This window comes from Megascapheus bottae, chromosome 28, assembly GCF_031878675.1.
Source record: "Megascapheus bottae isolate mThoBot1 chromosome 28, mThoBot2.hap1, whole genome shotgun sequence".
Taxonomy (NCBI): domain Eukaryota; kingdom Metazoa; phylum Chordata; class Mammalia; order Rodentia; family Geomyidae; genus Megascapheus; species Megascapheus bottae.
The window spans coordinates 1,552,462-1,696,640 of NC_143536.1; the positions used below are offsets into that span (position 1 = coordinate 1,552,462).

General features: G+C 51.0%; 1 protein-coding gene across 1 annotated transcript in view; it reads right to left on the reverse strand.

Annotated features, from left to right (window-relative positions):
- Positions 1–4,098, reverse strand: part of Tmem132c (transmembrane protein 132C) — a 140,144-nt gene extending 136,046 nt beyond the window's left edge. The window contains exon 1 of the mRNA XM_090319948.1: positions 4,014–4,098. Within this exon, the coding sequence (XP_090176074.1) occupies positions 4,014–4,098 (85 nt within the window). The remainder of the gene's footprint in view (positions 1–4,013) is intronic.
- Positions 4,099–144,179: the final 140,081 nt, after the last annotated feature.

Below are 144,179 nucleotides of genomic sequence, written 5' to 3' on the forward strand. Positions count from 1 at the left end.
TCATTGGGCTATGTTTGCATGAGTCTGTGCTTTGTGTCAAACTCAGAAGTACATTCGTGGAAGGAAAGATTTTATTGTATGCAATTCTACCTTCATAAAGCCGACTTTTATGCAAAATAGATTGCTGTGATAAAATCATCAATCTGATGCTGAAATTTGCCCATTAATTCAGAAATACTCCCCTTCCTTGCAATTAACATACTTAAGACGCCTCTTTTACGAGCCTCTCTTTTCCCGTCTATGGATATAAGTCTAATAAAAAGACAGGGGCTTAGACCTCCCCCGGCCCCCCTGCTCAGGAGGTGCTAACTAGTTGCATAATGAGAGTTTTAAGCTCTCCCTTGCCCGAATGGAGCCACCGAGGGGGGACTAGAGCTCAGGGGACCTAGAGAATGAACAAGAGACAGAACAATCTCAGCTGACCAAGGGAAGCTACAGCCAGGTGAGCAGAGGACTGAGAAGCCTGGGTAGACACCGCCTCCAGAAGTGCACAGGAACAGGGTGGGGTGGGGATGTCCGGGCCCAGGGGACGTGGAGATCCCCATCGCTTGTCAGAACAAAGGACGGTATTGACCTGGGCATCTCAAGAGCTGCCAAAGAGCGTCTGATGCCACTCTTTTGTGCGGTGCCTAGCAGACCAGGAACAGAACCACCTTAATCAACACGTAAAAATCGCACATAGGGGCCTGGAGTCTGGCCTAGTGGAAGAGTGATCGCCTAGCATGCACGAAGACCCAGATTCGATTCCTCAGTAATAGACAAAGAGCCAGCAGTGGTGCTGAGGCTCAAGTGGTAGAGCTCTAGCCTTGAGAAAGCCCAAGGGCAGTGCTCAGGCCCTGAGCTCAAGCCCAGGACTGGCCAAAAAAAAAAAAAAGAGGCACATAGCTGTGGCACACACATTACTCTGATACGCTGTGGAATTCCCAGTTTTTATGTGTGACTTCTCCCATTGTTAATTAGTGACACTCTATTTTTTTAATTTTAAATATACATCCAGTCAACAGACCAGTACTTGCCTGCAGGTCACGAGGTCAGCAAGTGCTAGTTAAGAGATTCAGGTCAGAGGAAAGAGCCAGGACAACCCAAGGTAACCGTTCATCAGGATGCCTTCCAGGAAAGACAAATAACCTCGAAGAAGCTGGGCCCTGCCACAGAATCTGACACGTGTGTGGGTCTGTGCCAAGTGTGTGCTGCACAGAGAGCCCATGCCACAGAGCTGGGGGAGACCAGAGAAGACCCTCTCCTCCCCACCTTCCCAGTGCCCCCCCCTTGAGAATCCAGAATCCCCCAAGTGCTGATAAGCCAAAGATCCAGTTGTGTTTGATTCTCGTGACGCCTGAATGCTGATGGAAAGTGAAGTGCAGCTATTTTGAGTCTCTACGATCCTCCTTCATGAGGAGATGCACACAACTCAAGAAACACTGCCGATGTGTGCAATTACACTGTGGCGCGGCGGACAGAGGAACAGCACGCTGTACAACGCAAACACGAGACGTGACGCTGTGCCTCTGTCCATATCACTCTAAAACGTCCCAAGCGTTCCGGATCTGGAAACACGTTTGTCTCCACACATGTCAGAACACGGAGTGGGCCGTATAACCTTCTCAGGGGTCCCAGAGGTGACTAACAACATCACTAACTGCCTGGAGGCATCACAGCCCTCCAGACCTGCCACCTGCCCCCAGGGCACTGGAGGCCATGGAGATGGCTGAGTCTCAAGTCCCAAAGGCAGTCTCCCTTCTTTTCTGTGCTTATGGATAATTCCAAGAAACCTATGTCTTTTCCAAACCTTGGCAAATAGTGATACACAAACTCACACTCCCCCCCCCTCTCCCTCCCTCCCTCCCATCTGTCCCCCCGAATTAATGTTTAAAGACTGGTTAGCATCCCCAGGATTCTAAACAATATGTAGATCCTTGAGCAGGACGCATCAGAGATTTCCTTCCTTCCTTCCTTCCCTCCCTCCCTCCCTCCGTCCTTCCTTCCCTCCCCTCCCTCCTTCCTTCCCTCCTTCCTTCCTTCCTTCCCTCCTTCCTTCCCTCCTTCCCTCCTTCCTTCTCTCCTTCCCTCCTTCCTTCCTTCCCTCCCTTCTTCCCTCCTTCCTTCCCTCCCTTCTTCCCTCCTTCCTTCCCTCCTTCCTTCCTTCCCTCCCTCCCTCCCTCCTTCCTTCCTTCCCTCCCTCCCTCCTTCCTTCCCTCCTTCCTTCCTTCCCTCCCTCCCTCCTTCCTTCCCTCCTTCCTTCCTTCCTTCTTTCCTTCCTTCCAAGACAGTATACATTTAAGCAAGAGCCCAGAAAATGCCTCTTTCCTGTAAGCTATCGTGAGGAGCAAACATCTCATTTGTGGAGGAATTAGAGAGTGCAATGAGCGCTGCTTCTGATCATGACAAAGACACAGAAAGAAACATCTCGTGGAAGACGCGACGAGGAGCCTCAGGCACTCCAAGCCAAGGGGTAGACAGGATGTGAGGCTTGGCAGGAGAGAAGCCCCAGCCAACCCCGGTGGCAGAGCCCGGGCAGGGTGGCTTGGGGGGCACGGCTTCTTCCATACCTGTGTTGCCCTCTCTCCCAGCAGCAGCTGCCAGAAAAACAAACAAAAACCTAGCTCCTTTCCTACTAGGCTTTCCACATCTGCAAGAGATACTGCTCTAAAAGCAAAAGACTCTCTCTCCCCCCTTCCCCCTCCCCCTCCCTCCCTCCCCCCTCTCCCCCCCCATCTCTCTCTCACACACACACACTTTATTATTAACAGCTCACAGTTTTGCTCCAGGCACCCTTGGGGTCCCCTGGGGACAGCGGGGGACAGCATGGTGGACAGTGGGGGGACAGCAGGGTGGACAGCGGGGGACAGCGGGGTGGACAGCGGGGGACAGTGGGAGACAGCGGGGTGGACAGCGGGGTGGACAGCGGGGGGACAGCGGGGGGGACAGCGGGGTGGACGGGAGGACAGCGGAGGGGACAGCGTGGTGGACAGAGGGGGGACAGCGTGGTGGACAGCGGGGGGACAGCGGGGTGGACAGCGGGGGGACAGCGGGGGACAGCGGGGGGACAGCGGGGTGGACAGCGGGGGGACAGCGTGGTGGACAGCGGGGGGACAGCGGAGGGGACAGCGGGGGACACCGGTGAGCAGGGCTCTGGCCCCGGCTGCCGTGCGGGTCGCAGCCTCTCTGCGGGGCTGTGAGGTCGCGCCGCCCTCTCTGCCCTGTCCACGACCACCTGGCGCCCAGGAACCCAGCCCCGAGGAGCCGCGGGGCGTGGGGAGCAGCCGCCCGGCCGGGCCGTCGGGGCGGGGTTCGCGCTCGGGAATTAAACCGACGGCACACGGGGTCCCCGCCCGCCGGCCGCCCGGGGGAGGGCGATCCCGCAGTCCGCGGCTCCTCCACCCACTTCGGGAAGCAGCCCCGCGCCCCATCTTGGAGCACCGTCCCGCAACTTGTGTCTCCGAAGGCGTCCCCGGCGCGGCCGGGAGGTTTCCGGGCTGCCCCCGCATGCCCGCGCGGCCGGTGCCCCGGGGCCCTCGGCCCGCTCCGGCCCGGCAGCCGCGGTGCCCGCGGCGGAGGGCGCCGGGCCGCCGAGGCTCGGGCCGCGGGTTCGGGACCCTCCCCGCCTCTCCCACCGCCCTGGGCCCGCGCGGGCAGGTGCCCCGTGAGGACCGAAGCGCGCCCGCCCCGCAGAGTCCCGGGCTCTCCACCCCTGTGGCCGGGGAGGAGGGCGCAGGGGCCAGGCCTCCCTCCCGACCCCGGCCCCGGGGCGCCCCGCGGAGCTCCCGGCCACACCTCTCCTCTCCCCGGAGCGCGGCGAGGCAGGCGAGGCTGGGGTCGCGGACGGCCCGGCGGGGCCGCCGCCTCCGAGGACCGGGCCCCCTCCGCGCGCCCGGCCTCTCCGCGCCCCGCGTCCAGGGTCCCCACGCGGACCCCGGGTCTCCACGCGCATCCGCGTCCTCCCTCTCCCCGGCTCCCGAGCCGCCCGCCGCCCGCCGCCGACGGCCCTCGGCGCCCCGCGCCCCGGTTCTTACCTTTGCCCAGCAGCGCGCCCAGCACCAGGCTCAGCGCCCCGCACAGCGGCGCCGCCGGCCCGGGGGCCGCGCCCTCCGCGCGCATCCTGCTCCCGGCCGCTCACGCAGCCCGCCGCCAGCCCCGGGCGTAGCGCCCGTCCGCCGTCCGCGCCGGCTGCCCCATGCCGGGGCGACCTCGCCGCCTCTCCGCCGCCCCCGCCGCGCCTCCGCGTCCGCGCCGGGCTCCCGCGGCTCGCGCGCCGGCCGCTGCGCGCGCTCCGACCCGACAACTTTTCTCCAGCTGCCGCTGCAGCCGCAGCTGCTTCCCGCCAGGCCCCGCCTCCGCCCGGCTAGGCCACGCCCTGCTCTGCCCAGCCTGCCCCCACCGTCCCGCCAGGCCCCGCCCTAGGATCCGGCTAGGCCACGCCCCGCTCTGCCCAGCCTGCCCCCGCACCGTCCCGCCAGGCCCCGCCTCCGCCCCGGCTAGGCCACGCCCTGCTCTGCCCAGCCTGCCCCCACCGTCCCGCCAGGCCCCGCCCTAGGATCCGGCTAGGCCACGCCCCGCTCTGCCCAGCCTGCCCCCACCGTCCCGCCAGGCCCCGCCCTAGGATCCGGCTAGGCCACGCCCCGCTCTGCCCAGCCTGCCCCCGCACCGTCCCGCCAGGCCCCGCCTCCGCCCCGGCTAGGCCACGCCCCGCTCGGCCCAGCCTGCCCCCCACCGTCCCGCCAGGCCCCGCCCTAGGATCCGGCTAGGCCCCGCCTCCGCCCCGGCTAGGCCACGCCCCACTCTGCCCAGCCTGCCCCCATCGTCCCGCCAGGCCCCGCCTCCGCCCCGGCTAGGCCACGCCCCCACCCTCCAAGGCCACGCCCCACTCTGCCCAGCCTGCCCCCACCGTCCCCCCAGGCCCCGCCTCTGCCCCGGCTAGGCCACGCCCCCACCCTCCAAGGCCACGCCCCGCTCTGCTTAGCCTGCCCCCACCGTCCGGCCAGGTCCCGCCCCGGGCCCGCCAAGGCCCCGCCTCCGCCCTCCAAGGCCACGCCCCGCTCTGCCCAGCCTGCCCCCATCGTCCCACCAGGCCCCGCCCCGGGTCCCGGCTAGGCCACGCCCCGCTGTGCCCAACTCTGCTCTCTGTCTGCTCCGCCCCTCCTGCCCCGCCCCGTACAGGCCTCACCCTCCAGCAGGCTAGGCCCGCCCCCTGCCCTCCGGCCCCGCCCACCTTCATTTTGGCCCCGCCCCCTTCGTTCTCTTCCCCTCTCACCCTGCCCCCCCCCCCCAGCCCTAAACGCCTAGACAGAAGGAAGGGCAGCAGGATCAGCGGACCACAGGGGGCCCAGAAGAAGGGGCCCGAAGGAGGGGCACCCCACTTCCTGACAGCAGTGGGTGGAGGCAACCTGGCATCCCAGGGTCGTCAGGGGCCGGAGCCCTGCAGGCTTCATGCCGGGGCCAGGGGGAGGTGTGAGGACCAAGACCTCCGCGGGCCTGTGTGCCTGGGACTGGATGGGCCCCAGGCCACCCACCCCGGGGGACCGGGAGGGAAGGAGGGAGGGAGAGACCACCCACCCAGAGAGGACTTGGAGGGAGGAAGGGATGGACCACCCACCCAGAGGGGACCTGGAGGGAGGAAGGGAGGGATGGGCCACCCACGGGGGGGGGGGAGACTGAGAGTGAGGGATATACCAGGAGGGAGGGATCAGGAGGGATGGACCAGGAGGGAGGGATCAGGAGGGATGGACCAGGAGGGATGGACCAGGAGGGACGGGCCCTCAAGTCGGAAGCCTGGCAGCGAGGTAGCTCCTCACCTGCCTCAGCTCCCGTGGACATCTTCCTGAAGCCAGGCTGTATTTATCTTGCCTTAAAGTCACAGGGAATAAAGTTTTTCACATAAGTGTTTCTACCTCCACCATGGAGGAAAAACACAACAGTGTCCTGTTGTTACTGGGCAGGAACCTGGGGCCACTTCACCCTTCCTCTCACCTGTTCTGTAGTAAGAACGCACATGCACACACACATACACACAGGCACGCACATGCAAACACACGCATGCACGCACGCACACACAGGCTTGCACATGAAAACACACACACACACACACACACACACACACACACACACACACGGTGCTCCATGTCCCCCTCTGCTTTGCAGGCTCATAAATTATCCCTCCTTTCTACACCATCTCTTTCCTTTAGGCATAGACCTTCAAACTGACAAGCCAAAGGGACTCTGTGGCACAAAACATTCGGAGCAGGAGGAGGAACACAAGTCACACACACAAAGTAACAGAGCTTCAAAGCGAGGAGAAACAACGGGGAGACCAACAGGGAGACCCATCCTCAATCAGGGAGCCCCTGCCCACCAGGCCTCAGCCTGGAGAGCAAGGCACCCAGAGGCCGGGAGGCCCACCCATCCTTCCCCAAGCCTTCAGAGCAGACACCAGGAGACCCGGGCCGAGAAAGCGTCCCTTCTGTGAAGCTCTAGAAGGGCATGGCCTTCACAAACTCAGTTGAACACACAAGGAACCCTGGACGATTTATCTTGCTTAGGGAAATCCACAAAAATGGAGGTGACCTTTGAAGTTCGCAGGCTAATAAAGTTTTTCTGTACCTATTTTTTTTACGGTCATGTATTATTTAACCTCACACTCATTAATTCCTTAACTTAAACTGCTTCCAGATGCTTTGATGAATTTCCTGAGGACCATCAGAGAACAATAATTTCCTCAAAGGCCAGAACACCATTTCCCCAAGGGCTACTGACACATGGAGACCATTACAGGGCTTTGCAGAAAGGAGAGTCACAGAGGAGACCTGCCCCAGCGCCAGCCCTCGGCGTAGCCACAGGTTTCCACGGTGTTCAGTTTTAAAATGTAAATTGTTGATATTGTATAAAATGAAAGGCGAGACTTGTTATTTTGCCTTTTTAATTTCTGGCAGCTTCTGGGACACACACACACATACACACACACACACACACACACACACACGCACGCACGCACGCACGCACGCACATTACTGAGGACATGAATGAAAGGGCTATACATTGACCTCAGAAAACAACCATGGTTTTCCTACAACTCAAACATCAAATCTGGACTATGGAGCTTGCTAATAGAAACAACAACAAAAAATAAACAATGGAAGGAGGGAAGAAAAGTGTACATTTAGATCTATTGACACCCTGTTTACGGTAATCTTCAGAGCAACACTAAGGGAGAATGCCAGCATTGCCAGTCTGCTGGCTTTTCATGCACTCATCCAGTCATTCAACCAGCATTTGTCACCTGCTCACAATTTCCCAGCCGATTTCAAGGTTTTGTAAGACCAAAGTCTAGATCCTCCCCACAGAGGAGGGGTCACTGGAGATGTGCAGGGTGCCCGCCCTGGCGTCTGTGGTGTGGATGGCAGTAAAGTCTGAGGACAATGTTTGGTTCTGGAGTGCAGTTTTGGGGGTGCAGGGGAGACGGAGAGGACTAGGTGGGTTTCTGGAGAGGAGGTTTCCATGCAGAGGAAACCTGGGTGCAAAAATGGTGTCTCTTCTGGAAGACCACAGGGCTGCTGGTAGGACATGTCCTGCAGGGGTGGCAGAGGAAGCCAGGGACGAGTGGGTGACCCCGGCCTCCCTGGGCCACCGCCTGAGTGCAGGTGACTGGACTGGAGCAGGGGCCCAAGTGATGACAGGAGACATGCACTGGCCAGCTCACCTCTGGGGGGGCGCAGGCCGTGCTGTGAGATGTGCCACGGAGTCACTGGTTCTCAAGGTGCCGGTGAGGAGCGAGGGAAGGCTGGGAGGGATAGGCAGGCCAGGGGCACATGGGCTCAGATGGAGAAACTGAGGCCCACGGAGGGGCTTAGGTCACCGGCTCGTAACAGTGGCAAAGCCATTTACAGTCAACTCTCTGCTCACGGAACCAACCCTGAGTTAAACTCGGGCTGCCCTGCAGCATCCCTGAGGACAAAAGACCCCAGGACCCCAGCCTGGCTGTGGTACAGTGGGGGGGGGGCAGGGTGAAATATATCCCTCCTCACTCTCCACTTTGCACCATCCCAAAATAACAAAGCAGCCAAAGGCTCACACCTGAGGGTCGTGGTTCGAAGCCAGCCCTCGCAGGAAAAGTCTGTGAAACTCTTATGTCCAATGAATCACACACACATACAAACCCTCTGAAGGGGGAACAACCTTGAGGAGAGAAAAAGCCAAGCAAGAGTGCCTCGCCCTGATTGGAGCCCAGTGCCAGTATGTGCACAGGCACACAGGCACGCTCAGAGTTCTGTACACGCTCCTGCTTCCTTCCCACCCCTCTGCTCGTGGAAGGCCACGTCTGGCTCACTTTGCTCTCCACTCCCGGCAGACAACAAGAGCACGAACAAAAGATAAACCTACCTCATGAATAAATATCACGAATCCATAGATTATTATCCCCATTTTACTAATGAGGAGATTGCGACTCGCACACTTGAGCTCATTTAGTCAGCAGTAGTGATGGTGATATAACAATTAGCATTTATTAGGTACTTGCTAATTGCTAAATAATTCCACTAACCACCCTGTGGGTATACATTTGTGCTTCCTTCAGTTTAGAGATATGACACCTGAAGTCAAAGGGTTGGTGTGGCTTGTTCAAAGTCACTGGGCTGGCTCAAGGTCATTCAGCGGGGAAGGTGGGGTTGCTGGGCCTGACGTGGACAGCCTGGCCTCGGCCCCATGGTCACCATCTTCCACTAGGCTGGCCCGTGTCCTGTCCCAGCACATTCGGGGGCGTGCTCTGCACGTGTGCTCACAACAGCAGGTGGGTGGGTGACCTCGCTGGGGTCTCGCTGGCTGCGTCATGATTTGTGCAATGCTTCATCTGCTAGAATTGTCTATTTTGAACAAATTGTGCAGAATGCTTGTCCTGGGACGTCACTTTGCCAGAAGCCCCAACTCTTCACCTGCCCTGCACTGTGTGTGCCACCAACCTACGCCTGTCCTTGCAAAAGCTCAGCTCATGTCCCCCTGGAAGGACCCTGGACCACTGCTCTCCAAGCAACACACAGCGTCTCTGTGTCTTCTCAGCCAGCACCCCACTATCCTTCCCCCAGGCACAGCCCAGAGCCCACACAGACCCCAGAGCACACCTGACCCCCACCCAGTAATACAGGGCCCACCATCCTGGGCTCCTGTGCAGAAGCAGCATTTGAGCTCAGATTTCAGGATGGTTGGGGAGACCGTGAGGATGCAGGGGGGCTGGGAAGGAGGGCAGAAGGAAGGAGAGTTTGCCCCAGCCCATCCCATCCATCTCAGAGAGCCAAACGCAGCTAACTCCCGGGCAGCGTGTGTCCGAGGTGCTGTGGTCTAGTCACGGTGTTGATCTCAGCCTTGTCACCGCTAGGTCTTTGGTTTGGATTTGCTCTATTTAGAGCCATTGCTCATCATCAGCTAAAAATTGAATGGTTTGGGGAAAATCACTCAATTCAGAGAACGCCCGACGCTGCTCTGAACTCTCCACCCTTGGGATGCGACACCCGCCGACATCCTGTTCCTTGGACACTGAAGATAACACAAAGCCCGTGCCCTTCATGTAGGTGAGAAATTAGCTTTGCTCTAAACTGGCTCCGGCCAGCGGGCGGTTGCAGGGCTCGAGCGCCCCCTGGTGGTGGCGATGGCCGGCCTCTTCTGGCAGAGGAAAAGAAGGACAGCTCAGATTCCCCGGTATTGGCAGTGAGTGACAAGTCAGGGGAAGGCCACTTGGCTCAGCCAAGCTTCCCACCTTCTCCAGGAGACACCAAACCAGCCGCCACTGGCCCCCTTCCTCTGCCTCGGGGGTCTGGTGGAGCGTGACCTGGGGCGGATACGGTGCGGGGACATGGCAGCTCAGGATGCGGCGTGTCCTCGTGGAGAGCTGGGGGGATTCGGGCTGAGGATGGAGAGGATGGGGACAAGTCTGTGGGGGAAGGCGTGGGAGGTTTGCCTGCCTCAGCATGACAGAGGGCATTAGACCCCTCCCCGCTAGGTGGCCGTGTTACTGACAGGCTGTGCCAAGCCTGGAGGGGGTAAGCGAGACCACAAGGGCAGATGTCTGCTGTCAGCCGGGGAGGGGGGAGCTGAGAGCCAGAAGGGGGCGTTGGAGGATAAGGGAAAGTCACTGATCAGCAGTCCCCCCCCCCCCACCAGAGGAGCAGGGGCCTTGAAATGGAGCCTTAGGTCCATTTCAGGGAGAATCAGTGGGGCAGGGGAGACAGGAGCTGATTGGACAGCACACGTGGCCAAGACAGTGCTGCCTGGAAACAGCTGCCATTTCTGAGCAAAATATGAAACAAAATAGAAGCGTGGGGATGGAGGAAGACTCAGGAAGGGACCTGATGTGGGGAAGAGGGAAAAGGCATGGATCCAGGCTCCTCTCGGCTTCTCTCCTAAGCATCAACCATGGTCAATGCCACAAGTGACAACCAGCAGACATCTTCTTCCTGGGCAGGGAAGCCGGAGATCAGAGCAAACGAAGCCACCAGAATGAAGGCCCAGAGGACACCACCCAAGGGACGGGCCAGGCGGGAAGGCTGCCTGGTTCTTGTTAAAATCCTGGAGACTTTAGAGGATCCAGGAATCCTGTCTGTAGGGGAGTCCCCAGGTTGCAGACCCAGGATACAAAACCGGGGTGGGTTTCATCTGGTGCTGGAGGCTTTTGGTAGTTTGAATATAAGTAAGAACCGCCCCGAGGGTACTGGGGTCTGGGAGCTCTGCCCCCTGCCCAGCTCCTCCGCTGCCCCTCCCCTGCTCTTCCCCTGCCCCCTCCCTTGCTACTCCCCTGCCCCCTCCCCTGCTCTACTCCACCCCTACCTCCTCAGGTAATGAAGTACCAGCCCCCCCCCCCCCGGCTGCACAGTATCACAGCAACAACCTGGACAGAGCAGAAGGGAAAGGCACACGATGGGCCTGTGCAGGTCCTTTCAACAAAGAATGTCTCTTGCTCCAGCCAGGGGGAGTTGCTTGTCCCTTTGTTGTGATGACCAGAAACCATGGCAGTTCAAGCCTGTAATCCCAGCCACTTGGGAGGTGGAGGTGGTGGAGATGGGAAATCCTGGCACTGGGGACAGGGAGCAGCGTGTCTGGGTATGGTGGCACATGTGTCACCTCCAGCCACACAGGGAGCCCAAGGGGGAGAATCACAGACCAGAAAGGCCTAGGCTAAAGCCAGACCCCACCTCAAAAATACCCAAGGCAGAAGGGGGTGTGGAGGTGTGGTTTGGGGGGTGGAGTGCCCTCCTGATCAGTGTGGACACGGTGGGGTCTCAGCTGACCCCCAGCTGGGCCCCAAGGCTTGGGACTCACTCAGCTGCCCTGCCCGGTGGGGTCTTAAAGTCCTGTCCTGCCTCATGTCCACACAGTGCCTTCGTGATGTCCTTGAGGGGGAGGGGCCATCTGTGGACCCCTAGGGGAGAAGGCTTGACACGTAGCTGATGTGTCCAGATTTCCCCTCGTCGTGCTATTTTCCCACAGCTAAGCATCACTTTGCAAGTGAATTGGACCAGCAGAGCCTCTGCCCTCTGCCGGGCTCCTGCGTTGAGCCAGCGGTCGGCCCTGTCCATGTCGGCCCTGCCGACCTGCTCCCCACTCTGCCAGAGACCTCCTTCCACCCGCCATTCCTCCTCAATGTCGAGTCCAGCCAGGTCCTTCAGCGCCCGATTCACGCCTGCACACGGCCGCCCGTAAACCACAGGGATTTAACTCCTGGCTGCGTCCCTGGGGGAGGTGGAGAAGCCATCCTGCATCAGTGCCCTCTCGTTTTCCCATGATTCGAGGCCAGCTTCGTGCTGCCCCTGCAGGTGTGGGCCCAGGCTCGGGGCAGCTCCCCTGCAGTGCGTTGATCTCACCATTCACGTCCACGCTGAGGAGAAGGACACGCCGCCGGCCGCTCAGCTACAGGCGCTCACGGCGAGAATTCCACGCTCTGCTCCAGTAGCCACTTCCTGTGGGCTGGCTTTGGGCATGCAGGGCATGTCTGTGGCTGAGGCAAAAGGAGAGCCCCAAGATGTCACCTGCCGAGAGGCGACCGGCCCTGACGCTGCCCAGGGGACCGGCGTGTTCAAGGTCAGGAGTCTTGGGCTCAGTCCCAGGAAAGAACAGCTTCCGATCTTTTCCTGGTGCCTGGGAGCGGGCAGCGGTCCTGGAGTAAGAAGGGAAAGTTCCTGCAGGGTCACTGGGCCCGGAGGCTTTATGGAATCAAATCCAATTGAGCCTCGTTTGCTGGGGTCACCCAGGAGTGCACCCAGGAGAATGGCACTGCTGCTCTGACCTCGTTAGGCTCCCCGCTGGCAAGCACCATGGGCAAGAGGAGGAAGTTTGTGGTGCCCTGTGTGTCGAGAGCAGGCGTGCGGCTGGAGAAGACGGCTGTCGGGGGTGGGCACAGCCGTCTGCCAAGATCTAAGTCCCCCAGAGAAGGGTCTTCTTTTCCTCTCTCCTGGCCACGTGGCGGCAGGTGAGGGGTGCAGGGCCTGCTTGTCTGGACGCTTCCTTCTCTGCTCAGAACCGGGGTGAGTCTGCAGTGGGTGAACTTATCTAGAGAGAGCAGAGCAGCCGAGCCTGGTGTGTTAGAGACGGTGTGACCTGTCGGGGTGATAGCCAGTACCCCAAAAGGTATCGAGAGGCCATCCAGGGACTGAGCTGCACCAGAGATGGCGCCAACGGCAGCAGGGGAAATTGCAGAAGCAGAGAGAAAGCAGGAGAGGGTGGAGGGCTGGGAGTGAGGGAAGATGGTGGGTGCCCTGGGCACCGGGGCCTCCAGAGAGGTGGAACACTGGCCGTCCTCGTCCAGGGTGGAGGCTGCTGAGCTGAGGACCAGGCCTGGCGTGGGGGCCTCTGGAGCTAAGGGCCGGCGCCCGAGGCTCCGAGGAGAGCAGGGACGCCTGCCGGGCCTGTGCGGTCAGAAGAGGAGCCCAGTGTGCTGAGCGGGGAGAGTCTCCCGGTGCACCCAGGAGGCCACGGAGATTCTGAACATGGTGGCTGGCAGCCACGGGTGTTTGTCCTTCTGAACCGGCTGGTTCCATGTCCCTCGATCGCCTCCAGCACCCACGATGCACTGCTGAGGGGGTGACCACCAACCACCACCCCGTCACGTCCCGTGCTCTTCCTCATCTGTCTCCACCCCAGGACGCGTCACCCCCAAATACAACTGAAGGGGACGAGATTACACCACCCCAGAGATGCTTCCGGGGCCTATTTTGAGCTAATTGTTTTGGGAAACAAATGACATGAGATTGGCGTTGAAAGCGCTGTCATTTGGGAAAGATAAGTTTACCTGGATGACGGAGTGGGCACTGGTCTGGAGGCTGGCCTGGAGAAAGCTCTCACTCCAGGGCGCATTCACACCTGGCACACGGGCAGCCTCCCGGCTCCATAGGCTTCCTGCCCGGCCTGGAACCTCCGTGTGGGACTGCGCTCCTCCTTCCCTCTGCCCTCGGCCCCTTCCCGACTCCTGTGTTTCTGCAGCTGCCCGGGGCGGTGTGTGCACAGCTTCCTCTCCTAGTTCTCGGGGCCGGTTCTCCCATTAAACCTGTGTCATGTCTGTAAGTGAAGGAACACCCCGCCCAGTGACGAGGTGTGACAAATGCTTTCAAGTGTCAGCCTCTGTGTTTCTGAGCCGGGCAACCTGTCTGTCCCAGGACTTCCTGCGGTGTGGCCTGTGTTTACCCGTGTACACTCAACCGGCCATGCCGTCAAACCTGCCGCAGCCTCCCACACGGGGCCGTGAGCATTTCACACAGCCCTGGGGCCGCATCCTTGAGACCGTCATTTAAGCTGAAGGCGCTAAGCACCTCGTATTTACATTTGAAGCTCCAGATATGAAATTTGGGATTAGAAAGTCAGAGTCTCCAGGTACCCATAACAGCTGGGGGTCTCCCCGGCAGATGGACGCGGGGAGTCCGTGCTAAGTGGCCCCTGATTGTGCTTGCATTTGGGGAGATGAGGAGGGGATCTGAAAGGTGGGAACCGATGACCTCCTGGGGCCTGAAGAGACAGGGCAGGGTGGACGCCTGTGGGCTCTGTCCCCAGCCCGGAGCCGGGTGGTGAAGGCACAGGGCCGTGGGCTCAGATATGCCCAGCAGAGAACAGAATGTAGTTGGCAGCAGGGGGAGGAGGCGGGGCCTCTCCCTGGACCAGTGGCTGCTCTGGCTCAGGAATGTCCAGGGGGACTCAGGGTGCCTCTGTTTCCCATTTTGACACACTGTCCCATCACCTGAGGAAGATGCCGCCTCAGGCTCACGTGTGGCGGGGGTCCAGGGGCAGTGCTGGCCCTGAGCCATGCCACCTTTCCATTCTTCCTGAAAGATGCTAAGCACGGTGCCTCTGGACTCCGCCTGCTTCTTTCTCCTCCCCCCTCTCTTCTCCCTCTCCTTCCCGGTCTCCCTCGGTTCCTTTCCCTTTTCTCTCCTTCTTCCTTCCCTTCCTCCCATCTCCCCACCTCTCGTCTACTTTCTCTTCTCTCTCCTTGTCTCTCCCTCTCCCCCTCCCTTCTCCTTCCATCTCTTTTTCCATTTTCAAAGATTCCTTTACTGAGTGACCTAAATTTTCCAGGCTCAGAAGCCCACGTTTGAAGGTCAACCCCAAAGGGCAACTTCCTGTCAGCCCCCTCAATGGGAGCCCACTGGGAAATCCCTCCATATTTAGATTCCACTACAAAATGATCATTTCGCTAACTGTCCCCCAGCCCCATCCACCGTGTGGACCGGGAGCAGCCAGAGACCCTGCTGAGAGAGACCAGGCCCGGAGCTGACACAGGAAGACAAATCCGGGCATTTTTCAGGTGTCTGTCTGCAGTCAGGAGCCAGGTGGTGAGAGAAGTGCATGAGGTAAGCAGGTGACGTGGCCATAGCTGAAGTATCCTTGCATGCGCTGAGGCTTTCACTGTGACCCAGGGCTGCCCTCTTCCCCCTCCCCATCTATTCCTGGAGTGATCAGTGTTCCCGTCTCCTCGCCTGGCATGGCCAAGCATGCCCACTCTCCGGCTGTAGCCTTGAGAGAGTTTCTGAGAGCTGCTGCTGCCTCACTAATGGTGGCGGGGGCCCTGCCAGGAGGAGGGCAAAAGAGATCGGGGTTTGAGGATATAGACTTCCACCTAGGAGAGGGTGACTTTCACCTAGGAGAGGGTGACAGGTCAGGGCTTGGCTGGGGAGGGGCTCTCACCCCCCCTTACCTGCAGACCTTCAGTGGGGAGGAAGGTTGTAAACAGAATCACTGACAATTGTCCCCGTGTGTCCCCAAAGGACTAGGTTTGTTCCTTCATGACAATCAGTGAGACACCTCGGATGAAGAGATGGGCAGGGAGAGTGGAGGACAGGAGAGTGGAGGGCAGGAGAGTGGAGGACAGGACAGGAGATTGGAGGACAGAAGAGTGGAGGACAGGGGAGTGGAGGGCAGGAGAGTGGAGGACAGGAGAGTGGAGGACAGGACAGGGGAGTGGAGGACAGGAGAGTGGAGGACAGGAGAGTGGAGGGCAGCCGCTGCTGCTGGAATCTCACGCTGTGTCTCACAAATGCCAGGCTGAGGTGTGAGGCCATCACATCTCCATTTTTCAGGTAAGTCCACATCACAACTGAAAATCCCCTGAGGACCTGGGCGAGGCCTTCCTTACCGGGTCCAGGGCCTCCCGGGGCCAGCCAGCTCCCAGGGGCCGTGGCCCTGGGAATCTTTGCATCCCTGGGTGAGCGGGTTTGCAATGGAGTGCCAAGGTGGAGAGCACCCTCAGGACTGCAGAAGACAAGTCTATACTCCGAAATTAAGATTCCTCTTTTCTCCAAACATCACCTCTTCTACTGAATAACCTCGGCAATGTTCGCAGGTCAGGAGCTGTGCCGGTCTAGTCCAGGGGTAACAGGGTGGGTGGGATTAAAAGGCAGGCTGGGCGAGTGTGGGGGGCTTACTGCTACCTTGGAGGTTAGGCTGGTCCACTGGAAAAGCAGTGGGGATATTTTTGTCCTATTAATATATTTTAATTGAAACCGAGGGGGTGATCCAATTTAAATTGAGTGCAAATAATTCATTTAGCGCAATTAATCTGTCAGCACCGTGGTGTGTTGTCCTCCCTTTTGAAGAAAAGAAATGGCGTAGATGTGTATCTTGGGGTCAAACACCAAAGCAGAAATTTCTGACACTTAGCACTCGTGGCTGGGGCCACCAGGCAGTGATTGCCTCGTTCTGGCTGTGCACCCTGTGGTGGCACTCCGGGGACGTGGGCGGCCACCAGAAGGGCTGGCACCTGGCGTGCAGATGTGCGGGTAGTGGGGAAGTGAGTTTCACGGTGGCAGAGTGCAGCAGCCTCCTTCAAAGGCCCCGTCTGTGTGGCGACTCAGAAAGAGGCTGTGCGCCTACTGTGCGTCCAGATTCCAGACTCTCGAAGGGAGCACAGCCACCGAGCACAGCCACAGGGTTTCCTGGCAGAGGGAGGGCTGCCTTGCTATGGAGGGGAGTTTCCGTCGTTCCAGGAAGGGTTAGTCTGCCTCATTCACAGACCCCAGCTTAGGGTCAGACCTTCCTGTGGCCCAGGGCTGGGTGTTACCAAGTACCACCCACTCTCCCTCGGGGCTGCTTAAGGATTAAGTAAAACATTTTATGTAGCACCCCATACTCACACCGACACTCCTTAGACTTCGCTCTTGCAGACTCTGCCTGCCTGCATGTAAGACATGACAGGATATGAATCGCCTTTGACTTCATAGACACCCCAAAGTCTAAGTATTTTTCACTCTGTGCATGATACAGATGTATTTTTTAATCCTGCAAATCAACCGCACTCTGTGTTGGAATGTGATAGGGAATAGTCCTGCCATAATAGCCCTTCTTCCCTGAAAATAAATTATGAAATTATATAGCCAAAAGAAACAGAACAACAAATGCTGGCGTACGGCCATCTCGTAAATGGCACCCTGTACCTTATCTAGTTGATTGTGAAGGCAAATGGCATATCTACAGTGCAGAGAATGTCGAGAGCTAAATAGCAAGCCACAATACGAAATAAATGAGGCTAGAATGAGTTCCTCTACTCCATTTGCAGGCAAAGCAAATCAAGCAACCATAACACCAACAAAAGCCCCCATAAATATGCCTGCATTTCCCACCCAGGTAGCTACAGTACATATAGAGGGAGATCAATATTTCAGTAAAAAAAAAAACCAATAAAAACATATGGAGAACAAATAACGAGTCGCAGCCACACACATGCCTTCCGTAAAAGTAATTACTTCCCCGAAGGTTGTTAGAACAATAAGCGGAATAACTGGAGAATGGCTAAACCTCCGTTTCCCTTTGAGGCCGGGTGGTGGTTGTCAGAGGCTATGGAATCTAGACTGCTAAGGGAACACCCCTGCTTCACCCCTAATTATCAGGTGATCAGGGTCACCAGCAAACAGCTGCTTGTAGCCTGAGTGCGTTAGGCCGGGGGAGGTCAGAGCGGTGGTGGGAGCCTCTTGGCTCCAGGAATGAAGTCGTGAAAGAATGAGCTACATAGACAAACTATTATTTAATATATTGGAGATTTAATTCAATCGGGCTGTCAGGAGTTTGTGGGACAGAAAGGAGCTTTTTTATACTAAGTTGTGGTCTCAGAGCTTAGCCTGGCCTGTGGCTGCTGATGTGTGTGCATCCGTGTGCCGGTGCGTGTGCACGTGTGACGCGGGAAAGAGGATCCGTGAAGCAGGGCCCTGGTCACCATCTAACCGCTTCTCTTCCCTCCAGGCCACATGGCGCATGGTTACAGGAGGGCCATGCTTTCCACGTCTTCCTCCTTCCCCTCTGTTCCTTTAGCCTTATCACCTTGGACAAGGTGGAGCATTCTGGCCTCCTTTGGGGGCTCCTTGCAGTTGCTTTGGGCCCTCGAGTCCTGCAGCCTGTGGTAGCCATGGCATCAGTCCCCATCCTGTCTCCACAGGTTTGCCCATTCTGGATAACTTGGAGGTGCGTATCTCCCTGTGCCTGGCGTCCACGCTTTCAGGGCTCCCTCCATCTTAGCCTGAGTCGTCCTGTCTATTGTTTGCTGTTAGCAGCATTGTGTGGCTATAGCCCTGTCGTTCTGTGTGTCCCGACAGGAGTAGGGAAGCATGGGCTGTTGCTTTGGCTCCGAGTGACGGCGTTAGGGTCGTGTGTGGACACCTCTGCTTCAGTTCCCTTGTCCTGCGACGCGTGGCGGATAGATGTTTGCGCCCTTCCTCTGGTGCGGGAGTCTTTCTAGCTCGCAGCCTCCGGGATGGCGAGCTAGACAGGGAGTTTGGCAGCAACCATTCCTCCAGGCGATTTCCCAGTGTGACTGTTCAAGGTGCTGCCTTCCAGACCATGCGTGGTTCTGGGGGGAAGGGCGCTAAATGGGAAAGGCAATTAATGGTCTACCAGGGAGGACAGCAGGGGACAGCAGGGGACAGCAGGGGCAGTGTCTGCCCTGGAGCCGTTGCAGCCTGATAAATGGCTCCGAGGAGGCCAGGCAGATGGGCCAAGGCTGACAGAAGCTCACGAGATGTGGCAAGGGCTACTGCGGCGTTAATCCTCTGTGAGGCCCGAGGCTCCCGTGTGTGGGTAATGAATGCTCCTCTCTGCTGTGTGGTGGCGGCTACAGACAGCCACATCTCTTATGGGTAAAGACCCTTGGAAGAACTTGGTGCGGAATCATCCCGTGACCATCCAGATTAATTAATCACCAACACCAAGGGTGAACGGCCACAGAAAACCTGGCATGGCTTCTGGAAATGCTGCTGAAAGATATCCATGGCAGGAATATATATATGGAGAGAGAGAGAGAGAGGAGGGGGCCAGGAAATAGGAGGCTTGCAAATATTTCTGAACATTTTGAAGTGTTTGGGATGTAGGATATACTTCCTACACATACTCAGTGGAAAATAAACCACAAGGAGCGTTTCATCTTTCTAAGGGAAATTGTTTCTCATGAATGTATGTTCTGAGTTAGTATTCCTGCAAAAAGAAGAAAACCCATGCATGGAATGACATGCAAATTGTGTGTGTGTGTGTGTGTGTGTGTGTGTGTGTGTGTGTGTGTGTACGTGTGTGCACGTGCATATAGGAATTTGTGTGAAGATCTATTTTAGAGTACCAGACAGTCTTACAATCGTGACCCTGATGTCTCTCCACGCTCAGTGGAGACCTCACGGCACGGACACTGTAGAAACCAGAGCAAGCCACATAGCACAAGCAAGACAAGCAAGTCCCCCTACATTAGGAGCTGAACCCAAGCTGAAGGGAGAAGCAGCAGTTGGAAGTGACCAGGATGTTGGTGTGAACCAAGGAAGAGCTGGTTTGCACTGACCAGGGGTGGGGGATGACGGTAACTGTCCACTGGATGCAGACATGGTTGCAAAAGCTACTTCCCTTCTGTGCGCAAGCATTCTGCCTCTGGGGCTGACAGGTGCATGAGCGATGGCTTCATCAGGGGGACCCTCTCGTTGCTGGCGTGAACACCCTGTCTGGATGTGTGGCCTTATCGCAAAGGGCTGAAAGGTTTTCAGTGTGTGAGCTGGAGAGACAGTAAGAGTGGGGCAGGAGAGACATTTCCACTCTAGCAGGTGACAGGCTCAGGGCGGGAGGCTTTCTCAAGCCGTCCCCAGGTCCTCAGGCAGGGCTAAGTAGAGTCTGGCCCCAGGGTGGAGCAGGAGGCCGGAAGAGTGACCCCAGGCTGGAGGTGCGAAGGCCTTTCTCCCATTCTACTCAGCCGTCCCACAGCTAGTGAGGAGTCCACACCTTGAGCATAGGTGGCCTTTAAGTTTTCTGCCACATGACCCAAGCAAACTGTGGCCGCAGCTGGAGCACTGGAGGTGTCACTCCTGTCCTGGCGCTGGGGTGGTGATATGTGTGACCTACAAAGTAGTGGTTTAGGTCCACCCAGGGCTGGTGAAGCCAGAGGGCTTACTTACCTTTTCCTCGGGTAACAGTGCCCCCCCCCCGCTTTGTTTTTGCCTCCTGCCCATGTGATCATCTCAAGTCTGTCTCAGTTCCAGCTTGGTCTCCTTGTCTGTAAACCTCTGGGCTTTGGCTTCACCTGTGCTTCATGTCTGCCTATCTTTCCCCCCAGTCCTTGTCTCTGAGCTGCCTGAAATGATCACGCACTTGCGCAAGAAGGTTCTCCCAGACCTCTCCTTGGCATCCCAGCAGGATGCTAAGCAGCCCGCTGTGCCGCAGGTGGTTGGACTGGGTTCTAAAGATGGGTGGCGCCTTTCAGCAGACACAGGTTAGACCACAGACACTGACTTCTGCCCGGTTGCCTGACTTGCCACGCCCCATCTTCTCCAGCCCTCTCCCCACAGCCCCTCCCGCCATGCCATTTACGGGAAGATGAATTCTCCTTTCCCCGCACTCTGGGCTCACTCCTGGCACACCTTGAAGATGGCTCTTGGCCTAGTGTCATTCTGGATGGATCTTAGGATACTAGTGATGAGTCAGAAGCCAAGGTCGTGGATGCAGAGGGTTTTTGTACTGCTGGAGAAGAAAAGCTGTGTGTTCAGAATGACTGAACTGTAGATGGAGGTGCTGAGGTCTGAACTTGGGGCATTGTTCTTTCCAAGCAGCCCTTTTGCACTGGTTATTTTGAGATAGATACAGTCTTGGGGTGTGTGTGTGTGTGTGTGTGTGTGTGTGTGTGTGTGTGTGTGTGTGTGTGTGTGTTGTTGCCTGGGTAACATGTGGACCTGAGCCTCCTCCTGTTTTACACTTTCTGCTGTAGCCAGGATGAGAGGTACTCACCACAATGCCCGTCTTTCGGTTGAGATGGAGTCTTCTAGAAATATACCTGTCACCCTTCACGGGTGTCTGGAAAATGAATTGTTTCAGGCACTATCAGCAGAGGGTGAGGCGTTATTTCTAGTCGGAAGGAAGGTAAGTAGGAGGGGAGACGAGCTGTGGCACGCGGCCGTCCCCCCCCCTTCCCCCGTCCCCTCCCCCCACCCGCCAGAGCTCCATGCTTACTCCCTACCCAGTCTGGATCTTTCCTTCTCTCCTCTGTGACACACTTGATCGGGTTGAAGCTTCCTCCTCTGTAAAGGCCAAACAGACTCAGTCTGTTTTCCATGATTTCTTTCTCTCTAGGGCCTCCAATAACTTTCACCTTTTTGAGTATGAGAAAGAGAGACCAAAATCAACTTGACCAGAACATAAAATGAAAGTATCGCATAGCAGATGGATAGAACCTGAGTATGTCCATGTTCTAATTCTTGTCACCCTCTGTGTGAAATTAAACATCTCAACAAGGAGAAATTATATATTAAAGTTTGACATTTCCGTGTTCTTTGAACACAAAGTAATTTGTGTAGGGGCACAAGTTGGTAGATTGTGGTTTAATTTCACATCACTCTTATATCCACCACTGCAAGAAATCCATTAGATGTGTGGTATTCCAGTTCTGCAGAAAGCACAGGGATCCCTTTTTAAATGCACTGATTGCCTACTGGGATATTAGACTTTTCCTTATGGATTCACATGCACTCTCTATGTATTAAAAACCCTAGCCCTCTGTTTTTCATCCCAGAGACCTTGCTTTGCCAAAGTCTGCTTACTTTTCTGCTTCTTCTTGAACAAAGCATGAATTTGTACCGAACCTTAGATCTTCCACCCATTCAGAGTTGTACAGAATCTTGCATTTACCGCTCATCATCTAAATTGAAATCGTTGGAATCCTTAAATCTTATTTATCCTTTTTGGTTGGGTTTACAGCCCAGATCAGATCCCGGAAGCCCACTTGAAAAGCTTTTTCATTCTTGATTGCTTTACAGCCAGCCGTGTTTTCCCAGGGCATTCAAATGGTAAGAATGGAAATACAAATGAATCTGAATTCCCCCAGTTTTTACATCAGAAAAGAACATCAATGAAGACAGAAAAATATTCTTGGCTCTGTTTTCCTAATCTCATGTATTAAAAAATTGCATCTATATAAATAGATGGAATATATCTGGAATATATCTTCTGTTCTTTCCTGGCATTGTGACCTTAGAGGCACGTCTTCCCCTTTCTCCGTGTCTGCTTCTCATTTCTACAAGAAGACTGATGACTGTTCACCTGCTCATGGGCCTGTCTGAGATTCGGATGGGATTCCCCCAGGCCTGGCACAGAAGTTGAAGTGTTATTGCTCCTCTCTGCCTCTGTGAAGGACTAGCTGTCACCTGCAGTTAGGAGAGAGCTTTCAAGTCGCCGATGCCTGCTCAGGCCTCTATTTTCCTAATCTCACTTTCTTTTCTCCTCCATTTGTTCTTGTCTGTTCAGTGACACAAGGTAGGGAGCTAGGTCTGTCCTTGTTTGATGGCTCTGCTTTCCTTGGTTGGTGTCACGTCATTAAATCAAACGCGTGTCTTGGCCTTTGGAATTTCGGAGCTGGACTTCAATCTTCGTGCAGCTGGATGAGGGCACACGGGGTCATGGGATGCCGAGACTGAGGCCAGGGAGTCGGAGCTCAGTCCACTGCCCTCAGCACAGGGGCTGTTAGAGTTTCCTTTATTTCTGAGAGACTTCAGATGGCTTTAGCTGGCACACATTTCATGTATGGCTTCTCCCAATACTTTGCTCAATTACAGAGACCAAACTTTTGAAGTGAGTGTCCAGGGAGGAAGCCAGCTGGCCAGATGGATCGGAGCTCGGCTGGGTGTGTAAGGGGCCCCCAGGGAAGCCTTTCTGTGGGGCTGTGTCTGGAATACTGCGTGGTAGTGATTCTTCCTCTGAAATTAAATCCAGTGGATTCGAGTCAAACGTATTTTTAACACTGTAGCTCGGATCTCTCTCATTTCTCCACTTCTCTGTTTGCCTCGGTCTTCTGAGCTGTCTCCCTTGCTTTTCTTCTACTTCCTAACTCTCTCCCTTTCTTAATGTATTTTTTTTCTTATTTGCTTTACTTTGCTTGCTTCTCATCATGGCCACGTCTAACGCTGTGACTTTGGTGTGTGTCCCTTTCTCTTCCTTCTGGAGCTCAGGTTTCTAAGTCTGGTCTATTTCCATCCACACCATTCAGGTCTGATTGTGGGACAGACTTGAGCCAGGTCAACACCTCAATGTGGGACCAGCTCGGGGTCTCAGACTCAGCAGGGATGTGATGTGATCAGGGGAAGCAGGTGCCTCTTTTAGGAATGTTAGACGGGGTTTTCCAGCAATGTGGAGAAAAGAGAACCCTACCTCCAGGTGAGAGGAAGATGGTGGGGATGTGGACGGACGGCAGGGTTGTCTGGCACGCTGGGGGCTTCCGGAACTCTCCTCCTCCTCCTCCTCCTCCTCCTCCTCCTCCTCCTCCTCCTCCTCCTCCTCCTCCTCTTCCTCCCCATGCAAGCCAACCTCTCCACTGAGAGGGCAGGCTAGCTTCCCAAAGACCTGCCCCTTTCACACTCGTGGTCATCAGACCCCAGCCCCTGTATCCAGGTGGTAATCCATGGGTTAAGGTGGTACGAGGCCCACTGGTCACTGGAGCAGAGGCCCCGAGGCCCGTGCTGCACTGACCTGCCAATAGGAGCCTGGGAAATGACAGACCCTGCAGGGAGTGAGCTGGTGGGGAATTCCCCCTGAACCATAGCTCCTCCTCTGCTCCACCTTGAGAGCGGCGGGACCTCCTCTCCTCTCAGTGGGATGTGGCCTCTATTTTAAGCCCGGTGTTGTTCCAAACAGAAAATCTTCACCCTCATTCATTTTGGGTTTCCCCACATTATCTTTGCATGAGATGGTATCTGAGTGCCAGGATGTTTTCATGGTTAAGGGGTGTGTGTGTGTGTGTGTGTGTGTGTGTGTGTGTGTGTGTGTGTGAGAGAGAGAGAGAGAGAGAGAGAGAGAGAGAGAGAGAGAGAGAGAGAGAGAGAGAGAGAGAGAACATCCATCCATAGGATTCTTGGCCCCTGCCTGTGGTGTTTCCAGTGGGACAGGACACCTTCTGTTCTGCTCCCACCCTGACGGTCTGGACTAAGAACCACCTACTTCTCTGCCACTCGTGAGAGCAGGGTCATGCATGCCACACCATGCTCTGGAAAGTTCCGAGAGTTGTCTCAAGGTAGCTCGGGCTGCTCTGCTCATTTTGCTGGGCTATGCTTGGTATGGCTTCTGTGTGCACCCCAGAAATATCTGGACCTTCTTACGAGGGTCCCCAGTCAGAGCTCACCTAGCAGTTAGGGGGGCTCCCACATCTACTGGGGCGTCTTGGGGGGCCTGGGGCTCCACAGAAGACGCTAGCTGAGGCGCCAGCTCCTATGCCCTGGGCCATAGCCAGGCGCTTTGTGACAGTGTCCAAGTTGTCACTGGGGATCCTGTCATTTAATTTTCTAGCACAATAATCTCATTGCAAATATTCTGTAAGTAGTATTGGCCATCGAGACTAATTCGTTGATAGAGCAGATTAGAAAAGATAGTGATCCTTGTGTCCCTTCAGCTCTCATTAGTGCTGGTTCCTGTAATTTCCATGCACAGTCTTCCTTTAGCTCTTGCTGTGAGGCTCTCTTCCTGTATTGATGACAGGAACATGGAAATTTGGTCTGGGAGACAGACGTTCCAGTCAGGCAAGTGGCTCGCCCAGGGCCTGGCTCTGGGGTGGTCTCAAAGGCAGAAGCCACGCTAATGAGCTGGTGGGGGTGGGGGGTGGAAGCAGGCAGGAAAGTTTCTTAAGGGAAATGCACCTAATTTTTCTCAGAGAGTCAGTGAGGAATGTCAGTCAGTGAAACCCAACAGGACCAATGATCTCCTGGCCCAAGAAATGTCTCCTCTGTAGCCCCAGCACCTTCTTTGATTCGAAAACTTGCAGGAAGCTGCAGGGAAAGGCCGTCCATCTCCTTTTCTCTGGTTCCATGTTCTGGAGACATCCATGGAAATAAAGGCATATTCAACTGAGATTTCTTCCCCGTCAGGAAAGTAGATAAAAGGAAGAAACTTTCTACAAATAGCAACTATTCCCAGAGAACCTTTTTCTTCAACATAAACCAAAGTGTTGGGTAATTTCTCACTATGCACTAGTGAATTGGGGAATAATGAGGAAGAGTCTGAGTTATAAGCTTTTCTTTTCTGGGGGAAGGGGTTCATTAATTACAGCATTTAAACCACAGATAATCAAGTAACAGCTAGGAAGCTCTGAAGCATTGTGGAAAAAAAATCCTCTGGAACACAAGGTTATTACTATGTGGTGGAAGTGGTTAAATCTTCTAGGCAAAGTTGGAAGGTGGTTACATAGAGCTGCTCCAAAAGGCTGGGTTTCTATATTTTTTAATTTAGTATTTAATTTTCTTTCTTTCAAAAAAAGATCCAACTATCCTTAGAATAATGTGGGAAAAAAAACCCTGAATACATTATGGCTAAAAATGAAAATGTTCATTGTAGCTTTTTGCAGAGTGAAGGAATATCTGTTAAAAATTTATATTAAGGAATGCATCTTTTAAAACTCCTTTCCAAGGGCTTCCCTCCTCTGAACTGGACTTCATTAATCTAAGATTTATGAGATAGGTAATATTTCAAAATTGTAAAACATAAAATAGACTCAGACATCCAAGATTTGCATATAAATAGAAAACTCAGGTCCACACTGCTAGGGAAAAAGTGATTTTCTACATTTTTTATGCAATTTTCACTAAATTAGCCTTTAAAATGTTCTTGTCATGTAGACTGATTTTTTTTACTTACTATTTAAACAATGAAAATTATTTTTACTTGCCGAAGAAATAGCATGAGACAGCTGAAGTCAGGGTAAGCCTCTATGACTAAGCGCTGCACAAATGAAAACCCATGAGATGACTCTACTCTGGCCTAACCCTCACTGATGGAGCTCAGAGCCACTGGTTCCTTCCTTTGCCATTCAGTCTACTAGAAACTTCCAGAACCACCCTTCTTGGTGTCTTACGGCCAGCAGCTCAGCACCACCTTGTCTCAGGGCTGGAACCCTGTGGGGCTGAGATGAAAGTCCTGGTTTTTCTCTCACTCTCTCAGGCAGAGACAGAATGCCCTATCCCGTCATCTTCCTGGCTTGTAACCTCAGTATCTCTTCCTAGGCTGGTTTTGTCTCTGCTGTACGCTAACTGACATAACGCAGCTCCCACACTTGTGCTGGCACTGTTCTAGGACCAAAGTCCAGGCTGGCGATTCTACGTCTTGCGCATGAGCTGCTGGCCTGGCCTGCATCTGTGTCTGGGAGACAGGAGAGAAGCAGCTCGTGGTGCCGTCGTGTCACTGGAAGAGCTCTGCGCTAGGCGTCTGGAGGGCTGAGGTCCCATTTTCCTGATACAAGGATCTCCTCTCCCTCTCTGCTAAGCCGGGCCCAGCCCCTCCCCAGGTGCCATTCTCTGACTCATGTGCAGCTGCTTCCAGCACGCCTGTGTGTGGCTAGTGAATGAGGGAAGAATGACGGCTCTACATCTCACACTGCCATTAAGCATGGAAATTGCAGTCCCCACAACCATCTCCTCGTCCCCTTTCTCATGAGTCTCAAGGGGAAATGGTCCAACTTGGTGATGAATGAGGCTCATTCAAAGAATGTAAATCCAGGGTCCCTGCAATCACAAAACTCTCTGGAAGCTCCCAGGTGGTGTTCTATGAATCCTTTCTCCAGCCCCAAACCCAACCCCTTAGCACAGGTGCATTTGAAATTATATTGGAAAGAGAAAAACTCAGTCTGTTTCTGTTGAGCCAAATGTTTTTCTGTGGTGAATTATGCATCATTTAGTAAGTGACAAAACCTGAGAGTACAAATAGGTAAATGTCACTCTCAAGCTTTCCCCAAAGAGCATCCTTATTTGACTCTCACCATGGACATGGATACTGTGACTATTCTTCTAAATGTTAAAGAATGCACACATTCCTTTCTGTTTATATGAGTTCCCCCCCTTTCTCTCTCTCTCTCTCTCTCTCTCTCTCTCTCTCTCTCTCTCTCTCTCTCTCTCTCTCTCTCTCTCTCTCTCTCTCTCTCTCTCCCTCTCTCTCTCTCTCAGCAGAGCAGGTGCAAAGAACCACCTGGCTGGCCAGTCCTAACATATTTTCTCACTGCCCCTTTGTAGATAAAAGTCTGTGGACCTCAGCCCCGAGTGTGGCCTTCAGATTTTCCCGGGTGGCAGAGCCTCATTTGCCTGGGTGCTCTATAGAGCTTTGTGTAACTCAAAGGAATGGCTGAGGAGCAGAAATTCACCTGTGGTGGAATGCCTGTGGCTGAATTCCTGATTATAGCTTCTAATTTCTTTGACCCACACGGATGCTGAATGTAAAGTGGGCTTGTTAAATAAACTGGGCACAGTGCATCCTGGAACCTTGACCTCCCCGTCTCCTCTGCCCCTTTGAGTCATTTAGACTCCTGTCCCCAAATTGCTGTTTTCCAGTCCCACTGATCTCATCCTCTCTCCCCCCACCAGCCCAGTCACATTTGGTGGCGTCAGTTTAAAGTGCTTAACACTGCTTTAAAATGATTACTGGGTCTCTGTCTCAAATGCCACACTTTCACATTCTATATTGCTCATATTTATAATTGCCGGGAAAGACTTTTTTCGGAGGACTTGCACTTTTATTGGGCCAGAAAACATTGGCGCGACCTACATTTTATGTGTCACCTTTTGTAGTTTTCTGTCGCAAAGGCAAAATATTAGAGTAATTTACCATCCTGCTGAGTGGTGAAATGGAAAGAGCTTGCTGGGAGGAGAGTTGCTCTTTTTTTTCTGCCCTAAGTTTAAGAAATGGGGAGGAATTCTGTGACACAGAAGAGCAACGGCAAGGAGAGAGAGAAGAGGCGTGCAGAACTCAATAGCTAAGTAGGAGAGCAGGATGGAGAATGGTCACGGAGCGAGGCCGATCAAGGTCTGTCTCACCTGGGTCACTGGGGAGACAGGGTCCCCGAGGCCCAGGCTTCATCCTGGAATCAGCATTCCCCCTGTGAGCGGCCTGCAGACGGGATGAGGCCAGCTCCATTCCCGGTCACAGTGGGGTGATTCGGGGCCAGGCATGGCCTTCTCCTGAGGACAGTGGAAGGTCTGTGTGGTCAGGCCTGGCTCAGGGGGGCCCCCCATGTGACACATGTCCCTATCACCATGTCCCCTAAGGTCCCCCAGCCCAAGGCACCTGTGTGAGGAGATTTGGGGATTGAACTCAGTGTACCCTACGGCTGGACCAGCCCCACGCGAGTGGAGTATCTCAGGGTGAAGGCTTGGCGCTGAAGGTCAGAGCGCCTCCCATCAGCCCCCTTCACCACCCATCCACGCACCCCACCGTGTGAGATCAAGGAGGCCGGGGCTGTGGCAGAGAGTTACAGAGCCCTCGTGGGCCACTCCAGACGCAGACCAGGCCGGGACAGCAGGAACGAGGGATGGAGAGAAACACGGCAAACGCTCCTCTTGATCCTTCCAGGGCGTAGAGGATTACAGGTGAGGCATCTGGAGTCCACAGTACAGAAACACCCGGTGGGCCTGGCCACTGCCCCCAACGTGGGGTGGAGATGCATGGTCAGGATGGCACGAGGGCCGGAGGAACACGCTCAAGGAACGGAGAGCGCGTGACCTTCCCAGCATGACGTCATTTTGGAGGGGGACAACTTAGAATATCCTAAGAAATAAAACGCCACCTATAAGAAAGAAAAAAAGCAGTTAACATTCTTATAGGTTAATGAATACATTATAAGGGGAAAATTCTGAATGCCAAACATATGATTTCATGTCCATACTTAGGTAAAAGTCTATGCCCAGCGTCCTTCCCATATAAAAGGTAAAGTCATTTATTTTAGTGGTTCTCAAAGATACTATATAAGTACACATATCTCAGGTCATTCTTGTTCTGTAGTTGTTTGTTTTTATTGCTAGATTTTGGTAGGTTCTCTGGGGTTTCCCTAAAAATAATCATACTGCCTGAAGAGAGAAGGAATCATTTTGGTTCCCCTTCGCCCATATTTATCTTTTATTGGGTCTTGTGGGAAATATATCAGAGAAGAGATTTCCATCCCTGCAGCCACACACATGGCAAGACACCCAGGAGTAAATACGCAGGAGTGGAGTGCGTGTCTGAACTTTCTCTGTGCAAAAAGCAGTGGTGCTCTCCTGCGGGCTGGCCGTGAAGACCTGCTTGACATGCTGCAACCAACCCCGTGTTCCACCTCTGTGAACAGCAGGGGCCAGGAGGCCAGCATGGAGGCCACATCTGTGGACAGTGAGAGGGCCCTGTGGTCAGCCAAGGACATGCTCAGAAATCTCAGCAGCCATTATGACTGAGACAGGATTTACCCTTCTGCAAATGGCCGTGCCTTCTAAGCATTGCCAACAAGTCAAACTTTATATTTGGGACTTGAGTGAGTAATTTAATGTGTATGTTTTTTTAAGGCCTTAGATAATTTTAAGTAAAAGTAATTGGAATGGTTGTTCTGATAGGCCAATTACATTACAAGTAAAAGTTTCACATACAGAGCCAAACACGGTCATGAACTAATGCCGAATATAACAGTTGAAACAAGACAGACACAAAGGAAGACAGCTTGCGCTTCAACCACCAAGAACACATTCAGCAAACAGAACCTCCATCCTCACGTCCTGCGCGCCGTCATCTGCATGTGGTAAATATTCCGGTGTTCGTGATGAGATTATTGGCGGACAAACAGCAAGAGCGAGCCAGACACTTATGAGATGTGAGGACCTACTCTTGAGAGTAATCAGAAAAAAGTGAAACAATCCTTTGGGCCCCCCATCCCCGCCCCGCACAGGGGCCCCTGCAGGGCTGCAGCTGGTGAGGAGCAGAGCAGGGTTAGGTGGCAAAGAGGTGGCCAGGCAGAGCCACGGCCTTCCCAGGCTTTGGCTGGAGGCCTGCTCTGTAGACACACAGACACACCGCCCTGTTGGCTGCTCTGATCACCCGCAGGCAATCAGAGCTTTCTCTTGAGTCCCATTCCTTCCTCTGCACTCTGTGTCCTCTCCACTCCTTCCATCTTTCTAGTTCTGTTGTACCCTAATGGACTTGATGGGAGCTGTGAGGAGCTATGGGATGAAAGACCAAAAAACCATCCACCCCCTGGAGAGAGCATGGACGCCTGCGTTTGAGTCAGCGGTAACCCGAAATCAATCAAGTACACCAGGAGCTTGAGCTTCCAGCTCTGTTTCTTTAGTGTGTGGTAATGAGTTGATTTAACTCCAACTGAAATTTTTATTTAAATTCATTTGCTTTGAGTAAATATAAAAATGAATTTTACACGTGTCAAGGAAGGAAAAGACGTGTTTAATTATGTCCGATCTCTTCCTTGGAGCCATCTTGGCATCTCATCCTCAATGACTGTTCCTTCTGCCCTTGGAGAGTCGAATAGGAAACAACCAAGCCCTGCAGACTCTCAGATCTCTGTGTCTGCTCTGGAACAGAGCAGGAGTGGGAGGGAGAGGGAGAAAACCTCACTATAAGTAAGCGTGTGGTCTTTGATTGCAGAATCTTAAGCGAGCTGTGTCTTTTTATGGATTTCCTTGCCACTTGTTGCTCAACCCTAACCCATCCAGCCTGGGTGGTCCAGACCACCGCTCTGGAGTGGACAGTGGCAGCTACCCTCATACAAAGGAAACGAGTCCATACCTTGCTCATGTTTGATTCTGAGTAGAGCGGTGACATTCAAATGGGACTCAAGTCATGGAGATAGAGAGCTGATTTATCCATTTATTTTTAGTTATAAAAACTTGAGCCTCTTGAGACCTTATTTTTTGGTGGGCCATGGGGTTTGAACTAAGGGCTTGAGCACTTTCCCTGAGTTTCTTTTCTTTTCTTTTTTTTAAAAATCATGGTTAGCATTCTACTACTTCAACCCCAGCTCCACTCCCAGTTTTCTGGTGATTAATTGGAGGTAAAAGTCCCATGGATTTTCCTGCCCAGGCTATCTTTGGACCCAAATTTTCAGATCTCAGCCTCCTGAGTAGCAAGGATTATAGGTGTGAGCCACTGGCACTGGATCTTGAGACTTTGTAAGTTCTGATGTTGACAATGGATCAAAAAAATATGGTCAAGATTATTTTCCCCAGGATGGCTTAGAATTGTCTGCTTGGGGCAGGGGAGGGGAGGCTCTTCTGTGTCTTGTAGGAAAAGTGGAGGCACCACAAGAGTTACTGGGTAGCCTCAGGCTCTATCAAATATTATGTAGAGTAGAGAAGGCCTGGAATTCTAATCAATATCAAAAGGCATCAATTTCACATCATTGGTAATCTCTCACCTTCGTACCTGAGTGAGGAAGACTTGTAGCTTCTCCGGATGAGTCCATGGAATGGTCTAGAACATTTTAACTCCTGAGACAAGGGGGTCGTGCCAAGCCCAGAGCTGACAATTCCCTACAGGTTTAACTGGCACCATGTTGTCTTCATGGCAGAGGCAGGGAAGGTCTAGGCAAGTTGGAAAACATGCTGAATTCCAACCTCTGGCTTTGAAACGTGTGGCAGCATTGCAAAGCCAACATTCACATAGAGAAACAGAATGAAGAAAAAGAAAAACAACAACTATTGTGCTCAATGGAAAAAAAAAAACTTTCTTCAGAGCAGCCCATTATTGAGGAACCAAGTTAAAACGAAGATGGAGCTACAGAATGTGCTGGAATTGTAAATGAAAGCCACTTCCCGGTTTCTGTAAGACCTGCACGAGGTACAGGGGCTGTCTGAGAAAACACTGAAATGTCTTTGTGTAGATTCACATTTAAAATCAAATCCAGATACATATAGAACTGAATTGTACAAAAAGGCTAAGTATTCTTAGAGAAATTCCACAAGAATCATCTGCTTACAATATACTGAAGCACACGGTTTACAACAATTTACCAGAAATCTATCTTGAATTTGTTGCAGCCTGAGTGATAATCTAAATAGCTCCAGTAATAGCATCATCAGCAGAAAGATGCTTCTCAAAATTAACAATCATCAAAAATCATTCGCCAAGAGCTACTGGTATTATTTTCATTTATATCTATTGAAAATGAAATTGCTAAAAATATAAATTTTTATTTTTTAGTAATGAATTTGCAGAAAAGCAAGACAGCAAATGTATGACCAATCAAGAGATCACATTATCAACCATTACTATTGATGCTACTTGTATTTTCTGATCCCAAACATTTTTATAGGTAATATGTTTTGAAGCAAAAATTTTTTTTATTACATTGTATTTTGACTTCATTTTCCTTCCTGCTTTCCAGATGGAAGCATTGTGCATTGCTTTTCTTAAAAGTTTACTTTGTTTTAAAATTGTTACAATGAAGGTAGTACACAGAGAGGTGAGAGCTCTATGTCAGGTAATGAGTGTGTTTCTTTGGGGACAGCCTCACCCCCTCCATGCCTGTCTTCCCTAGTTGTTTCCATTCTCTGCCTGACCACCTACCATGTACAGTGTAGTTTGTGGCTGGATGTGAGGCTGGACCCCATGGAGATTTAGGGGGTATGGATTATTTCATTGTGTCTTCATCCTCTTCTTTCAGTAGAAAATAAACAGCAACGCATGACTCCTCCTCTTGCCTCTGGGACATTACATCCCTTTCCTAACTAAACCGTGGCCTGGTTCTGCATGGATCCACATTCCTGGCGCTCTCATCCTCTCCTCCCTGCCTTATGCTTTGTTCCCAGCTCTTTGCAGTTGCTGGGGGCCCATGGTGGAGAAGCAGAGGCTGACGGCCACCCTCCAGCCAGGGTCCCTCACCACCACCAGCTGGGGGAAGCAGGGGGAGGCACACAGCCCCTCTTCCTGTCCCACCTTGGAGAGGAGCCAGGCCCGCATCCGGGCTGTTGGGTGGGAATTTATAAGCTGGGAAAGCCATGTCTACTCCATCTTGGGATTTGTTTCTTACAACATATTGGGTTTTTTGTGTTGTTGTCGTTATTTTTGCCAGTCCTGGGGATTGAACTCAGGGCCTAGGTCTGTCCCTGAGCCTCTTTGTGCTCGAGGCTGGCGCTCTACCTCTTGAGCCGCAGCACCACTTCCGGGTTTTCTGAGTCGTTTACTGGAGATAAGAGTTTCACAGGCTTTCCTGACTGGGCTGGCTTTGAACTGTGATCCTCAGATCTCGGCCTCCTGAGGAGCTAGTGAAGCATGCAGTGTTTGCCCTGAGCACTCTAGGCTGGAAGCAGAGAGAGAAGGAATCAGCCTTGGGTTTGGAAGCAGTGGAGAGACCTTGAGCCCAGTTGCCGAGTCGCAGGTTTGGCCAGCACATCAATTGCTTCTTGACATTTTCTCCTAGCAAGTCCAACAAACAACGGGTAAAAGAGCCGGTTCTGTATCTCCAGGGGACACCATGACCGGCTGGAGAAATTCCAGCAATTCTCCATTACCAGCGCGTGACACTTGACGGTGTTTTGTTTTGTCACGAGGGGTCACGCCCCGTGTCCCGGCCGGTGGAGCAGGCTGCGTGAGTTCATTTTGCATGGTGCTTATCCGAAACCCAGCCGACTCCTACATGGTGCGAGAACTTTAATAAATGTGACAAGAACATGTTTTGGGTTTGATATTTCCCAAAGAAGAGAACGGCCTCTCGACTACCCAGGGATTCACTGGACCGGCACAATTCATGCTGTTTCTGACCTAAAATGGCAAAGATTGAGAAGCACGCAAACCAACCCCACAGGCAGGTTCAAACCCTCGTGATGCGAGGGGAGGGAGAGGGCCAGGGCCTGCCGGGGTGAACGGGCACCCTTAGCCAGCCTGAGTGCCCCGGCTCCTCCGCCTCACTCTCCACTCCCCAGCAGAGTTCAGGCTCGGCTCACCGAGAAACGCAGGCACCTTTGACAGGACATTGCTTTGGGCTTGCTGCAATGATTTCCATTTTTGATTTGTGCAGAGTGGAGCAACACGATCTCCCATCTCTGGAGCCAAAGCTTCCACGTGGGGAAATCTATTTCTGTCTGCGCAGAGCGGTGTCTGCAGCCTGGGTGGTTTCCGAGAAAATCAAACCACAATGGCCAAAGAGTCCGGAAGTACTGCACGCTCTCCCTCCCCAGACCCTCGCCAGAAACCAGCCTCCTTTCCCTGTGTAAAGCAGGAGACCTGTGCAGCAGCTTTCCTGCTAGGTCAGATTTTGTGGGTGCTATGTGTGACCACGGAGGGTAGAAGCAGCTTCAGGCTGTTTCGGTGGTGGTTGTTGTTTTTTTTTCCTTTTCCTTTGCTGATTCCAGGCAGAAACTCAGTTGTTGGGGTTGCCTCTGGAGAGCAGAGGCAGAAGGAAGAACTCTGATGCCTGGGGCCGCCCTCCATGGCTGTTGTTAAGCTGCTCTGAGCTTAGGAGGTGCTAATGACAGGAGCTGGGCACAGCTCAGCACCCTCTGTTTATTAACTAATCAAATGCTCACAGCAACTTTATAAAGAAAGTGTTATTACTGTGCAGAAGCAAATGAGGCCCTCCCACGCAGCCACAGGCTATTTCCCAGGGTGGCTGCGAGAGGCGCCCACAGCCATCTTTCCCGTCTGCAGTCTCAAGGGCAGGCGAGGCTGGGCGCAGGCGGGATGGGCGTGGCTGCCACAGTCCCCTCCTCGCTCTGGGCAAGCGGAGCTGGGCCAGGGAGACACCATCGTCGGTCTTCAGAGATGGAAGCACACTGGGTTGTCCTCGGTGGGTTCTGAGCCCCAAGGCAGGCGGAAGCAGGACCGTGGGTGGTGGTGGAGCAGCCGTGATGCTCTCGGCCGGGTTTGTGGGTCAGGCTGCCACTGGTGGACGGTCAGCATTCTCACACCCTGCACGCTCTGACCCCTGTGCCTGTGCTTATGAGCTCCCTCGCCCTTCACGAGGCACACAAAATGACTAGGAGGGGAGCTGAGACCAAGAGAGCCGGTCAGGTTTGCACAAGCAGCAGCTACCAAGCTGGGGTGAGAGCTCAGGTACCAGGCCCAGCCCCAGCCCCAGCCTCCGACCCCCAGTGTGTCTCCAGTGACACTTTGCACACTCACCTCCTAGTTAACAACACCACAGGAACCGACAATGCTGCACTACCAACCACAGCCCAGGAGTCAACTGCAGGCCCCATCGATGCAGAACAGGTTGACGTGCCTGTCCGGCTTGTGTTTGTCATTGGCTCCATTTGGCCTGGTGACACAGATGGCGGCAGATGCATCCTGGCCGTGCCTGTGTCCCTTGCCTCTGTGTGCTGTGCAGCCCGGCCTGTGTTCTTTGTTATGCAGTGCCTAGCCACACTAAGCCTGGATTTTGGTACCTCAAAGTTCAACAATGCATGCTCATAAGCATTCGGAATCTCACAAAAGCACTGCTCTGGCCTCTGCTGAGCTCAGCCACGTTGGATAATGCCCCTTTCACTGGGGGATCAGGGTGTTATTTTAGCTGCAGGTTCTTAAGTTTGTTGGCAGCGAAGTCATTTTCAAAGCCATTCTGCATATTTTTGACCATTCTTTTATTATTGTTGTTATTTATTTATTTTTTTCCAACGAAATCTCCCAGCCGCATCCACAAACATCTCACCCTTCTGACAAGGCTGCACAAGAGCAGCCTGGCTGGCTGGGAAGGCTCTTCTCCCACGCAGCCTGCGTCCTTTGTGTGGCTGGCCAAGGGCTCTGGAAAGGTGGCTGCCTGGGGTTTTTTTAATTACTATTCAGAGCCAATTTTGCCGCACACAATGAGTGTCCTCCTTCTGAAGCTCTGTCCGTCACCATGAGGAGATTATCTTGGGTTTAAACAACCGGTTCCCCCAGAGACTTTGTGCAATGTGCAAGCGTCTCTGTCCACACGCCTCACACCCACCAGCCCCTCCCCGCACTCCTCCACCATCCCTTCAATGGCAACAGAGCCATGCGTTCTCTCCCAGCAGCACAGAATCCGCACTGAGGTCCCTTTGTGTGTTCCGAGCACAGAGAAGCCGCACCCCTGTACTGTGGGAATTTGACGACCGTGGCCGTTCACCTGACGTGGCCTCTGAGCTCTGCGCGGTCTGGGGTGTGAGGACATTGTGCTCACTACCACCCCTCCCCCCCCACACACAGAGTGCTGTGGAGGGCGGACAAGGATTACAACACTACATCTAGTGTTTTGTTGTGACTGAAGCCGAAGCCACGCTGGCTCACCCTGCAGAGGGAGGACCAGTGATGCCATGTGTGGCCAGCAGGTGGCGATGGTGGCCCTTCCTGAGGAGCCAGGGCGGCTGCTGGGGCTCAGTGGTTCCACTCTTGTTCTCTAGGGCCATCAGGAAGGCCAGACACTGTAGGAGTGTTTTGTGCGGTTTCCTGGCCTTGGATGCTTTAGACACATCGCCCCACCAGTGGTTGGAATGCTCTCTTGGGCTCCCTTGGGAACCCAGGAGAAGGAGGGCTGTGAGGGGCCCAGGAGAGGTGCCAGAGTCCATGCCCCGGGGCCCCCTTCCCCGCCCTGCCCTTCGTGCTTCCCTACTTCAAGAGTTCTGGGAGTGTTCCCAGCTCCAGCATTGCGCACGTAACTCGTCACCTAGACGGGTAGCCAGGCTTGGTATCGCAAAGCTGCCAGGTTAAGATCCTAGCCAGCTATTTCCCCAGAACCCCACATACCTTCAGCACCTTGCCGCCCCTACGGGTTGAATTGTGCACCCAAAGGCATTGGCGCTCAAGGCCCCACCTGTGGCCGCCACGCCCCTGGAAGCAGCCTCTGTGTGGATGGATGGTGTGAACGCTTGTGTCTCCCCTGGTTCCATGTGAGGAAACTACTAGAATCCCTTGTGCCAGCCAGGGCAGGCAGAGCCTAGAGAAGGAGATCAGGGTGAGAAGCCCCAGGGAGGGAAGAAGATCTCTCCACCCAGGGAGAGAGAAGCCTTGTCCATCTGTCAACCAGGACGACAGTTCCAGCCTAGGACTGATTAGCCAGCACTTTGGCCTTGGCCTTCCAGATCTGTGAGAAACAGGACTCCAGGATATTTATTCCAGCAGATACCACGTTAAAATGAGGCTATCAAGATGCCCCTGACACGATCTGATTGCTGTCCTCATGAAAGTGGGGGGGTGTAGGAATGGACGCGCAGATGGGAGGGAGCCTTGTTGGCATTCTGCCTCCACCGCAATGTGAGCCCCTCGTAGCAAAAGGGCTGGGGTGAGTCTCCTTCCTCCCCAGATCCCCATTTCCTGCCTAGCACAAGGTGTGGCATCTGTTTCTATTTTGTTTTAAAGAAAAGCAACCAGAATCTTAGAAGAAGCCGTGTGAATCAAAATGTGATTCGTGGAACTCTGAAGAGTAGCCTCACTGATTGGCTAGAGAAATGGGAGAAAGAGCCCTGTTCTTGAGCAAACTTCCCTGCGAACAGCTAGGATGATTAGGTCAGAGACTATCTCAGAAAGAAGCAAAAGCAATTACAGAGAGAGAGAGAGAGAGAGAGAGAGAGAGAGAGAGAGAGAGAGAGAGAGAGAGAGGAGGAGAGAAGCAAAAAGACTTGATGCACACAGCTTTCAGAGTGAGTTCAGAACTGATTCAACAAATTAGAACAGGCTCTCTTTTAAGGAGCGATTAGTTATTCATACCAAGTGACATTTATTGTCTAGCTACCTAGATTTTTAAAATAAGGGTTGTGACAAGGAGAAAAACAGGTTCCATGCTTGCTTTCCAAAGATGCACAATAGCAGCTTGAAAGGCACTATTTTCTGGCGCATGTCTGCTGAGAGAGAGGACAGGAGAGGAGCTGTGATTTGGGGGGTCGGTCAGAGGTGGGGGAACAGCCTCTACACTGGCGGCTCAGAGGAGGCCCCAAGAAAGACGGGAAATATGAGGTGAGGAGATGGAGAAGGAAGGAGGAAGGGAAGCAGGCTGGGAAGAAAAGGGAGGGAAATAATACAAGGGAGAAATTAGGGAGAATATGATATCAAAGCAAGAAAAAATAATTTCCCCTTGGTTATAGGACTTATGTAAAACTTCTTCTCTTTAAAGCTTAATGCCACTAAAATTAGAAATAGGCACAGGGGGAGTCTAGACAAACGCATAGATGATTGCCAAGAAACTTAAATTAATTTAAATTGAATTACTTTAAGAATAATAAAAAGGCGATCCACTAAATTACATTCCTTGAATGTATTTGTTTTTTCTTTTGTTGCCGAGTCGCTGTTCTGGGCACGCTGCGGTGGTTGTCCACCCCGGCTCTGACTCGGGAGGTCAGTGAGTCACTGACGGGGCATCTTGCTGAGAGTCCCGCGGCAGGGCCCCTCTGCACGTCCTCACTTGGAGACAAGGTCTTTGGGCTAACATGCATTCCTACTGCCCTGGGACAGATCCTAAAGCCCGACCTGTCCCCTCTACAGCCTCCGCAGGGAGCAGGAAAGGGGACCACGACTTTCCAGTCCAACTTGAAATCTGGGCCAAGAGCGTCGATTTCAGCCTGTTCCCCTCCTTGGCTGAATGGTGGGGGGCTCCACGCAGGGCTGGCGGGGTGAGCTCCTCCGTGGGGGCCACGGCCACGCCGAGGATAATTCACCTGGCACCCGTGGGGTGCAGTTGTAATACGTCGTGAGCAGGGCTGCCGTGACGTTTTCAGAGCAGAGGGAGCTGGGTGAAATAAGCAAAGTTTTCTCCCATAAGGGTTGGATAACGCATGTGTCTGATTTAACGGCCGAGGCAGGCGACAGCTACTTCCTGTTCTGGGTGAAGAGACAGGGACGCCAGGCGGGTCTTCCTGAAAGCCTCTTGAGATGGAGGTGAAGCTTGCTGTCTAGTCCCTCGTGACTGAACCACACCCAGACACCATTGCCTTGCTGTGGATCGAGGCTTCCTTTCTGCTTTTTGACCTGGCTCAACAACAACAAAAATGCAGCCCAGGAAATGGATCCATTGGACAGATGTTCAGGAGGAATCAGAGTGACACCAGGAGGTCAAATGAAGGTGGCTCTTAGAAACACACGTGCAGTTCCAGGCAGGAAGTGTTGATGCCAGGACCGGGCAGACCTCCCGACGATGCCTGACGCCTGCAATCTCCCAGCGCTGGGGCTGGACGCCGGGCGGAGGCAGAGCCCGGGGAAGGGATGGGGTGTGGCGCCAGCCAAGACTGGGGGCCACAAGTAAGCTGATGGGAGCCACGCATGACAAGAGCAGGGCACTGCCAGAGAGCCTGCGGGAACAGATAAGCACTGACATTCTCTACTCTCCCTTTGAATGGGGTCCCAGCCAAGGCTGGTGGGGGCACCAGTTCATCCACAGAGCCCGTGTCGGCCACTCACCCTCTTGTGAGTGCCTGGACTTGCCCTGAGTGTGTAACTTTCCTGGATTGAGGTTTGGGGGCTGGGACGCGGGTTCCTCTGTGCCTGTACTTAAACCACGTGCACACGCAGGACTGGCGTGTCTCCCAGCCAGCCACACATTCCTCGGTACAGACGAAGCTCACGAGTGTCGCCTGCCAGATTCACCCACACCCCCACTCTGAAATTGTGAAGCTGTTCTAGTGCTGCTTTTTAAAAAAAGAATGAACAAAACCTATTCAAGACAGGCAGTACAGACATTTTCTGTGTGTTTACCCTGGGATTTAAAAAAAATAAAAAGACAAACGTAGCCAATAATGTTTTCCAAGAGTGAGGACTGCCATACAGCTCTGTCTGCTTAATGGAGGAAAGGTTTCTTCCCAGCTCCAAGAGCAGGAGCTGCAAGCACTTGAACCCAATGGAACAAAACCATTTTCTGAAAGTATAGAGAGTTCCACACATAACAAAGGCCATAACGCGTCCTTCTCTGCTTCCCAGTTAACTCTGCAGCCTTGTTTATGAGGTGAACACACAGCTCTTTAGAAAATATTTTTAAAAGGCTTTGCAAATTTGGGAAGTAATTCCAAACTCTGAATACACCTGGAAAAAAAAATAGCTCACGGCCACCTCTAATTACACCTCTGCAGCTGAGCTTCAAACAAGCCTTTCCTTGATCTGTCTCTCAAAGGGAGCTCTGGAAGGGACCGGTGGATCCAATTGCAAAACTCAGCATAAACTTCTCACGGTGTGAATCTCAGGGACAGGCCGTTGCACTGAATTTTACTTGTCAGATACTAATGGAAAATCAGAGCAGGGGTTTGCTAAGAGTAGGGGCTTCTATTTTGAAGCTAATAAAAGCCAATTCCAGGGAGAAAGCAGGTCTGGAACATGTGTCACATTCTTCCTGAGTGGCCTTGCATTGAATCAGCCTTGTGTCCTCTCGTAACCTTGCAAGGCAGGGACTGGACCTTGCATTCGTCACCCCTAGAAAGGGGTGGACCACAAAGTCATAGCTCCCTGGCACCCGAGGACAGGGAAGGCTGCCATGTAGATTGGCTCTGCCCAGACAAAAGAATGCGGCTTTCCAGGAGCAAGGCGGACCCGGCCAGCCCAGGCCTGGAGAAGCCCAGGATGCAGCAGGATGACCGGCTTCTGAACCTTTCTCCAGCTCCTTCAAGGTCAGACGGGTGCTGGCCATCATGCTGGCTGTCATGCTGGCCCGGGGCCTTTCCCCCGGGCTTCGCTGGTCAGCTGCTACTTCCTCCCATGGCCAGTACCACAGGATTAAACGTTGTCATGGACACACCATCTTCCAAATGTCAGGGTCATCGTGAGAGGTAAGTGAACCATCCTCTCCAACCATTTCCCAAGATTTCACTGCCTTGCACACGTGCACACACACACACACACACACGCACACTCACCTGCATGTGGATACACGCCTTTGTGTGAACACACACTTGTACCTCTCTTTCATCAATAGCTCAAAGTGACAAAGTTCAGCCAGAGGTAAATGCTTGGGAGGAAATGTAAAACGGATAGTTTTCCAAAACAGGGAGTTCAAATTGTTTAATTTCCTCACAGATCATTGGTATTGGCTTTTGTTCCCTAATCGGCCATTCTAATGAGTGTGTGGTGGCATTCCACTCATTTTTAACCGTCGTTTTCCTGCGAGTAATTTCCGAGCCTCTGGTTTCGTCCTTCATCGCCTCAAAGGTTGTGTGTCTCACGGTGGAGTTTTAGTGTCACTGCGCATTCTGGCTGGGAGTCTTGTTATCAGCTTATTTGTTGTACTGCCTTTCATTTACATCATGGTATCTTTTACAAGGCATGCATGTGTTTGTTGTTGTTTTGGCAGGGTTAAATTTATGGACCTCCCCTCTGTGCTTTTACAAGGCATGCATGTGTTTGTTGTTGTTTTGGCAGGGTTAAATTTATGGACCTCCCCTCTGTGCTTTGAGCCTGTGTTGGCCTACCTCCACTGACCATTCTCCAGCCTCGGAATGGCCAAGTCACAGGGCCAAGATTTATAACTACACCTGCCCAGCCTTTAGTTCGTCTTGAGCTCGGGTGTCAGGTGGTGATATTGTGTAAGCGAATCTCTTAATTGGGCTAGCACCATTTGTTAAGAAGACTAGCGCCAATTGTGTTATATCACCAAGCCTATCAAAACCATATACTCACCGATGGGCATTTATATCTGACATTCAGACCCACTGGTTATTGCATTATTTGTGCACAAGCACACACTCACATGATGAAGTCTGATGGATGTTATGCTTTATATGTATGTATATAATTAAAATCAATTAGTGTCCTCCAAATTTATACCTTAAATTTAAATAAACAGTATCACCTACAACATCCAAATGTTAAATTTTTTTTTTTGCCAGTCCTTGGACTTTCTCAAAGTTAGAGCTCTACCACCTGAGCCTCAGCACCACTTCCGGCTTTTTTTCTATGTATGTGGTACCGAGGAATTGAATCCGGGTCTTCGCGCATGCTAGGCAACCACTTTAACCACTAGGCCACACTCCCGGCCCAAATGTTAAGTATTTAACATTTAAGTTAAATACTTAAATGTGACAGCAATTGAGAAAGGACTCTTGGTCCAAAAAATTGCAAAACCTTGATGAAATGAAAGATGAAAGAACTGAATCAACAAAGAGGACCCCATGACTCAGGGCTGAAGTAAGAGGTCTCTCTCAGCGTCCCCCGTGAATCTGGTGACACCCACGCAAAGTCCCGATACCTTTCATAGAACCTGTCAAGCAAATTCTGATTACAGTTTATGTAAGAATCAACAAAACAATGTGAGAAAGGAAGACAGAGTATTCTAAATGATCATTTTATCCCCTTCTTCATTCAAATAGAGAAGTCTATGTATATCTGGAAATTTACAGGAACCTATCTCTATATTTCCCATTCTATTCTTCATGCACTTTTTTTGTCATACATTGCATTTACACACACACACACACACACACACACACACACACACACACGTGTAGTAATCCTCATATTCGAGCACAGTGTCACATACCTGTAATTTCAGTGCTTAGAGACCGAGGCTGGAGGACTGGAGTTCCAGGTCAGCTTGAGCTGTCCTGTGAGCGCTTCCCAAACAAACGAAACCCATTAATGGCATTTATCCTTTAAAAGTAAAGTAGCATCTGTACTCATTTTATTTTTTGAAATTTAATTATATTTAAATACTTGTGCAAAGGACTTTGGTTCAATCGGTCAGTTTGTAAGTGTGTTTCATCTTGGTCAGAATCACTCCTTCCATAATTCTCCCATCCATCCATCCATCCATCCATCCATCCATCCATCCATCCATCCCAGTCAGCAGATATTTCCTTTCACACTGGATGACAAATCTACACATTTCCATACGTACCCTCTGTGCACAAATCCTCTGTCTGAGGACCTCACTTCAGTGCGTTATGCTTGTGTTACTGCTGAATTCGCATAGTCTTTGAAAGCCATGGTTTGGCCTGGATTTTTGAAAACCATTTACCCTGCATATACAGTTATACACTTGACATTCTTTTTTCCTAATGGTTCAGCACTTTGAAGATGCTATTCCATTGTTGCCTTGACTGTGTGCTTTCCAGTGAAAAGTCTCTCTTAATTAGGTTCCTTGGTTTCAGATCTCTTCTGCTGCCCCCCTCACACAAACATTTCAAGAAGTTTTTTTCTGCCTCTTGTTTTTCAGAAATTTGATTGCCCTGGTCTCGGTATAGTTTTTCTTATGTTTATTCTGCCTTAGGTTTATTTTTTCCTTGTTTGAATTTGAGCTTCATAGGCTTCATGCCATAATTTTTGCAGAGGTTTTTGTAGTGCAGTTTCTTTATACTCCCGTGTGGATACCAACTGCACTTAGAAACGATTCTTAGCCAAACTAGTTTAATGACAGAATAGCACAATACTATAAAGGAGGACATTATCTTCTTCTAATCAGAAAATTGCATATTCTCTACTGTGTGACAGTCATTGACTATGGGCCTTCTTTATCTCTTTTTCTAATCCTAGCCTAGGTCTTGAACTCAGTGTCTGATGCTTTTCTTGCTCCTTGGTGGGCCCTCCACCACCCGAGCCAGGCCGCCAGCCCCTCAACCTTCCTTCTCGTGGCCTCATCTTTTGTCTCAGCCTTGGGATGTGCTAACGCATAATTCTAACATTCTTATCTTGTGATTCCACTGGGGATTCATAGCATTGCTGGTTTGTGATCATGAGACAGCATACATAAATATCTATGTGAGTTAATATTTTGGACAAATCTGTAATAGTGTACCACAATTTTGTATTTGATTTTATGTATGTGCTGAAAACTCTAGTTGCTCTCAAATAACACATGCATGTTGTACACCTGTCCCATCGATAGGTAACGGCGTACGTACACTACATTATAGGCTGCGTGTGCACATTCACGTATATAACACATATTTGGGTGCATATTCTGCCGCTGGTTCATATGATAAACAATAGAAGTGACTTGTCTGATGCACACTAGAAATACCCTGATAAATACTTCACACGCTCTACCAAAGTCTTCAGTTAGCCATGTTGCACTAAGCCTTTATTTGTTTCTACACCTCCTTCATTTACAACGTCCGTGCGAACCACACAGGACACCTTAGGGTGTGCAGAAGGCCACTTGTGAATTATTGTGAGCTTCTCCTCCTTTCTGTATGGCTCGTTGTTATGGGCTCCAGCAGAGTGCTGACAGACACCCCAAAACTTACACAGGACCTTCAGTGTGGAGTTTGTGGTCAGTCTGGAGGTCTAACTTGTTAATGGCAAGTGTGGAAGGTGAGATAAAATGTGACAAAATGACCTAGTGCAATGATGATGGTTTTCTATGGCTAGGATTCATATTTTCTGAAGAGAATTATAGTAAGAGCTTTTCTAAAAATTACCAAGGAATAAGAACGGTGCCGCTGGGGGAAAAATGACTTAGGTGAGTCCAAAAGTGATTTAGAAAATACCACAATACATGGAAAGAATGCACATCAAAATGGTTCTTGAAACAAGAGTGAAGATACAGCATTATCTACAGATATGTGGTGTTGAGTGGATCGGGGGGTTAGAGGCACAGTGCCTGTTAGCTCTTTAGGTGGCTTTGCTTTTCTTGAGTAGAGTCTTGCGAGGTAGCACAATCTGGCTGTGAGCTCACAGTTCTGCTCCCTCCCAATGTCCCAGTGTGGGGATTGCGGGCGTGAGCTCCCACACCTGGCTCTGGATCTTTTGAATGAATGACATTTTTTTTTTAAGTAAAATGAATTCATTGAAAAGAGACATTTAGAAAGCTCAAGGTGCAAAAAGATTGATCCAACCTGTTTTCTTGGTTTTGTTTTTTCGTAAAATCAGACATGGAATTCCCATGGGATGAAGATGTCCAGATCAAAGAATCTGTAGCTCCCAGTAGCTTTGAAGTGACTCAGCTGTGACTTCACGACGCCCTCCTCTGTGTCCAGCCCAGCAGCATGTCACCACCGCTTTTAAGCACTCCTGTGAGGCGTCCCCACTCTGTGAGGCCCTAGACGCCTATAGAACTTGAGTCGACAAATTTTGCATGCTTTCTTCCTTCTGAGCTGTGTTTGTCCATTTAGTTTTCAGGCCCAGATGAAACCCTAGAGAGAAGACCCATTCCCTGGACACACATGTGAATTACAGATTCTTAAAGTACTCTTGCTGGCAAGCACGGAGGCTCCATTTTGTATCTGCATTCTTTGCCCTGCACTCTTCTCCCTGAGGTCTCTCTACTTGGGGTGGGCTTGGGATCCAACCATCCTGTCCACCCTGTCAAACACCTCTGTTAACACATCTCCATCTTCTTTCCTTCTCCCCCATATGCTCTGTCTGAAGCACGCAGTATTCTCAGAGGCTTCCTGTCTGCCTTCTTTGGGCTGCGAGACAAGCATTCCCCAGGGTTCCTCCAATCCTGTATCCTTGTGAGCCCACCCTGCTTGATGCACAGTGCAGTAAGCCCTGCAGGTTCCTCCCGCCCCCTTCCCTCCCCCTCCCCCCCCCCACTCTCCCTCCCCACAGGGCATCAGCCTCTGGCTCTAGGAACTTCCTGGTGTGTGAGGATGAGCAGTGAAGCAAGCCCTGCAGGATACCTCCCCGCCCCCTTCCCTCCCCCTCCCCCCCACTCTCCCTCCCCACCAGGCATCCTCCTCTGGCTCTAGGAACTTCCTGGTGTGTGAGGATGAGCAGGCTCCTGGGGTGAAGTCCACAGCCCCTGTGCCAGGGGAGGGCACGGCTGTGGAAACCGCTCCCGTTTGCTCCTCCTTTTCTATGTCCACTGTGCAGGCTGTGCCTTCGAGTCCACTCCGTGGTGAGGGATATCTGCTGGCTGAACGTTGCTTTGTTAAAAGTGCCCTCTAGGAGAGGTTTCGTACACAATGGATAAGCATTAATTTCCCTTTGAGAAGAGCATCCTTGGCCGTCCTCGAGCTCCCCCCTTCCCCCCAGGTCTGGTACAGGAACTGGGGCTCTGGCCCCTGAACTCTGGCCCTCAGTGGTCATTTCCGTACCTCATTTCCACCTGGAACAAGAGTCTCCTTTGCTTCCATTCCATGTACTTACAGCCAGACCGTGGAACCGAGGGTGGGGCCTGGTTCAAGTTGTTTTCTGATCTCTGCAGCCACAGCCTGGCTGGCACAGAATGTAGCAGCAGGCAATCAGAAAACATACTAGAAGAGGGATGGGTGGCTTTTCCTTCTGATGCAGGCTTTGACTCACCTGGCCGACGTCCACTCTCGTGAGTCTTCCGGGGAGAAAGCAGAGCGGGAGGAAGAGGGGCAGGCGCTAACGTGTCTGTTTGGGGTCCATGTTTGATCACTGGAAAAATCAAGGCTTACAGCACACAAATGAGTCTGCTATGAATGTCCTGGTGCCTTTTATGCCCTCTGCAGGGAGATTATCAAGGAGAGATAAAATAAATCCAGGAGTACATCCTCAAAATAGCAACATAACTCAACCCTATGTCCCCAACACAGTCAGCCTTAAAATTGAAAGGAATTATTTTGTCTGTCGTTAAGAATATAAAAGTAGGACAAGCTATAGGAGATCAATTTTAAACCATCTGAGGCCACAGGAAAGCTTTTTCCTGAGGCTGTTTTCAAATGGGGTTGATGTGTGTCTCTGCCAGGGCCTTTTAATAAAGCAATTGTGTATTATGCAGACATTAACATTTAATCCAATTATGAGCCGTTGAAGCTAACTCTTTTAAGGACTTGGAGTTATGCGTTTCCTTTTACGGATATGAGGCCTTTACTACGATGAAACAACAAGAGTTATGTCCTGTGTGTTCGATTACACTGTTGGAGGTGAACTAGATTTCCCGGTTTGCTCCTTTGGGGTGAGAGCTCATTATGGATTGTGAATGCGGGAACTCTGAATTCCTTCTTGGCTGGTGTGCATGATGTGGATCCAGCTGCCACCACAGGCCTGGGGGTTTCACTAGCCCCGTCCTCAGAGGACAGAGTGTCAGCTCCAGAGCTCAGTTTACCCACGCATTGTGGAGGGTTCTTGCTTGTAATGAGTGCATGCCAACATGTGTGGCAGAGAGTGTTCATTTGAAGAGTTTATATTTTTAGAAATAAAATTCCATAAAATTCACAAAACAAATCCAAGTTGTGTACATGCACACACACACACACACACACACACATACACACACACACACACCCCTCACTTAAACCTAGAAGACCTTATGAACATGAAGCCTGGCCCTGTGCACTGTAGGAACAGCCTTCCTACTTAATCTGGACATGTTTTCCTTCTTTTCCTTCAGTATGGCGTTGGATTGAAGACCTGGAATCTGTGTGAGATTATTTGTAGTTCACAGTGACACTGGCAAAATCATCCCTTTCGGAGGTCAGTGTCTCCTCACAGCATATCCGTGTCGCTTGTTCAACGCACATTGTACCGGTGCCATGTCAAGCTCATTCTCTGCCCATGGATTATGATGTCACTTCCCCGCCACCAAGTCCAGGGACACTAGCAGTTCCCAGATGCTGTTTTGTAACCTAAGTGCAAGAGAGGTCCTGGGCTGTGACCCACCAGCAAGGCTGGGGGAAAGGCATTCACCTACGGAACCTAGACTATTAATCTGCTTCTCCCATCGAGCTCCACGGAGGCAGACTTGCCCTTCCCCTCTCCTCAGCTGTGCACACAGCCTCCATTGCACCTTGCATGTGGCAGGTCTCAGAAGAGCCCGCCCAGCCACCGAGGCTCACCCGAGGGACAGGACCGGCAGTGACAGCCCCGATTAGGTAGTTTGTGTCTGCCTTTGAATTAAGGAGTGGTGTTTTTTAAGTGTCAAGTCAGTGTTAGGCACCTTCAGATTATGCTAGATGGCCATAAAGAGCCGGGCCAGGCCAACATGGCAGCTTCTTTGGCAGCTGGGGTGTTTGTGACCATTTGGGGATCAAGTGGGTTTTCAAGATGCGGCAATAGTGAGCCGTCCATGCAGCATGGCTTGAGCTGTGTAGTATGGACTCCTGGCAGGTAAATCAGAGTTCCCTCAGTGGAGCAGGGGTGGGTACGTGAGGCAGAATCCTGTGGTGCGGGGGTGGGGGTGTGTGTGTGGCATGGGCCAGGGTCCTGCGATACCTCTGAGCAAAGTGGACTCACACAAAGAAGGGGTGGCTTAGAGAGGAGAGCGAGGGTCATTTTACAGGCCAGGGAAGTCGCTGGGTGGCTGTTGAAAGATGGGGGAGGAAGGCTTGCTTCGGAGCCAAGTTCTGTCGTGACCAGCTGTGTTCTTGAGTGAAAGCAGGAAGGAAGGAATGCCGGGGCATAGCTGTGAGCTGAGGCGAATGACCGAAGTGGTTGACAGTCAGGAAAAATAATTCAGGAGGTGAGATGACTTAGAAAACAAACAAGTACATAATTTAATGAGGACAGGCCTGAATGTTTTGAATAGTAATTTTTTCTAACATTTTTTAACATTTTAGTGTGATTTTTTTAGTTTATAATGAAGGATTATAAGCAGCTATATTTATAATTATCTGCATATATCATATTCACTCTTTGCTCATTTTGTAGAAATTAATTCTTCACAGCTGTAAATGAAGCTCTTTAAAATATCTGGTAAATGTACCCTTCTTATGACTAATGGAACAAAAGTATTCTTTTTTTCCCCCCTGGAAAAAGTAAAAGCCTGTTAGAGAAACTTTTCATTTTTATGCTGAGAAGACAGGTTTAGAAATGTCATCTTTCTCTTTTTTTAATCCACTACCAAACTTACTTTATAATGGAAAAAAGTGGAGGACACGGCTTCTCTCACTCCAGGGTAATGGAAAATTTGTATCAGTGCCAGTAGAGCCACAGCTACCACTGGTCTGAAAACTAGACACCTCTAGACCTGAGGTTTTTGATGCTTAATTTTGACAGGAGCATGTTTTAATTTTGCAGGATCAATAACCAAGTGTGCTTTCCCCAGTCTAATACATCTTCTGTGGACTCATTTTCATGAATTTGATGATTTCAGAGGGGAAGGACGCGCCCAAATCTCTTGCATTAAATAAATAATCATGACTGGAGATGCTTTTGGGGTACAGTGAAGATGTACCACTTCCAATCTTCTCCCCGAGCTGTGAAAACACAGGCTGGAAGGCCAACCCATGCAAGCTGCACCAAAGGGGGTAAATCTGCTGCTCCAGCCGCCCAACCACGTGACCCATGGCTTAGACAATTTCGCTTGTGTTTCCTTCCATCTTTAATTTACTCTGGAAATGCTCATGGTTAGTAGTAAAAGCAAAACAAGCTAAAAAAGGCGATTATTTCTGAAAAGGTCCCAGGAGACAAAAATCAAACTAGGGAAGCCATCATCTTCCTTGACAATTGTTAAGATCCTCGATTTTTTTTTTTTTGCTTATAAATTTCAACTATCTTTGTTATGTGTGTAAATCACCATCACAATGCCCAATTCTACCCATGGACGCATGCGTGAACACACACACACACACACACACACACACACACACACACACGAGTGTTCCTTGAGTGCTGTTCTGTGTGGTGGCCTCACATCTGTGGCTGCCTCTGAGATGCAGATAGCGTGTGTTTGAGCGTCCTGCGACCCCTAGCCCTCACCACCCAGAGATTGCGATCCCACAAACAGGTCATTAAAGAACGAATGGTTTGATGTGGGATGCTTGTTCCTGAGGTGAACTGTGACTCGAGTTCCCTCCTGTTTTCATTGCCTACAGCTACTGTGGCGTGAGTGTGTTCTTCCCTTGTGAATAGACACCATGACTTCCAGCTTGGGGGCTTTGCTGCCCTGAACGTCCCAGCACAGGTCTTTGACATCTTGGTGGCTGAGTGTAGGGAGTTCTGTTGAGGATACGGATAAATGTGAAGTCTCATGGCCGTGGAGGCGCTTCTGGGTTCAACTGGGCCAAAAAGGTTGACCGAGGTGACGGGGGTGGGGCAGGCCAGCTCAGGGCCCACTGTCTAGACCCTCGGTAACCAGTGTGGTCAAGAGTTCATAGTTCAGCTACAGAGATCTGTGTCTGCTGGTCACTCAGGGAGCTTGTAATGTCTTACCACTCTGATAACAAGAATGTGTACACTTTGATATTTTTATAGGACATTTGGCTATCTCTTGTGAACTTTGTGTTCATTCTCTTTTTTCCCGTCGATTGGATTATATGTCATGTTGTTATTGATTTTAGTGTTCTTTACGTATGCGAGCTACGAGCCATTGGTGAATATATAGATTGAAAGCGGGAGGTTTTCCTTTAGACACTTAGCTTGACATGGTTGGATTGATGGAGCTTCATGTTGCAGGTACTGCATTTGTACCCAGTTAAAGGTATCTTCCCTTGTCCCAAAGGCACACAGATTTTTCCTGTGCCTCCCTAGTAACCTTGTTTTAATATTCACTTCAGATTTAGAATAAAGCTATAATTGACTATTCTTTTTTTTGCCAGTCCTGGGCTTGAGCTCAGCACCTGAACACTGTCCTTGGACTTTCTCAAGGCTAGAGCTCTACCACTTGAGCCTCAGCACCACTTCTGGCTTTTTTTCTATGTATGTGGTACCGAGGAATCGAACCCGGGTCTTCGTGCATGCCAGGCAAGCACTCCACCACTAGGCCACTCTCCCAGCTCTTACACTTAACTATTTTTGCTTGGAATTAATTTTCCTCACATGGAGCCCCGTGGCCCTCAGCGATCGCCTGGAGGGCCATCCTTCTCCCTTACTCTGCACTGACCACAGATCCTTTGCATGAGGATGGATGCAGATTCCCCGCGTTGCCTGCTGGCTGGTTGTGTCGCCTGGCATCAGTGAGCACGGCATTCGTGTAGCACTGATGCCCTGGAATATTCATCCTCCAACTCTGTACAGATTCTATTATTCTTCACTTTTTACATTTTTCATATACATTTTAGAAGCCACACGTATGTTTTCTGTGATGCGTTTTTCAAATGTATTCTGCACTGGGCTGGCACACCCCACGGCCTTCACCTGGGCGTGGGTGAGCTTGCTCCCAGCCCAGGCAGACCATCGCCAAGGGGGACTGCTCTCAGTGGCTGGTTCTCATCCGCCTTGGACCGTGTGTGTGTGTGTGTGTGTGTGTGTGTGTGTGTGTGTGTGTGTGTGTGTATTAGACAGAAACTGACCAGACCCTTGGCTTGTGGACACCGGTCTCTGAGAGGGTCTATGATGAAGTGAAGAATAAAGTCAGCCATGTGAAACTGGCTCACAGGAGCCCCAGAAAACAGCTGTGGTTTTGCCAAGTAGCACTGTATTGTCACGGTCATGGCTCCCATGATTATGTAAAATACTTCAACTGCGTTTGCCCAAGCAAGGCCGATAAACTTCTTATGCAAAACGTCTTGATTAATGAAAGATGAGCTTTGTTAATTCCGCCATCCTGGCCTGCCTAAGTCCTAGTGATTTGATTTCTTCAGTTCACACAAAGCTTTGTGTCATTTCTTCGACGTTGGTTTGTGGGTGTAATTGCGGCTTGGTGCTCCTGGCCCGTGGCTGGGAACAGTGCTCATCACGGGTGCTTTCCAGTTACGAGTTCTCACAAGCTTTCCGTGGCGCCAGGGTTTACCCAGAGTCTCTGACAACAGAAAAAAACAGGTGCTGTCTGCTCATCTAGATTTAAAAACTTCCCTCACAGATTAATCACCCACTGCCTGGTGAAGGTTTTAGTCTCCCCGTGCCAGGGGCCTGGCCATTCTCCCCAGTGAGTGAAATATGTCTGACCGATCGCACGGTGTTTCCTGGCAGAGGCGGCACTCGCGGCACTCGTGGCACTCCCCGGCGTGTATCCGCTCGGTGTCGCTCACAGACACACAAGGTGGAACGATCTTGGGAACCTGAAAGGCGCAGCTTCTGAGGAACAGCTGCACCATCTTGTGTCCTGCGCCTTCCTGGAGTGCGGGAGCCGATCTCCTCCAGGCTCCGTCCCCCTCCTGGGCAGAAGCTCCTGCAATCACCCGGGTCTCCAGACCCACCCTGGCTGTGGAAACCAGCCATCCCATGCCACACCAGCCTCCACAAAGCCATTCTTTGCCTTCTCTCTTCAAAGATTGCCCCCAGCCACGCTGGGGCTGTGGGGCTGACCTCTGGGCTGACCTCTGGGCTGACCTCTGGGCTGCAGGGCTGCTGGGAGGAAGCAGCCTGCCTGAGTTGCTTTGTGAGGGATCCCGGGAGGTCTCACTGTCTCTACGGCACTGGGCGGTTCAGACTAAGCCCTGCCAGTCTACAGCCTGTTAGTGACTGAATTCCTGTGGGAAGACGTTAAATCCATTCCCCAGGGAGAACCCGTGAGCCTGTATGCCCTTGAATGGGGGGTTCATGTCCACGGCTCTACAAGGTCAAGGGCAGACACTGGTTTGCAAACACAGGTGTGACACTGGTTCTTGGGAACTGAAGAAAGGACTTGTTCTAGCAAGACCAAAGTTAAGTGCTCATGCAAATCACACACCCTAGAGTCACTGAAATGCAACAAAAGCTGGGTGACTGCTAGAGACAGGCCTTCCAGGCTCCATTCACAGATCATTCTCACTCAAGAGACCCCGACTGCCCGGCCAATGTCCCTCGGTGAGGACGATGTTCTGTGTCTCTTCTCTTCAGAACCCCCCCACCCAGAAAATAGCAGTGTATAGAACACAAGGAAGTCTTGATTGCCTTATTGCCTGCATGCAGATGAGAAATCAGAGAAATGGATGTCTGTATGTTTCACTCCATTTCCATCTTATTCTATTGCTATACAATGAAGAGAGTGGTGGATTTAAGAATTCAGGGCAATATGTACAACATTCCTGTGGAACCAGTTGGCAATCACACAGCCCAGAACCCAGGGTCCAGGAAAGGAGGAACGAGTGATCCTCTCACTACAGTGAGAGGAAGTGGGGAGGGAAGGAGGGAGGTGGGTTACCGTTGTCTTGAATCTACAAGTTGGAGCTGAAGCTTGCTTAAAAACCTCACAGAGGGGCCGGGAGGTTGGGCTAGTGGTAGAGTGCTTGCCTAGCATGCACGAAGATCTGGGTTTGATTCCTTGGTACCACATACTTAGAAAAAGCCAGAAGTGGTGCTGAGGCTCAAGTGGTAGAGCTCTAGCCTTGAGAAAAATCCAAGGACAGTGCTCAGGCCCTGAGCTTAAGCCCAGGACTAGCAAAAAAACCCAAAAACAAACAAACAAACAAAAACCTCACAAAGGGCTGAGAGCGTGGCTTAGTGATAGAGTGCTCACCTAATATGCATGAAGCCCTGGGTTCGAGTCCTCTGTACCACATGCACAAAAAGCCAGAAGTGGCAGAGCATTAGCCTTGAGCAAAAAGTGTCCAAGGTCAAGTGTCCAGGCCTTGCACGCAGGCCTCACTGGGGCTTGAAAAACTCACAGATCCAAGGTGTTAGTGGAGGAAGCAAGGACGTTGATCAGCATGGGAATGATAACTCCTGAAGATGGGGGGGCGGGGTTCCTCCCTGCAACGCCTGTGGCCGGTGACCCATGTCCATTCTTCCAAGTCTGGAGGCTGAGACGTGAATCCAGCCTGTAAGTAGCGGAGGCTGGTCTCGTGGCCTGGTGGTAAAAAAAAAAACTGTAAGAAAAACCAACCGTGCTCAGCCCCTAAGCAGAAATTCAGTGTGCAAGGACTAGTCTACGCAGAGCCAAACTCCCAGCTCCCCAATCCCAGCTCCAACCCCACGTCCGAGGCTCCTAGCTCGCACCCCGGAGCCCCTTCCTTCTCGACAGCACCATGCACCCGTCGACCTGCAAAGCACCCAGGAAAGTGGAAACTCGTGACATAAATAAAGAGATCTGGCAACACGTTGTGTATTGATACCTTCGAGTGCATGGGGTTTCCACAGGCACCCGAGAGGAGCGTTCTTGTTTCTGAAGCAGATGTGCTTCTGTCATCTGTCACATGGTCTCTCAAACCTCAGGTTTTTGTTTTTCCCTTTTCAATAAGGACATCGGTCACAGCCCTGAGGCCTGCGTGCATTGAGGCAGATCTTACCTGAGGATGTCTAGCTTAGCCGCACTGCCTGGACTTGCCCTGCTGAAGAGGGTGCAGGAGAGATGTGCCCAGCCAGGAGAGACGAGGCAGGCGCTAGGTCCCGGGACAGGGCTAACACTTCTTCTCCCTTCCCTCCATCTTCCTATGACTACTGTAGGTTCAGTCACTAGTCATGTGATTAGGTAAACCCCAGACCCTTCAAGAAGAAATTACCTCGCGTCTGGCCAAAAGTTACAGAGTGGACTTCATTTACTATACCAGAGATGTTCAAGGCCGACATTGATTCTCAAAAGCAGAGAAGAATATTTTACATTTTTCAACAGGTAAAACCCATGAACGTGAGAGAGGAGTTATTTCAAAACACCCACCTCCTTTCTGCAGGGCTGTGAATTTCCTTCCGTGTTTATTTGACCAGACTTTATTGACAGATCACCAAGTGCTAACACATCTCTCACTTGAGAATGGAAACATGAAGCTTTCACACCACCAGCCATCCCTTTTCATGAACAACTTTTTAAAAAACGGTGCCAGCAGGTGCCTCGCTTGTGAAGTGCACAGCTCTCTGCCCTACGCTGTTGTCAGTACCTCTGCTGTGGGTGTTTTGGAGAGGAACGGTCAGCACACATTTGCAGCGACAGAGGAGAGCTTCACAGGTAAAGTGGAATTAGGCAGCAGCTAGTTTGCTTACAATCCATGCATGGAACTCACCGAGAGGAGCTGATTAGCCAGAATGAGAAGGAAGCCTGGAAAAGACATGCGGCTCTTACCAGTCTTTCAGATCGAATGATCAGACATTAATTCCCAAGTGGATTCGCCTACCAGGAACGTAGCTCCAGAGCCATGCTGGACTCTAGGCTCCACAGAACATTCCCAGAGGATGAGTGGGCTCCATGACTGAGACGGAATGATCAAAGTTCTGCAATTGAAGCTCCATGATCCACGCTCCACAATCAAGGTTCCACGATCCAGGCTCCAGACTGAGGCTCCATGATCCAGGCTCCAGACTGAAGTGCAATGATCCATGCTCCACAATTCATGCTCCAAAATCCAGGCTTCAGACTGAGGCTCCATGATATAAGCTCCACAGTCAAGGTTTCATGATCCAGTCTCTGGACGTAGGCGCCATGATCCAGGCTCCAGACTGAAGCTCCATGATCCACGCTCCACAATCCAGGCTCCATAATCCAGGCTTCAGACTGAGGCTTCATGATCCAGATTCCAGACTGAGGCGCCATGATCCACACTCCAGACTGAAGCTCCATGATCCATGCTCCACAATCCAGACTTCATAATCCAGGCTTCAGACTGAGCTCCATGATCTAGGCTCCACAGTCAAGGCTCCATGATCCAGTCTCTGGACTTAGGCTCCATGATCCAGGCTCCAGACTGAGGCACCATGAACCAGGTTCCAGACTGAGGCTCCATGATCCAGGCTCCAGACCCAGGCTCCATGATCCAGTCTCTGGACTTAGGCTCCATGATCCAGGCTCCAGACCGAGGCACTGATCCATGCCTTTATTGCTACCTTGTCCGATGTCCTTGCTTTGAAATCCTGGAGTCCATGTTACTTTTTCTGGCGTTGGTGCTCTTGGGAGCAGGTGAAACAAGAGCAAGCCGGGTACTCAGGGGACGGAGGCAGCGGGCTTGAGGCTGGGCAGTGGTAGCTTCAGCTGGGGATCCTTTCACTGATTCAGTTGCAGTCTGCGTCCACCCTCCTGCCTCTGGAATTTAATGACATCTAGATTGCATGCTGCTTTTACTGAGGTTGTTTCTAGAACTTGGGGATCCCTCTAGAAAATATGCAGGGGTCTTTTAAAGTAGTCGTTTGAAGAGAAGGAGGAGACTTGACTCGTTTTAGCTTAGTGTACACCTCTTGGCATACAACCTGTTAATGCTGAGCCAGTGTCTCCACACCCATCTTCGGCGGCCTGCAGACAGTCCACATTTACACAGGACACTGATACCAGCTGCTCTGCCAGAGGGGAGCACAGCCTAAAGTATTAATGCAAACGAATCCCTTCTCCCTGGGGCGCGGGCGTCCATGCAGGCTCCATATTGCTTCTACGGCCTAGAATTTCTCGGTGGAGAAAATGAAATTTTCCAGACATAATCATGTTCAGTGTCAAAGCACCAGATGCAAGGTATGTCAATTTCATTAACCCCCATGACTGTCAGCAGTGGACCCAATAAATGAGGCTTCTTGACACTTCACTCACAGTTATTTTTTTCAATTATATCTTCCTGAAACTAGGCTTTCTGTCTTCCAACCAATAAAATAATGGTAAGTATTTGTCAAAGCCGACTGCCTGAGTAACATGGCTGGGGGCGTGTTAAGCATGCCTGCATTATTTATCTATCACCTGTGGATAATAAATTGTAGTTATCCAATGAGTCTTGAAATATGTAGAAATCTTCATGTATTTTTTAATTTTTTGCAAAGAATTAATAAAGCAAAATAGAAATGAACAATAAACGTTTTCAATAAATATAAAGCCATAAATACATATTTTGAAGACTTAAGTATTAGAGAATCTGCCTACACAAAACTCTAATTCTGATTATCTCACTTCTCAACATCAACGAAGTATTTATGGCATTTCTCAGCAAGACAGCACAGTGACATAATGTAACAAGAGCATATTTATCTTCATTTTGTGAATAATGGGAAAATAATGTATTAAAATTTGCTGAGCTCTTATTTTGTATCAACTATTTTCGCAATTACATTAAATTGCCTCCTTATGCTGAATGTAAAATGTGGCTCCTTCTAGATGAGGGAATGGAATAATGGCTTCCATGAATAATTCTGCTATAAATATTCATGTCCGAGATTTTGTATGGTTGCATGTTTTTATTTCTATTGCGATTTCTGGGAAAATTCTTTAAAAAATATATCTATCTCACGGAGGAACTTGTAGACTCTTAGGTGACCACAGCTCACCGCGTCCCTTCTCCATGACTCCCTCCTCAGCTCAGCCCTTCCTGGAGGCCTTTCATGGGAGCTGGGGCCTGAGAGGTCCGAGAGCCTGTTTGTCTGCCCTGCCTCCCCGAGCTCTCCATGTAGCAAGTGACAGAGCCAAGGTACAATCCGCTGGTCTGCTTGAAGCATCGGTGCTTCCATCTTTATCCAATGGATGCATCAGGCCCTGGGTCAGAACCTTGGCCGCAGCAGGATTGATTTCACACTGGACGTGGTGCCATCATTAATTGTGGAGTGCCTGCTGGGTCACTGTTGCTGGCCACGGTGAGGCCCGCGGTCTGTACCAGGACCCCCGGCATGACTCCAGGGTGCCAGGCCAAGGTGCGTGTCTGCGTGAGATGTGTGGTCTCCACACTGGGCAGGTGGCAGTGTTCTCTCCCCGGTGTGGGAACCAGGTAGGAGCAGGGGTGATTTAGATACCATCAGCGCATTACGAAAGCCCATTTTCACATTAATTGGAACAATAAAAAGCTTCTTAGCTGTATTTACACTCAGGCGCTCCCGTATTTTAGAATAAAGGCAGGGGTAAAAGACATTGTTATATGAAGCACATTTGCTTTCTCTCAAGGCTAGCTGCAATTGCATGCTGTTCTATGCGTCTTAGAAAGAAAGATATAAAAAAAAAAAGGAAAAGGAAATAGCCCTGTCACTCCTTGGTGTATAAATGTGAGAGAGCTAGTGTCTGGTTCAGCGAAGCAGGTAGTGGACGTGGATTTATCAGACCGTGCCCACAAACCGGCTCGGGGTTATTAGCAGCTTGCATTGGTGGAGAGAGGGGATTATCTGAGCACAGAAAGTCTCCCGTGACATCTCACCACAACCTATCCTGTGGGTCCGGCCTCCTGGCCTGTCTTGGAGACAAGGAGACCAAAGCATAAAAGGGTCATTCAGCTCAAAGGCAGCCGTCTGTGCCCCCAAGAGTGGGACATCTCAAGGAAGATTCTCAAACGAACTGACAAATTCCAAGTGCAGGCTGTTGCAGGTTGTCCCCTTCATGTTTTCTGATAAACGTGCTTTGTTTTACATCGATGGAGTGTTTTTGAGATCATGAAACCCATATTGGCTTGTGCTGGGAAGGAAAGAAGCTTCTTCCAGGGCTCTGTGTAACTCTTTCTCTTAAGGCCTGCCCAAACACCGTGTGTTCTTGTCTTCATCTGTTTATTGTCTCCACTTCCAAGCCAGATATGGCAATTCTCCCTGTTCTGATACATGAGTTTCCAAGTTAATTTGGTATTTTTGACAATAGTTGTGATGTATCCTTAAATTAGGTGGCTAGACAAATGCCATTGGGACTTCTTACACAGTCCTTATAGACTGTTCTTCGAATCATTATTTAATGCTCTTTTTATTATGTCTGTATTTTTCCCCTCAAGGTCATTGTCTCTTGTATAATAGAACTTCATTAGGATATTTGTATTCTGTCTTTTCCTGTTACTTTCTCTGTTTTATTTCAGTTGCGTGTTCACAGTGACTCCTGAGCAGGGCTTGCTTTGTAAAGATCTAAGCATTAGAGCTCTGTAATGTGATTTCACATCATGATCTGAGACTACAAATGACCCCCAAGTGAGAGAATTTTAGATTAGATACACAATCACTTCTTAGAATTCAGGAATCATCCGGCTTGAATGTCTTCCAATGCAATTGTCTTTGTTAAGTTTCTACCTTGCATTTTTGAATCACTGCTTGAGTTTTGAATGCTGTCTGGACCTGGACTTAGGACGTTCTGCTATGGATTTGCTGTAAGCTCTTGAATATGAAGGTGCATTTCTTTCCCCCATCTCATGTGACACTTAGGTTTAGCAACTTAGGTTCCCTCCTCTTCCTTTCCCATGTCATACCTGTTCACCTTGACACCCCGTCTCCTCACTGCAATTGGGTGCGTTGAGCCCTTTGCTTTCCTGTGCCTCATTTCTGGTCTGGCCCCTCAGACCTAAGCACCCATTTCCTTCTGCCTTCTGTCCACGCATGCTCTGTCTGCCCTTGTCTTTCCACGCTGCTTCTTCTGTCTGTGTCTGTGTCCACTGCCTCTGCATGCTGACCCCTGAGGGCCACCCTCTGTGAAGGTGGCCACACACCTACACATAACCCGCATGCTCGTGCTGGGCCACGGCTTGTGAGGAACGCAACAGCGAAAGGAGGGGCCTTGTGGGTGTCTCCTGCCCGTCCCTGGGCGGCGTCGGCTCTGCCACGACCTTAAAGCAGGTGACGAATGATAACCGTAGAGCGCCCTAGGTTAGAACAGGGGAAGGTTCTCAGAGCAGGCGGAATGGACGAGAGCTGGCGGCCCCACTCGGTCCCCTTGATTCTCAGTGTCCCTCGAGGTCCCCCAGGAGCCGGCTTTGTCGCTTTGCCTCCTGTCTCGGTCGGCTGTGAACATGGAAGTCGTGTGGCTGGGAAACAAAATGACCACAGAGCTGACTGCATGACTCCGGCAGTCCACGGGTGGGAGGCCGGCACTGGCCAAACATCTCTGGAAGGCAAGACGGGACAGGCCAATGAGACAGGCCCCGTGTGGTCTGTTCTGTTAAACTCGGGTGCATCTTTGCTTGTTGATGTCCTGCAAGGGCCGTGGCTGCCAGCCTCTGCAGTGCTGTAGGAAGCCAGGGAGTCGGTCCCCAGAGCCTGGGCCGACACCTCCCCGCGTGGAAGGGGCTGGGTGGGGAGGCGGCGGGTTGTTAGAAGCTGATGAAAAGCCCGCCTATGGCTAAGAATAATGTAAATCCTGGCATTATGACTTTTAAACAAGTTACTCAGCCGCAACAACATTCAATTATTTTGACGCTTCGAGGCAACTGTTTTTCCAGGCCTGAAATATTAATCTCATTGACAATCGGCAAATGATGTTGCTTTTATGGAATGATGTCCATTTACATAAAGGCAAGAACTCCTGTTGCTCTCACAGCCCTGTTGACACGCTGATTATGAATGCAAGGTGCGGCCGAGGGTGTTCGAAGAGGAAGGGAGGTGAGGCCGGGGGCCACTCAAAAAGAAATGGGCGCTTGTTGTGGTATTATTCTATTTCCCCCTAAAACTCTTCAAACCATAATAAAGTCATTTCATTTTCCTTGTTTTCTTTCCCTCTGTAGTTGCTTCATAGCTAAGTCAACTTCTCTTCCCTTGCTTCAGTGGAAGTTAAGAAGCAAGAGCTGAGAGGTACATGCTCTATCTTCACGAAATCCTATGGGATCTCAGTTCAAGCAAGCGTCAGCATGCTAAGCCACACCTGCCCTGTGCAGGGAGGGCCACGTACTTTCCCATCTGTCAATCATCCTCAACACCAGAGGCCGACACTTGGCCAGGGAGAGTCAGCAGCTGTAGCCCCGAGATTACATATGGACTCTGACCTGCTATAAATGGAGTTTTGTTGCGATGCAACCTTCTGAATTCATTTATGCATTGGGAATCATGGTTTTGATAAACAAAGTTTTATTGGGATGCAGCCCTGTGCATTCTCACTTATACTTTGGGTAGAGTGGGTTTTACTTTAAGAAGGCTGGAAGCCATAGCCGTAAGTCTATGCGTGTGGCCTCCAAGCCAAAAACATCTAGGTCCTGGGTGGCTTTCTGATTTTGTTTTAAAAGACATATGAAGATCTGCCTTGTCCTGGAGCGTTCATGTGATTCAGGGAGAAAAGGGATGAAGAGAGGGTAATGCGAAGTCTATGTATTGGATCCTTGTTTCTTCTTACAATGATGTTGTCCTAGACAGGCCAGGTAAGCAACCCCCTCCCAGCCAGGGAGTGGAAGCTGGATTTGCTCTGGTCCAACCCATTTCATTCTTGACACCCAGTGATTCATATAACGATCTCACCACCAGTATTATCACTGCCAAATTACAGCACGAGCAGAGATCTGATTAAACACATTGATTCAATTTTAGTGTGACTGAGTTATTGATATGAGTGTGAATTATCTTATTTGCCAGAAGCCAAAGGCCAGTAATGGAATGCGAGGAGAAATCACGTCAGAGTAACAGGCAGGAGCGGGAGCTCACGCCACGGCAGGAGCATTCCCTGGGCATGCCACGGCCCTGGGATAGCCACGACAGTTAACTGAGATTACCGGCCCTTGGGCTGTGCTGTCTGTCAAGATAGCAGGTATCTGACGAAACTTGGAAGATGCAGAGGCAAAATGTGTTTCTCTGTGCCTGCCAGGATGCAGACCATATGTTATCAGAGCCAAAGCACGGGCCTCATTGCGCAGACCAACGGCCGTGTTCAATTTGTCAAATAAAAAGACAATGGAGGGAAGCGAGTCGGTCACGACAGATAAATAGCATCCACTCCCATGTACACCACCTGCCCGGTCAAACGGAAGGAGTCGGGCAAGAAAGCAGGATGGTCATTCCTAGGGGCGTGGGAGGGGTGGGGAGGGGCGGCTGATGCGGCAGAGTTACGGTTTCACGAGGAGAAGACCCTTGGGGAGCCTGCTGGATCCACAGGGCGATCTTATATTCCCAGCCGTCTGTGCTTGCTTTCCAAGGAAAGGTGGAAGCTTTCCCCGCATCCATACCCAGGAACCAGGTGCATCTCTTTTAGTAAAGCGTTACCGCTGCCCTAGACAGCAGGCCAACTAAACCACAAAGCGACACCCACGGGATGTGGAGATGCTTGAGCTAATTAGATAATTTCAAAGTTATTTTTAAGTGCAGCCTTTCCTGTACTTGATATAAAGAAAAGAAATGTATATAGATCATTGCTGTGGAATTTAGTCACGGTCACAAAGTTAAGACACAGCACAACGACCAGGGAAATGAGGAAGCCAGCTTCCAATAATTGGGCGGACAGTGCCATTCCCGGAGCCTCAGGTCCCCGTGCCCTCACAGCTGACTGCCCGTTCCACTGGCCTTCCGGGTCAGCTGTTGAATGCGTACAGTTCTTGCTCCATCAGGACTTTGATTGAATCCCTTCTTCTGCCTTTGTGGTGGTTCGGTGGTTTCCCTTGTATATGGATGTATTCCGAGGGATGCAAAAGCATTTCCTGGATAGGCCTGAACACAGTGAAGAAAGGGATGCCGGTAAGATGTGCGCAGTGTTCTGGGGCGCACGTGTGTCATGAAATGACGGCCGCAATCAAGCTCATTAGTAGTGGACTGTTTTTGTCAGTTGTGGGGCTTGAACTCAGGGCTTGGACACTGTCCCTGAGTATTTCTGCTCAAGGCTCCCATTCTACCACTTCTAGCCACAGCTCCATTTCTGGTTTTCTGGTAGTTTGTGGGAGATAAGAATCTCACGGGAACTTTTCTGTCCAGGTCTGGCTTTAAACCTCAGATCTCAGCCTCCTGAGTAGCTAGGATTACAAGCATGAGCCACTGATGTCAGCCTTACTGGTGTTTTTGATAAACGAAAGTCTTCCTTTTTAACATAGTAAATGTTACCCTTTCCTCTAAGGTTTTGCTTTCCGTGTACTAATTTTAAAACATATTCACCCCGTGGCAAAATAGGAAGTTTTCCTACACAGCCTTGTCAACCTGTGCTTAGAAGTATGTCTGCGCCTCCCTTCTTGATGGGCAGTTCAGGGTTCAGTCTCAAGTCTCAAGTCAGACTCGGCTGTCTTTTTCCTTTTCTGGCCCCATGAATAATCCTCGGAGCTGACAGTGTGCCCGGAATGAGCCAGTCAATCCTCCATGCTGCCCCAGAGCTGTTCGAGGCATGCCTCGAGACAGCCATTAACTGTAATTTTCATCTCCTCAGAACGGGGTGCCCGCTGAATGCTATGTTTAGCTCCTCGATGCTTTAATGAGGTTTTTCAGCAGGATCTGGGCTTCTTTTCTGTGTAGCTGCCTTGGGCTACAGAGTCTCAGATTCCCAAGTTCATTTTTTTTTTTGCTCTTCCCTGCATGCACACTTGAGCCTTGGTCTCTCAAGTTCTAGCTACCTTGAGGGCCCCGAGCTTTGCAATTTGTGCCCCTCTGTTCACAAAAGTGGCTGAGAACCCTGCCTGGTCTCTGCTTTGTGCAGGAATTTCTTCAGAGGCTCACAGTGCCACCCAGCCAACAGCTGGTGGGCTGATGTTGCTCAGAGTGATTGTGAATGCAAAGGACATGCTTTCTCATCACACTCCCAGTCCCTCCCGTCTTGTCTCTCTTAAGGATATTCCAGTGCACGAGACAACAAAGTATTTAAAAACTATTCCTACCAGATCCTCTCAGTCACTCTTGTTAGAAGATTCAGTTGGCCATATCTTGCAAATTCCCCCTGGGGGACAATTTATTTTTCTTATTTTCTGCCTCTTTTTTCCCCTCAGTCTCCTGCAGTTCTGCTATTTGGGGCCTAGCTAGACACAAGCAGGAACTTGAGTCTCTTCAGCTACAGTGCTGTGACAGAGCACTGTGCAACACGTTTCAGATAATGTGGTTGAAAATCAAAACCAAATCCATTTTTTACCAGAGTGCAGCAATAAAGCGAACAACAGTATTTCAATCAACGTTAACTTCCTCCAGCGAAAACTCAACAGATGTGCTTATTTTGTTCCAAATATACTAAAGAACAAAATCTATCTAGTTCTAAACGAACAAAAGAAGATTTTCTCCCTCTTTATTAGCTGAAGTGCACTCCTGGCTTGCACCAACAGTCTGCTCTTGCAAAGGATTTGTTGGGAGTCAGGAAGGTGGATTTGACAGGGACGAGTAGAATCGAAACATTTCAGGTGACAGCGTTTTTGGATGTGGGGAAGGAAATCTCTCTCAAGGGTTTGTTCTACTCACTTCAAAGTAGTGCATGAGACATGGCGTGAAAAGGACACGATTGTGGATTATGTGGTGCTGTTTTCTGCGGGTGGTGTGTGTGCCCTTGCACTGCAGAGGGGGAGCGGGGTGGGGGGGAGGCACCTCTCTTTCCATTGTACCCGTGGGCAGTGCCAATGTGTGTTCTTGCAGATGTGTAACATTTTCCTACCACGTGTTCCTTGGTGATATATTGCCATGGCAATAAATAAGTATCCATACCGCCTCCTTCCTAAGGCCTGGAAGAAGCAGCAGGTCAGCCACTTCTTGGCTCCAGTTCAGCCCGGTGTCGGGTTCTCAGCTGCCATCCAGCCTTGACAGCCCAGCTTCCCCAGGAACGGCCAGGCTCCCTGCCAGCTCCGGTCATTTCTTATCTCTGAGGGCTGTTTGTTTGCTTACGCTGCCTTTGGGTCCAGCACACCTTTCCCTGAGCTCTTCACACAACTGCTTCCTCTTTATCTTTTCTCAGTTCCTCTTGAGAGAGCTCTTCTCTGCTGGCCCTGGGGGAGGAAGGGCCCCTCCCCTCCCCCTTCCAGAGCTCTCTGGGTATTATTTTGTGCAGACATTGCACTCTGTAATTATCTGTCTGCTGTCACGTCCATCGCCCCCCACCCCCTGAAAGCCAGCACCAGGTAGACAGAGACTCCAAGACATTGTCCCCTTGTGTCCCAGGACTGTTTGTTGAAATGAGTTTTAATGACTGCATCATAAACGATTGCATGCGCGTCTTTATTAAACCTGTGTATGCTGACACTCTTTTCCATTATAAACATAGCCCAGTTTCCTGGCTGGGTATGGCTGAGCTTCCTATAGATAAATTTCCGATTTAGCAATGTACCCTCCCAACCCCCCGCCCCACAGATGCACGGGGAAGTGGACTCAGGGGTCCTTGTAGATATTGTCTGCGTGTATATGGGTCACCGAAACTCTGGACCTAGAAACAGAATGGACACAGGGCCTAACACCTCGAAGCACCTCAGAGAGGGTGAGGTAACACCGATGAGTCCATCGAGAAATCCGGGGAATGCACAACCACGCTCCTCAGGGTGTAGTCCTCGCTCCTTGCCTTGACTGCATTTTCAGTTTTCCTGTAAGATTTATTCTGTCACTGAGAGTTCCCTGATGTTTTGTAAGGGGCACACGCCCTCAGAGCTTCAGTGACGAGCCCACGATGCCTTTGGAGTGCTGGGAAAGCGTTAGTTCCTCCACGAATGGAAAACGGGCCCCCTCCAAGCTCTTTCTGCCAGCATCACAGACCAAATGGCTGGGCAGCCAGTCAGAACTGGGAATGGGATGGCGCGAACACGCTGACAAAACGCCCTCACCGAGGTCCCATCCGTGCCACCAAGATGCCCACAGCCATGCCCAGGTCACTGTTTCCGGGAGATGTAGATGGGAACACCAGTGCAGGGAGGCCACGACAGGGAAACCTGTGGGGGACGAGCTGCGCCCTGACTTCCGCCGGCCGTTCTCCTGGTCCAGTGAGCACACACACGAGGGAGGGCTGTGAACTCAGCCACAGAGAGGAGGCGCTGCTCTCACTCTGCCCCAGACGAGCCCTCGGCCATGCAGGGCTCTGCGCTGGCCATGCCAGTGTTATGTGAGGTCTTCTGGAATCTTCTTCCATCACACGTTCCCCTTCCAGGGAGCACAAAGTGACCAGCAGCTCAAACACAGAAAACCCAGAGACCACGGGGTCTGTGCTCCACCGGGCTCTGCCGAAGCCTGGATTTCTGAGCAGGGACACCAGGCATTTTTTGGTCACTTTACTCAGAAGCCCCTCTCAGTGAAATGAGACACTCTGGAGGACTGACTCGGCATGTCCGCACGCCAGGGAGGGAGCATGGCTGCATGCAGCTATGGAAGCTGTCTCCTTAAACCTTTGCATCTGTCCATGGAAAACAAATCCCATGACCCAAGACAGCCTCTTGGTGTCTGTCTGTCTTTCTCTCTCTCCTCATTTCTGTTTCATTGCCAGATATCCCAGCTGTACTTGAGGTTTTGTCTTAGGCATCGTGAGACAAACGTAACCACATAAAATATTTGCTGTGCACTAACTTCACATTAGCAGCCTAAAACCTAATTCAGCAGTAGAAAACCGTGTCCATCTAACTGATGATTTCCTATGACACAGCACATCACACACACACACACACAGTGGTACATTTTCCTCTGGCTTTTTTTTTTTTTTACTCCTCTTTGTAAGAACTCACTGTGGCCCCATGTTTGCCTTGTTCACATGGTTATGCCATCGTCATCCTTGCTGGACTCTGGAACAACTCGAGTTTACTCACAGGGAAAACGAGGTCAAACTCACCTCCATTTGACTCTGTGAAGAAACACAAAAGCAAGAACAGCGCCTCAGGTCAAAAAAATGTCATTTTTCCTTTACCTGCAAAGGGTCCTCGGGGGCCTCACTGAAAGCAAAGGGCGGCCTCTGATGTCTTCCCAAGACTGTAAGAGTGCCCGGGGCCCATCACGAGCCTGTCCTTCCAAAGCAGCAGGCTTCTGGGCATTTGGCCATCGGGCTTGGGGGCAGAGCCCTGGCCACACTTGAGGGGGAAGAAGGGGACAAATGCTTTCCACAGGAAAGTCATTTCTGTCTTGGATTCCAAGTTTCTGTACTTCTCCTGTGCACAGATACTCCCAGCTTTATTGGGGTGGGGGGTCCCCTCTGCATAGCATGGAAGAGCTTTCCCGTTCTACAGGGTCAGTGAGCAGCCCTGGGGGGCGCAATCTGGGGAGCAATGAGATGACCCAGCATGGAAGGTCTATGTGGCAGGGCCCTTGGTGTGTCTAGCTGCCTCCTGCCGGCCGGGTCCACATGCATGTCCCCATTACCATGGCAGGAGCTTGAGCGATGGCCCTGCTGCTCACCCCCTCACAACCACCTCTGAGGCCGAGACAACAGGCGGACACACACATGGTATTTACCCCTCCGATCCCTGCTTCTCCTTACACGAGGCGCCAGCATGGAGCTGGGGGCCGGGAGTGCGGCTGAGTGGTGGAGTACCCGCCTAGCAAGCATGAAGACCCGGGTTCAATTCCTCGGTAACATATACATAGAAAAAGCCAGAAGTGGTGCTGAGGCTCAAGTGGCAGAGCTGTAGCCTTGAGAAAGTCCAAGGACAGTGCTCAGCACAGAGTTGGAGCCCAGGTCTGGCAACAAAGAAACAAACATCCCCCATGGATCTAGAACACAGCCTCTGCACCCTGCCACCTGCCTCCAGAAGTGCTCAGTGCCACATCACCAAGCATTGCTCCAGAAATTTAAAGAAGAAAGGGGGGGAAGGGCGGATGGCAGATGATACAAAGCAATGTCTGTCAGAGAAGCAGAAGAGGCTGTTGATGTGGGGTGAGAATGGAAGCTATCAAAGCTACTGTATCATAAATGAGCATAAATTACATTGTCAGTGCCATTTACAATTCCCATGGCACAGAGCCTTGTAATTATGTCTACTCAATTATTGCATTCAGAGGGCTTTTCAATAAAGATTTCTCCTTGTGGCCAAACAGTCCATTTGGAAGCTTCTGCCATATGTGACAGCAAAAACAAGCCACAGTTGAACTCGTACAGTAGGTCTGGAAAAAATCTCCAAAAAAACCTCGGGCCTGTGTGCCAACTTGAGAGAGACATGTGAAGGCGTTAAAAGGCAAGTGGTGATGATGGTGATGATGAGGGGTGTGTCTGCTGGAAAGGGTGGGGTCAAGTTCAAATTCCACGCCTTACTCCTTAAGAAGAAAGCACAATGTGGAAACAGTATGTCATCTCAGAACTTTGCAAGGGTTGACCAGAAAACCTTTTTAAAGTTAAAAAAAATAACCATTTCCTATTAAAGATAGGCTTTGTAGAAACAGAACGGAGCCAGGTACAGTGGCTCACGCCCGTCATCCTAGCTACTCAGGAGGCTGAAATCTGAGGATGGCAGTTCAAAGCCAGCAATGGGCACTAAAATCCATGAGGCTTTTATCTGCAATTAACCACCAGAAAACCAGAAGTGGTGCTGTGGCTCAAGGGGTAGGGTGGTATCCTTGAGCTGAAGAGCTCAGGGACAGCGCCCAGGCCCAGAGTTCAAGTCCCACCACCGACAAAACAAACAAAAACAAAACCAGAACTATATTAGGCTTAGATAGAATTTAAAATATATTCTTAATATTGGCAGCCATCTAGGCTAACTTTTTAAATCTCCAGGCTGCCCTTTAGGTGTAGGTGTGCAGGGCTGCCTTCCATGCACCAACTTCAGCAAATCCCCCATTATCACATTTATTTTTGCTCGACTGTGCACAGCTGCTCATCACTGAACAGCATGGTTTGCTTTCGCTCAATAACCCAGTCGTCCCCTGCAACGAGGTACCAGGAAGCTGGAGGCAGCCTCTGGACCAAGGGGTTCGGGCCACCACGTAGCCTCTTGGGTCTCCTCTGGGCCTTCCCACAGAGCCCACAACAAGAATGGGGGGGTGTTTCTCACTCCCCCAGCCTGGCCCAGGTCCCCCCTCACTGAGTCCACTGGAATCAAGAACACAGGTGGACTTCTGGTCCCTCTCTACCTGAACACAAATAAAACCAATATGGTGACCTCTGTCAACAGACGCCTCCGATGAGCTGCTGAGGTCTCTGCCGCCTTCTCAGATGGGACGGAACGGCTCTCGAGCTGTGGGCCTGCGGGCCTGCAGCACCGCACCGCGCCCACGGCCGCAGCCTGCACTTCTTCTTTCCCTCCACTGCCTCCAGCCAGGATTTCAGGTGTGACATACTAATTCAGTTTTCATCACCTGCTGTTGACGTGGATGCCCAGTGAGATATCTCTCTACCGGGGCTCCAGCCAAACACCTTTTGATGAGGTTTTGGCTCTCAGGAAAGACATGGCCTCCGGGACCAGGACGGCAAGGAGAGATTCCAGCACGAGTAGATGAGTTTCGATTCTCCCCCTGCTGGAGAGGGAGGCCCGGAGATTCCATTTACAGCTTCCAAACAGCTGCAGTCAGCGGTGCCTCAGGATTCTTACAGCCACGTGTAACTGTGGTACATCTACTGACCTAATAATGCTCGTTCTCCATTAATAAGCATGTGGCACAACACACGGGGACAAATTCATGCATCATTCGTGGGGGCAATAAATTAAAGTAGTGAGTGACAGCTGCAGGAACAGTGCGATGTCTTGTACACAGATTGGCTCATAGGAGGTCCAGGGAAATGCATTCGGGTCTCTGAGTTCCAGGATGAACACGAGTGTGTTTCTTCAGAAATCTTGTCTCCACAGTTCTACCAGGAAGTCACCTGTGCTTTGTCTGTCACACAGAGAACCACAGTCCTCCCCCAAACAGCTCTGAGTGCTGCAGTCACTTACGACAGCCCCAGTGATGCTGCAGACCAGATTGTTGTCTAATGTTGGTTAACGGAGAACTGTTTACCCCCCCAGTATCAGTTTTTAAAAACGGAGCGCAATAAAAATGCAGAATGTGTACTTGCCCTATCAGTTCCCAGGATAATTAGCTAGAAATAGGATTTCTGGGTGGAAGCTGTGGCTCAGCCTTTACCAAGGCTTTGCACATGTTAGTCTGTTCCTCCCTGTGGCCATCCACTCCTTGGTCTTCAAAGGGCTGTTGTGTGCATGGGCCTCTCACCACAGCCTGAAGAGGCAGAGCCCCTCCCCCTCTCTCCTCTCTTGCTCTTCTCCACGCCCCCACCCCACCCCTCTGAGTTGGATTTAGATGAGCACACTTGCAATCCCACAGGCTCCAAACCCAGATGTGGCCAACCCAAGATTTGTCTAGGTGCAGTTGAAAGCCAGCCCTCAGCAACAGGCAGGATGCTGGGGTTCCTGAGATCCTCCTCCCCAACTGGGGAGGGTCCCGGGTTACACCATTTCTGCAGGAGGCTGGGGACAGGACCTGGACCCTAATCCTTCTCATACCCTGCGGTCAGCATAGTTGCATAAAAACAGAAGGAAAAAATAAATTCAAGAGGGCAGTGTATCTCTCCTAGCTCCATCTGTCCTTCCATCTTCTTGCTGCATGTAGAAGATGTGCATGTGGGAAGAAAAAACAGCAGAAGAGGCAGAGCCTCCGCAGCCAGGGGGATGGGCGGCCCTGGGTACACCCCCACGGCTGGACTCCACTCACCTCTTCGTGAATTATTGATGCCTTGGCCTGATTTTGCAGCTTATTTCAAATTATTTGTTTAATTTCCTCCATGATGAGAAAAGAAATCCTTTCCCTGGTGAAACTCTACGAGTTGGCCTGGAAGTATTGAGTGTTTGCTTCGTGGCACTCATTGGCAGTCAGATGCACAATTTTAAGGATCTATGAGAACATCAATAGATAAATCTTTCTTGGTTGTTGGTATGAAATGGTAAGGCCAGAGCTACGGGATGCATTTTCCTTTGGCTTTTCCTAAGGTCAAAAGTTACTGAATTTTTTTACTTGAGGTTGTCTCCCTGGAACGTAAAGTGCCGTACTCCTCAAGAAGAAAACAAATTGCATTCTTCACTACACACTTTCTGCCCAGGAACTCTTTTCCTGGCGAGTGCTCTTAAGTGACTGCTACTGAAACAATTCTGGATGCCTCCAATCTTGGGTTTCTTCCTCCTCGGGCTCTACATGTGTGAGTGGCGAGTGTCTGAGAAAGTGAATTCCTCTGTGGGCCCCAGGGCACACACCCTCTGCGGGAGTCCCAGGTAGAGTAGAGGATGGCAGTAAAATCCGAACCTCAGCTGAAGAACACAAGCATTTCCAGCCACTGCATGGGAGATTCATTGAAAAACATTGCTGGATCTGACAATCGTTTGCTGTGTGCTTGGGAAAACCTCTCCTAGTGTTTATGTGGCCCCGAGGGAAGCCATTTACTGGTAAATGGGAGGACTGGGGAGGGATTGGAATGCGCACTTAGAGCTAGGAAGCTCAGCCTTTCCATCCATCTGTGCTCACTGCCTAATTAACGCATGTGGGAACCAGCGTGGTGAAGAATGGCTCGGTCCAGCTCCACTAGCTTTTCCCAGGTTTCTCTACCTGAATGCATCCATTAGGACAAATAATGGCACCTCCAGATGATGTCGACTGCATATCTGAAAGGCAGCTCTGCGGTGTGAGGAATTGTAGGATGGAGGCGAGCCCCCAGGGGTCGACAGGGTGGAGATGATCCGTTTGCATATAGAAACCTAGGAGAGGAAGCTTCTGAAGTCATTTCAAGCAGGGAGGGATGATCTGGATCTAAGTACATTGTGTGTCTGAGAACTCTCAGAATAAACCCTGGCTTGTACGACTAATATATGCTAACAAAAAAGAGAATCTTGCAAAAGAGCAGAATTCATGCTGGAAGATTTGCCCCAAACGGCAGAGCTTTTATGGCTAAACTGTGCATTTATCCTACACGGTTGCGCATAGGCCTCTATTCATGGACGCTGGAGTTGTTTCGGCGTCTTGCCTGTTGTGAACAAGGCTGCCGTGGGAGGGCAGATGTTCCTCAGCAAACTGGTTTCGTGCCGTTTGCAGACCCACACAGACATGGGGTTGCCGGATCCTACGGCGGGTGGTTCCATTTTTGCTTCTGTTTCCCCCACTGCTTCTCCATAATGACTTCACCAAACTGCATCCCCTCGACCGTGCCGGAGATTTTCCCTGCCCCTAACTTCTCGAGCCCTGCTTTTTGTCTCTTGGACAACGGCCAAGCTGACAGGTGTGAAGTGGCATCCGCTGTGTGCCAAGAATACTTGCTGGAGAAAGGAAACGCTCTCCAGTAACTGTTCTTGAGTAACTGAACATCTACCCACGGAAGAGTGAAATGGAGCTTTGTCTAAGCCATACACAGAAATTAGCTTGAAATGGAGACAGACACAAACACAAGGTTTGAAACTGGCATCTGCTGAGAGAACCATGCTCAGAGGCTGGTCTGTCACTTTGGTCTTGGCTGTCATTCCCTGGGTCAGACACAAAAGGAATGTGACTGCAAACACACAGGCAAAACAAACAAAATCAACCGGGAGCCCAGTTCTATCAGACGCACAACTTCTGTGCAGCAAGAGAATCAACCAGATAGATATCCCTTTGCAGATGGATACCGACTGAGCATGCAAACTGAGGGTAAAATGTAGGGGTTCTAGACGAGATTTTAAAAACTGTCTTACGATTTCGGTGGCTCTATTAAAATGCTCATGAGGAGCACGAAGGCCATTTTCAAGTCCCCTGAGTCCTAAAAGTGATGCTGACTCTGCTTTTGTCAGTGGTACGAGAATGACCCTTGGCAGGAGCCCACAGAACTGGACACGCAGGAAAGAGGCTGAGATTTCAATGTCTTTCTTCGCCCACAAGACATGTTAGCTGCCGTGCAGGAGACAGGAGAAGTGAGGTCGGGTGGGCATCTGTGTGCATTTATCCCACAAGATGACAACAACAGAACTGGTGGTAGGTCTTCAGAAGCACTGGCCAGTCTATCGTGGACGCTGGGGATTTTCCCCTCCACAGGTACAGTCACACCTCCTTCCACACCACCCCAGGCGACATCATTAAAATGTCTGCACTCATCCGTTCATGAGGTACGGGGTGTCTGAGGGGCAGGAGGAGCTCAAGTTCCCAAATGCTCAGCTGGGCTGGACACCTTCCCCGAGCCACCTCTCCCAGCCCCAAGGAGTAACAGCGCTCCCTGGTCTGCACGTGATGAATGACCCTCACGCGGGACAAACAGGCTTCATAAATCACAGGGCACTTTTACCAAAGGCGGTGGGGCTGAGAATTAAACTGGAGTTGGAAGTCTGACATTTCACACATCTGAAATTAAGAATAATAGGGTCTTCTTTGGTCATCTACAGGGTAGATAATATGAAATATCAGACTTACAGCGAATTTTATAGATGATCTAATTCTAATTCTGTAATTTAATTCAAACATTTACTGAGTAATTTCAGAGGCTGTGAGGGGCTGTGAGGGCTTAGGAGTAAAAGAGGCACCATTCCTGTCCCTTCACCAGGAGTGAAATGCAGACAGAACACACACACACACACACACACACACACACACACACACACACACACACACACACACACACACACACACAGATTTCTTTGCACATATACCTATACGTCTACATATATGTGTATGTGTGTGACCTTCCTCAAAGGGATTTTGCTTTTCATTTCCATAAGCCTAGCACTGCCTGTGTCAGTCTTCTTTCGTCCCCTGTGAGCACACCCCGTTCTAGGTCTTCAGGAGCAGGATCCATGGCTGGTCCCTGGGGCCACTGTCCTTTCTCCTGAGCTCTGTTCCCCACGGCTGCGTTTACATGGACACACCTCCTGGGTTTCCTCAGTCTCTGCCATGTGCACTTGGCTGTAGGAAGGCATGCAGAGGAGCCGTCGTGTCCCGGGATGCATCTGCTGGTCTCTTGGCTCCACTCTGCCTGGGCCAGGCTGGCCACGCAGCACTGTGGGTCTTGACACCACGAGGGCCCCAGAGAAGCCGCCGAGGAGCCCAGCATTGCTCTCAAGTCTGTACACTGATGCTCCTTACAGGGGAAGAGTGGAGGTCAGCCGGGGCCAGCCGGGGCCAGCAGGGGCCAGCCGGGGCCAGCAGGGGCAGGCTTCGGGTCAGCCAGAGGCAATCAGGTGTACCTAGAGGACAGCCCTTGATTTGTCCACTCCATCACCCTGCTTTCCCCTAAAGGTAAATAAATGGCGCCTGCTGTGTGGATTAAGTTTGGGAAAACGCCTGGCAGAGCACAGGAAGGACTCCCAGGAGCAAACAGTTATGTCTGCGACTGTATCCTGATGCATTTTAATACATACAAAAAGAGAAGGAGCGTCTTTATGTGACACGCAGACACGAAAGGGCTTTACATCTTAAAAGGAAATGAATGAGTCATAAAGGAGAAATTTTACCGTGACCACCTAAAGCCTTATGAAACTTCTATTTATTAAAATGCATCATAATTAAACTAGAAGGCAAATAAAATTGGAAAATTTTTATAATACAGAAGACAAGGCAGTCATATGATTAACAGAAGATAGATATTTATGAGTCTACAGAGCAAATGCTTCACTAAAATGTGGGGAGAGGTCATAAACAGCCATGGCAGAAATGAAATGAATGCAATACAGGGAATACTTTTGTGAAAAAATAGTCAACTTCAATAGCAATAGAAGAAAGAATGCGAACGAAAACCACATGTAACTGGGAGGAAATGAGAAAATGTCCCAGAAGGACCTGCACTCATTACCTCACTTAGGAACCCCTCTGCGCACCACCTTTACAATAAAAAATTTTAAAACGATTTGGAAAACCCCCACAACTTCACAATATACATTGGCTGTCTGGAGACTGGCATGTAACGTGTAACTTCCCTCAGCTGTGTTTCCAGTGGGGCACCATTCGCCACTTTCCCTTGTGTGGCGGTGCTCACAAATAAGTCAGGCAGTGAGTGTGCTGGCCCTCTCTCCACCGCCACACCTCAATACTCATTTCCAGCAAATAATTACCAGGGCCAAATGTGCCCTGGGCTTCCTTGCAAGACAAAGATTTCTCCCAGTGAGAGAATGATGAGTGATAAATGATATGTGGCCTACGTATGCGTGGCTGTGAGTCCCCAGACAAGCTAGAGTTTGCACTGCAGTCATAAGTTTCTAATTCGTTCTGTCACTGGGGTTAAATTAGTGGTGAACACATGTGCTTGCATGAGCAACAATGCCGAAGAAGAAATGGTGTGCCAAGAGTACAAGAGGGCGGCTGTGATGGCGTAGGTGATGATGGTGATGGTGATGATGATGGTGGTGGTGGTGATGGTGATGGTGGTGGTGGTGATGGTGGTGGTGGTGGTGGTGATGGTGGTGGTGGTGGTGGTGGTGATGGTGGTGGTGGTGGTGGTGGTGGTGGTGATGATGGTGGTGGTGATGGTCGTGGTGGTGGTGGTGGTGGTGATGGTGGTGGTGATGGTGGTGATGGTGGTGATGGTGGTGGTGGTGGTGATGGTGGTGATGGTGGTGATGGTGGTAGTGGTGGTGATGGTGATAATGGTGGTGGTGGTGGTGGTGATGATGGTGATGGTGTTTGTGGTGATGGTGATGGTGGTGATGGTGGTGATGGTGGTGATGGTGGTGGTGATGGTGGTGATGATGGTGGTGGTGGTGGTGATGGTGATGGTGATGGGGATGGGGATGGTGGTGATGATGGTGATGATGGTGGTGATGGTGGTGGTGATGGTGGTGATGGTGATGGTGATGGTGATGATGGTGATGATGGTGGTGATGGTGGTGGTGATGATGGTGATGATGATGGTGATGGTGGTGGTGATGATGGTGGTGATGGTGATGGTGATGGTGGTGATGGTGATGGTGATGGGGATGGGGATGGTGGTGATAATGGTGGTGGTGATGGTGATGGTGATGGTGGTGGTGGTGGTGGTGGTGGTGGTGGTGGTATTGGTGGTGATGGTGGTGGTGATGGTGGTGATGATGGTGGTGGTGATGGTGGTGGTGGTGGTGATGGTGATGGTGATGATGGTGGTGATGGTGGTGGTGATGATGGTGATGATGATGGTGGTGATAATGGTGGTGATGGTGGTGATGGTGGTGATGGTGGTGGTGGTGATGATGGTGATGGTGATGATGGTGGTGATGGTGGTGGTGATGATGGTGATGATGATGGTGGTGATAATGGTGGTGATGGTGGTGATGGTGGTGATGGTGGTGATGGTGGTGGTGGTGATGATGGTGATGGGGATGGGGATGGTGGTGATAATGGTGGTGGTGATGGTGATGGTGGTGGTGATGACAGTCCCATGACTGTAGAAATTGGTGATGATAATAATGATGATGATGGTGGTAATAAGGGAAAAATTACACAAATGGCTATCTGAAAGTTAGGAATCATGGCAGTCATTGTGGAAAACCCCATGACCCAGGCTGACTGAATCATGACGTAGGACACCCCTCATTATCATGGCTCTGCCCCTGGCTTAGCCCTCACGACGACCTGGAGAGTGGAGCCCGCCCTTCCTTGACCTTACCGAAGGAGGTGGAGGGTGTCCCCACACAGGAAAGCCGACCGGACCCCGCCTGCACCAAGGACTTGGACAGAGTATTTCTGGGAGGTTTTTCACCTGGTCCCATCTGGCTGGATCCAGGGTTCACACACCTGCCTGCATATTGGTACTGAGAATTGTATTTTAACTGTCAATACTGGAAAGTCTGAAACAGTCCTTAGACGCGCCGTTGCATCAGAATGAAGAACCCTGGGGCAGGGTCTTCTGCTGGCGGCTCCAGAGACGTTAACAGAAACCCAGGCTCTTTGTGATTTTGCTTCCAGGCCCAGCACAGGGTCTCTGCAGTCTTGGGAAAATCTCATCTCTTCTCATGATTCTGCCGAGCCAGCCCCTTGAATGCTGGTCGGCAGGTGTGCACCACTGCACCCAGCTAAACGTGACCACTGTGTGCCATGTGCCGGGCCCAGCCCTCTGTGTGGAGGTTTGATGTGAGTGGCAGCCAGATCCAAGTCTTCTTCAGCCCTCCACGCCCTTCGGCGGGCACTAACCACATCAACTCTTACTTTCCTAACCCACTTCAAGAAAAACACTGTCAGTTGCGTGGTGTTCAAGTCCTGTACGTCTGGTCTTAGTGGCATTTTGGCCTCTTCTCTGAAGGCACCACCCTCATTCACCCCGCCAAGCCCTGGCACTTGCTGGGGTCCTGCCTGATGTTCTGCATCTCCGTCTCTTCTCCGTCTTCCAGTGGCTCCATTCAGGTCTCTGTTTAAATGCTGTTTCCCAGATGGCCTTTTATCACCACTCTGTCTGAAAGAGTGATCCCTTCAGAGGTATTCTGTCTCCCCACTTTGAGTTATTTATACTTTGTATTTGACCCTGAAATTATATTGTTTGTGTCTTGATTTGTTGCCAGCCTCGTTGTCTCGAATGGAAGGCCCATGGGTCAGGGATTTGGTTTTAATATCCATCTGCCACTTTGCACCCAGAGCAGCTCCAAATACATATTTCAATAGATATCTGCTGAGCTGGTACATAAATGGGTCAATAAAATGTAAGTCTTGCCTTGAGAGCTTGAAAACAAATTAAAATAGCAACTGTAGTTACATAATGAACTTGTGAATTTGTGTGCTTCCCAGACTCCATTTTCCAAAAATCTACCCACTGGATGGATGTGAGTCTACACGTAGGACTTAAAGCTCACATTGCCAAAGGGGAGAGAAGGAGATGAGGGCCCGAGCCCAGCCCCATCCTCCACCACACGGGAGTAAATAACAACAGCACAGAACAGCCAATCTGTCTGTTATCAGCAATTCTCTCTCCTGCAATTTTCCCAGTTAATTTCCCAGTTCAGCTGCACAGCCTCTCTTCTGTAGAAAACAGATGACATTTCACGTTGTAGAAAGAATCCATTGTTCTCTGAAGAGTAAGGCACCGAAAGCCCAAATTTCCTTTTCTATCCACACACAAATCTTCCCAACGAAACTATTAAAACAAATCGTCTGCGTTCCAAGTAACTTCATTACTTAAAGAAGTCTTTCTTTCTGTGCCATCCAAGGAGGCAGTTTTAAAAGCAAAAGACCTTTAAAGAAATATTGTAAATAGGAACTTCAGTGGCCCCAGCAGAGATAGAGGTAGCAGAGAACTTGCACCCCTGGACAGACAGGCAAGGCTAATTTACCCCTCGACTGCTTTACCTTGGCCAGTTGGAATATTGCCCGATAAAGGACTTGATCCTTTATTTTTCTCCATATACAGAATGTGGGACCACTGTCAGCATGAAGACGCACCTAGCTGTCCCCATCTGCTCAGCAAAGGCCAGACATTGTGAGATGTTGCCAGTTTTATCTGGCTCTCAAAAAAAAAATGAGACTGAACATAATAGGGCCTCTCTGAACAAGAAATCCCCACCTGTATCACCGGACTGGGGTGCTCTGGTCAGAGCTGACATCACTGAAAACCTCTGCAAGATGGGAGTCTACACAGAAGGCAAGTTGGAGGCGTGCATGCTTGCTTCCCAGCAGTGAATGGTGTGTGCTTGCTGCCACCCCTTCAAAAGCTCGGCTTGTCCCCCGGGCTCTGTCCTGGCAGTCTTTCTGATCTGTCACACTTACAGCTGCTCCCTGAGGTTTTTACCAGTTCTCATCCTCGGTTACAGTCAGGGAGGCGGTGTAAGAAGTGAAGTGGTTTAATGAGATAAGGTAGAGAGGCTGGCGGCTGCCTTTTCCCTTGCCTGCTCTTCCTCCACCTCCCCCCCCACCCCCCTCCATGCCCCGTGTGCACCCATCCTCACCAGTCCAGCAGCACATTCTCCCAGTTCCCATGGTAATTGCTGCATGAAGGCCCCGGCTGCCAAGCTTTTCTGAGAAGTGATCAGGAAAAGGGGACATTTCACTGGCTTCTGGGTGCAGATGCTTTATCTCAATTACATGAAATTCAGAAAGAAAGAAAGAAAAAAGGTAGCTCCACTTCAGCTCTCTGCACTCATTGCACTTTGGTGAGACTAGAAATAACAGGTTCAGGGTGGGAGTCAGTGAAGGACTTTCAAAGACTCTCAACTTGGTACCAGGTTCTGCCTCAGCTACTGCCACTCCCAGTGGGTATCAGGGAGGAGGTGGCGCCTGCACCGCCCCCCCTTCCCCAGATTTACCTTTTTACTTCCAGGAGTCTCAGGAAGCCACAAGAGGTAGAGTCAGCATCTTGAGGACACCTTTGCACTTTGCTAGGCACTGTGTATTGCTCAGTTCCAACCAACCAGAGCATGGAAGCAACCTCCTGTCTGTCTACCCCCAGATAACGACCAAGGAAAACGTGTCTGCATACATGCACATATCTGTGTGCAGGGAATCCTGCCACAGCCCCACCAGAGATTTGTCATGAGCTGACAAGGTCATCAAGGCAGACCTAGCTTCCTGTCCCTCCCTACACAGGCTGAGTCTTCTAAAATCACCATCACGCCACCTCCAGGCTAAAGGTCTGGTGTGAAGCAGGGTTGAGGACCAGTTGCTATGCTTTGTTGCACAGGCAGCTGGCAGCCCCAGCTCAGGCTTGTTTAAATACTAAGAGGCTTTGCTCTCACCCAGAATGGGTCTGGCAGCTCCACAAGGCTATTATGGCTTCATGTTTACAGGCCTCTCTGCTCTGATGCCTACACAAAAGGCCCCAGTCAGCCTCTGTTTCCTCACTTCTCCCCAGACACAGCACTAGCTTTGGTTTTCCTTCTGTATCGTGCAGAAAGAGATATGCAGAGATGTCGAGAACCTCCCTCCCATCCTGCACTGTGAGGTCTCCAGGACATCATTCCCATCATGCACTGTGAGATCTCCAGGTCTTCGCTCCCATCATGCACTGTGAGATCTCCAGGACATCATTCCCATCATGCACTGTGAGATCTCCAGGACATCATTCCCATCATGCACTGTGAGGTCTCCAGGACATCATTCCCATCATGCACTGTGAGATCTCCAGGTCCTCGCTCCCATCCTGTACTGTGAGATCTCCAGGTCTTCGCTCCCATCATGCACTGTGAGATCTCCAGGACATCATTCCCATCAGGCACTGAGATCTCCAGGACATCATTCCCATCAGGCACTGAGATCTCCAGGACATCATTCCCATCAGGCACTGAGATCTCCAGGACATCATTCCCATCATGCACTGTGAGATCTCCAGGACATCATTCCCATCATGCACTGTGAGATCTCCAGGACGTCATACCCATCATGCACTGTGAGATCTCCAGGACATCACTCCCAACATGCACTGTGAGATCTCCAGGTCTTCGCTCCCATCATGCACTGTGAGATCTCCAGGACATCATTCCCATCATGCACTGTGAGATCTCCAGGCCTTCACTCCCATCATGCACTGTGAGATCTCCAGGACATCATTCCCATCATGCACTGTGAGATCTCCAGGACATCATTCCCATCAGGCACTGAGATCTCCAGGACATCATTCCCATCAGGCACTGAGATCTCCAGGACATCATTCCCATCATGCACTGTGAGATCTCCAGGCCCCCGCTCCCATCCTGCACTGTGAGATCTCCAGGACATCATTCCCATCATGCACTGTGAGATCTCCAGGACATCATTCCCATCATGCACTGTGAGATCTCCAGGACATCATTCCCATCATGCACTGTGAGATCTCCAGGACATCATTCCCATCATGCACTGTGAGATCTCCAGGACGTCATACCCATCATGCACTGTGAGATCTCCAGGACATCATTCCCAACATGCACTGTGAGATCTCCAGGTCTTCGCTCCCATCCTGCACTGTGAGATCTCCAGGACATCATTCCCATCCTGCACTGTGAGATCTCCAGGACATCATTCCCATCATGCACTGTGAGGTCTCCAGGACATCATTCCCATCATGCACTGTGAGATCTCCAGGCCCCCACTCCCATCCTGCACTGTGAGATCTCCAGGACATCATTCCCACCATGCACTGTGAGATCTCCAGGACGTCATTCCCACCATGCACTGTGAGATCTCCAGGACATCATTCCCATCATGCACTGTGAGATCTCCAGGACATCATTCCCATCAGGCACTGAGATCTCCAGGACATCATTCCCATCATGCACTGTGAGATCTCCAGGACATCATTCCCATCAGGCACTGAGATCTCCAGGACATCATTCCCATCATGCACTGTGAGATCTCCAGGACATCATTCCCATCAGGCACTGAGATCTCCAGGACATCATTCCCATCATGCACTGTGAGATCTCCAGGACCTCTTTCCCATTGTGCATGCCATGTCCATGTGATTTCACCATCCAAAAATCCATCAGTCCTTGCCTGGCAGTACTGAGTGGCGGAGCCATGTCTGGTTACCTCTCTTCCTTTACTAAGGCCTCTGTGTGCCTTGAACTCATCTTCAAGGCCAAGCACTGGGGAGGGCGTGCTCTGCGGGCCGACGTGGATACTTGAGAGTAACAGGACTCCCTCCTGTGCATAAGCCATGTCGTGTTTGTGACCTGGTGACTGTGCATTCCACGGGGAAGGAGATGCCAAGAAAGCTCCCTAAGTGAAATGCCCGCCTAGGGCACACTGCCTAGGCACCCGGAGTGATGGAGTAGACACGCCATCCATCCCGGGATAATAACAGGGAGAAGTAAGAGCCATGGGCTCCTGTGATGTTTTATGGGCTCAGATGTATGGCAGGCAGCAGACAACATTTGGAAGAGATGAATTCACTCCTGTTTAGCTGATTTCCCCTGACTTCTCCTGTTACATTTGAGTGCGGCCTTTCCTCTGATGGTCCACAACAACGTCACATGGCACACTATCACTGGGAGAGAACTCTTCTCTTCCCCATACGTATTCTGCATCGGCCCTGGAACTCATTGAGTTGCGTATTCTGTCACCTGAGGCAGGCAGATGAACAGAGTGCTAGAGACTCATGACGTGAAAAGTGCATGCTTGTCTGGGACCTTAATGGCAGGATACACACACACACACACACACACACACACACACACACACACACAGATAGCTGAATTACCATCTTGAAAAGAAAATTTATGAAATTAAATGGTACACAAAGAATTTATTCATGTATTCAATGTTTAATCAATATGAATTCATTCAATAAATAATGCATCTGTTGAACATTTCATTCGTGACCACACTCTTGGAGACTCAGTGCAGGTCCACAAACCAAAAGGACAAGAGGCCAAAGCCCAGGCCTCCTTGTGCCCCTGTCCTGGGGGGAGCCAGGGTAGGGCAGAGCAAGGAGAGAGACAGGTCCACAGACACTGGCAGTGACCCCGGCAAGCTTCTCAGGTGGCTGGGGAAAGACATTCACAGAGGGCGTGCATAGCCGTTCTGGACCTATTTGACGGTGCCACTGTAGAGTCCTGTTCTACATAATAGCGGAGAAGATCTAACGCTGTCGGTAGTGATTCAGGAGCACCTTCTCCTCTCCCCATTGGCAGGTAGTGGATAGGAAAGCTCCTTCCAGCATTCTGCATGCTCACTTTAGTTCATCTATTCTGTTCCACATTCATCTCTTCTTTCCCTCCTTGCTCCTGTGTCTGAAGTTCAGCTGCCAAAGTTTCCTGGCTCTGGGAGACAGTCGTAATCATGCTTTGCCAGTCATTTCTCATTGGCTGGATTGAGGTGTGCACAAGCCTGTGAGGGTGTCACAACACCGGGAGGGCGAGGGTGGGCGTCCAAGCCAGGTCCTCTGGGCACCATCAACACGGGATCCAGACAGCTCAAAAGTCTGACAGGCTCGTCCCTCTTCACTGGTGGCCTGGGACAAAACAGTGTAGTTTGCAAAGATTGAAAGAAGGATGAGCTGGCTGGCTCCTGGAGACCTGCCCAGATGGAGTCTTCACGAAGACCACACCTGAGGCAGGGAGAGACACGCATCCTGGAAACCTGATGCCACATTTCTCTGACACAAAACTGCCATCATTTCTAACGCTTGAAACAGCAATACACATAAATGAATGAATAAATAAGTAAAAGTTCTGCTTATTCAAACCCTGAAGGATTCATGGGCCACAGTCTGTGCTTCTGAATAGAAGATGTCTGGGTGCGCTTATTTTATTTTTCAGTAACAAGTTACAATGTGAGGAATCCTGACTCCAGGATTAAGCATCTGTTTGATTGTTTCGTCTTTGACTTTTCTTGATGAAGTGAGATTACGTGGAGTTATTCAGGCACCACACAGACAGAAGCATGACAAACCCAGTTCCGTGGCCTTCAGCAGGGTGTGTGAAAGGCTCATCCAGGAGAACAAGGTTCGTAGAACGTCGTTCCAGATGCTCGGGGCTAAAAGTGACTTAGACCCAGGCTTTACAGGACACAGGGGTATTCACATACACATCAAAGGCACATCAGGATGGGATCCGAGCCTAGGCATAGCCTTCCCTGGATTTACTACACAGCTCACCCATGGCCTGAAGGTAACTTTACTTGGCAGCTGGGTATAATTTCCCATGTGTTCTCAACACGTCAGGGGCTCACTGCGTTTCCAGGCTGGGCGATATCCAACGTCAAGTGTTAAGACTGGGGATGTTCAAACCTGAAGAGAAAACTTAGGAGCTTCAGTGAGAGACATGGGATCGCGTACTAACTAAACAATGCTCGCAGCATTTAAAAGTAACAAGGCAGGCCAAGCAATGGAGACAACCCAGATGCCCACTACAGATGAATGGATATGAAAAATGTGGTACATAGGGACAATGGAATTCTACATAGTCAACAGACAAGATAAAATAACAGCATTGGCTGGGAAGTGGAGGAAACGACAGCAAATCATGTTGAGTGAGATAAGACAAGACCAAAGGAACAAAAGACACTCAGTATCCTTAATATGTGGATATTAGATCCAAACAGTACAAGAGCGATGACTCAATATTCAAGGTTATAGACACGGTCTTAGAGATATAAACATAACTACATAGACCTAAACATTTACGATGGAATATATACTCTATAGACAATGTTATATAGATTGATATATATATCTATGACATACAAACCCTCAGCTTCATTTTAATTATATTCTAAAATCTATGTGCTAGTGGTTGCATATAGAGATTCCCTTCTTGAATACTTGTTTATTAAACATGGCATTTGAAATATGATGTAAAAATTGGTGTTAATAAAACATTTCAAAAAAAAAGAGAAACTAATGGTGGAAACGCTCTCTATATAGGTGTGAAATGGAAGGGTGAAGCCACAGAGATTGGTTCAGGAGGGAAGAGGGAGAACGGAGAATAAAAGAGCCAGGGAGTCTGCTCAAGTACTTCGTATATGCACATGGACATGTCAGAACGAACTCCCCTCCCACAGCTACTTAATGCTGGCAAAAATATGGATAACTTCAAACATTATGGTACACATAGCATTTGTGCTGAGCAGTACAAAGAAAAGACACTCCCATGTGTGTGTGTGTGTGTGTGTGTGTGTGTGTGTGTGTGTGTGTGTGTGTGTGGTGTATGAATAGCTACTCTATATAAATTCCAAGGATAAAGAAACTTGTGATGTCACCACGCTGACCTGTACCAGCATGAGAAAGTTACTGATGTGGTTTGTACTGACAAAAGCTTTAGACTGGGTCTGTACCTATGTGAAGACATGCTGAAGCTGAACTTGGAGTTGAATACCATGCATTAGAGGCAGTGTTAGTTAGCATTATCACTATATGTTCAACACGCAAATGGAAGACAATGCTGACTTTGACCCAAAGCAGCCCCTTCTTGCATGCTTTTAATGAGATGGATTTAAACTGGTGAGAAGGATACATTTTAGTCCATGGAGAGTCACAAGGCAGAGAAGTTTTCCCCAGGTGCCAGGTGGGCATCAGGCCCCAGCAAGTAGGCCGTGGGGTGCAGGCAAGTCCGGGGTCTCTAGGCTGGTGAAGTGTCCCAGGTGGTTGTGTGGGCCTGGTCTCAGGGCCAGAACGTGGGGTGGGGGGCAGAGTGCAGGGTCTGTCTTCCTCTTCTGTGCCCTCTGCCACGTCCCTGTCCTTCAGCGGTGACAACATCCCCGCTCTGGGGCCTCCGAGCACAGGAATCTCATTAGCACTTTCCCTGTCAGTCAGCTACCAGGTAGCACCCAGAATGTCACCAGAATTTCAACCCCAGGGTTTTGAGAAGATGCTGAGTGCGTGCCTGGCTCTGATATGAGTTGGTAGTGCAGAATTGTCTTCTCAGACATTGCACTGCGCAATTACAGATGGAACCAGCTCTTCCCGGGGCCAATATGCCACAGTCCCTCTGGAGGGGATGCTGGCTGCTGTTTTAATGCATCACTCACGTTAAATAAAGTTCTGCAAAGGGCCATTGACTCGGATCAGATCTCTGAACGGGGCCCAGTAGGCCCCACCAGTACTGCGCTTAATTGCAGTAACTGAGATTGCCTTGCTGCAGGAAGTCTCGAAGCCAGTTAGTCATCAAGCCGTGTCCTGACTGCCGGACTAATGAAACGGGGACCCATTGTGTGGTTTCCTGCGCCTCTTCCCTGTGTCTCTGGAGTTCTCAAACCCCGTGCTGATTCTCGAAGCTTCCAGACGGTGCACCAGGACTTGCTTTGCGTTGTTTGCTTTCCTTAGCTTAAATACAATATCCTAAATTCAAGTTTTCTTTTACTATAGTTGGCAAGATCTAAACAGAACTCCAGGGCCCCTGGAGAAGGAGGGGATGAGACACCATGCCCCTCACAGGACCACGCTTGCGGTTGGTCATGGCAGGTGGGGAGTCTGGGTACAAAGCACTCAAGTTCTAGAAGCCATTCTCTTTCTTCCTGGACTGGGTTTCAAAAGTGTCTGTGTGCCGGGGGAAAGGTGTGCTCCATGGTTGTTGTGGCTTTCTCTTATCATCCCTTTTCATACATTCGCCATAAACAAGTGATTTTACCCAAATGAACGTGTTCTCTAGCTCTTACTACGCCAGTGACAATCTTCCTCTCAGAACACTGTGGGTTTTGATCACCGTATAATTCAGGGCTTGTTGGCAACTGGCCTCATGTTCTGTTCATACATTGAGACTTTCCAAATGGAGGCTACCTGGCAAGGACACGGCGCCAGGCTCCTCTGTCTGGTGAGATGGAAGCGAGGGCAGCGTCGCTGAAACGGGAGGAGGGTCCCATAAAACCACCGAGCATGGGGCAGCAGAAAGACAAATCTCAACTCCCTCTCGTTGCCACAGGATGTCCTGCCTGGAGAAAGGCCAGGACTGTCCACATCACAAATCCACCTGAGCAGGTAGAAAACCATGTCACAGCCTCCAGGGTGACAAAGGAATGGTGAGCAAATTGGGAGCAAGTCAAGCCTGTGATGGTGAAGACACTAAAGCTGCAGCCCTCCCCCCGCCCCGGGGTCACAAGCCAAGGTGCCTATGAGAAGTCCCCACCCTCCCGACTCTGGGGAATGACAAAGCCCTCTGGGGCAGGGGTTTGTCAAGGGTTATCATGGTTCTACTTGAACTGCAACCTGGAACATTCCATTAAACACTGTACATTATTTATCAGAGCAAATGGAAAAGATATCACATTCATTAAGATGTTCAAAGCAGCACTGGCAGTCGTGCTGGTGTGGGGTAGATGCTAGCTTTAAAACTCATATGACGGCCAATAAGAGACGACCCAGTTAAAGAGCTGTTTCCAGCAGGAGCCTGAAGTTCTTTAATAACGATACACGCAGGGCAACAGCAGACTGGCTCCCAAATGAGTTGTTCTGTGTCTGATGTGGAGTCCTGGCACTTGGCATTATTAATCCTGGAAAGACAAATGGATTTGAAAACCTTCCGTTCTAAAGGAGCTTTCCGGATACTTCACCACTGGCCGCCTGGGGAGGAGTCAGCTTTGAGACGTGAAATGCGTGTGGAACAGGTTCTTCTTCGCAGTCCTTTAAAAAAAAATAAGTGTGGCAGCATTGCTTAACGAATTGGGGACCCTCGGACCCCCGAGTCTGGCTCTGTGGACGGGCAGATGAAATGTCGCGTTAGCAGGGCCCAGTTCTGGGCTTGGAGCCGTCCTCTAATAAGGTCAAAATCCTGGCTCTGACACCTGCTTATTTTTGAACATACCACTTGGTAAAGTCCTTTCCTTCGTGTGCCTCCACTCCACATCCAGCAGATGGGTCTCAAGACCACCTACCCAGGGGCTTCTTGTGAGGAGAACCAAAAATGAAAGGAAGCAGAAAGTAAGAGATGCAAATGATTTTCATAAACTCAGAAAGCACAAAAATGGAGGCATAGCTTCCATTCACCTCCCCCCCTTCTGTTTCCTTTGGTCGGGTCGTGGGGCTTGTCCACGAGCTCTTTAGCTCAAGGCTACCGCCCTACCCCTGGAGCCACCGCCCCACTTCCAGTTTTCTGTCCCGTTCTTTAGTGCGGGGCTAGCTTTGAACTGAGATCTGGGGAGCTCAGCCAGTATCACAGGCGCGAGCCACCGCACCCGGCGGCAATTCCCGTCTTCAGGTTCACAGAGCTTCTTCCTCACGTTCATATCTTGCCCAGCCTGGTTTCTCCATGGACGTGTGCCCGGTCCAACCTTCAGGAGGAAATAGAAAACACAGCACGTCCTGACCCCAAGGGCGGAGGGTGACCAGGAGGAACAGCGGGGAGCTGAGGCGAAGAGGAAGCAGCTTGAGCTGCTCAACGCAGCCCCCTGTGCCTCCTCAGGGGGGGGTGTGGAAGTGGGTGGCGGCCGTGTCCACCTTCAAAGGGAGACAGCAGGCAGTCCAGGCATTCCAGGGAGGGATCACGGCTGGGCAGAGCCATTGCCAGGCCAGAGTCCCCATCTCCCGGCCAAACGCAGCTGCGCGTGTGTGTATTTCCACTTAGGGAGGGAGGAGAAGGGCCTGGCGTCCAGGGGTGTGAGCCAGATCCCAGAGGGACCCCCCACCTGGGAATGCAAACCTATCTGCAGCCGGGACTGCACAGCCCAGGCAGGGGGACGTGGTGGAAGACAAAGACACGCGTGGCTCTGACTGGCAGGGCAGTGCATGGACCTGACTGCAGCCGCTTCTTAACGATTGAAGAGCATCTAGCCACGGTGGCCATGTGTCCCCCGTTTCCCCAAGCTCCCCACGGCATCCCTCAGCCTGGGCACTCACTTACACCTCTGTCCAAATGCATCTTTCCTGGACCTTCTAGATCTTTCTTTGCTCTAGTTCTTTCTCACCTCAGGTCTGTTCCCTCCAGCGACCTTACCGGATTCTGATTGCACTGCATATCTGGTTCGTAATTCCCACTGTCCTCACCAGCCTCCGACGCCAAGCAGGGCCGTCACACTGTCAGCCAATGCCAGATGCCCTGGGGGAGGTGGAGGTGTGGACCTGAATCCTCCTCACAGAGGAAGAGGACCACAAGGAAACGCCATGTCTCAACAGTCATGTTCCACTTGGAGTGCGAGATGGAGGAAGAACACACAGGCGACTAACTCCAGCCTTCGTAGGTGGCACACAGCCGGCACACAGGCCGCACACGGGCAGCTGGCACACAGTAGGCACACAGGACTCAGGAGCGGACTCTGAAGAGAAGGAGTAACAGGCACGTGGTGAACGTCTCACAGAAGAGAAAGTTCTGCTTCAACGCAGCCCAAGGCAACGTTTTCACAGCAGCAGAGCGCATGCGAACCAGCTCATCCTCTCATTTCATGTGACAAATCGGGAGGAGGTCTCTGATGACAAGTGTCAAAGGACACAGGTGTCTGTAGCGCTTGGTCTCTTCCTCCTTGCCCTCCCCTCTCCTCCCATCCTCTCCCCTCCACTCTTCTGCTCGGCATCCCTCTGGCCCTCCTTCCCGTCCTCCTCAAGGAAAGCGTGGCCTTCACCTGCTGCAGGAATAAACACAGAAGCAGCCTTCGGCCCTTCCCTCTCCCCAGCCCCAAGGACGCGGCTTGGCCGCTCTCCCAGACCATAGAGCAGGGCAGGGAGGCCTGAGTTCTGCAGTCATTTCTCTGAGGTTGAAAGAATTGGATCACCGAGCTAGGATCTGGCTAAGGCCGAACTGTGTTAAATAAGAATTAATGAGGAGACATCGGGGCCTCTCGGGGGGAACGAGCCAGGTAGACAGCTTCTAATGGGTTTAATTAGAGGTTGTCTACAGAAGGCACTTCCGGTGCAGTCCAAGGCAACTTCGTGGTGAGGAGCAGAGGGCTGGCGGGAGTTAACAAGCTCGGCCTCCTGTCTTCCTTGGGATATGCCATGGGGCCTGGGGCTTCCTTCTTTTCCCGGAGACTCAGTTTACCCAGCGTAAAAGCAGGATGGTGACAGGGCTTACCCCACAGGGTTGTTGCACTGGTGGGTTGAGGCAGTAATGATTATTACCGTAGCCTTTATTGTTGGGCTTACAGTGGAACTTAGAGAAATCATTCTAATGTCACTCCCAGGACTGCAGGTGTTGTCATCATTGACAAAGAAAATGTGAGCCAATCTGGAATTTCAACTCATTTTTCCATTTTTTTTTCCAGCACAAGAATTTTGTTTTGTTCTAGTGTTATTAAAAATTGGGGGGGGGAAAAGAGAGCCAGGACGTTGGCCTAGTGGTAGAGTGATTGCCTTGCATGCACAAAGACCCGGGTTCAATTCCTTAGTACCTCATACATGGAAAAAAGCCAGAAGTAGTACTGTGGCTCAAGAGGTAGAGCCTTAGCTTTGAGAAAGCCCAAGAAGAGTGTTCAGGCCCTGAGCTCAGGACCCAGGACTGGAAAAAATAGAAATAAAAAATGGAAAAAAACACAAAAGCCAAACCAAGCATTAATTCCATTTCCCACCATGCATTTTATGCCCCTTGATGGCTGAAAGTGAGGGCTGAGCTCAGCTCACGGAGCAGCCACTAGGATGTGGCAGGAAAACTGCTGGATCCTGCACCCGGGGCCGGGTGAGCGGAGCCGGGTGCCCGGGCTGCAGGACCGGGGCTGCCTCTGCTGGGCCACCGGCCCCTGGGTTTAGGGACAGCCATTGCCCCTAGGCACATGATTGCCAGTGAGCAGTGAGCCGTGGTGCTGGGATAAATTGCCACGGCAGGTGGGCGCTGCGGTGTGGGCAGGTGGTGCGTGAACTAACGAGTCACAGGAGAGGAGGCATGGTACAGGAGCCTGGGAGGACAAAGCTGGCTGCTGAGCCTGCCACAGGACAGCTCTAGAACCTTCCTGAGAGGAGAGGAAGCAACTCTGAAACCAGTGACACAGATAAGGGCAGCGCTGGGAGAAGCTCACTGTGTGCCAGTCCCGGAGCGCCGGTGAGGAGACTGCGGTTGGATGTTTGCATGGACATTTCCTGACCGCTTTCCCCCCGGCCCCTTCTAGATGATGCAGCCACATTCTTTCTGTCCAGTGAGACAGAAGCCAAAGTCAGCCAGGGAGTTACATTTGGAGGAAAGGCTTACTTTTACAAACACACCACCTTTGCTTCTACTTTCCTCCTCTTAGGACTCCCGATGCTGTGTTGTCGTGAGCACCTGCAGCCTTCCAGAGCGTAAACAAAGCCTGGACAAAGCACTGAGCCATCTCCATTCCAAAATCTGCCCTTGGGGGATATTGTCATTTGAAAGACTCTACCTTTATTTATTAAATAAATAAAGCTGCAGACTAAAGCACCCTCTCCTGCACAGAATGCCATCTTAGTTTGCACTTTCAGTAACCAGTGAGATGTGATTCGAGAGGAGGAAGCCAGGGGCAGAGCACGCAGGCAGAGGCAGCACCGAGCCCACAGCTCTGCCATATTCTCAGCCTGGTCCTCTTAAAATATGACAGCCATTCGTCCCAAAAAGAACGATCTCAGATTTCATTGCTCGTTACGTCACAAGTACCCAAATCAGAAAATAGAATCAGCTGGCTCTTCTACCATGGTTTTGATTGTTTAAGCATTCTACCTCCATTGCCAAATCTCAGTGCATATTGAGATACTTCTGCACTCGTGCAATTCCATGTTGACGTGTGCAGCACGGACACTTGGCAAGGCCTCTTGCGAGACCCCAGGCTCTCCAGTGTGACAGGCAGGAACCGTTCGTTCATTGAGTGGCTTCTGAATGTCATTGGCTGGAGGGACCACCGCGTCCAATCATGGTTCAAGGCGAAAAGGCTAAAGGAGAGTTGGATTTGAGAAAACTGCTGCCCAACTAAGTGTAAAGTGTGGTGGTTCATAGCTACAATTCCATTAATCAGATAGTAGAAGGAAGAAGATTGTGGTCAGAGGCAGGCTGGACAAAAGCATGAGAGCCGTTCTGAAAATTTTTAAAAAAGCAAAAGACTGGGACTTCCCGAAAACCTACGGCCCTGAATTCAATCCCCAGTAACTCAAATAAACAAAGGCAGACAAAATAAATAACAGTTGTCAGGATCAGCAGGTCCTTGAAAACCAGTGTGAATGGAAAAGAAGATTGATTCTGAGAAATCACCGCGCCTATCTTGCAGTGAGGTGACTTAATACTTCCTCCATAACCACTTGTGGTTTGAAAAACAAAATAAGTGGTAAAAAATAATAATAAGCATAACTTTAAGCAGTGGTCATTTCAGTTCCCCCACTGAGTTGCCTGAGTTAGAACACAGCCTGGTGAAGGGCGGCAGAATGGGTGAGGAAGCGCTCCTCCATGTCCCGGCTTCCCCTCCCGCTCTGCCCCCCCACCCGCTCCTCTGCTCCCCGCCTCGTGGGGACCCTCAGGAGGGGAAGACACCAGGCTGCCTCCAAGCCAGGGGACACCAGGTCCCGGGGTTCTCAGGAAGTGATGGGTGAATCCTCACCCTGCAGAAGCCGGCTTCAGTTCAGTCACCTTCTGAATCCTTTGCGTGGAGTGCATGTGCAGCCTGAACCCCTCCATGGAGCCCCCGCTTCTCGCCCCTGCATCACTGCCTCCCCGTGCTCCTGTGCCATGAGAGTCAGCTGGCCGCGGGCCTGAATCAAGTGGTATGGACTCCTGGTAGTGGTGACGGAAATGCAGCGAGCTGGGGTCTCCCCCTGCCCCAAACCTGCCCCAAACCACCCTCCTTCCTCCACTCTGCACTTCTCATTACTCATTTGTCCTTCCCTCCCCTCCCCTTCCTTCCCCTCCCCTCCCCTTCCCTACCCTCTCCTCCTCTCCCCTCCCATCCCCTCCCCTTCCTTCCCCTCCCCTCCCCTCCCCTTCCCTCCCTCCCTCCCTGCCCACCTTCCTTTTTCCTTCCTTCCTTTCCTCCGTAGCCACGCCAGGCACCCAGCACTCGTCATGAATTCTACCACGGAGCTGAACCCCAGGCCTCGCCTTTGTCCTCTGTAGGGAGCTCCGTACTCATCATAATTTATATGCACAAAGCACCAGCCGTCTCCTCTCCCCGTCCTCTCTTCACGCATCATCCCACAAAACTCATGTTGGAGTTTTCTTCCATTGCTGGATCTGGGAACTGGAATTTTTCATGGAAATATAAAGAAGAAGCGTTTCCATCAAGACACCTGGATGGAGCTCGCGCTGTAACAGCCTGGCAGGCTTAGCTGCCACATGGTTTTTGTTCCTGTAAAGTGCTTCCCCTGCTCGACCACCGGCGAGTGGCTTCTCCCTCGTGGTGATCGACCGTGGGCGACGCCCGAAGGCGGAGGGTCATGGCTGTGCTGCTATGAAAATGACTCCTAGCTTGGTTCGCTGAGTGCTGGTGATGCTATTGCTGGGGGGGGGGTTCAGGGCCCCCCTAAATGCTGGGACATTACATGCACCTCTGAGGCAGGAGAGGCAGCCAGTCAACAAGTAAATACATCCTCTATGGTGATGGCAAGTTCTAAGAAGAAAAATGACCAAATAGAAACGTGAGCTGAGAGTCCCATTCCAGCCCCCTCCTGTGTGCTTCCTCCTTCCAGTGGGGTCTCTGCTGGGGTCAGCTCTGGTGGCTCAGAGGCCATGTTCTCACCTCCTTTCCCGCCTTCTTCGGGAATCCCCGACGTGGCGCCTTGCAGGGCCAGCGCCATCTTGCCTCTCCCGCCTCCCCACACGCCTCTCGTGGACGTGGGCCGGCAACTTTGAATGGCTGTGCCTCAGTTTCCTCCCCTGTAAGAGGAGGCTGTGGGAGGGCGAGGGCTTGCACTGCCTGCGGAGCTATGGGCAGACAGTTGTCTCCAAGCTGGGAAAAGGAATGCCATCAGAAGATGCAGAGCCTGCAGGAACGGAAGCCTTCATTCCCGACAAAACCTCATTAACGGGTAAGGCCTTGTCATTGACTCCACTCATGTTTCCTCCCTGGGTGCTCTGGACAGAGTGCTCAGGCTGCCTGGCAGTAACCAAGGCTCAGGGCTGAGGTGGAGAGAGTCTCATTAATTTTAATACAGAGCTGACTAACTTCTCACAAAAATGCGAAACATAGTTTTTCATTTAGCCTCTCTGGTTCCCGCAGGACAGAGGCAGCACAGTGGAAATAATCAATGAGGTTCTTTCTTCCTCCCCCTCCCCTCCCCCTGCACCCCAGGAAGAAATACTGGCTCTTGTTTCACGGCCGGGCTTTGGAGGTGACCTGGGAGTTATGTCACTTAGCAGGAGATGCCAGCCGGTACTGCTCAGAGGGGCCAGAGGGCTGGAGGAAAGTCACCCTGGCAAGAGGAGGGGAGGGCTGGTACCTCCCCAGGTGTGGACCCCTGCATCCCTGCATGGTTACCATGGTGACAGATGCAGGTGCTTCTTCTCCCTGATCCCCTGCATCCTACAACAGGACCCTCTCCCACCCTCTCCCCTCCCCGCCCTGCGGCATGCTGAGATGCCTCCACTTCCCTTCCGTGGATGAATTTGGTTGCTTTTTATTTGGTTGCAGGCCTGCACCCCGCATCCCACCACAGGTCAAACTCAGGCCCTGTGCCGCCAGCTTAGCCAGGCGTCCACGCCCTGCAGAGCCCGTACAGAGGGGGCAACCGGGGGGCGAGGGGCCCTGGAGACCCATCAATCCTCACGAGCAAGAGGTGGAAGGTTCCCGGAGACGACCCAGTCGTGGGAGGATTAGAGCGTGCGTGGGGCTGCACGGAGCATGGGTTCCACAGCTGTAATAACCCAGCAGTGTTAGGTGACGCCCTACCATGCCAACCCCCCGTTCAGCCCACTGAGTGCTGGGGACCACCGCTGGGGGTGGGGGTGGGGCGCTCAGGGCTCCGCAAAATGGCTGAGATATTAAAACAGCAAAGAAAGCCAAAGACAGACTCCCCGAGACACCTCAAATTGAAGAACATGGAAAGGTAAAATGCTGTTCACCCTGAGTCTCATGGATTGAAGGATAAATAAACCCACATAAGGGAAAGACAGCAAGGACAGAGGAGCTGGGAATGTTTTATCATGCCTCCTTTTATGAATTTTAAAACTTTTTATTGTGATGATAATGAAAGTTGAGGTAAAAGCACAATAAACTCCCCGAATACTTATGACCTCAATAATTATCAGCTGGTGGGGAGTCTCATTTTATCGACAGCCTTGTCCTTTATCTGATGTGTCCTAACACAAATTGCAGACGCTCTTCTGTTTAAAAATAACATGTCCTCGCATATAAATCCAGCAAATAATGCCTTTTCTGGCACCAGTGCCACAAGATGATGGCCGCTGAAACATTAATGATAATTACTTAATAGTATCTAATGCTCAGCCAGTGTCAAACTTGCTGATTGCCTCAAATTGTATTTTATTATAGCCATTTTATTTGAATCAGGACGAAGAGACAGTACCACCACCACCCACCCTCCAACCTCGGATTTAGTTTGTAAGTCTCCTAAGAGTCCCACCAACTGTGAAGCTGGCCTTCTCTCTTCTCCCTTGTCATTCGTTCTCTGGAAGAGCTGCATGTTTATACGGTGCAGTTTCTCACTTCTGGCTTGGGCAGCTGGCACCTTGGGAGTGCATTGAACAAGTCCGCTCGTGCCAGGGAATTCCCGCTAACCAGAACTGGGGGCTCCATTTCACCCGGTAAGCGTGGTATCAAGAAGTGTCAACTTCTGTTCCTGTGTCCTGGTGAGCGTGGTACAGGTATCACTGACTTCCCTTTCTATTTCCTGGGGAGAAGAATGGAGCCATGTTGGCGCTCATTCTGCAAAAGTCTCAGAACTCAAAGTTACTCTGTGAGGTCTCGGGAACACTTACCGCTCTCAACTCCCTGCTTTTCACAGTAGATCTGCTGAGGTTTGTGGCTTACGTGCTCTTGGTTCACGGTGGTAGAGCGAGTTTACCACTGTGTTAGGTTCTGTGTGTGTTCAGTGTTCGTTTCACAACATGTGTGTAAATGTTTCATGTTTGTGTCCTTTTGACTGTAGATTGCTCGTTCTCTGTGGATTCCTCTGTCTCTTCTAATTTTGAGATCTTGTTCAGATGGGAGTGTAGCTATGCTTACCTGCATTTGCCAACCACGGGCTTGGGGGATCGTTTGCCCATCTTTTCCCAGTCTTCTTTTTGTTGCTAAGCTGTGGTTTCTGTGTACATCCAATGGCCAGGCCTTGCCTTTCAGTTCAACTCACCAGTCTAGGTGTTTTGATTAGAGAACTGAAGTCTTTAACACTGGTGTTAAAATGGGTAGGCATGCAGTCATTTCCGCCATTATTATTATTATTTTAATCTAGTATTTGAGTCTTTCCTAATCTTCCTTTGCCTATCTTTCTGGCTGGTAGGTTTGTCTTCTCTACTATTTTCATATTTGCCTTGGCTGTCCTCTCTGTGTGCAGAGCCCCTGTGTTTATGGGAGAGCTGGCTTTGTGACCATCAATTCTTCATTAGTCACTGGACGTTTTCCTGACCTTCAGTGATAAATATTGATGGGTAGGCCATGTTGCTTTGTTAATTGGTCATTTATGGTGCTTGAAATACCTTTTCCAAAGCCTTCCTTGCTTCTAAGTATTACTGGTTTTTTTTCTGGTTTTTCCACTGCAGCACCATCAATGGTCACCAGCTCTTTGGCAGGTACAGAGGGTGAGAAGGTGTTCTCACCTTTGGCAACTCATCACACCTTTATGAGCATATGATTTTAAATGTATGTGGAGTGCGTTACATTGAACACTTATACAGGATTACTCTAGAATTAGTCCACTGAGTTTTTTTACATATATAAATCTAATAGCCTCCTTGTTCAGATGGTAAATGAATGATCAGGGCAGCTAAATGACTTGTTTCCTGTGACCAGAATGAAGACATCCCAGCACTCAAAGACGGTGTAACTGTCCCTCTGCTCCCTGTCACCTGGGCTGTATAGACCTTGAAGATTTACCCTGCGTGCCAGCCTCAGGTAACGGGATGTGGGAGACGTGCCGGGCTCCACCCACAGGTGGATGAGGGCCCCCCACAGGCCCATCTGCTACCCTGAAACAAGTTTCAAATTCCCCCATCTCCATATCCTCAACTGTAAAGTGGGGATAATTGCAATCCCATCATGCCATCTTGATGACTTAATGAGATAATATGAAGCTTTTATCTAGCACCAAGTCTTATGCAAAATGAGGGCCCCGTCCCTGGGAAAATCATGCATCAATTCAGAATTATATATATAGCTTATCAACATCAGGGAAGGAAGGTCTGAAAATACCGCCAAGCAAAGACAAGGCACCTCAATTGCTCTGCACGTCACGGAGTCACTTGTCAAGCATGTCCCTTGGTGCCACATTTCCAGGTGTTACCGTCCCGGGCCCACGGCACATCCCAGCTTGTTAAGCTCACCAATGGAACAGGCCAGAGCACTTAGGATGAGACGTTAACAAAATGCTGTTTGCTTGTGTTAAGTATCACAAGCATCGTGTTCACTTGTCCTACAGAAAAGGGCGCTTGGGAAACATCCAGCCGGTTAACTTAGTTCTTATCCTAAAACCCCGACGACGGTGGGCATTCTCAATGGGATGAATCCATCCACCAGCTCGGGCTCCAGACCACAGCTCTTTAGCAGGAAAGCATTGCATTTCCCTGTGGAGCTGTGGAAGACGCCTCTGAGTCATGGATGACAAGATGGTGTGCCTCTGTAAACCTTACTAACTTAGGGCACAGGACGTGGAGGAAGGACTTCGTTTTGGTGGCTAGGTCCCTAAGCCTGTCATGGATGCTTCAGCTGTGAGTTGAACACACCGAGGCGATTGGACCAGCCCAGGACGGGTCTCACCACCCCAGGGGAAGGGGCAGGAAGGCCAAAGTCCACTCCAGATGAGTGGAAATGGCCTGAGAACTCTCAGGAATCGACACCATCAGGAAAACAATCTGAAATCCTTCTGAATTCTCTCCCTCGGGGACTACTCCTCATCCATTTCCCATAAGGGTTACTTCTGTGTTTATGTCTATCAGCTCTTGACTGTGGAACATTTCTAGCAGACTGGTCCACAGCCCGGATGTCTTGTCCGGAATGTGCTGACCACCAGTCATGGGTCAAAAGCGTGAAGACGCATGTCTGCTGACACATCACGACCATCTTTCCCCTGGATCCTCTGAGCGCGGGAGCACACCGTCACAGCCTTGACCTTGGCTCCCACATTCTGAGCCTTCTACTGGGATGCAAAGCACGCTGGGGGGTGGCAATCGATTGTACTCGGTTCTGTGCCTTTCTAGATGGACCACACAGCGGCCTGGGCGGTCCCTCTGATAACAGGGATGGTTGTGCAAGGAGGCGGCAGGCAAGTCAGGGAGGCATCATGTTCTGATATAAACGGAAGCCCAGCCAGCTTGCCTTTCCTTATCCTTGCCTTAGGCTTAGGCTTGTCTTGCATTTCTTTCGGACGCTGGGGCCTTGAGCTGCGAGAAAGCAGGGTTGAGATTCCATGCACTATCGCAATGCTGGACGCTTAGGACTGGAAGGAAGAGGGAATCGTAGAAGGTTAAGACTTGCTGAGAGAATACATTCCTAGCTTAGGACTGGAAGGAAGAGGGAATCGTAGAAGGTTAAGACTTGCTGAGAGAATACATTCCTACTTTGTCTATTTGGCTCCTCCTTTTTGTCCCTTCCATCTGTTCTACCTTTTCCAAAGCCTTTGCCCGAGCCTGCTTCAGTGTCCCCACCCTGCTCTCACTGTGCACAGTGCACTCTTACATTCCCTGCGTCCTCGGGACAGGACGGCAGAGTCCCAGGGGGCAAGCCGGGCATTGGCTTTGTCCTCCGGCAAAGCCTTGACTGCAGACCCCCCGGTGTGCCGGCCGCTCTTCCGACAGCGCTGCCATGCCAGGCGGCGTCACCTGCGGCGTGAGTGTGGATGCAGGTTGGAAAGCGTCATGGGTCTCTCCTCCCCGCCCCCCCCCACAGGAGTCTAATTCTGAAGCCTGGCATCAGCTTCAAATTTTCATTCCACGGAGATAAAAAAGGAACTTGACATTTATCAGTTCCACGCAGACCAGCTGTGTGGCATGCATAATTCTCCCGGCCTTTTCTCCTAATAGACAACTTTTACTGTGAGATGTGCAGGCCAAGCAGGCCACAGCGCTGAGGATGAAGGGTTTCTCTGCCCACTCTCAGTGGACTTCTCAGAGATAAGAAGCTTTCACCCCGCCCCACTAGTTCTATTTGCTGAAATACCCCAAATTGGTTCCCTTCCCCAGAGCACACATTTCCTCTTGGACTTTTTTTTTATGGGAGAAGTTAGAATTCTGCTCTGTGTCCCTTCCCAAGAGCACCCAGAGCACCAACCTCTCCCCTTCCCCCTCCCCTCCCCCCGCCACGCTGTCCCCACTGAGGCTAGATCAAAACGCTGCATGCACTCCGTATCTCGTAACCACAATTCTGGATAGCTTCCCTATCAGAATCCTTCCTCTGCCCTGGGTTGGCTCCCGGTGCACCTGTCATCTTCCAAATGTGTCATGAGGATGAGAAGACACATGGTCCAGCACTCCTTGACCTTCACGAGGCCCCGTGCTCGCGTTGCGGTCTGCATCCTTGGTCCAGTGTTCTTGATTCCACGACCTGCTGTCTGGGGTTTCCAGGGGCCTGGAATCTGTCTGAAACCAGCCTCTCGAGACCTCACCACAGAAGACAAGAGCACAGGAAAAGATGTGGCCGAAGGCCTGGTATCTCAGGGTTTACAGGAAAAGGGAGGGTTAAAAGTGTACCAGCAGGTGACCAACTTGTATTTAAGAATTGCAGAGTTTGAACCATACAACGCACACAAAGGCCTCATGTCTTAAATATATCAACAGCTCAAAAAATTGAATCATTCCCAAACTAATCTCCAAAGTAACAACCATCCCATTAAAAGATGGGCCAAAGACTTAAAGAGAGTCTTCTCTGAAGAAGAAATCAAAATGGCCTATAGACACATGAAGAAATGCTCAACGTCTCTGGTCATAAAAGAAATGCAAATCAAAACAACTCTAAGATTCCACCTCACTCCAGTTAGAATGGCCAGGATCAGGAAAACGAATGACAACAGATGCTGGAGGGGATGTGGCCAGGAGGGATCACTACTACACTGCTGGTGGGAGTGCAAACTCGTCCAACCGCTATGGAAAGCAGTGTGGCAGTGCCTCAAAAGACTAAACATAGAACTCCCCTATGACCCAGCAATTCAACTACTTGGCATTTACCCAATCGTCAAGAAACAAAGGTATACTAAATCCACCAGCGCAACAATGTTCATTGCAGCACTATTTACCATAGCAAAGATATGGAACCAACCCAGATGCCCCTCAGTGGATGAGTGGATCAACAAGATGTGGTATTTATACACAATGGAATTCTATGCTGCTGTCAGAAAGAATGACATCGCCCCATTTGTTAGGAAATGGAAAGACTTAGAAAAAATCATATTAAGTGAAGTAAGCCAGACTCAAAGAAACATAAGCCCAATAGTGTCCCTCATTTATCATAATCAGTAGAAACCTTGGGCTCTCCTAGCAGAGATTTACAATAGAACAAAATCTAGAGACATTAGGCCAAATAGTATGACGCTAAATGTAAGGACCTCCAGGAGAAGGAAACAAAAGCCATATAATGAGTGACTGTTGTCCTTAATGTACTATATTATCTCTCATCTCTTTTGCCATCCCTTGGTTATCTCATATTGTTACAATATTTCATCTTGTTATCTGATATATTTTATATGTGCTTAATTGGTTATTTGAAATCGGATAGGGAAGGGGGGAAATCAAGATAAGCGGGGGGAGGGTGGGAGGGAAATGGAGACCATGTCATAAGAAAGGGTATCAATGTTTGTGAAGTAATGCACCTTCTGTCTGGTGAATATAATGCAACCCTTCTATTAATCACGATAAAAAATAGAATAAACTAAAAAAAAAGAATTGTAGCGTTTGTAAGCCTGGCTGCTCAGGAGGCTGAGATCTGAGGGATCATGTTTAGAGGCCAGTTCAGGCAGAAGAGTCCGAGAGACTCTGTTTCCCAGATCGTCAGCCAAAGGCAATGTGATGGTGTGGCTCAAGTGATCGGCCACCAGTGAGGCCAAGAGCACAGGGTACAAGAGAGGGGGAAGTACTGGAAATTAAAAAAATAAACGAGCCAGATAGAAGAAAGGCATTAGATATTGATGGAAAAGGCGGTTGTAATGATGCTGCTTTGTTTTGTTTTAATTAGATAAGAGATCTTCTGAGAGTCATCAAATGAAGGAAAATCTGAACACAAATTCTTACTGGACTGAATGAATGGAATAGTCGCTTGGTTTTAAAGTGATTAAGAAACAGCAGTAATGGGCTTAAAATTCATGTTATCAACTGTGTCCTAAAAGCAGTTTTATTGATTTTTTTAAAAAAATCAATATGATTCCAAAGATTACTGCATTAACAAGCAGGCGTTACAAAAATGAATTGATTGGAAAACATTTTTATTAAGTTAATAGAGCAATTATAATTAATATTTCAATTTTCAAAGTGAATTCAAACCACATTATCTCCACTTAAGGAGGCATAATAATAGAATCAAGCTAATAGAGTTATTTTGAGGGTGCAAGGAGGAGTTATTTACCTACCTATGGTTCAAGAGCTGTGTAAGTGAAGACTTATTATGAGTATAAATGGAATATTTTAGTTGTCTGGCCATGCTTAGAATCTAGTTACTCTTAACTTGGTGGAGGTTTCGATGGCTGGATTACTTTCAGGAGAATGGAGAAACAGATGGCTTGGTGGCAGGGGACATTTAGACCAACTGTAACATTTGGAGAACTCTGACTTTCTTGTTTGGTTCTTGAAGAGTGCCCATGCAGTGCCGGTGGCAAACTCACGGGGAAAGAGGAAGCAGCACCAAGAGCTGCCTTGTGCCATCTGCACTCAAATGCCCCCATGGAATTTCCCCCTGGAAAAATACGTCTCCCGGTGGCATTTCTGCCAGTGGGATGCTTGCCAACAAGACAACCAAAAGGAGAAATGCCGAGAGCTGCAATAGTGAGACGATAGCAATTCTGAGGAGTGTGGCTCCATTTCTGGACAAGAAGATAAGAGTGGATTTGGTTTCTACTAAGAAACTGAGTAAATCAGATTTTCTGAAGTCACTGAATGGTGGTTGTGGGGACGGCTGTTAGGAGTTCGTGGCCATCTTACCTTCTTTTCCCACTCCACAAAGATGGCCTCCCCAGCCACGCTGCTCACTCGGTGAAAATGAAAAATCCCACGTTTTCTTTGTCCATCAGCAGAGTCGTGTGACAGACACCACAGTCTCATGTTAGAAAAGTTTCATCTCCATCGTAGCCCTCGGCATTCGTGTATCGCCCTCTTGCACCTGTTCTCTGAGAACCACGGATGTCTGTGGATTTGCTCATTCTGGACACTTCAGCACAATGGGCGATGGAATGTTCAGGAAGAGTTTGTTCCTGTGCATCTGGTTCCTCTCCAAGTTCCAGCCACCCTGGCCCTGTGTCAGAAGACAGCTCTTATAATTCCCTGTGTAAGCAGAGAGCCTTATCTACCCGTCTGCTGGTGGCTGTTCACATTGTTCAATGTTCTGGTGTTCTGTTATTTCAATGTACAGTTATCTTGTGGCTGCGCATCCTTGTTCAGTTCGAGAGTAGCTCTGTACTCCTCCTGTAATGCCAATTACCTTTGTCTGCCATCCTCAGGTTCTGTTGCTGTGAGGTCAGCTCAATAGAACCACTGCGCTTCTCCGAATTGTATGGTGGGTAGGTCCCATCTCCGCTTCTCTGCCCCGTTTAATGTTGAAAACGGGAAGCATTGTTTGCTGGAATCTCTGCCCATCCTGTGTCATCGATAGTGACAATATCGTCATGCTTCGGGACCTGGAAACATTTAATTAAAATATTGCCGTGACTCATTCACTCGGTGTGCATTTTCTAATTATCTCCAAACAAAATGATGTTTTCTGTGTACATGAAGCCTCAAACTCAGTGAAAACAAATAATGGAAATACAAAGCCGGAGGCTCTTAGTTGGCACTGTCCTGAGAGGAGCCAGCGTTCCTGTAGGCCAGCGGGGCTGCCTGCCAGGGAACTGGTGATACTGGTCTCCATGTCACCCACCCACACTGGCTCCCATCCCTCGAGGCTGGGGCGATCTGGGCCTCGGTGCCCAGGACACAGTGACTGGAGGAGAGAGGGCCTCACGTTCCTGAGATGGTGGAGATGCTGGAGACCCAGCTGTTCCACCCTGGAAGGATCACATGGAGGGCACGGCAGGTCCCAGAGGTGGTGAGTGTCTTCTTTTCTAGGGCCCCACACAGGCCCCTTGGGATGGACAGATGGACACCGTGGATCCTCTGAGGGTCCCTCCCCGGCGAATGCCCTCCCACACCAACCACCCTTCTGTGGGAGGCTCCACAGGGCCCAGCCCTCCGGCAAACACGAGTTAAGGGAATCTGCAGAGCCTTCCCAGGCCCTGCAGACCTCCAGGAAACCTTCTGGAAGCTGCCTTTTGGCATAAATAGAAAGTAGAGACATGACATTTTATCATATTCAAAGGAGCTCCGTGAGATTTTCCGGCAATATTCAGAGCTGCCCCGCTCTTCTTAGGCCACCTCCGTTCCTTAAAGATAGAGCTCGCGTCTTATCAAGACCCCAGCATTCCTGTCGCCTCCTGTTGTCTAGCCACCACTCACAGAACCATTCCTAAAATCTATCAAATCTGCATCCTTCCTAGAGCCAGCTGCTGCCATTCTCGGAGACTTGAACTCAGGGACTCATGCCCTCACTCATTTTTTTCATGCAACACTGGCACTCTACCATTTGAGACAGGCAAGATTTTCTGCTGGTTAATTAACAATAGTCTCATGGACTTTTTTTGTGCCAAGACTGGCCTTAAATCATGATCCTCAGATCTCAGCCTCCTGTGTAGCCTGGATCACAGGGCGTGAGCCATCCAGTGCCTGGTTCGTTAGTTTTTAATATGTGCATCACTCTGTAACAGGAGGGAGGGCGCCCAGTGCCTTGCTTTAATCAGCATAGTACCCACAGGGGAAAGTATTCAATATATATGCACAATAATGAGATTCTTGGGCATCCAAGGAGTTTTGAGGCTGAAGCAAGAGAAGCAAAGTAGATTTTAGTTTCTTTCCCCACACTTGACCCAGCAGGCAAACATTTGTAAGTGGAGAAGCCAGTGTGCTTTGCAAAGCTAGGACTAATGCGTCAGTCTTCAGAATGATTGACAGCTCCCGCCCTGCCCATCTCCCCTTCCTCCAATCACAAAGCCTCCACCTACTACTCCTGGCTGAGCTGTGCCCTCCTGAGTGGGACTGTGTGGTCCCAGAAAGGGTGTATAGGCTCCTCTCCTCAGCCCAAGTTTATGCCAGCGACAGACCTGCACGGTTGAAGCCAAGCTCCATGGCTCACCCGTAAAGGAGCAAGAACCAATAGAACGTATCTCCTGCCGACGCCACACACTGCGTGGTGAGATGTGTAAGTGGTCTTAGCCTAGACATCCACAATCAGTGTGTGTAGCCACCGCTTGCCGGGAGAAGGGAAGTTGAGACATAATGTATGGCTTTGAAACAAAGACCCCTGTTTCCGATACTGTGGGCAAGTCTGAATGTGATGTGAGATCTCTACCCAATTTATCACCCGCAGGCTCTAGAAACTTCCCCAGATATTAATTACTAAAATCTACTGATGAGAAAATTCACTCAATAAGATTGAATTCAGCGTAACCAGCTGCCTTGCAGGAATTAGGTCCAGAAATAGTTGGAGAGCTCAGAAAGAGAACTGATCTTCCTAAATACTCTTTAAAAAAGCATATTTCAAGCACATATCTTACAACTGTTGGATGGTAGACACCCACTGTGACATAACTTCAGGAGACAGGAGACCTCTCCTTACATGGCCTCTGTCGGTCAGGCTAGGATAACTATAAAGACGTTACCCAGGAGCCAAACGTGCCAGAGTGCTGAGACACCCACCATGTGACAGCAGAAAGAGAAGGAAAGCTCTCCAAGACCAGGAGAAAGAGACCCTTCTTCCCTGAACAAAACTCAGGAAAAGAACCACAGGAGCAATTCTACATAAGGTTTGTAATTGCATGGTAGAACGTAAGCATCACAGCTTGGGGGGCGGCAATCTAGTTCTCTGCAGATTTTTTTTAAAAGGACAACACAGCTGAATATTAGAGTAAAACACACTCACTGAGCATAGCACTCTGGCACAATTCAACAGCAGTTCACAAGCGCTAAGAAGATGCGTGGTGAGGTAAGTAATGTGAATGCAATCGTCACCTGCCTGCCCCTTCGTGTCACTTTGTTTATTTTAATCCCAGACAATGTTAGGTTCTTTCATCTGTTTTAGCACAAGGGACTTAACCAAGTACTTCACACGTGCTGAAAAACTCTCTGCCTTTGAGCACATTTTCAATCATTAACATTCAGTGGGGTTTCTTGCCCCTTGTAGGAAGCATAACTAGAGAAGTATTTATATCACTAAAATTTCTTTTGTAATTTGAGTTGAAACAATACCCAGAGAACTCCAGCCCTGAGGCATTTTCCTGAGATGCCAGTCCCATGAAGAGAGTAAGTACACATTAATACTCCTACATTTCAGATCTGTTATGGATTACAGACTTGGTTTTTTGGCTTGTTTGTTCACCTCTCCAGTGTTCAAGAGGTATACCAAGGAATGCAGACTGTAAGTTTGGAACCATTTTCAAGAATAAGGTTGTCATTTGACAACCAGTACCTTCATCTCCTAAGTCAACTTTTTCTCAAATTCAACAAATAACCGAGGAAAAAGTTCTTACTCATTTTTCAAAATTGCTAGAAGTCTTTTTTAATAGTGTTTTGTCTTCCACAGTAGCTAATTCTGGGGTTTTAATATTTCCGTTATATCTTCAATCTTTTGACTGAATTGCCTGTTGACAATTTGCATATCATTATAAATAATTACTTGTAAATCTCACTGCCAAAGCTCAGCTTTGAAGTGTGACGTTTTCCCCAAACAACTGGTTCAATAAGCAGAATCGCGCTCATGGATGCAAAGTTAAGTAAGTATTTGGTAGGGTTTACTAAGTCTCCAATGCAAGGAAACAAGAACTCGGCCGCCATGACTGCTGTCCAGCAGCCCGGGCTGTGTTGTTCAACTTGTTCTTATTTCAAATGATCACTAGTGGGGTTTTTGCCAGTCCTGGGCTTGAACTCAGGACCGGAGCACTGTCCTTGAACTTTCTCAAGGCTAGAGCTCTACCATTGGAGCCTCAGCACCACTTCTGGCTTTTCTACATACATGGTACTGAGGAATCGAACCCGGATCTTTGCGCATGCTAGGTGAGCACTCTACCACTAGGCCAAACTCCCGGAGTCATCAATTGTGATTTTCTTTTTAAGAATGCATTTGAACAGAATGCTGAAGCAATGGTCTATGCAATCTCTTCCCCCCACCCCCGGGGTTGTTACCTATGAAGGAGGAAAGCGATGCATCTTATAACCAACAACTAATTAATGTAATGTGGTGATCTTAGAGAACTACAATCTATTTCAGTCACCTGTTTACAAGGAGTAGGAAACTGCTGATACAAGGATGGCCAACTTGATCTCTAGTTTCAGCTCCACATTTAGTCAAGAACGTCTAAGGCCATGGGACAGGACTTAGGGATGCAGGAAGGTGCAGGGTGAGCAGTCTCTGGACTTCTGGACAGATCTTACACGTCCGACCCCCATTTTCCCCGGGATTAGAGCAGTCCCCGCCCTGGCCGAGGGAGCTGGGATGGGAAGCTAGACCTTGCTCCTGTGCTCTGCTCCTTGTCAGTGGCATTGGACTCGGAGTGTGGGAGAAGACACTGGAGGGCAGAAATCTTATCTCCAGATGTGGTAAGCCAGGACGAGCTGAGTGTGGCAGTTTAAGACGAGTCACTCGCGGTGTCCCGCCACCATCTTTACTAATGAGGAAAAGGGAAACCAAAATACCCTTCATTGGTCAGAAAATTCTCTGTGAGTGGAATGTATCCAAAGCCCAGCTCTGCTATGGTGGACGTCTCACCAGCGCGTCCACACAGGGGGCCTTGACTTCAGACTCAGCGCCAGACCCCAGTGGAACGGGGAAGGTGTTGATCCTGTGCCTTTTCCTCCCTCTGTATAAATAACAGTAATGGCAATATCACAAATGTAACTGCACATTTATTCATATATGCAAATCTTGTTTCCTGAAAATAAATTGGGAAATTAAACGCATCCTCTCAACACTAAGCTAAAAATTACATGATTAATCCTTACTTTACTTTTCCTCTGAGCAAATACAGAGGCTCACAAATCTAGATCTGGTAGGTTGCTAAGTGAATTGCTGCAGAAGTGCAATGCAATTACTTTTATATTGTTGTTGCTCTTGCGTAGTGTAGCCAAACAACTTCGGTACCGAGGGGTTCACTCCCATGTGCATCCCTCCTTATCATCCTTGGCAGCTACAGCATTATTGATTTGCAATTGTTACAGGATAATACATATGTGGTCAAAGTGCACAATTTGAGGGCTTGGCGTGTTTGTAATACAGACACATTACCATATTCAAGATAAGGAATGAAGGAAGGAAGATGGGGTGGAGGGAGCGCGAAGTGGGGGGGGGGGAGACTGCAGTCCTAAGAGCCACTGCATGTCCGGTGAAACCAGTGCAATGGAGGGAAGGTCTGGGGTGGGAGAGGTGGGGGAGGATGAGAAGAGGTGACTGCGATCAAGATTGCACTTGCAAACGGAGTGGGGGAATGGTAACCCTTTGTACAGAATAAAAACAAAAGGCAGTTTGGAGGTTTCTTAAAAAACTGAAAATAGACCTTCCCTATGATCCAGCCATACCACTCCTGGGCATCTACCCTGAGCATCCTAACCCAGGATATGATAAGGACACCTGCTCAGCCATGTTCATCTCTACTATTCACAATAGCCAGGTGATGGAGACAACCCAGATGCCCCACTACAGATGAAGGGATACAAACAATGTGGTACATATATACTATGGAATGCTACATAGCCACCAGGCAAGATAAAATAACGGCATTGGCTGGGAAGTGGAGGAAACTACAGCAAATCATGTTGAGTGAGATAAGACAAGACCAAAGGACCAAAAGACACATGGTCTCCTTAATATGTGGATATTAGATCCAAATAGCATAAGAGCGAGGACTCAGTATTTGGGTACCCAAGATTATAGACATGGTCTTGAAGATATAAACATAACTAATGATGGGATATATATATATACTCTATAGTCACTATTTTATATAGATTAATATGTATCTATGACATACAAACCCTCAGCTTAATTTTAATTATGTTCTAAAGTCTATGTGCTAGTGGTTGCATATAGAGATTCCCTTTTTGAATACTTGTTTGTTAAACATGGCATTTGAAATATGATGTAAAAATCAGTGTTAATAAAATCTTTAAAAAACATAATTTAGAAAGAAACCATCTTACATTTCATGCTTGTTGCAACAAAAAGGGGGTTCTATTTCTCTTTGTAATTCTCCTCTCATGTCTAATCAACTTTTGAAAACTTTCTACCCCTCTAGAAGCATCCATCTCAGTCTCTGTTCAAATCATTTGTTTTATGCAGGCTCTCCCTGTGTCTCCCAGGCTGACCTCGAACCTGTGACCTCCCCCAACCCCCGACCCCTGAGTGCAGTTATTACAGGCATACTTGCCACACCTGCTCTTCACCACCCCTGCCTTTTATTAGGCATCTGGGGTTCAGGTTGAGGTGTAAGTTTCCGAAATTAGTCTCACATCAGTTGCATTCCTTCTCACGGTAGGCAGTCTCATCGCGCGGGCTGTAAGTGCATACATTATCATTTATGTATTCATGTCATAGGCAGCCAGGTTATCTAAATGTATGCATAGATGTACAGCATTTGCATAACACTCTAGAAATATTTATCTTGCAAGCCTCCTCCGTTCTCTCGTCTGTTTCAGGAATATTGGCTGCAATGTTGTGCTGTGCAACCTCACGGAACAAACAGACGGGCGGACCTTCTGTAGCTCGTACGCAGGAAGCCCGGCTCATCCTCCTGATCATTCCACCTTCCTTGTTTTTTCCAAGTGTAGCGGGTGTGGGGGGAGGACAGAGATATTTGAGACTCGAAAATGGGAGTGTTTATTCCCAAGAGAAGGGAAGAAGCCTAACATGAGCGATTGTGCGTGCAGGAGCCGAGGCACTCAGCACATTTGTTCTGTGGCGTGGCTGTGGAGCAGTCATTCTACTGGAAGATGCTCTCGGCAGAGGCGGGCCAAGCGGCAGAAACGCCTGGAAATGTCACCGGGGAGAAGGAACAGCCTGTATTTCCCCCGTAAGAGTCGCACTAGTTTCCTCTCCTTTTCTTTATCAGAGTAACAAGTCCTCCCCCGACCAATTGCATCTTCTTGATAGAGCATAGAGCAAGAAGAAGAAGGAAGGTCTGTGAAATAAACAGAAATTCTCGTCGGAGCTGTCGGTCGGTTGGTCCCGCTGGCTGTGCTGGGTCACGGGAATCCCTCGGCCACACGCTGCAGGTCTTCTGTTCCAGCAGCCTGTTCCCAGCCACGGGACCTGCCCAGGGACTGGGGGGACTCTCCCGGGCTGTGATGGTGTGGCTGGCAGGGTCATAGGTTCCCAGGTATGGCACTTCCTGCTGTTTATTCCTCAGCCCCGGCTCCCGCCCAGCCCCCTGCACTGGCTGAGGACATTGTCATGTGGTTGGCCAAGATGTGAGCACTCGATTAAAAATTAGCTTAAAATCACCTTTTGTTGGAATCCAGGATGTGCCAAGGAGTTGAGACTGCCAAGCCCAGAACGGTCGAGACAACAATGATCATGAAAATGGCGATAACAACAACACCGAAAAAAAAAAGAGTGGCTTTCCACTAATTATGAAGTTGTATCCTTTCTTCCTCTAGAAACAACTCTGTGGTTCAGAGCCAAGGTCAGCAGGTCTGACCCACGGAGTACTGTCGTCCCCAGGTAACCCGAGGAAAAGGTCCACAGATGACAGAACTGGCAATGGCGTTTATTTGGAATACAATAACAATGGAATACACAGGTTGGCTTTTTGTCAGCATAAATTAATGACTGTGTTTAGATCCTGCCCCACGCCATAGACAATCCATGGGTTAAATGGCCTTCCATTGTGTATTATGTACAGGTGTTTGTATGTCAACCACACCTATAAAATGAGTCTACTAGGTAGGTAAAGTGAGTACACATTGAAAGTGGTGTGAACCCTATACGAAACAGAATACTAGATATCTGAAGGAACAAAATATTTGTGCTGCTGATTTCAGAACATTCTCCGTGAAGAAATTAAATCTTTTTCTCGGAGCATGTGAGTTGTCTCATTTGCAGTCATGGCATGAACCTACTTATATGGTAAATTAAAAAAAATAAAGTTTCATCTCAAGAAAGGGAGGTGGGGAGGATGGAGGGTAGGAACCTGTGTCTTATGCCTGGCTACTTCAAAGGCCACCAATGGAAGGATGGTGGTTTGAGGCCAAGCTGGGCTGAACAGCTTTCCTCAAAAGAGCCTGTCTCAAAGATCCCTTCTCAGCCCCAGCTGGGCACAGTGGCAGGCACTCTGAAGTGGGTGGCGTCAGGATCAACACGTTTCAGTGGATTGGGTTATTGTGCCGACGTGTTGCTTCTTGGCGGAGTGAACGCGGCGCGTCTTCTCCCCTCGGCTTAGTCACGGTGCGGTCCCTCCCTTTGAGGGGTGGGGTCACCTCCACACAGCGCAGGCCTCTCCATGCTGTGGCCCTGGCTGGTGGAGTGGGCATTGGTTCACGGCCGCATTTGCCTGTAGGTGCTGGAGTTCTACTCCACTGTCCTGGGCCTGTGCGCGTCTCTGCCCTGCTCTGTCTGTTGTTGTGGAGGGAGGTGGGCACGGGTGGGGTGGAGTAGAAGGGGGGGCTCCCCTTCTACTGTGCTTTCCTCTTGCAGGAGGCTCTGCCTTCTCCTGAATTGCTGTTGCCCTCTTAAAATACGGGCTTAAGAGTCCTCAGACCACTGCCCGGTCCAGACACGTGTGTGTTTGACCAGTTTCCACAGACAATGCTGTGGGAGCCTTGGGCCCAGGCTGAAGACAGAGGCTCCTTCCCAGGCCCGTTCCTGCCCCACTGGCTTCTGCAGAAGGCGTGGCACCAGCGTTCCCCCTCCTGCTTTGGGTGGAGAACCCCAGGGACACCATCGTTTATTCACTCTTTACATTTTCAAACTCCCAGAGAGCACCGCCTCAGACCATTTCAGATATTAAACAGATTAAACATGCACCATCTAATTTGAAAACTGCCACTCACATGAATTTTAATTACGTGTAAATTAAAGCAAAAAGGAAACCTGCCTTTTCCTCCTGTGGCAAACACCAAAACAAAACAAAACAACACAAAACACCTCTGGACATTAGCAACCAGCTTCCCAGAGCAGAGACCACAGGAACCTCAAGCCAGACCCCCTCAGCCCCCGGGGGTCCTGGCCAGGGTGGGAAATGGTGGGGTGGTGACCCCCGGAGCCCTCCCCAGGAGCCCTCCCCCCGAGCCCTCCCCCTGAGCTCTCCCCACCGGAGCCCAGGAGCTGCTCCCAGCCCTTCCTTGGTGCCACCCCAGATGTCAAGGCTTCGAGGTAGACCTGCTGCAGGACAGATTCTGACAGATGGGCACCCGATGGGTGAGATGACGTGGTGGCTATGCAAACGTTCCCGGCACCCCCTTAGGAGCAGGAGATGACACTGTGACTCCCGCTGTCCTCGGAGTCCTCACCAGGCTGGAGCGATGAGGCCTCTCCCAGAGACCAGGGGACCCCACACAGGCCGCTGCCCTGGAGCGTGGGCCTGCCTCCAGGGGGTGGGGGCGCCAGGCTTCTGCTCTGGGCCATTGGGGTGTTCCAGGCTTCTGGGCTGCAGTCCTCTCTCTCTCTCTCTCTCTCTCTCTCTCTCTCTCTCTCTCTCTCTCTCTCTCTCTCTCTCTCTCTCTCTCTCTCTCTCTCTCCCCCCCCACCTCTCCACTCCTGTTTCTCACCCACACCTGGTTCCTGTCTTGGGGATACCCAGATAGCACAGAAAGGCTGGGTTAAGGAAGGGAACATGAAACAGCAGGAGCCACCAGAATCGCTGCTCAACCTTCCCAGCCCCTTCCCTGCTTCTTCTTAATCTTGCCTCCCATTGTTGGGGAGTCAAGGCAGCCTGGACCCATGCATTTTAGGCATGTCAGTCCAGCTCAGAGAGTGTGTCCAGAGAGAGCAATTCGCATTTAGACTTAAGAGTCACCAGCCCTAATGGTACCATTATTTCATCAAAAAAATACTTCATCTATTTTATTATATTCCACGTTACTTAGCCTAATAAATCCTTTGCCACTACTAATGGTGACACATTTTGCAGACTTCCGAGATAATTGGTGGATACTAAATGGTTCATGTACCCATTCCAACTTGGAAAATAGGCCTAGAGGCTGCTTTGGCTCCACTGTCGGGCAAGCAGTCCTCCCTTCACCATCACCATCCATCTCGAGGGTGGCCAGCATCGGACGCACTCTCCAACGGCCAGGCCTGCGAGACACAGGAAAACCATGCTGGTTCTGATGGTCCTGACTCCGTGCATCCACCCTGGGCCAGTGGCAGAAATGACCGCTGAACCACACGCAGGATTCCACGAGTTCAAAGAGTCAAGGACAGGAAGGGGAGACAGAACGGGAATGGGGGGATAACCGGGGTGTGTGCTCGGGCTTGCCGAAGGCTGTGGGCTGGGTCTGTGTTGCAGAGAAGCAATTCGCTTGAGATGTTTGACTTCTAGGGGTGTTGGGTCTCAGGCAAAGAAAGAAAAGTGACAGGAGGCTTAGCTTTAGTTCCTGTTCAGGAGAGGGCAGCGGCCTCTGTGTTTTTCCTGTGTGTGCTAAGCTTGTTTGAGTGTGTGGGATTCACTGTCACGCTGTCCTCTGTCCCTGCGGGCGGCAGGTCTTGACCGCTGTCCTCTGACCCAGCAAACAGCTGGAGACAGCCCAGGTCTTGACCGCTGTCCTCTGTCCCTGCGGGCGGCAGGTCTTGACCGCTGTCCTCTGTCCCTGCGGGCAGCTGGACACAGCCCAGGTCTTGACTGTGGTCACAGCACCCGTTCAGAGACGTGGGAGGCCCGATGCCAGGCACTAGGGGGTGCTGCACTTCTTTCCATTTTCCTGTAAACACCTAAACCCCCAAATTGCCCGAATCTCCAAAGCGTTTCCTTCAGAAGATATTGGGGAACAAAGGCAATGCTCCTTCTTCTTCTTCTTTTTTTTTAGAAAACAGAGAGAGACTCCTAGGGTATTTTCCTTCGGATAAACAACATTTCCAGCAATTTAGAGGTAGAAACTGCTTTGTGTGGCAATATCAGAATGCAATCACGCCGGAGTCTGGAAACGCTTTCTGGCATCGGGAGGCTGTGAGGCGCTTTGTCAGAGGCCCCACTGGGGAGGAGAGCCTTCATCCACACGCAGCCGGCTCTCCAAACATCTATCACCTGAAACACTGACCCGAATTCCAGCTGCTGGATGTGCTTCGGAATCACATGGCGATGGGCTTGGCACCCCAACACGAAAGCTCTCCTTCGTTAAAACGAGCCCCGCAGTCGGTCTCGATTTCTGATGGAGAGTCGGCGTACGGGTGGACCAGGATCTGGGTTGGGGGGCGGGGTACCGGGGTCCTGTCCAGCTCTAGTCTCTCTGCCTTTTGGCCAAAATAATACTTCATACAACTCGTATAACGTGTTTCCAGCTGGCGACAGTTGCATGGGCTTGGAGGATCTCTCTGAGCAGGTGACCCTGTTTTATGCCCTCCGGCAGGGGTGGCTGTTAGACTTGTCAGGTGACGGTGGTCATCTGTCAGCCCTTAGTGGAGCTGCGGGGCGTGGCCTCTGACCTGCAGATGCTGCTGAAAACGACCGTTGGGTATGGATTTCAATGTGGGGTTCTCATACAATGAGAACTGGCCTCCCCCACATCCCACCACCATGCCTGCCCTGTGCAAGATGCCTGGAAATTCACTTGAGTTGTCCGACTGACTTTCTTCAGCAAGTTTGATCTTGGGCCACAGTATAAGTGTATATTTTCAGTGGCTGCTTTTTCTGCATCAGCTGAGTTGTGTTAGGGCCACAAAAGAGGAGTTTCCAGAAAAGTCAGCAGATTTCAACAACTGCTAAGCAGCGATTGTGAGACCTGAGGGTGGGCTTAGAATCCTTGACAGTGAAGGATGGTGGGGGCCTGCTGGACAGGAGAGAAAGCCACAGAGGGAGGACCACACGCTCCAAAGCGCAGGAGCCCAGCCAGCCCAGCCAGCCCAGCTCGGAGAACCCGAGGGGACCGAGCCAGGCCAGGGCAGGGCAAGGTCACAGGATCCCACCAGAAGTCCTTTCCTCCGCAACAGACACACCAGGCACCGGAATCCCCTGAGCGCCGAGGAAGGACGAGTGTGCGGAGAAGTAGGCCTAAGTGGAGGGAACAGACTGCACACAGGGGCTGCGGTGTGTGAGGGTCACCAGCCTCCCAGGAGCTCGGGGCTCCACCAGGGCTGTCACGGCCGGCCCTGCGCCCACCCCCCTCCTCCCCGGGCGGGCACAGCGAAGGCGGATGCACAGAGGCTAACAGGAGAGGGGAAGCAGCCGGAAAGCAGGTGGAGACCCTTCCCAGACGCCAAGGGCCGCTTGCCCACCTCTCATCTGGATTTCCACAGTGAAGCAGCCCAGAGCCACGTGAAGATGAATGAGCCACACTTCTCCTGATTCTGCACTGGTCCATGGAGCTAGAATTTTTCATGTGATTATAAAGGAACTGATAAGCCGAGGGCTCCACAGAGGTGACTTAAAAAACAGTGTCACTGGAGCAGTGTAGAAGGCAGTGTTCACTCGGCTGTGCAGTGGTTCAAAACCAGCCCCGTCAGCAAAGTCCATGAGACTCGGCGATCACCAAGAAGCCGGGAGTAGAGCTGTGCTTCAAGTGGTGCCTTGAATGGAAAAGCTAGGCCAGCCTCCTCCCCACACCACACCACACACACACACAGACACACACAGACACACACACACACAGACACACACACACACAGACACACACACACACACAGACACACACACACACAGACACACACACACACACAGACACACACACACAGACACACACACACACAGACACACACACACACAGACACACACACACACACAGACACACACACACACAGACACACACACACAGACACACACACACACACAGACACACACACACACACAGACACACACACACACAGACACACACACACACAGACACACACACACACAGACACACACACACAGACACACACACACACAGACACACACACACACAGACACACACACACACACAGACACACACACACACACACACACACACAGACACCCCACTTTAAAAAGCAACTTATCTCTGGAGTAACTAGAAATCACTAAAGCAAACACACACATGTGCCATGTTTTCTATTCCATACCTCTTTGTGTCCAGGCAATTACGTGGCCGGAGGCAGACCTAGCGTGCCTCCCCGTGTCTGCCTGTTCTCAGACCATCGGAGAGGACACCCGAGCAGGGGTACCCAACCACAGCACGCTTTCCTGGGTGCCGTGCCTGGGACCTCGCACAGGCTTCAAGTTCCTGCGAGGACCTGCGGCTGTCAGCATTTCAGGCCTGGCTCCCCGCCTGACCCCCTCACACTTATGTGTGCCTGCTTCTGGTTTTCTGTGTGCTTCCTTCTTCCTCCTTTCTGTCCCTCCTCAGTTCTTAGAGCTGTCATTCCACAGTGGGGGAGGCACAGAGGGAAGTCCCTGTACACAGCCTCCTCTTATGACTGTCACCTGCCACCCTTCCTCTCACAAGAAAATAAATCAAGCCTGATCTAAATGCACACTCCAAACGGTGATCTAGGATAATGTTGAAGATACATTGATAAATGTCACTTTTAGAAACTAGAATCTTTAACCCTGGCATTTATGTGAAGGGTTATTTTTAAAGATATTCCAATAAATAGCTTAGAAGATATAAAGAAAGTGGCTTAGAGAGAGAAATGCGCACACACACACACACACACACACACACACACACACACACACACACACACACCACTACAGCTCCCTGTCAAGTGAATGCTAAGGGGCCTGGATGTACTTCTAAAGCTAGGTTTGATGAGATGTTTTGTATGTCCATAATAGGACTCCAAGCTTCCTGAAGGTGGTCAAACTAAATCAGGGAACATAACTCATCACCATGTCATTAGGCAAGAGTAATTTGAAAAAGAGCCTTTCCCTTTGGCGATGCATATTACCACCCCATTTTATCACCATCATCAGCCTGTGGATTCCGTGAATCTAATTTTCCATAGGATAATTAGTCATGTGAAAGAGCCATTCTCGGGTGAATTAAAGTCAGTGGGCGGAACAGCCTGCCGACCTTCTCCTCTTCCTGTGGCCCCATCATTTCTGGGAGAAAGGACGCGTGGAGAGCAGAGCCAGGAGGCTTCCTGCACCTACAGCACCTGTGGTCACACCTGTAATCCCAGCTACCCAAGGGGGCTGAGCTGAAGGCTGGCCTGGGCAGAAAGAGAGCTCCAGAGACGCCTCCTCAGGGGAGAGCCCGACGTGCGGCTGTGTGACCACTTTCCCTGGCTCCAGTGGACTGCCCCCGGGTGTGTGCCCAGGCAATAAGCAGGACCCTGCCCAAAATGCTACAAGCAAAAATCAGGCTCAGTGGTAGGAGTGCTTGTTGAGGTGGCTCAAGACCTTGAGTTTAAACCACGGCCCTGCCAAAAAGTGCATAGCTGTGCACTTCTACAAATTCACCCTCAGATCACATCTGGCAACCACCAGGAGTGTTTCTGTGAAGCCTCTTAGGGGGCAGAGCAGGCCAGCCAAGTGGGCAGGCCTTCCTGAACCCCAGAGGGGAGGCAAGCTCTTTGGGCTCCAGAAGTTGGTTTTTTGGGGTTTTTTGTTGTTGTTTTTTTTATTTTTTTTATTTTTTATTTATTTTTTTTTTTGCTTTATCTGCAGTGATTTCAGGAATTCATGACCTGAACACGGGGCTCGTCCAAAGTCCCCACCACATAGCAGTGTGCTGGACACAGGGCGGCCAGGGAAAACAAGCCGCCTGCTGCCTGAAATAAGAGGCTCTGCTTTTCCCTAGATAAAAGAATTCAGTGGCACAGAACCTGCCTAAGGAGCATGCTGAGAGCAGGAAAAATTTTCCCACACAGGGGAAAGAATGCCCAGGGTAAGGAGCAAATAGCAGAAGGGTTTTGAAAGGCTGCTCAGTGGGGCGCCATGTACAAAGGGAATAAACAACTTCAGAGAAGTCTCTCCACATACCAGCACCACACACACACACACACACACACACACACACACACACAAATGTAAGCGAATCAAGTAGCCAGTGTTCTCTGACATTTCTCATGTGCGTGCACACAACCGCATATCTATTGTACGCCACTGCAAACTGCAAACATCTAAACATAGGTCTCTCTCTTTGGAAGGCCCAGTTTCAGCCCGGACCCACGCTGAGGTGGCTCCCTGACCCCCACCTCTGCTGTTCCGGGAAGCCAGGTGTCCACGCAGGTTTAGAGGCTCCTCTCCTCCAGTGCTTGTGTGGGGCCTATTCGGTGTTTTGAGAGCATTTCAGAACAGGCTGCTGATTGGGAAAACCTCCTCCAGAAATGCAGGAGATTATTTCCTGGAACAGACTCTCCACAGAAGAGAAATGATCAGAATCAGATCAGAAGGTTGGCACCCACCCTCACCGTCCAGAGGGATGGCAGATAGTTTTCTTTCCTGTGATGTTCAGCTGGCTTGTCTGCACTTGAGAGCAGCCATCACTGCCACGTGGGGACAAAGCTTTGGTTTTTCTGGTAAAATACAAAAGCGAATTCTCAGTACAAGTAAGGTGGTGCCCCTGGGCCCAGGGGAAACTGTGTGGCTGACACCTCAAAGGCTGATCACAGCACCCCTTGGTAACTAGAGGTGTGCATTACCTCGGTCTCCGTGGCATTGACTCACGTTTTCATTTTATCTTCTGTCTTAGGAGAAAATGTTTTGAGACCGTCTTTCCAGTGCAACAAAGAAGTGTGTTTCTGATGCTTTCCTTCTCAGGTCCTCCGAGAGAAGAAGCTTGCGAGTCCTGTGGCTATCCCTGAGCAGCAGCTTCTCACTGTTCCAGATATCTGCTAGGTGGCAGGGAGGACGCACGGCACCGAGAGAAGCCCGGGTGGCTGCTGCGTTAATCAGGCTCAGGGTTTCCATGGCTGCGTGGTCAGTGGTGGGCCAGTGGCCTCCTGCAGGCAATGGCCCCAGCTGCTTGGGTCACAAAAGTTGATCAAGCATGTGGAGGGAGGGTGTCTAGTGTGTGCTGCTCATGTTAGCCAGTGAACCAGAACTTGCTCCTCCCCTCTGGGAGGGCAGAGCCTGAACCTGTGGCACTTCTGTGCTTCCTGTCAAAGACCTGTAGGTGCCAGAGCTGGGCTCTTGGAAAGGCTGCCGGAGGCCACCACAAACCTTTCATAACCTGGAGTCCCCGATCCAGATTGCTTACAGTCCTCAAATGGTCCTGCGTGTGAGACGAAGACGATGAGAGGAGCCTCTGGAGAGAGAGTTAGGACTAAACCCTTCTCTGTGCAGGCCCACGCAGGAGAGAAGCTGTCTCCTGTCAGGATTCCATCAACAACTGACAGAAGCTTCCAGAACACCCGTCAATCCTGACACTCCACCGTTGACTAGCCAAGCCTGGGTCCCATGCATCAAATTGGAAATAGATACAGTGAATATTATTGTATCTGCATGAGGTGGCAAAGGCTGAATGAAAGCAATTATCTCTGAGAGCCAACCCTGCCTTTGACCGGAGTTTGCCAAGTCATGGAGTTCAATATTTGTGTGCTGGGTTCATAAGTGAATGGGAATGTGTTTAATGGATTTCTACAGATCTACCGTGAGGCACTTGATCAAGCTCACAGATACACGCAAAGCCATAGCACCAAAAACCCAAGGCCCTGCACCAGTGCAAAGCACACAGCTCCATCATCATTTGGAAAAATGGAGTTTTCTGACTTAGAGGTGATGTTTTACTTGAAGCCAGATGATGGGTAGTTTTCAGGAAAAGTGTGGGGAGAATATTCCAGAAAGCAGAGCAGACCAACAAAGGAACACAACAATTGTGTGTGTGTGTGTGTGTGTGTGTGCGTGTGTACTTTAAGCATGTCTTCCATTCACACTCCTCCTCTGAAGCACTGAAGGGAGGGGGGGGAAGCAGATGCGGAATAAAGAACTACTTGAATGTAAATGAGCTTCTTTGTTGCAGAAATTCTCAAAATCAATGCTTCTTGCCCCTCCCGAAGCCCCAGGAGAGGAATCCAGACTCCCGCGCTGGAGTCTGCCCAGGCCCCCACTCAGTACTAAACCAGGGCTCACCCAGCCCTGTCCTCTCACTGGTGAGGTAAAACAAAGTTCACAGGGGTGACAAAACACACCCCCTCACTTGGTTGCAGGATGAGAGGTGGAAACCTTACTGAGTTCCCTGACAGACATTGTTGGTTGTATGCAGTGGTTTTGTAACTGTAAGGACCAGCCTGCCTTCTCAGGCTCCATCTCCTTTACCCACCCGGCCAGTTGCACCAGCCACTGTCCCCCGGGACACCTCAGGAGGACAGGCCCGCCTCGGCCTTGCTTGCTCTCAGAACCCCTGGGAAGCCATCCCCAGAGCTGGCCCCCTCCTGCTCTGCACCTCACCAAGGTGCAGTATCTCTCCACCGACTTTGCCCTTGAAAGTAAAACAGCGATTGCTTTGATCACACCTAACTGTTCGCTGGCATTTGTCCCAGCACTAATTGATGTTCTGCCTGTGCCAAGATCACTGTTCAATATCTCTAAAAAAATAAATAAAAGAAAGGAAGAAAAAGTTCCTGGTGCAAGAGAGAGCAAAGGTAGGCTAGCCTTAAGAACATTAATTAGAATGTTGTACGCCAAGACTCACCCCAGTTGCCGGTGGGCAAAGGGGAGGAAGATGAATTCGCAAAATATAAATAGACAATCCAACGCGAAAGTCCTCTATTATTTATTACCTCTGTAATGATGACTTAGATTGAAGAGCTGGAATAAATTCGGAGACATGACAAATGTTTGAAGGGAAACCAATAGTAGCGAGCCTGGGAGCTGACGAGCGGCTTTGATTTGAGGAAACCTTGTCACGTCCAGGCCGGCCAATTTATCAGATAGTCCATCTTCCCCAGTCCAACACTTAGAGGAAAATGACCATCCATACAAAACAGCATCAGGGAAATCCATCCCAGAGACGCGCAGCCCAGCGACGGTGCCACACGGTGCACCTTCCACAAGTGCCAGTCCCGCAGGGGCCTCGCCTGGACTGCGGGCACGGGGCGGTGGCTCAGGGCGGAACTGGTCCCAGAGGCCCAAGCCCCGCCCGGCCACTGGGCAAGGGCGGTGCAATTGTTGTATATAGTTCCTTAAACTGAGCAGAGCCAAGTATGAGCTAATGAAGAGTAAGGAGAAACAAGCTTACATTTAAAAAAGCTTCTAAACCCAAGCTGGGGGCTGAATGGTGCAGTCTCTGTCCAGGCAGGCTCGGTCTGGAGGGGGAGCAGGGCAGGTGTGCGACAGTGTGGAGGGAACAGTTGGTCGGATGCACCTCAGGCTCTGGTTCCTGCTCACTCTGGATTCTGGGGGGCCCTCCCACACCGCGTGGGCCCAAACCCCCCGCTCTTTTGCTGGGCAGGCACTCCACCGCTTGGTCAAAGTACCCAGTTCTCTTGCTCTTTGCTTTCTTTTGTTGTTGTTGTTTTAATTCACATAACTCCAGGCCGGCCTGGAGCACATTTCTTCTGTCTCTGTCATCAAGAGTGTCTTCCTCGTTCTGATTTGAAAGACAGAATGGAGGTCGGTGTGGCTTCATGCTGCTCCCCTCCTGGAGCTCACAGGATGGCTTCCCATGACATTCCCAGCTGCCTGGAGGACACCGCCAGTGGAGTGGTCCCCTTGTCCTTGCAGAGAGGCCCAGGGGCAGGGCTGTAGCCTTGAGCTGAAGAGCTCAGAGATAGCGTCCAGGCTGAGTTCAAAGTTCAAGCCCCATGATGCCCCAGAGAGAGAGAGAGAGAGAGAGAGAGAGAGAGAGAGAGAGAGAGAGAGAGAGAGAGAGAGAGAGAGAGAGAGAGAGAGACAGTAGTTGGCTGGGGTGAGGCCCCCTCCTGCAGGACCTTCACTCAAGAACTCCCTCCCTTCTGAGGGTGGGGAGAACACACCCTATAATATCACTGTTCATGGAAGAGGCAGCATGGGGAAGGTTGGCCCACCACCTCCAATGCCAGCACCAGCGCCGTTCCCTGGCCCCTGGCATGGGGGACGTGTGCAAGTGGCACACCCGGTGCCTCCTGGGAAAAACCTCCCAGCCAGCCATCCTCACACAATACAAGTCAGAGTTGTGGCCAGGCGAGGCAGCTCAGGAGGCTGAGATCTGAGGACCACGGTTCAGAGCCAGCCTGGGAAGAAAAGGCTGTGAGACTCTTAGTAGAGAGTTAGCCTTGAGCAAAAGAATTCAGGGGCAGCGCCCAGGCCCAGAGTTCAAGCCCCATGACCAGAAAAATAAAGTCAGGTTCACTTCCCCAGAAGTGCAGCCTGTGGTTACTGTGTTCAAGGCTGAAAGGATTGAGAGTATTAAGGAGAAAGGTAAGAATCTTGCCTGGTGTCTTTTTTTTCCCTACCAGATATTAAAATTTGATCTCATGTTAAAGCATTTAGGTAGGCCCAGCTATGTGTCCATGTAAATGGCTTTCATAACAATAGCAGCAAAACATGGCCCTTTCGGCTCAGGAGCGGCGACACAGACTCCAGCTATTTTCGAGCCATCTGCAGGAGGCTCAGATAAGGCGTGACACAGTCCAACGCCAGGCCAGCACGCCACCATTAATTATTCTGCATTTTTTTACAAGGCTACATTAGTGTACCATGCATTATTGATGCAGAATAAATGAGCCGTGGCTCCAGCAAAGACTCAACAGTCCTCTCGCCACATTGAGATGAAAGGTACCCAGGCCAGGGCACACACACATCAAAGACTTTGAAACTGAATTTAGACGCACACATGCAGAACGGCAGATTGTTTGTGCACGGATTGTAATGGTGACTGGATACACCCAAGAGTCACGCCCGTCTCTCTCCCCCAGAGCGTCCTGCAGATCTCTGCCTGGAGAGAAGTGGTTAGATCTTAGAGGAAATTCAGAGATGTCCCCGAGTTCCTGCTGTGCATCCAGTGCAGGATTTCCATAACCCTGCCTCCTGCTCCTTCTGCTGCCTTCTGACATCACGAGGATCCATTTTGCCTTCTGCCCAGGCTCCTGGCTGAGTCAGCTCATGCTGGTGTTTATGCCTGACAGCTCCCCCCACACCTTCCCGCCACCCCAGCTGTGAGTTCCAAGCCTCTTCCTTGTCAGGTGGGGACCAGGGTGGTGGCCAGCCCATGGCTCTCTTGTCCCCAGCTTCACAGCACGACTGGCTCTGTCCTGTTTCTGCCCCTGTGCTTTAACCTCTGCCTGTGCCCCGGCCCATCACCGCTGGGGAAGCAGTGTGTTGAGAGACTGTATTGGTTAGCTATCGCTGCTGAAACAAGTAGCCAAACACCAAATGACTTCACAAATCACCCATGTGTGAGCTCAGGGTTGTGGGGGTCAGGAGCCCCCATGTCCTGGGGCCCCCAGAGCTGCCTGTCTCTGGAGCCCAGCAGGTAACACCCACAAACCCTCCTCCCAAGCTTCTAGATGGAGGAAGCACCAGCCTGGCATGGCTGGGACCTCAGTTTCTATCTTCCCCATGGTCTTCTCGGAGAATAAGCTGCCGGCTCTCCCCCACCCCCCAGGCACGGCAGCTTGGCGTGACCCCCACAAGGCCCTCGACTCAGGCTCACATCCATCCTCCCGGTGAATGCAGGCTGCTCATGGAACCTGTCATCCAATCCTGCCCTCTTAACCCTGATTCAAGCCTCCTCCTCCTCCTCCTCCTTCTCTTCCTCCTCCTCCCCGTCCTTGTCCTCCTCCCTCCTCCCCCCAACCTCCTGTCTCTGGAAAGGCAGTTTCCAAAGTCATAGCAGCCTTGAGTGGCATTTTGCTTAAAACACACACACATCAAAAAAAAAAAAAAACTTGACTATTAAAGCAAATGCCTAATAAGAGGAATAAACAGATGTCTCTCAGTAGCAAAATAGGAGATTTTATTTTTACCCAGCGTTCCTTTCCTAATATTCATCTGCAAATGAGATGGAAATGAAGCCTGGGCTAAGCAGTACAGAACGTTCAGCCTCCAGAGGCCAGTGCTCCGAGCTGGGGCCGGGAGCACGGACGCGGTGGAGCATCCGCGGTGGAGCACGGCCACGCTCGGGGAGGACACAGGGGCCCGTTCTGCTTTGCTCTGGGAGCCTCTGGCCTCTGGCATCTTTCCCCACATAGCAAGATTTCCCTGAAAAAGATTGTACTGCTCCATTCAGGGCTGGAGAAGCAAAGGGCACCGGGCGCAGTCCTGACCTTGAAGTGACCTTGGTGCCAGACCAGCTCTGCATCTCACCCTGGCACTCAACTAATTTGCAGCCAATGTCCTCTCTGGCAGTTGGTTAGCTGGATGATGATGATGATGGGAGGGGGGGACCCTTCCGGGATCATTTCACTCACTTTTGCTTGCAACAGTGATGTCCATACTTCCCTGGACATAATGTGGCTCAGCCTGGCTCTCTCCTAGACAAGATACTGATTTGAATTCAGTCTGCGGTGATGCTGTGGTCAGCCTGAGGTCAGTCATATGGCTGGACAGATGTGAGGCCTCCACTTAACGCCGTTGTGCATGTGGGGAGGGAGACATTTCTAGAAGCATCTACCCTCAGAAAGCTCCCCCAGGAGCGCACAGGGACTCGATAATGGGCTTTCCAGCCCCGCAACGTCAGTGCCAGGAATGCTATCTTCAGTTATAAATTAACTTGGGGAATTTGGAAACACCCCGCAGTATCTGTGAATTGGTGCATAATTCCGAGACCTTCAACATACCCAGGCCCGGAAGCCGTGGACATCTGCGGACATCTGGCTCAGTGAGCCGACGTCCGGCGTCCAGCCGGGCGGGGACACCAGACCTCATGTGCTGCGGGGTGGGGGGGGGGGCTGCGTACGTCTTTCTGCCCGAGTCAAACCCATTTACCTCCATCAGCGGAGGTATTGCTCTGAAGCCAGAACGTCTCGGTCTCATAGCCTCCCTCTCGCTCCTCAGATTATACAAGTGTGATATTAGTCTTGAGCTTTCCGTGGCGGATTCCCCCCAACACCATAACACAGACGGGAGAGCCACGAGGCTCACCCACTCCGGCCAGCCCGTCCACAGAGCTGCCCCGCCCCGCCCCCACACCAAGGTTCTCCTTTCCCATGTGGTTATTTCTCCACTCTGTGAATCATGGCTCCGCAGAAGGGGCGAGCTTGAGCTTGACCATCACGCTGCAGGAATCGCCAACGTGGACTGGTCTTTTGATGTTTCCTGAGTGCTCTCTGGGCCCCCGACCGAGGATGGCATTCGGTTCAATATCGAATCAGTGAGTGAATGAGCGAACAAGTGAGTAAAAAGCAGGGCCAAAGTCACTTTTTCTCCTCCACTGGAACAGGCCGGCACCCGCCCGCTTACCCAGGACTCCCTGACGTGCCCGAAAACTTCTTCCCAGAAACCCTCTTCAGTGAGGGGAAGTGGAAGCAACTTACCTCCGCGAGGCCCCGGGGAGCCAGGCCGCGCCCGAAGCCCAGCGCCAGGCAGCAGCCTTCCTACAACACCACGGCGCCATCCTGAACTGCTGGAAGCACCCGCCTCCGCGCTCCAGCCAGGCCTGTCCTCGCTCATCCTCTCTGTGGTTGGACTCCACTCTGCTTCCCCATCAAACCCAGGCGCAGGCCCCTCCCTCACGGCCAACCCTTTCTCCCTGGCGTGCGTCACATTCCTTGTTTTATTAGGCCAGAGTGGCTTTTTGGAGGTAGAGATACCCGGGTGGCTTGTGTGAGTGAGCGGGAGGAGGTAATTCTCGGGGCAGACGCCAGAGGGTGGCGTCCTAAGTAGGTTGAACAGAAGAGATGGGCATAGAACCTCGCCCATCTGCAAGACGTAGACATCTCGCTCAATAATTCCAGAAAGAAAGCACATGTGTGGCACTTCATTAAGAGGTCTGGGGAGAAATCCAGAGCTGGCGGGGCCATCTGTGGTCCAGGGCCTGGTCCTCTCCAGTGCATCCTCACAGTTGCCCCAGGACAGAGGACAGAACAAAGCATGGCCTTTCTGTGTCACAGTGATTATGGAAGAGAAAAACACCTTCTAGGCCCCCAGAGATATACCCTGGCCAAAACAAGGTCACCTGACCTATGAGTAGACCACTCACTGCCAGGGGGGAGGGATTACTTTATCTGTGACCCAGGCTTCCGTAGGGAAGATGGTTGTGACAGGGCCGTGACTGGGGAGGACACAAAGCTGGACCTGTAATCACCGTAAACGATGACGTAGTGTCATTCAATTCCAAAGTCCTCCTGGTTTTCTGCGGCCAGCAAGCGCTGCCTGCTTGATGGAATTGTGTACCCAGCCCTGAAGGCCTTCTAAGGACAACCCACTCCTAAAGGTGACATCCTGCACACAGCAACAGACAGGTGAAGGACATGAGTGTGTCAGCTTTCCACGAAGCTCCCCGAGAGATTGGAAATTAAGAAAATGTCCCATGACCCATAAAAACATTAGCATATTTCTTCTGGCATCAGCACCAAATCGACTGGAAGACAGACTACTCTTTCTTTATCAACTGTTGCTGGTGTCTTCCAAGATGCCATAGGAGAGAATCAGTGTTCAAGTTCCTCCTCGCTTTGTCCACGTGCAGTTTTCATGATTTCAGACCTGGGCATGCGTGTCAGTATTTGCTCATTTAATGGCATGAGGTAAGCACTGCACTATATGCAGACCCCCCCCCACCCAGCCAGTCCAATGTTCTGAGCTCTGGCTGAACGGGCAAGATGGTTTCAATTCAGACAGACAGGTACTGGAGCCAACCCCGCAGGGGTCTAGAATTGAGTTATGGGGGAGGGAGAGGTGGCTTATTTACTTTTATTTCCAGTGAAAAGCAACATACCATGCCATGCTCCTCCAGAATCTCTCATAAGACACTTGTAAAAATAATCTTTGTCAGCTTGGCAAGTCGCCATGTAAAAAAATCCCGAATTCCTCTAGGAAACAGAAAATATGAAAGCAGTTTTCTAATTCGAGTACATCAATTCTTCCTCGACAAAAACAATATATATATATCTGTGTATATATATATATATATATATATATATATATATATATATATATATATAGAGAGAGAGAGAGAGAGAGAGAGAGAGAGGGAGAGAACAGCTAGCTCCACCATTTCCCATGACTTCCCCAAACTTGTGGGAAGCACAGATCTTATTAAGTTGCAGGACCATGGCAGATGGAGAAAGTATAATTTAAAGTGATTAAATGAGCTGGATGTTATGTGCCTCCAGTGTTGAAGGCACTGAAAAATACCCAAATAATTAGAAAATGATGCATTGTGGACACCAGGCTGTTTTTCAGCTGAGCGGCTGATAATCACGGTTTGAAGCATTCCAGATGTGTGTTTCCTCTAATAACGGGGATTTAAAAATAACGTTTCTACTTCTCCCTCCCAACAGCGGCGGGCAGGCCCGCGGCCCCCCGGCATCTGGGCTGGGCGGGTGTGGCAGGCACCGAAGGAGAAGAAGACCATCACCTTATGCATGGGCATCGCCTTATGCAAATGCAGTCTCAATCACCTCACAACTTGCTCCAGACTTTTCCAAGTCAGCTCCTGGCGTGGCAGCCGTGGGCCTCAGCCTTCCAGGTTGCGCTGGCTGGAAAGCCATACGGCCTACCTGGACATGCCGAGTGGACAGGCAATTATCTGTGCTGCACTGGTGGCTGGGTCGGGGTTTCGGGACCTTCTGCCTGTGCTCCTTTGTCGGCCTCCTCCCTCGCCTGTCTGTCTGGGGTGGCATCCACTTTGGGGGGTAGATTGAAAACCAGTTCCTGCAAATGACTGGCTTTAGGGCATTTTCTTCCATCTTAGGCATGTGCAGAAATGACCCTGCGTCTTCCTCTGGCAAAAGCCCTACATGGATGGCACAGAGAAAATGGTGGACTGGCCCCTTCCCCGAGTCTCATGGCATCAGGCGTCTCATGGTAGTGACAGGACCCCCCCACCCCCGTGGGTTGTTGGAATAAAGCCACAGATGGGAAGAAGGCTTGGATCTTGGTTTCACACTTGTACAAACTCGCTGTGCCAGTGGGTAGGACCTAATGACTTGTGTTCCTATGTGCAAAACGAAGCACTAATGTTTGGCTGTCCCCCTCCTTCCCTCCCTCCCTTCCTTCCCTTCCTCTCTCTCTCCCGCCCTCTTCCTCTTCCCCTCCCTTTCTTCCTCCCTTTCCTTCGTATATCTGGCTGTTTTTGAAATGAGTCGGGGTTGGCTCTGTAGGCTAAGCTGGCCATCGGATTCAGGCCAGGCCAACCTCCACTCGTGCTCTCCCTCCCTCCCGGGCCTGTGTGTGGGATGACGGCCTCGAGTTATCTGCCTAGCCTTTCCAAGTTGTTGAAGGAAAGACAAAAGACCAGGTGTGTGGAAAAGGTTCCAGGTTGGAGTCAGCTCCGCACTCTGGCCTCCCCCGAAACCCAGGAGAAGGCGGCGGGGGAAGGAGTTCACCGCACCGAACTGCTGTCCGCCCGATGCTCACTGCATACTGACTGACAGACGAGCACACCGGGCCAGCCGAGCCCACCACGCCGATCTTCACCACTCCCTGCACTTTTCTGGTGTTTTCGTTTTCTCTGAAGAACGGACAGGGCCCCACTGCAAGCTGGAAATACACCTTGTGGGAAATCAGGAAGAAATCGGCAGCCCTTTCTAAGCACCTGTGTAGGAGAACACCTGAAACACAGGGTTGGCTCTTTGCAAATACGGAAGTTTATTTCCCTAGGTGAAAAGGATTTTTCTTTTCTAAGTTGCATTTCCAACTTTCTGTATTGTTTCTATTTTTGAGCCCAATTATCCTAGAGTTTCACGCACATGCTGAGATCTGGGAGGCGTTCCAGTGGCTAACAGCTCAGTCCTCCTCTTTGCACTGGAGAAAACGCCTCTATCGAGCCAGGTTTTTGCAGAGTTGTGGAAAGCGATGCGGAGGGAGGGGTGGGCCTTTGAACACAGCAAACATTGCGTGGTTCTTTCAGCTCGCTGGAGGGTAGCCACACCGCGTCGCATCCAGCTCTGCAGACCCATAGCTCACGCATGGAGCGGGGCTTAAAAATAATAGAGGATTTCAAATACCGAGTTCCATGATTGCTCTTTTCATCCCGAGACTTGCCAAAAAAAGATGAAGAGGACCCTGGAGGAGTTAGAAGGCGTGTGCATGGACACGGAAGGTGGAACACTCCCTTTCTCTCACCCGCCCTCCTCTCCCTCATTTTCTCCTTTCCAATAGTTTTCAGGTGGCATCAGCATGCCAGGTAAAGTAGACACACACAAGTCCCCTCCCCCCAACACAAACACCTGGTCATACACGAACATTTGCACACATATACACATAATTGCATAACGCACATACATGCTCACCACATACCTGCATAAAGCCCACATGCAAACACACAGAGAAATATCTAAACATGGCTATAAGCACAAAAGGACTGCACATGCACCAGCACACACAACACACACACACCTGCAGCCTTTGCTGGTCACTCGTGCAGTACATGTAAACACGCCCACACCCTCACACCCGAGCCACAAACAGAGAGAACCCAGAGCAGAGTCGGGGTCAACGGCACCGCTGGGAGAGGCAGGCCACCCCACCTTGCTGACACAGACGTCCCCGTGGCAGGGCTGGCCTGGACGGCTGGGCCGGACTCATCCTGTAATCCAGTTTCCGTGTTTCCATGCCAGAAATGGATTCCAAGAAGGCCAGGGCCAAAAGTGAAGCCTGAGCCCGGGGAGAGCGCTGCGGGCCCTCCGAGAGGGGGCAGCCCTCATCTGAACAGCTGTGCGGAAAGAGCTGGCTCTTCTCCCGGCAGGCAGGGGCTCTCTGCACCCTGAACACTGACAGAGCCAGGGGGCAGCTGTGTCCTGGCTGCCAAAGGAGCTGTGAGGACACTGGCTAGTCACTCTTACACAAATCCTTCTCCAGTAAATAACTTAGGTGTACTGGGTTCATTGTCCACTTGAGGAAGAGGAGGAGAAGGAGAAAGAGGAGGAGGAGGAGGAGGAGGAGGAGGAGGAGGAGGAGGAGGAGGAGGAGGAGGAGAAGGAGGAGGAGTTCTCAGGCTTGCCCTCAAAATTCTATTTCCTAGAGAAAAAAGATAGCTCCACAGAGGGATATCGTGACCATTCCTGACCAATGTCTGTCCAGCAACAAGTCCAGCCAATGAGTCTCCCTGCTGGCGTTCTCGCTTTATCTTAAACCCATTCCTGGGCTGAGTTGGTAACATTTCATGTGGAATGGCAGGGGAGTTGCACCAGGTTTTCTCTGTTGTGGCGTCGATTCACAGTGCCTGACGATTTTCTCAACAACGGCCTTTCCACCTTTGGTACTTTCACGTCCTATCACGGCTTTATTTTGTTTTTGTTTGCCCTTCTCCCCTACAGCAGTTCATGAATGTCCTGTCTCTTTTTTTTTTTTTGTCCCAGCAAGTGATAAGCCTGACGTACAAGTCTTCCCTAGCTAGTTTGCCATTTTGTGGACCTCTCATTTAGTCTACAGACCTTGGTCTTCACCCTCTGCTACCGGGACCAGTCACTGAGCGTGTGGATAGTTTTGATGAACAGATACCACCATTTCATTCAAAGGTGAATCAGTACAGAAAAATCAGGGGTGTGGGTATGGGGGGGCGGGGGGCTGAGGAGGGTAGGGGTAGAGGGAGGAGAGGGGAGGGGTAGGGATGGGTCACCTACACTGTGTAAGAACGGACCTGTGTTTGCTAAGCCAAACCAACTCAGATCGCACCATTATGGCGTGGTTTTTGTGGTATTTACTAGCAGGTACACAAACGTGGATTCCCACAAAGTGAGTTTTTCAAGACAGCCAGAGGAACGTTACCCTCCGTGCTCTAAAGTCTGGAGCAGGCTGGTTCCTAGCTCCAGAGGGAGATGCGTTAATGGCTGCAGCCCTGTGTCTGTTACCTCACTGAACGTCACATGGCCGGATGTGACGTGGCATTCCCGAGAACACGGAGCCTCTGAATCCAGCTAAACCGGCCTCAGCCGGAGCTGGGGCCTCCTCGAGCCTCCTTCACCAGGAGGGGTGAGTGTGGCGGGCTGGCCCGCCTGAAACACACAGCCACCTGGCGTGGTGTAAGTGGATGGGCTGCAGAGATACCAAGGGAGCCCAGCAAGGAACATACAGCAGGCAGACGCCGTGAGCCCGTGAGACACAGCTGACAGGGGATTTCCAAGAGTCCGGTGGGACTTGTGTCAGAGAAGTGCAAACGTGATGCTGTGGCCACGGGCTAGGCCACGGAAAGGCCTGGGGCATCCAGCCTGCCGGAAGTCCACGGCACAGGATCAGAGCACATAAGACCAGGGGCTCCCACGCCTCCCGCAGACCCTGAGGAAGCCTGGCTGCAGGAAGGAGCCTGGAGAGCCTCAGGCCTGCCTGCCTGTCAGCCCTGGGCCACCTCCTGTGTGGGGAACCCAGCCTCAGACAGGGACCTGAACCTCCTGCCTGCCCCAGCATCCAGCCTGCAAGGTGTCTGTCACCAGGTGAGTGGAGCGGCCTCAGGCCTTGCTCAGTCTTCTCCTCCCCAGTTCAGGTCTGTTTACACAACAGAGCAGGGCTCTATCTGGTTACAGCCTTTATTCTGCCTGGAGAACCAGACATTCAGCCCCAGGCAGGCAGCAGAGCTCTTTAGGCCCCTTGCTGAGAGATTCCCCAGCTTCAAAAGAGCTCCTGAGCTGATGAGGATTTCTAAATTCAAAGCAAGACAGCAATGACAAGAGCCACTTACTGCTGGTGGTATTGGGAGGGCTTTGTGGTTTTCCTTTCCTGCCACTCTATTTCCCTCCCCTACCCCAGGGTGTTTCCATGACACCTCTTCGCAGCAGCCTCCGCCTGTCTTGGAGTTGAATGGGAGCTGTTTCCAGAGGGGGGATCTGTGATTGTCATTTGCTTTGCTGCCACAGTAGCAACCAGGAGCTTTGGCACCCATGGCTCTGATCTGGGCCACCAACTTCTCCATGGAGTATTTGATAGAAGGAGACTGGTTAGAGATCTGCAGCTCAGAACCAGGCTGAGCTGAGAGGCTCATTCAGAAGTGTAGAGCACCAGTACCTTCCAGTTCTTTAGCAGAAATCTGGCTTTTCATGTACAATTTCTTTAAAAAAATATATATATATATGCATATGAAGGTCATGTGAGCACAACGAGTGGTTTGTGCCTTGTAATTTTGTGCACACAGGTGACCCGGTCAGACAGCACTGGGGAAGGCTTTCCCCAGTAGCCATCCCTCCAGGAGTCTAGGGAAAGGGGACCGTGGACACTCTCAGGGGAGGGCATTCTTTCTCCCAAAGCCCACACCACCGCTGACGACAGAGTCCGCCGTGGTCCGGGGTGAAGAGCAGGCTGCTGTGCAGGTGTGTCATATTACTGGTACCTCTCTCCCACAGCTGGACACGTCTGGAGTGACGGGAGTGATGGTAGAATCGTCACGGGGGACGTGGATGGCTCTCTCTTGCAGTTCTGGCATTTCCTTTGCATGTCTACCTGGAGTTGGACAAACAGGGTCACACAGCGTCTGGGTTTTGTTTTGTCTTTGGTACAGTCTGCAGGACACCTGCACTAATTTACACTCCTATCAGCAGTGAGCAGGGCTCCCTTTTCCCACATCCTCAACAATGGGTGTCTTTCTGCTTTTGTTCTGACAAGAGTGAGGTAATTTTGTCTGGGATTTTAAACAATCATTCTGGTTTTCTTTTTTCTTTTCTTTTCTTTTTTTTTTTTTTTATCAGTTGTGGGGCTTGAACTCTGGGCCTGGACACTGTCGCTGAGCTCTTCAGCTCAAGACTACTGCCTTCCCATTTTCTGGTGATTAAGTGGAGATAAGAGTCTGCCAGACTTTAGTGTCTGGGCTGGCTTTGAACCGTGATCCTCAGATCTCAGCCTCCGGAGTAGCTAGGACGACAGGCACAAGCCATTTGTGGGTTATGATTAGTGATGCCGAGCCATTTTTAATACTGATCAACCGTGTGCCTCTTCTGGAGATAAAGAAATATCTATTCTAGTCTTTGCTCCATTTGTAATTGGACTATGTTTCCTTGCTATCTTGAGTTTTTTATATATTAAAACAGTTGTAAATGGAACAGACATGTATGGGGCACCCTGTGGAGAGGTGAGAATACAAAGCAAATAAAGCAGACATGCCTACCTCAAGAAGAAGAAACCAGCACCAACAAAACACATGGTCATTAGGACATAAACTAGGGCTCTACATGGGCTGATCAAAACTTAAAGAGTGTATTTTAGTGATCCAAGATACACAGAAGAATAGAGGTTGCCATTTTTACTTTAAAAAAAGAAGAAAACAACCTGTAATTGTGAAGTTTCTCTTGTCCTTGGAGACCTACGTGACTATTAAGAATGAAAAAGGCCGGGGGCAGCTTTGCACTTCTGCCGTGTTTTATCCAGGACCCGAGGCTCTCTCTTTGTAACTCACACATCAAGGAAGTGAGGAACTCGCTGGGAAAGCTGCAGCTCCCAGCTACAAATCTCCTTCTGTCATAAAGAGCGGAGGAAATACGGTTTGTGCTCAAAGAAAGGCAGTGCCCAGGCACTGGACCCCAGCCAGTCACCAGGGGCTTGCGGGTGGGCTGTGACCACGCGGGAACCTTCCAGCTTCTCCCTTCAACCCTCCACGCCACTTATGTTGAGGAGACGTATGCCACCCATGCTGCAGCGGAGACTTCTCTCAGCCTGGCAGAGCTCCAAACAGATGCTCAGTGACAAACATCACCATCTACTTCAGCGATACAAGAAGTATTCCTCTCTTCACAGAGGGCTCTTCTCGCTCAGCACGTCTTGTCTTCAGTGATGTCTCCTCTGCAATTCCTGTGAGGTTTGGAAACTGAACTCCCTCCCTCCAGGCAAGGGCTGGGCTGGGGAGACAATCTCTTCACCCACAAAATCTCCTTGCCTTTCTCCCTCCGACGGCCCCCTCTGGGAGAAAATGAAGAAAAAGTTTTGCTGACTTCTGAACTATGGTAGCCTTAGAAAAACTTGCAAAACTAAGAAAATGACTGTAAATGAAGAAAGCTTGGAAGCCAGATTTGTCTCTGTTTTCAAGAAAAGGGTAACGAATGGCCATGAGTAGAGGAGAGCGCATGAAAGGCCCAGACTACCCAGACGTAATAAATGCTCATTTATTGTTCCCCACGCCAGAGTGCAGGCGGGGCTCTGGACTTGATGCTCACAGGAGACCAAGAAATCAAGAGTCCCAGCATCTCTTGAGCAGTGTTTAATGCAGTGTTAACATCTTAAGCATCACAAAAGAGAAACGTGAGAAGGGGTGTCGTGAATGTGTGAGAAGTAGTGCACTGTTTATCTGGCGAACGTAACTGTAACCCCTCTAGACATTAAAAGAAAAAGAAAGTTTTCTTTTAACTTTTATTTTGATGCTGGGAGAGGGGAAGGTTCTGTGCTAGGAGACAGGGCTGGTTTTGCACCTTGTCTCCTATGCTGAGAAGGGTGGATCCAGAAATTGTTTCCTTCCCTTCTGGGTTTTGTTCCCATTTTGTCAATCAGTTTCTTTGCATAAAGCCATCTTCCTGCAGGCCTACCTTTGAAGTTTAAATTAAGCAACAACAAATCCTAATTAGCTCCTTCCTCCCTCTTCCAAGGCTCAGACACACTCGTTGCATCTTGCGTGTTGCATGTTGTGGGGTTGACTGGGGTGGTGGACAGGTACCTGACAAGGGAAGTTCAAGTCCTAACTTCTCCTCCTACTCTTCTGCAGCCTGGGAAGTGCTGGGAGCCCTGCGGGGCTGGGGTTTCTTCAGCTGGAACTTCAGAGCCTCCCCGGAGCAGAGCCACCTCCTCTCCGGTCAAGCTCAAGTTCAACCCCAGGGTCAGAGGCCGTCTTCCCAGGAAAGGTCTCTCTGTCTCCTGCCGGCTTTTGAAGAAAGCATTTGGGGCGCTGTTCTGTCTGTTGAGTCCCCCCTCTTCAGTCCAACAGGGACGTCACGTTGCCCCGGGGGAGTTTTCCAAAGTGCTAACTGCCTGCATACTTACACAATCTATTCCAATACTGAATTGCTGCAAGCGATGATCATAAAGCGTCCCTGGGGGTGGTGGGCTGGGCCCAGGGGAGGTGGGTGTCCCTCCCTGGGTGCCCTCGGGCCACCCTCTGGTCACCCCGGTAGACCGGGGCGCAACAGTGGCCTGCATGGGGAGAACTGGCCGGGCCCCTCCCTCAGAACCCCAGCGCTTGCTCAAGTCTCTCCACAGGCCTTGCTGTCTCCAGGACTCCTGATGGAGCTGCAGGCTCAGGGCTCACAGGCCCAGCCTGGGAGCACAGAGGAACATTTCCAGAAGGAATGCTCAGCATGGCCACGGTACCTTCAACTGCGTGCGTTAAACTGCATTTCACCAACACCCAGTGGGTCAATGCCTGACTCTCTGTAGATCCTGTTAGGCCCGGAGGCATAGAAGGGTGGTTGACTGACTGATTTACCACACTGTATGACATCTACATCGTCGTCAGCCTCAAGAGGCGGCGTAGGCTTAGCTTTTCTGTTAAGAGGGAGAAAACCCAGAATGCTCAGGGTGCCACTGGTGGCTGAAGGTCGGGGTAAGGAGCCAGGAAGGAGCCCCACCGGAAGTCCTGCCAGGTCACCTGACTTCCCCACCTGTGACGTGCAGGGGCCCAGCCACCTCCACCCCCTGCAGTTAGGGCGAGTGAGTGCTCTAGGGCTCGTGGCCTTCGCTCCAGCCATCGTGCTAGCTCACCTGCTGGCTCAGGAAGCCAGGGACCACAGGAGGGGAGCCCCACCATTCCGGGGCTCCCTGGTAATCGCTGCCTTGTGGAGGACTGGCGCTTCGATTCTCACCTGGGGGAGAGGATGATTTTCTCCTCACTCGGTGCCATCAGGCAGGGCTGGACCCGGAGCCAGGGGTAAAGAGACACAAGCCCGTCTCAGCCCCGGAGCAAGGCCTCTGTTTCCCAGCCCACCCTGGCATCTGAGCTGTTGCCGTACAAGCCCACTCTGGGGGTCTGAAAACCTTGGGGAGAGAAACCAAAATCCGGGGGTCCCAGGCCTCTGTGCAAGTCCTGGCGACTTCTCAGAGCTAATCTTACCCAGAGGGGCAGAGCAGCAGTGGAGCCGGCCTGAGGCTGCTGGGAGCCCAGAAGACCCCGCAGGCCCGGAGTCTGCGTTGCTGGGGACGCCAGTCAGTCTCACAGCTTCGCTCTTGCTCCCCCCTCTGCTGCCCTCTGCCCTGGAACAGCAGCCCTCCCCTCACCCTCAGGACTTTCTGCACAACCCCAGGAGAAAGACCGAGGATGTTCTGCCTAGTTAATGGGCACCGCAGGGGTTAAAAACACAAGATAAGGACAGAAATGAAGGTTATTTACTCTCCTATGGAGCACCAACATTAAAAAAAAAAGCCTCCCAAAGAGAGAAAGACAATGAGGACAGGTTGAAAAGGGTCTCTGAGCAGGGCTCCCGTACAGGCGGGCGGCTGCTGCGACTGAGACGCAGAAGGAGGGACAAGAAGAGAGAGGCCCCCGGCAATGTCACCGGGTGAGGTGGGAGGCTGGGAACTTACAGCTTCAAGTTCAAAAGAGTTCCACCTTGAAAGCTCGTTTTTCATGGCGGGAGCCAAAACCCGAAATGAAAAATAAAACTGTCTCCTCGTGAAGTCGCCACCTTCATTGCAGGAACGAAAGAGGAAGAGCGAAGCGTTTCCTGGAGCTCCAGTGAAAGAGAACAACAAACCACTCGAGGACGGGGACACACAGACAACGCCAAGCACCAGGTTGCAAACCCTGTAACCTTCAGGGCATTTTGTCAACACAGGCTAAGCCATGGGCAGCCTTGAGCCTGCCTGGGCATTTTGCACATTCACTTCCTAAGCCCTGTCTTGGGGTCACCACTCTAAACCTTAGCAGTCAGGTGACTCTAAGACCAGGCAAGGGACCCATTTCTTCATTTTGTGCATTTTTCATGTACCACAGTCGGCTTCTCCATAGTATTGTTCTTATAACCACACGTGTAATTGAAACCAATCAGACCTTGGCCTACGACCTCTTAAATGAGTTCTTGACATTGTTTTGCAAGTGTTTTATGGAGAATGGGGTTATTATCCAGCAAGAGGATTGGGCAGTCTTCTTCCTCTCGTGTTTGTTGGGTTCTTATCCAGTGTGGGCGGGGATAGTGGTGATTTCCCCGAATGAATGTGGCCGGGGTCCTTCCTTTCCCATGTCTCAGACCTGTTTGACAAGTGTTAGTTGAGAGAATATTAACTAGATCTGTGTAAGTGGTTTATATCCTCTGTTTTAAATGGTGGTAGGTTGAGTGTATCTGAAAACGGCTCCATTTCCTGGAGATTGTCTAGATAATCTCAATATACAAAGTATTCCTGAATAAGCCTCTGGATTTCGCTGGTACTGTTTATAACCAGCTTTTCACCTCTAATTTTATTAATTCGGGTGCTTTTCCTCCTCATTTTGTTCAGACCAGTTAAAGATTTGGTTTTTATGTTGTTGAGTATATACATATATGTATGTATGTATATATATATGTATATATATATATTATTTAGTCTCCATTCTATTCATTTCTGCCCCAAACTTTAATTTCTTTCCATCTAATTTTGGGTATGGATTGTTCTTGCTGCTCTAGGAATTTGAAGTACGCATTAGGCTATTTTCTTTGAGATCTGTCTCTCTTTCTTTGTCTCTCTCTCTCTCTCTGTCTGTCTCTCTGTCTCTCTGTCTCTCTCTCTCTCTCATAGGTGTTCTAGGCATCCTAGAACTACCTTTATTGTATCTCAAAGGTTCTAATAGGTTGTGTTTCCCTTTATTCTAGGGACTTTCCTTCGGTGTGACAACTCTTCTATACGCTTGGAGTTGTGGCTCAGTGGCAAGAGCAGAGCATCTGTCTAGCAAGTGTGCATCTGAGTTCAAATCCCAGTGCCACCAAAAAAACAACAAGATGCATAGGCCTGTGTGGTTATGAAATATAAATTGCTTGATTTAAGATAGCCCACATACAATTAAATTCTGCTACCTCTCTCTTGAAACGTGTCATCACACAAAATGAATATAAATTATAACATCCGTACCAACAATTTAAATTGCAAATTTTCTTTAATTATATTAAGCAGCAAATTTAAAGCCTTGTGCCATGCCATTAGAAAAGCTGTGGAAGGGAGAGAAGCACTCTGTAATTTATAACCTTCAATGCCTTATTTTGTTTTCCCTGCTGTTTGTTATCTGGACTCTCTATTTTTTCCCCCTACTGAGACACGGACAAGGCGTGTGCCAAGTGGATTGTGGTGTCTGTGTGCAAATGGAAAAGGTGCTCGGTACGTGATGACGTGGCCCTCTTCTCCTGGGCTGCCACCGGAGAACCCGAATGGCGAGTATCTTGTGCAGCTGTGCACACTTCCAGGTCTCGAGCTCCAGGTCAGCTTCACGCAAGGAGGTGGCATCCGGCCCTGGTGCAGACTCACCGGGCCTGCTCCGGGTCCTCATGAAGCTCCAGCTGGAGGCAGGGCAGTCATGGTCGCCCTGCCTCTGGGCCTGGCCCGGGCACATCCAGGAGAGGACATTCCAGCAGGGTGTGCCGTGGGTCGGTCCTATGGCTCCTGTGGACACGAGGTCACATTGCACGGGGCCCAGGTGGACCCCATCTGGACAAAGAACTCTCCTGGAGGAAGACACTGGCAGGAAGCAGAATGGAGAAGGCTTCACGCCACCTGACGTTAGGCTCTCACAACCCAGAGGCAGCTCAGGCTAAAGAGCCTCGGGATCCATTTTGCCTTTCAGTTTCTCAAGCCAGGGTGCTACTTTTTGGGGACGGAGGCCAGCCTGATGATGGGACTTCTGCCGCCCGCGCCCCGACTTTCAGGAAGGATGTCCTACCTGTCTACTACCTGGCGCTGAGAGCCTCGGTGGCCAGGGCTCGGGCGGCCTCAGGAGGGATGCTGTTCCTGCCCTTCTTGGCGAGTCATCCTGTCCTACACACGGCCCTTTCAAAAGACCTTGGCCCGAGGCCTTGCCATGCCCGGCACACTCTCCACGCTGTGGATTCAATCCACAAACGCCATCTGGTTCTTTCGGTGGCGGCTCACAGCAGGCTTGCAGGCCGGCAGCAGGAGGCTGGCTCTCTCTGCGGACAGCACATCCCTCTGAAGACCTTCTGCCCTCGGTGCCCACAGAGGCCCTCGGTGCCCTGCGGTCCAAGCTGGGAACCCCGCCACACCCCTGGAGCCGAGTGTCCAGAAACGTTGATGGGCTTTCACAAGCCCCTCGGAAGCTCCTCACCGCCGCCTCCACTTGCTGCCCCGAGAACTTGAGGACCGACTGCCCAGACAAGTCAGGCGCCAGCGGCTTCTAGAGTTCACTCCCGGTTTCTTGAGCGGGGCCCCTGGCTGAGGAAGTGTGAATGGCTTTGGCTGTCCTGGAAACCACAGTTCTCGGACAAACCATGCAGTTACGAGTCACGCCAAATCCATGTCTTTTCCTCCAGAGCACCAAGAAGTTCAAAGAAACCTGGTAAGAGAAAAGGGAAAGAGGGGAAGCCTGGGCGTTGTGGTGTTCTGTTGGTGGGGGGTTGGTTTTGCTTTGGGGGTACATTTTCAGGAGGGGCAGAGGTTTGGAGAGGGAGGCAGGGAGGGAGGGCAGTGTATGGAGAATGATGGATGGGTCTTGCAGGCAGGGTGCAGGGGAGATAGGGGAGACGAGGGAAGAGGTGATGGTGTCCAAGACAAGAAATGCACCCGGTACCTGACTGAGGAAACGGTGACCCCTCAGCAATAAAATTACTTTTGTTTATGAAAAGGAGAAAGCATGACTGCCGTGGCGCTGTCGGTGAGAACACGCACGTTTTGAAAACCCAGAAGAGAATCCATCTGACCGAGCCCTCCCCTGCCCAGGGCCTGGGCTCTGTCCACGGGACCCGGAGGAAGACGCAGACGTGTGCTGACCTTGACTTAGAAGGAGCTGCTCATGGAGCCCCGGGGGCCGCCAGGCGGCCGGGAGGGGACAGATTATTCCTGGTGACATTCCAACAGTGACACTCACTGGCCAGATTCTCTCAGTTCACGCAGGATCTGGGGTTTGAACTCGGCTAATGAACACAGTGCTTCCCTGCACGGTGTGCTGGGAGAAAGGCCATGTAGGACCGCCGGACTCGGAGGCCTTCCAGCCCTTTCCCTACATGGCAGACCACATCACAAGGGGAGAGAGGTGCTTTTTGAGGCCCCCTGGCTGGCGTGGGACCAGAGGAGGGGCAGCACCTTGGCTCCGCTGTGGCTCTGGGAGGGAGGCGGAGCCTGGGGCCTCCCGGGCTCAGGGGGCCCTCACGAGCCTCCACTTCTGCCCCAGGTCTCTCAGGACTGTGTCACAGCAATGGCTGGCACATCTAAAGCCCCCGACCACCCGTGTTTTCAGTTTCTGAGCCATGGAGGGCTCAGATGCTTTGCCCTCCTAGTCTTCTGATACTGGCGAGGATTAAAGAGTTTTAGGTTAGTTTGATCAAAGCCTTCCCACCGAGGTCCTAGATGGGTCAAGGATTTGCTGTAGGCCAGCGTTAGCGTCCAGTGAGGCCGGGGGCTGTGGCGAGGCGTGGGTGAGGACGGCTGCTGGCTCAGAGCCGCGCTCCCTGAACGCCACGCTCTCCCCAAATCCCAGACAGCTGCCTGCGGCCTGCAGAGCTGTGCAGTAAGCGCGGCTCACGGCATGGCTTCTTTGTTGTTCTACTGTGGGACATGGAGCCATATGTCCACACACACACGCTCACACACACACACGTGCACACGCTCACACACACGTGCACACACACACGTGCACACACACGTGCACACACTCACCACACACCTCACACACGTGTACACACACGTGCACACACTCACCACACACCTCACACACACGTGCACACACTCACACGTGCACACGCTCACCACACACCTCACACACCGGAGCATGGGCTCTACCACTGAGGACGCCCTCTGGTCTAATCAGCTGGTCTTGTTGCCCATTCCCCTTGCAGCTAAATAACAGCGCACTGCGTTCCGAGGCACCGTGCTAGCTTACACACACCAAGAAACCAGAAATGAAGACGCGGGTGTGGTGACCATGTGACCACTGTTCCCAGATGGAATGTCAAGGGAGGGAAAACTTGGGTTCACAGACTCCAGGCTTCTCTTCGGTGGTGCCCTCCTGGGTGCCCACGGCCCCTGTGGTGGGGGCAGCAGGGGCTCAGGGGCCTCTGAGACCCTCCATGCACACACACACACCCCTCCGCATAATTCCTCTCCACGGCCTCCGTGTTCAATGTCCCCTGCATATCAAAGGACAAACAGAAGATTCAGCCTGTTGTGGGGATGGTGGCTCTGCGGTATAATTTGAAGTCGGGTATTATGATTATCTCTAGCTCTGCTCCCTTTTTGGCTGGTCAGGGTTTGTATGCTTCTCTATAGATGTTGTAGGGCTGCCCCTGACGTGTGGACACCTCCAGTAACACAAGCCTTTCCACCACCGTTTCCCTGCCAATCTGTGGACCCAGGAGGGCTATCTCTCTGTTAGTTTCTTCTTCTATTTCTTTCTTCAAAGGCGTAGTTTTAACACCGATGATTTCCACCTCCTTTCTTAGGTTTATCTCTAGAGATTAGATTCTTTGGACACACCCACCCCAGATGTGGCTCCATTCACATCGGACCTGCCTCACCAGGCTCATTCCTTCCAATGGGTCTCTTAAATCACACATATCACATAGAGTCTAGTTCTTCTCACTTGAGTAATCGAAATAATAACTACCAAGCACTTCCAAGACTTGAACACAGGTGGTTTAGAGTCCACAGTTTCCTATAGGCCATGGCACCACCATCAAACAAATGAAATTAAAATTCCACCCAAGTACAAAGGAATCTCTGAGGGTAAAGTTTCCCAGGAATCTTGATTAAAACAAACAGAAACAATTACTAATTAAACGTGCTATGGCGATGTGAAGTTCCATTAGTATTAGAAGTATCCCTGGAGTCTGAAAGCTCATTGACACTGACTGCAGGGCTTTTTTTTTTTTTTTTAGCTGATTCTATTCTAGTGTCTCCAGAAGAAACGAGCTCAGAGCCCACGGCTCCTTTCAGCCAACTTCCCAAGCCCCCCTCCAAGAATGCCTGTAGGAGCACACTGGCCCGTTTCCTTCCTTTGTCCTGGGGCAGTTATAAGGGAAGCAAGTTCACTACCATGTCAACAATGATTTTTTTCTCTTCAGTCCAAAGGCCAGGGGCATGTGCTATCTCAGAATGCTGTGTAGCCTGCTATTTAAACTATATTTTTTTTTAAAGATGTGTGGGTGTGGCCTGCCATGACATGCTATCGTGGAACTAGATGATATTAAACCTGGCTCCCTGCTGTTCCTTGGAGAAAATAAAGTCATTTCAAATAAGATTAGGCTTGGATTAAAAAAAAAAGTCAATAAAAATTCAGCTAGGCTCAAAGCACACCCCGTTCTCATGTGGAGTGAGGGACGGCCAAGCCAAGGGAGCGAGACTGCTTGGAGACGCCCCCTGTTGGTGGCAAGCATGCATGGTAAGGAAGACAGTTGCCTGAGGGTGCCATGTTTTATTTGGCATGCTGTCTGGATCAAGTAGAACAAAATGGAAGCCAGGCGCTGGGATTTCACACCTGTCAGCCCTGAGATCTGAGGATCGAGGTTTGAATCCCGCCCCGGTAGGAGAGTCCATGAGACTCTTACCTCAAGTGAACCACCAGAAAAGCAGAATTGGAGCTGTGGTTTGAATGGCAGAACGCTAGCGGTGAGCGAAAGAGCTCAGAGACAGCGCCTGGGCCTGAGTTCGAGCCCCAGGATTGGCAAATGCAGGACGCTGTGTGGGAAGGCAAGGCTCATGAAGCACTGGGGAGCCGTCTTCCCCGGTGAAGAGCTGGGAGCGCCATGGAGGCGGGGCAGAGGGGCTCTGAACTTCTTCCCAGCAGCCCCCGCTCTGGTGACAAGGGCCTGGACACTGCCGGGCACTGCGGCCTGGTCCATAGGGCGACACCTAGACTTTGTCCACTGAGGCAGGACTCTTGGACAGTACCGGAGGCCAAGGAGGACTTGGGGCAGGCCAAGGAGGAGGGGTGTGCTGTGGCCCCTGTGGCCTGGTGGGAGGTGGAGGCGGGGCCCCTGGCGGGGGTGGGGGTGGGGGTGGGGACCCTTGACCAGGGACCTTTGCAGCCTCCAGAGGCCCAGGAGTGCTGCCCTGCCCAAGCCTCAGGAGACGTCCTGGCAAACTGGCTCTGGACGTCTGGTCTCTCCAGCTCCGAGAAGATGTGGATTCCATCGACGCGTGATAATTTGTTACAGCAGCAGCCAGATGTGATTATAGCTCAGACACAGAGGCAGAGGCAGCAAACCCAGGAACTGAGCGTCAGAGATGGAGAGACAGTAGACACAGGGGCTGCAGGGGCCCAGGGGAGGGGAGAGGGGAGCGGGGGAGAGGGGCGGGCACAGCTCCAGCCCACAAGGGTAAAGGTGGGCTATGTGTCGGGTTTCCGCCCCTGCGTGGGATTCCTCCCAGTCAGTATCCAGGGCCAACACTGGGCGATCGCTCTAGGTGTGTTTATCTCAAATTCCTTCTTGATTCCGGAATCTATTAACACTTCAGTCAGGCCCTGCCTCATTACATCTGCAGCCCGTGTTGACTGGAGGAATCTTCGTATCCAATGTAGGCCAAATTAAAATCTAATACATTACCAAGCTGCCACCAAGCTCACATCCAGTATCAATTATTTAATTAGCACCTAGCTCGATTCGGGGGTGGGGGGGCTCAGAAGAGTGAGCTGACCGGGAGGGAAGCAGCAGCAGTCTTGACTTTGCAGAATGTGAAGAATTCTTCCTGTGTGGTGGCTGAACACAACGCAGGAAGGGAGAAATATGACGGAGTCTCTGGATGAGCCTCAGAGCCTTGTACAAGAGAGAGAGGGGAGCGAAGAGCAAGACAGACATAGAAAACAAGACCGAGGGAGAACCGAGATGTCCAGAGTGGAAGATAGGAAACAGACAGACATGAAGATAGAATATGTGAGCATCCACTGGGTGCAGTGGCTCACACAGCAGCCATCTTGGCACCATGAGGCCAACATGAGGAAAAGGCCAAGGGAAAGCTCAGATTTGGATCCAGTGATCCCCAAAGGCTGAGCCAAAGCAGCCATTTCTCTCCATACCACTTCCTGAGTGAAGCCAATAAATACACTTGGATTGGTCCTTGCCACTGCGATGTCTCATCCGGTCACAAACACTTTTCTAGCTGAGGTAGTCTGGCTAAAAGCAAGGATGAGAAATTACATGAGCCCTCTCTCCAGTTGGCTTCCTGAAGCTCAGGGCTAGAGCAATGAACACTAACAGGACAGGAAAAACACTCCAGATAGAAGGGGAAGGGGAGGAGGGAGGGCCAAGGCGAAGGGAGGGAGACCAAGGCAATCCTGTTTATTCTGCCACGCCCTCTGGGTAGAAGGCTGGTACTGGAACACATCTCATGTACCCCCCCCCCCCCCCGAGAATATCGACTGCAACTCCAACATTGAACAGCAGGGCCTCCTCTGCTGGGAGTTAAAGTGGACTTTCATGTGTGTAAATTAAGCTCCAGCATTTTTCTGCCCTAAATCCAGATGCACTTTTTGATAAGACAGAAACACAGTAGCAGGCCTGGTATTGCTTTATGGATTATTCTAAATCTCCCTAATGTTCAGAATTGCATGGCATCTTATCTTCTATCGGGGCCCTCGTCCCCTTTATCCCTCCCACTGAACTCCTCCGTGCACGCCTCATTGGAAGGAAATAGACCTGGGGAGAAAATCTTGTTATCTTCAGCTTTAAAAATTATAACTCTACTCAACCTCCATGGGTTTCTCAGCTTGATTGCAATTCATAAAATGATTCTTTGTTCTTTATCTCAGCTGCTACCATTTCTGCTGCAGAATTCCTTGCGGTGCTAGGCTAATTGTTTTCCACTCCCTTTCTCCAGCATTGAAAAGAAACCCTCGCCAAGATTTCTCCAAAGCATGGACAGCAGGAGACGGGGGCCGGTCGGGCAGACGGGGTCCTGGCCGACAGACGGGGTCCTGGCCGGCAGACTTGGCCTGGGCTGCATTTGTGGAGGCCTCCTCGCCTTGGGGAACAATGGGGCCGCATTGTCTTTCCTACAGTGCAAAGTCCATGCCTGCAGTGCCAGGGGATCCAACCACATCTGCCACAAGGCCAAGGCTTGTGTGTGTGTGTGTGTGTGTGTGTGTGTGTGTGTGTGTGTGTGTGTGTGTGTGTGTGTGTGTGTCCGGTAGAGAAGTGTGAGTGCCCAGATCAGGGCAGAGCCCACGGTCAGCCAGTGGGGAAGTCTCTGACCCACCTCAGCCTCGTTCCTTAAGCCATGTTGCCTCTCCGTGGGCCCCGGGGACTCCTGTGTGGCTCCTTAGTGGGGACACTCGCCAGGGGCCACTGTGTGGATCTCTCTCTGGGACACCCCGGGACAGTGGCCCTGGAGAAGCCCCCCTCCTTGTGTCTGGGGGAGGACTGCCCTCTCACATCAACACCCGCTGCCCACGAGCCACGAAGGACAGGCACTAACCCAAGCCACGGCGTCTTGGGAAGACCGCGGTACTTCATGGATTTTTAACCATGGGGGGCCACGCCAATCAGGACACGTTGTCTTCATAAATAATCCGACCGGGTGCATTGAAAGCCTCTGCACAGCTGTTTAAATGGAATAATAATATTAAAGATGTAACACTATGAAAACAGTTAAGAAGACATCTTAGCCTAAGCTCACACACGGGGGGGGGGGGGGCCTGCTTGTAAGAAATAAACACTGGAATCTTGGGTCTCACAGGCCAACTTCCTTTGATGTCTTTTTTTTCTGATATACTCCAATTATAAGACTTCACATCTCTGTACTGATGCGTGTGTGTGGGGGGGTGGGTGGGTGTGTGGTCACACACACGAACCCACTTCTGAGTTGTTTTTCTTTGTTGTTGTTGCAGAGATGGGAGATACAGTGGGGTTTACAGTTACACGAGTCAGGTATGAGGACCCCTCCTGCACCCTGCCTCCTGCTAGAGGCTCTTGGTGGTGAGTTTTATGCCTGGACAACCCCTGCGTCTGGTACGAATGTCCCCCCAAGCGCACACGTTGAGGCTCGGGCCGAGCTGTCCTGGGACGGTGCTCTGGGAAGGGCTGGGGTACGCCCTGGTCCTCCATGCACCGCCGATGGAGGGGTAATTGGATGGTGGTTTGGAAAGTGGGTGCAGAGGGGAAGGCAGGTCTGGGGCGTGGCTCTGTGGGCAGGCCTTAGGAACAGCGGGGCCAGGGATCTGGGTGCAGACTCGGGGTTTGGCTTCCTGGCTCCCACGTGCATTCCTATACAGTGGGCACATACTGTTACTAAAACCAAGAAGGTCCGCATCATTTGCTGAAAAGAGCGGCAGGCAGTCGAGGAATGTGTATCACCAAGGCCAGGGGAGAAATCTCCCTTTCAGACCTACGCCGTGAGCCTCGGGCCTATGGATTTTCTGAGTTTACAGAAGGGAAAGATTTTCCACTGAATGAGGCACACAGATGGCAGAGAGACGCGTGGAAATACGTTCCATATCTCTGGCCATTATGGAAACCAAAATTAAGACTACCTTGAGATAGTATTGACTGAGCACCCATGAGGATGATTTTAAACATAATGGTAGCATGAAATGGCAGCCAAGATGTAGGGATGGGATCACTGGTCCACTGGTGGAAGGACAATGAGTGGGACTGTCACTGTCCTCTCACGGTGGGGACCCTGACAAATCGGCCTGCAGCCAGCAGCCTGCCTGGCTGGGGACACCACACAGGCGTGAAGGCAGCAAGTGTGACACATGGGCCCCTGGGAGAGGCCTCAACGGGGCAGAAATCCAGAA